Source organism: Heloderma suspectum, chromosome 3 (assembly GCF_057233095.1).
Source record: "Heloderma suspectum isolate Gila_16-S chromosome 3, 16-S_ref, whole genome shotgun sequence".
NCBI lineage: Eukaryota > Metazoa > Chordata > Lepidosauria > Squamata > Helodermatidae > Heloderma > Heloderma suspectum.
In genome coordinates this window covers 320978151-321122329 of record NC_139460.1, presented here as the reverse complement: position 1 = coordinate 321122329, position 144179 = coordinate 320978151, and the positions used below count along the sequence as shown (strand labels likewise).

At 46.1% G+C, this 144179-nt stretch overlaps 2 protein-coding genes across 3 annotated transcripts; both read right to left on the bottom strand.

Annotated features, from left to right (window-relative positions):
• Positions 1-5550: 5550 nt before the first annotated feature.
• On the bottom strand, positions 5551-47615 carry LOC146351704 (cytochrome P450 2J4-like). Of its 2 annotated transcripts, XM_084847665.1 has the most exons (9): positions 25251-25421; positions 17957-18026; positions 15887-16036; positions 15504-15664; positions 14488-14664; positions 11180-11321; positions 9323-9510; positions 8435-8576; positions 5551-5741 (listed from the first exon to the last, which is right to left on the bottom strand). In XM_084847665.1, exons 1-9 carry the CDS (start codon positions 25419-25421, stop codon positions 5551-5553), a joined length of 1392 nt encoding a protein of 463 aa, XP_084703791.1. The 2 variants fall into 2 exon arrangements, with proteins under 2 accessions (XP_084703791.1, XP_084703792.1); XM_084847666.1 differs by lacking the exons at positions 15504-15664; positions 15887-16036; positions 17957-18026; positions 25251-25421 and adding exons at positions 47085-47245; positions 47456-47615.
• A 32009-nt stretch (positions 47616-79624) lies between these two features.
• Positions 79625-139911, bottom strand: LOC146351703 (cytochrome P450 2J5-like). Its single transcript, XM_084845711.1, has 9 exons — positions 139442-139911; positions 114089-114251; positions 107105-107254; positions 106734-106894; positions 102284-102460; positions 91618-91759; positions 90858-91045; positions 87697-87838; positions 79625-79815 (listed from the first exon to the last, which is right to left on the bottom strand). Exons 3-9 carry the CDS (start codon positions 107244-107246, stop codon positions 79625-79627), a joined length of 1143 nt encoding a protein of 380 aa, XP_084701837.1. The 5' UTR covers positions 107247-107254; positions 114089-114251; positions 139442-139911.
• Positions 139912-144179: the final 4268 nt, after the last annotated feature.

The window sequence follows — 144179 nt, the reverse complement described above, 5'->3', positions numbered from 1 at the left end:
CCACTTCTGCCGCTGCCACTGCCGCTGCCTCTGCTGTCTCCACCTCTGCTGTCACCACTGTCGCTGTCGTCACCACCGTCATCACCGCCACTGCCCGCCACCTCCAGCTCAGGAGCCCTGGACGCGCGCCGGGTCTTGTTGCAGGGAGTCACCAAATGGCGACTCCCTGCAACAAGAGCCGGTGCACGTCCAGGGCTCAGGAGCTGGCGGCGGGTGGCAGCAGTGATAACAGAGGCGATGGTGGCGGCAGCAGCAATGACAGGGACTCCTCCTCATGATGGCTGCCGGCGCACGTCCCGAGGGCCCAAGCAAGGAGCTGGGAGCGTGTGCAGCATGGCCTCTACTTCAAGCTAGGATGGAAAGACTTCCCTGCACACCTTAAAAGACCTGTTGCTTCTCCAAGGCTTGAAGAAAACAAATGCTGACAGGAAGACTCGTTTAAAATTATAACGGCTGCTCCGAAGGTTCAAATTACAAAAGAGACTATTGCATCAAGACTTTCTGCTCTGAAGAGAGAAAACAATTCTCTTGGGGGGGGGGGTTGCAGAAATGAGCACAAAACATCTGCAGCAGCAGGATCTTATTGGAGAAGTTGTAAGCTCGTTGTTACCCAGAATGACCAACTTGTGAATCTGAAAAGTAAATATCCCCGGCTTCTGAATGCTAATGGAATGCCAAAGTCCAACCTGTCCCAGCAGACAGTCAAAGAACCAGCAATAAACAAACGTCATGTACCACATTCACAGGACTGATGGCTTAAAGCAGAGAGAACAGCTGTGAGATGATATAGCAGGCCTGACCATGCTCTTAAATGGAAGAAGATATAAATGCTGAACCAGCCACCCGCACACTAACAGGCTATTTTCCTTCCACCTCTGTTACAGAGAATGGTGCCTTCCACCTTTAAAGTAGCAAAACTTTGTCCCGCTTGCTGCTTCCTGGCCCTTTCAAAGGCATAGAAGTATCAGAATCCTAGATAAACCTCAAACACATACAAAAATCCTCCTCGGCAGTAGTTCAACATGTTCATGATTCAGTATGGGTGCAGCCAGTGAGGATACCATCAAACCAGGTCTTTCTCGACCGTTATGTTGACCTGGTAACTGGATTTTTCTTTTAGGATTCTGTTGCTGTTCATGTTCAATGGGACTTCCAAAAAAAGGGTCCAGGTCCCCTGTATGTTCAGGAACAAAGAACGGGCATGCTCAAGTTTGACTGCCTGGGCCTTACACTTCTATTATCTATTTCAGGGCACAATCCTATGGGGATAGGCAGCCACCTCCGAACTCAGAGACAACTGCCTATCCAATGCAGGGCAAGAGAAGTGCAGAGAGGATTGTTCCCTCTGTGCTTCTCCTGCCCTGCATTTGCGGCTAGACAGCCAATTTTGGCTGTCTAGCCACGGGAAGGCAGAGCGGGGCAGGAGGCTGCCGGATGACACATAGGATGTGTCATACCGGCATTTCCGCCTTCCCCAGCCTGGAATGCCCCCAGAATGCCCCGTTTTGGCCACTCCGCAGTCCTCTTCCGAGTGTGGAGCGTGGGGCCATTCCACGCTGTCTGCAAGGCAGTGTGGAAGTGAGGGAAGATCAGTTCTCCGGGAACTGACTTCAGAGCGCAGGCTCTGAGGTCGGTTCCCGGAAAACAACACATCCTAGGGCCATTTAGCCGCTGACTAGCAGCCACAGGTTTGCTCCCTCCATTATTGTACTCCAGTGCTTGGGCATCTAAGTGTGTTTTTACACATGAGACTCAAAGGAGCTCCTGTTTCAACTGGGCTTGCAGTGCAAATGGAACACCTCATCAGTCAGAAGTTTCATTCCCATTACAAATGCCTCTCTTCTGTTTCTTCTTCCAAATGAACAATTGCACACATGAGCCTCAATAAGGACTAAAGTCTTATATATGGAAGCACCTTACCTCGTCATGCACAAGCTTTCTAACTCAACAGTATATGCACATATCATCAACAGTCTACTAGGGATGTTAGAGAATTCCGCCATGGACTCCAGTGAGGCCAGATTCTTTAGAATCCGCCCCCCTGGAGTTCATGGCGGAACGGAGCAATCCCCCCCACCACCCCACGAAACTTCCCCGGGACGGAGGTTCCCCGGGACCTGTTGTAGGCCATCCGCTGCCCTCGTCTGAAGCTGCAAATGGCTGCTGGCCGCTATTTCCCTCGCTCCTTTAGCCATGATAGGCTACGGAAGTATTTACGTAGCCTATCACGGCAAAGAGCAAGGACGCAAATAGCGTCCACTATGCCATTTGAGTCCCTGCTCTTTTCATGATAGGCTACGTAAATATATACGTAGCCTATCACAGCTAACGTAGGGACGCAAATGGCGTAGTGTCCGCCATTTGTGTCCCTGCTCTTTGCTATGATAGGCTACATAAATCTATACATAGCCTATCATGGCTAACGCAGGGACGCAAATGGTGGCCGTTATGGCAGCCGCCATTTGTGGCCACAGCCCAGCAGCGGACGGAGGTCCGGCTGTGGATGGCCCCGGCCGGCAGCTCCGTGGACTCACCACGGAGCGCAGCCGGCCGGGGAGGATTCCGGGAGGAGGGACGGATCACCTCCCCACCACCATGGAAGCCCCGCAATGGAACAAGGTAAGGGATTCGTACATCCCTACATTCTACGCCCTCCCCGTGTTTACTTATCCTAGCATTAGGCAGATTTCAAAGAAATTCCAGTACTGATTTCTCTCAGCATGTAGCTCTCCTTTTAACCACCCTGTTTACCACTTAACAGAGAATACATGATATAGTACAAGCTGAGAAAACAAAATGTTACCAATACATTTATTCAATAAATATCCTCCAGTTTACTTTTTGAAAAGCACCAAGTATTTCATACATCGCAAACTAACAGTACTATATTAACAGCAAATGAGGAAGAACTATATTTCTCAGATTGATTGTTTTAAGGAAGCATGATGCAGTAGTAATGGGGGACTTCAATTTCCCCGATATTTGTTGGGAGACAAATTCTGCAAAACATGGCCCCTCCAGGGAATTCCTAACTTTTGTGGCGGATAACTTCCTCCTACAGAAAGTAGAGGAAGGAACTAGAGGATCGGCTATCCTTGACTTGATCCTAACCAACAGAGATGACTTAGTGGATAAAGTAGCAGTTACAGGAACTCTGGGGGAAAACAACCATGTTGTACTTGAGTTCTTGGTTCTAAGGGAAGCAAAAGCCGAGTGTAGTCAAACGCGTACCATGGATTTTAGGAAAGCTGATTTTAATGAACTCAGAACAATTATCAGTAAGGTCCCATGGCAAGTGACGCTAACGAGAAAAGGAGTCCAAGATGGGTGGGAGCTTTTAAAAAAGGAAATTCTCAAGGCACAATTACAAACAATTCCAACAAGAAGAAAAGGTGGAAGACAACAGAAGAAGCTAATGTGGCTTCACAAAAAGCTTAAGGATGACCTGAAAACAAAAAAGGACACACAGAGGAAGTGGAAAGAAGGCCAAGCAACAAAGGAAGAGTACAGGCAGGTAGCACAGAATTGCAGGGATGGTGTCAGGAAGGCTAAAGCTGAGAATGAGCTGAGGTTAGCGAGGGATGTTAAAAACAACAAAAAGGCTTTCTTCAGCTACGTGCATAGTAAAAGGCAGAGGAAAGAAATGGTGGTTCAGCTATTAAATAAGGATAGCAAAACGATAACAGATGATAAAGAAAGGGCAGAGGTGCTCAATTCCTACTTTGGCTCAGTCTTCTCCCAAAAGAGGGTCTATGACCCCCCTGCCAAAGGCAAAGTACAGGCTGAAGGGGCAGGATTGCAGCTTGAGATCGATAGGCATATGGTCAAGGAACACCTAACTAGTTTGAATGAGTTCAGATCTCCAGGGCCAGATGAACTGTATCCTAGAGTCATAAAGGAACTGGCAGAAGAACTCTCAGAACCGCTGTCTATTCTCTTTGAGAAATCATGGAGGACGGGGGAAGTGCCAGATGACTGGAGGAGGGCTAATGTTGTCCCTATCTTCAAAAAGGGTAAAAAGGAGGAACCTGGGAACTACAGACCAGTCAGTCTGACATCAATCCCTGGGAAAGTTCTGGAGCAGATGATAAAGCAATCCATCTGGAAGCACCTTGAAAACAATGCCGTGATTACTGGAAGCCAACATGGATTTGTCAAAAACAAGTCCTGCCAGACAAATCTGATCTCATTTTTTGATCAAGTAACCTCCCTTGTAGACCATGGGAATGCTGTAGACATCATATACCTCAACTTCAGTAAAGCTTTCGACAAAGTGCCCCATGATATCCTGATGAGCAAACTAGCTCAAAGTGGGCTGGATGAAACAACGATCCGGTGGATTCACAGTTGGCTACAGAACTGGACTCAAAGAGTGCTTATCAATGGGATCTTCTCAAACTGGGGAGAGGTAACGAGTGGGGTACCGCAGGGCTCAGTCCTGGACCCAGTGCTCTTCAACATTTTTATGAATGACTTGGAGGTGGAAGTGCAGGGAATGCTGATCAAATTTGCAGATGACACAAAATTGGGCGGGATAGCTAATACTTTGGAAGACAGAAACAAAATTCAAAGTGATCTGGATAGACTGGAGCACTGGGCAGAAAACAAAAGAATGACGTTTAATAGGAATGAATGCCAAGTTCTGCACCTAGGAAAAAGAAACCAAATGCACAGTTACAAGATGGGGGATACGTGGCTCAACAACACTACAAGTGAGAAGGATCTTGGAATTGTTGTCGATCACAAGCTGAATTTGAGCCAAGAATGTGATGTGGCTGCAAAAAAGGCCAATGCTCTTTTGGGCTGCATTCATAGAAGCATTGCTTCCAAATCCCGGGAAGTACTAGTTCCCCTCTACTCAGCACTGGTTAGGCCTCATCTGGAGTACTGTGTCCAGTTCTGGGCACCACACTTTAAGAAGGATGCAGACAAAGTGGAGAGGGTTCAGAGGAGGGCAACAAAGATAATCAGGGGACTGGAAACAAAGCCCTATGAAGAGAGATTGAAATAACTGGGCATGTTTAGCCTTGAGAAGACTGAGGGGGGATAGGATTGCGCTCTTCAAGTACTTGAAAGGTTGTCACAGAGAGGAAGGCCAGGATCTCTTCTTGATCATCCCAGAGCGCAGGACACGGAATCATGGGCTCAACTTACAGGAAGCCAGATTCCGGCTGAACATCAGGAAAAACTTCCTGACTGTTAGAGCAATACGACAATGGAACCAATTCCCTAGGGAGGTGGTGGGCTCTCCCACACTGGAGGCGTTCAAGATGAGGCTGGACAGCCATCTGACAGGGATGCTCTGACTTGGATTCTTGCACTGAGCAGGGGGTTGGACTCGATGGCCTTGTAGGCCCCTTCCAACCTTACTATTCTATGATTCTATGATTTAGTAACCAATTACATCATAGATCTGGCTCAAGTTCTGATAGATTCAGATGAAGTTGTAGAACAGAGTCAATTGAGCAAGTCAAGGAAGAACATCAAAGTAAATGCAAAAGAATGAGGGAGGTATTTACAGTAATAAATAGGCCACTCTATTTTTATAGTTTATGATTTCCTACCACGGGGAACAGCACAGAGCGTATAAGAATGGGGATATGTTGTCAGCCCTTCTCTCGGTTCTTTCTTGATTTTTTCCCCTTTTTCTGGCAGCTGGAAGATGAATGCCCTCAGCAGATTGGTGAAGAAGATGAAAAGCTCAATTCTTGCCAGCTGCTCCTCCAAACACTCACAATCCCCTGTGGAGGGAATAAGGAAAAGGCAGCAAGTAAGTCAGGACCATACAACCTACTCTCCAGACATCCTCCCAGGTTAACAACTCGTTTTGATTTTAAAAAGGAATATGAGTTGGTAGGTAAAAGCTCCTTTCTATCTCCCACGGTACATAATTAAACTATGGAATTCGTTACCACAGGAGGTAGTGATGACCAGCAATGTGGGGATTAAAGAAATTCATGGAAGATAACAGTATCAATGGCTACTAGTCATGATGGCTATATATTACTTCCAATAATAAATAGCTCTTGCCCTACTTGTGGGCTTCCCATAGGTAGCTGGTTGACCATGGTTCATGCCCTGCTTGTGGGTTTCCCAGAGGTTTCTGGTTGACCATGTTTCATGCCCTGCTTGGGGGTTTCCCAGTTGACCATGGTTCATGTCCTGCTTGTGGGTTTCCCAGAGGTTTCTAGTTGGCCATGGCTCATGCCCTGCTTGTAAACAGCCTGTAGGTATTTGGTTGGCCATGACCAATGTGGGGACAGAATGCTGGGCTAGATAAGCCTCTGTGTGATCCAGCATGGCTCTTCTTATGTTCTTAAAGTGACGCACCAGCAACTCCCATTGCTATAACTCCTGTTTCAGGGTCCACAGTTAACTAAGCCCTAATGTATACAGTTGGAAAAGCAAAACAATATTGACAAGTTAGGACACCTGAGTTCTGAAAGCAGCATGAGTCTTGGAATATAAAGCGTAATGTGTTGATCACTAGTACAGTATTACTCTACACAGTACTTCGGAAAAGCATGTCCAGCTGCCAGAAGTGGTTAGCAGAGGGGAATCATCAAAGCTGCTTTCCACCCCAATTTCCCTGCCTATGAAACACCAAGATCTCATTGCAAAGTATAGCAGACACCCAGGGCTGCCCAGGACATTTTTCTGCCTGAGGTAGAGCGGCAAATTCAGATTTTCCAAAGCCATGGCTTACCTGAGGCAGAAAATCCCACAAGGGCCTCTCCTCCTCCCTCGGTGTAAAAATACAATGGGTTGGATCCAAACTTAGTCATGCTTAGAGTAAACCCATTGAAATCAATGGCCCAAGTTAGTCATGACTAACTTGATGGGTCTACTTTAAGTATGACTAAATCTGAATCCAGCCCAGTAATAATAAATCAAATGACTGTTTGCTGCCCTTTCATGACCCTCAAAATAAGCTGCTTGAGGTGGTCACCTCACTTAGTCTAATGGTAGGGTCAGCCCATGGAAAATACTGGTATATGCTGAGCCCAGTGATGGTGGGGACAGGAGAAGCCATGAAAGGAAGAAATGGAAAGAGATGGAAAAGGAGGGACAAGAGGCTGTAGTGGCTAGAGTACTGGACTGGGAGTCGGGATATCCGTGTTCTAGTCCCCACTCGGCTGTGGAAGCTCACTGGGTGACTTTGGGCCAGTCACAGACTCTCAGCCCAGCCTACCTCACAGGGTTGTTGTTGTGAGGATAAAATGGAGGAGACGGAGGATTATGTATGCCGCCTTGGGTTCCTTAAGGAGGAAAAAAGGCGGGATATAAATGCAAGCAAGCAAGCTGATTGTTCTGGCCTCTCCCATTTCTCTGCATAGCTGCTGCAGGAAGGCTTCCTTGTTCTGCTCTGTTGTAGGACTGAAAGAGGGTGGTATTACTCTGTGGTGCTGTGCCAAACTCCCAAGGGGTGGTGGTGGTGGAGCCAGCCTCACATCTTGCAGTCATCCTTTCTGGGTGAAGGCTACAAGGTTACTAGGACAAAGGCAGCCTAGTAGAAGGGAAGGAAGCTGGGACTCCTCATCAATAACCACTCTGAAGAAAGCTCAGTTTACTCTTTTATATCCAAAGCTGAACTGTTTGCAATGATATATTGCTTGCTTTAGAAGGGAGGCCAAGGGGCAGGAATCATATAGTTGGTATGCCAAAAATCCTATGTTAAGGTTCTCAACTCCTGAGAGCTAAGACAGGCTTCAGCCTGAGGCCATGCAGTGATGCTGGAAGTCAGAATTGTTAGTACTAAACCAGTGGTTTGACTCCGTGGGCATTTCCACACCAGCCTAAAATCCTGCATTTAAAATGGGGCTTTCTACTTCTGTTTTAAATGCAGGATCACCACTGACTCCCTTTTCATGTGCTTCCTCACCCGCCCCCCCTTCTCCCTGTATCTAAGTCTTCCATTATCTTTCATTGATCTCGCTCCTCTTCTTCCTGCTTTAAGTCTTTTCACAGAGGGAACAGAAGCGGAACACAACGGGGTAATTTGATAGCTCATTATCTGCTATCTATTTAAAAATGGAAAAAAGGGCATTTAGTGCAGGAGGGTCATGGCATCATGTAAGAAGCCCGCAGACTTCCAGGAAGGAGCAATCTCAATCGCACAATAAAAGCTCCATGTGATGAAACCCTCTAGAAGAGCTGCGTAAGAGTTCTTACAGGAAAAAGAGGAAATGTCATTCTCCCCAAGATGAAAATAATAGCAACTTGAATTTACCTTTCAGTTGTTTCACCAACGAAGTCAGAGAGCATGGGCAGATTTCATGCATTAAATGAGAATTAGGTAATGCAGTGAATAATCAATCTTCAAAGCCCAATGTCATGTGGCTCAAATATTCCTTTGAAAATAAAAGCCTTACACAAACCTCCATCTCATTAAAACAATCCTGTAAATATGACAATGAATCACGTCTGTATTTACCTGTGCCAAATAGCAGAAATTCTTCTCTACCAACAAATTTTCCAGCCTTGTCCAAAAAATGATTGGGATTGAATTCTTCAGGTTTCTCCCATAGCTTGGGATCCAGAAAAGCAGAGTTCAGATCTGGATTAATAAAAGTTCCCTGAAAGGAAGAAACAGCCAGCTCAGAATGTGCCCAAACCAGCCTGCTTCAGCTTTGTCCCTTGTTGTCCCAGTACTAATAGTTGTGTGTTTTTCATGCACACACGCTTCATCCTCCTGGAACACTCACATTTTCTTTCTTTAATAAATGGTGAATTTGGACAAATACACATTTGAACCTATATGCAGCCAGATAAATCTGATGTAGTTAGAAAAATGTACTACCGGTGTTTTCAAAGACGTTGCAAAAAAGCAAGGGAAGAACTTTTGTGTCCTACTGTGAAACTGCTATGACAAAAAAAAATCATTCTCAACTAGAATGGAATAAAATATATTATTTGCTGTTTTACTGCTAATCCTTCTTCTTGAATCTGGCACAGAGCCTACGGCCATCAGTGAAACCAAAAAAGGAGAATGCAGTGTAAGTGGAGGTTTGTGAAGTATTGCTCCTGCTGGATTGGGGAAAGGTACTTTCAGAAGTATATTAAATACATGAGCTCTTCTTGGGCATCAAATCACCAGAAGCCATGCAACACACATTAAAGGAATCAGCACAGATTATGCAGGCTACATAGGGGAATGACACACTAACCCCTCTGCAATCCAATACCAGGGGCAGGGGGGCTTCTTGCTGGTCAGGATTTGCATCACATGGAAGCTCTTGTGTGGATACATCACTTAACTCTCTCCTCTGTGATGTTCCTCACTCTTGGGATACAGGACTGCAGCCGTAACAATTTTATGTACCTTGGGAATGAGAAATCCAAAGATATTCACATCCTTGGCAAATGTTCTGATGATTCTGAATAAGAAGGCATATTTAGCACGCTGGATCTCATGAATCACAGCATTGGTATAGGACAGTTTCTTCCAATCTTGATAGCAGATTGAATGAGAGGAACCCAAAACATCTTCCATCTCCTTGTAGACTTTATCTGAGGGAAATGGGGGGGGGGAGGGAAACCTTTATTCTGGACAAAATGATTACCTCAGGGAAGTTAGGCAAATATTTTTATTCTTCATGAAATTATTTCTTGTGGTTCTGTTACAGGAAAATTCTCAATTCAGGCAATCTAAAGAATAGCTGGGAATACCCCCAAACTCCAGACAAAGTACTACATATCTATTCCGCCTCGCATTGCCTAGGTCAGCTTCCCCAAACCTGGTTCCCACCAGATTTGTTGGATGGCAACTTCCATCATTCCCATGCTGGCTGGGAACGATGTGCATTGCAGTCAAGCATATCTGGAGGGAACCAGAATAGGTAAGGCATAATAGGAACTACATAGAATACCTGTATGGGGTCACGAAGAGTCAGACATGACTTAACGACTGAAAAACAACAACAAGAATACCTGTAACTGAGTCAAAAGTCTGTGAAACAACAGGGATTTCAGAGCCATACTGCACACATCAGGTAAACTTAGGGCTGGTTACTATTCCTCCTTCTCCCTATTCCTCCCCCACAAAGGTGATGTTGGGGAGAATTCATGCAATTTTGGGGTGCAGACAGAAGTTGCAGCACTTTTGGGGTTGTGGTGGATGGGTGGGTGTGCTACTTATGTTTCAGTGAGGTGACGAACGGATCTCATCTGAAATTATTTCTAGTCTGCCTTTGTGGACCTCCTCAAGGTGGCGTGCAAGATAAAAACAACACAACTTGTTATGGTCTTATATATTATTAAGCCACTGCAGCCAAGCAGGGACTTGGCTGCAGATAGCAGCCCAGCTGCAGTTCCCTTTAAAAATGTGGCCAGAATGCCCCTGGGAATGATGCCACATGATCACCATGGGAGCAGCCATCATTCCCCCACCTCCTCCAGGAATGCCACTGCCATGGTGGGTGCAACCAGTCACAACACACCAGTGTTCCAGAGGCAAACCAGTGAGGCTAGAAAGAAAAAAGAAACATCCTTGCCCAAGGCAAAGCTGGGTTCTGATAGAACAGAAGACCACTCTTTTGTACCTACCATTTTCTGCTTTGACACTCATTTCACAGAAGGCAAATTGATGAGGCTCAGAGACCAGTAACTTGGACAAGAAATGGTACAAGTCAGAAGTGGGAGCTGAGCCCAAATGCCAAATCACATATTTGCCCCATAAAGTCCAACAAAATATCCATTTCACAGAAGGCAAACTTCTGATATTCACAATTTTAAATGTGTATTTCCTACTTATCTTCTATATAACTATCTGATTTAATTCTACAGAGCTGTTGAACTTGATGGTGCTTTATGATGATACATTCCATAAACTATTTAGCAAAATGTGTGTGGGAAAGTATTCTCTCCTGTATGACATAAAGCAAACGCCTTCAGCTTAATTCAGTCTTTCTTGTTCTTTCTAAACAACTAACCACAAACTCATTTGCTCTGAAGTCAGTCCCATTTATTCACTGAAACCTCATAAGAGATGGTTAGGGCTGGGAGGGTATGTAATACGTATGTTTGAATTTACTTGTGTTAAGGGCTCATGAGATATGCACATATATTAATGAGTGACTGTGTAAGTAAGTCTTTGAGGAATTCCAGTCTATCACTGGAAGATTAAACTCTTCCCTAATGGGACCAACAGTGGCCTTTCCTTCCATAGCACAAGGCTCACCTTGGATATCTGGGTGGGTTGCCATGAGGATCAGCGCCCACTGCAGGGTCGTGGCGGTCGTCTCTGTTCCTGCGACAAAGAGGTCAAGAACACACTCAGCCAGGTTGTCTTCATTATAGGCAGAAGTGCGGTCATCCTTGCTCTGTTATTGGCAACAGAAAGACAAAATATATTTTTACCACAGATTATAAACTGGCCTTCAAAAATGTGCTATACGTTCTGCAGAGTCCACAGCACCAAACCGCCTTTCGCATGGGGGTGTGCACCGATCCTGGCACACAGTCATGAATTGGGGCACTAATCCCACAGTGATGTTAAAAGGGGGATCGAAAAGGATCTCTCTGACTCCCTCCTAAAACCATGTGCAGAAAGACATCATAAGAAAGCAGCAGCTTTCCCGTCTTCCAAAACGCTTCGAGATTATGGGACATTGAGGGTGCAGTGACCCAGACATATCCAATGCGGATTTCTGCCGGAGGAGCATTCAGTTCACCCATGCCTTAAGCTCGCTGCTAGGGGAGGAAAGCACCAGCTGCTTCAGGATCCCCCTATTCTACCTTGGAACTTGCACCTCTCCTCTAGGTGCCTCAGGCCGGTGGTGCAGTGGAACCAGGGCTCACAGGGTCAAAGCACCAGGGTTTTTGATCAGCAGCGATGACGATGTCATCTGCCATCCCCTCAGGTCTCCCAGTCCCCTCTGAGCTTAGCCATCATCCTCAGTCAATGGGGGGAAAGGTTTTCCCCACCACACTATATTGTTGTGAGCTATCCGTGTTGTAATGCAAAGTATTTTGGGGTGTCTGGGTCTTGAATGGGCATTTAAGAACCATTATCTTTACAAAACATTTGCTGCTGGTGGGGATGAACGCTGCTAGAAATGGTTTGTTCACATGGATTCACAGCTGCTTGAATCTGATTTTTGAACTCTCCTTGAGTGTGTAGCTATGGGGACTGTCCCGATGAGGGCCTGCACTTCAAATTTACTACTACACTACCGGCACAGACCCTCTCAGAGGGGAACACCACATTATTTGAGAGCCATTGATCTATCTGGATATAAATGGTGGCAGAAATCCTGAATGACGTGCCAGTATGGAATCTGGTCATCCTGACTTGTGTATTAAAATCTTCCCTGGGATAAGTCTCAGAAGGAGAATTGTGTTAGTTCAACCAGAATGATCCTTGGGTCCATGAAAGAATGGGCCAGCCCAAGACATTTTGCTACCTGAGGCAAAGGACAACATGCTCCTTCCTCCCATTCCACATACAAAAGCTGACCAGACAGGTAGCTGGACAGCATCCTCTACTGCACCTGAGGGCAGCTGGCTAGCTTATGGGGCATAGGGTAGGCTGTGTGGCACACACAGTTCTGCTTGCTCCCCACCGCTCAGCATCTGCCACCCGAGGCAGCTGCCTCACTCTGCCTAATGGTAGGGCTGGCCCTGAGGTGAGGTGAGGGCAGAGTTCAACTTTTAAAAATTAAAAATAATTTTTATTTGTGGATTGTGCTGGATTAAAAAATATGGGACATGTTTCATGCAGAGATGGCTACCCTCTTCAACCTGCAAGCAAAGATTTGGGGTCTTTGCTTACTGCTGAAAAATATCCAGCTTTATGGCAACCATCTGGGGAGCTAATTAAGAGCTAATGGACCTTTCCATAAAATGTGTGTCCATCTCACCATTGAGTACTATGCTTATCAGTGAGAACCAACCGGTCTGCAGTATCACTTACAGCTGCAAGTATACTCAACTCAGGGCCCACAGCCAGCTGCTTTCTGCATTCTACAGAGCCTAATGCAAGAATCCATGTTAGTTGTGTCATTGTGGTAAAGATCAAAAACACATCACATACAGAGGCTCTGATTCAGATGAGTCCTACAAACCTCACCTCATAGGCAAATCCTGTTCAATGGTTTGCCGCCTATTCTAAGGAGTAAACAGAACAGCTGCTGAGCCAAAAACACATGCCCAGTCCCAGTTTTATTTTATCATTTTGACTGATAGAAAGCTAATAAATGCTAGACAAATTTTTGTAAAGAGAAGAGGTACCATGGTTCTAGTAAACAGAACATAGAGCAACTTATTAACAACATCTAGAACATGAGATGAAACCATGACATACAAGCTTACAAGACTCATAATTAGCAGGTGACCCTCAGGCAGGAATGACCACATCTTTCCCCTTTTGTGTCTTATGATATTTTTACCCAAAATGCCCAGCTTGGTTGTGTTGTTCATTTGAGTCACTGATTGGTCCCTATACCTCTTGTGTCCCTGCCTGTCCTTGGCTGACTGTACCTCCTCCTTCATGTCATTTGTTCATCCCCATGTATCCTAGTAACCACTGAACATTCTACTGAAAACCCTAATTCCCTCATCGTTTGCTATAGCTCCGTACTTTCCGGAATTCCTCTTTTGTAACTTTCCAGACCATTCTGCACATACGCTAACCTAAATTTCACCATTGCTACGTTGGTGCAGGGCTTTATTTGCAGGCCTTTACGTCCTCCGACTTCTGGCCAGGCCAATGCCAGGCCACCACCTTGCAGTCAATATGCATGTATGTGTAACATATCTGTACATATTTTTAGATGCCCACACTAACTGTATGCTCTTGAGGAAACACATTGAAGTGTCCCTTCAAGAGGAACAAGAGCACTAATTGGATCCCTTAGACCGCAAAAGTGGCTAAGGGCTCTCTGAGTTCCCCACGCTCCAGGTGACGTTTGGACAGCCTGACCTTGCTGCAGCACAGTTGTGGCTTCTGCAGCCATCACTGAACAACACTCAGAACAAGCCAGATAGAAATGAATCCCACAGGGCCTTCCCCAACCTGGGGCCCTCCAGATGTTTTGAATTTCAACTCCCATCAACCCCAGGGAGCGTGGCCAGTGGGAAGGAATGCTGGGAGTTGTAGACCAAAACACGGGGAGGGCCCCAGGGTGGGGGAGGCTGCCCGAGCAAGGAACTGTAAGGATTGTGGTTACGTAGAGTAGGTCTTTTAACGCACGTACATTAGTTGCTATTTCACACCCATGGCTATTCAGTTGTGTTCACAACCAAGGGTATGGAGACATCGGTGTATGGGGTTTTTGAGCATTTTCAATCCATGTGGGGATTATGATCTACTTTAGTAGCTGACATTAATATAGGGGAAGCACTGCAGGGAGAGAGGGGGACTGGATGCGAATGTTTTCAAGCCCAGAAAATCATTTCTGTGCCCCTTCAGATGTCACTGTTCCGTCTTAGCGGGGAATGTAATGATTTCTTGGACTAACAGTATTTGCATACAAAGTGGGTACTTACTTTCTCCATCTGAAGTAGATAGAAATCAATGAAATCCCGTGGCAAATGGCCAGGCTGATTCTCCTTATGATTCTTTATCTCCTTCTTTGCGAATGAAAGCACCAACTGCCTGGAGAACAAGGCCTTCTTGTGTGGCCCTGGGAGATGTCTCATGACCCACGGGAACATTTTATACAGCTACAGGGAAGACAAAGGCAAAATCCTGTCACCACTACCATGACGAGACCCAATAATGTGGCCTGTGGCCCGACTTCTTTGGGCACCTATCACACTGGTAACATGGGGAACCTTTTTAAACGAATTGGGGGGCTGTATTCTCTCAGTGGAAGTGGTCAGTGCCAAAGTCAACAAAGGGGACAAAACCCCTTTTCCTCTTCCTCCCACCCATTCTCTTTCACACATGCCCATTTCCTCTCTGCCTCCCTTCCCTTCCCTTCCCTTCCCTTCCCTTCCCTTCCCTTCTCTCTCTCTCTCTCTCTGTCTGTGTGTGTGTCTCTCTCTCTCTCTCTCACACACACACACACACACACACACATGCCTGTCCATTCACAAACACACATCCATCCATGCACACCCACCTCACAATCTCAGTGAAGCGTGTGGGGTGATCAGGTGATTATCATCAGGATTGCAGGGGGAGATTAGGGTTAAACCTCCCTGGCCCCTGCAGTCCCCCCGCCCCCCGCTCTTCAGGTGCACAGCCATGCTGGCTGGGAATGATCACAGTTGTAATCCAACACATCTGGAGGGCACCAGGTTGGGGAGGCTGTGGTCTGTTATTATGAATGATTACTTCATCCCAAAGAGCTCAGTACATGGCCCTTCACTTCTTTTGTTCTCTTAATATATCTGTGAAGTAGGTTAGACTGCAGGACAGTGACTGGCCCAGGACTGTGGGGGGAGTTCAACCCCAGCCTCATGTAATTCCAGGTACAGGGGCTCTTTGAATGCTGATAATGCGTTATGGCCTCTGGGGAGGCCTGTCTGACTTGACAGCATAGCAAAAGACTACTCACAGTGTAAACGAAACTTCCTCCACATTTTAAGGCAAAATCAATAGCTTCAATCAGTTTCTGGAAGTTGTTGTCTTCAACAGAATAACGATGTCCAAAAGCAACAGCACAGACCACATTGCACACTGAAGTCGTGATGAGTAATAAAGGGTCAACTGGCTGCCCTGCAAATGAAGTTATTCACAAACATTTTAATTCTGCTTTTTAATTCTGCTTTCATCTTAATCCTGAGACTGGAATGTCATGCTGGGACTAAGGAAACTTTTACTTTTACATTAGAAAACAACTGAACATTCATCAGATTCGACTCCAAAATATGCAGAGATGGTTTGCAAAAAAATCTGCAGAATAAGTTATGGCCAGCATTATCTCCTAGTATCACATACCCTTCACATGTGCTAAACTCTCCACAAGCTGATGAGCCTCCTCTTCTATTTGCCGCTCTATGCTTTTCTTCCCCAGTTCCACCTTCTGCATAGTAATTTGCCCAATCTTTCTCTGCTGCTTCCAGATGTGTCCATTTGAAAATACAAGGTCTGAGGATGTTAAGAAGCAATGAGAAATTGCAAAAATTCATGTTGAAAATGTTTTATGCTGACATCCTTTAAAAAAAGAGAGCAGTTCATGCCTATGTGTACAAGAGCTACCCATTCTTTAAGCACAGAAGCATGGCAATGCTGATGCAAAACCAGCCTCTGTTTAGTACAGCGTTGTGTCTCTGATATGAAACAGCAAAGTCTGTTTCAAAACGTATGTAAGGAGTCCCCCATTCTCTGTGATCTTTGACCACCCAAACAATCAAGGTTGATTCACACAATACATTTTCTCCCACCTGAGGAGATTTGACCATCCCTATTTGTAATGCAACATGTGCAATGGGTGATCAGAGAAATTCCTGTGGTTGCAATGTCTGCGAAAAATAGTACCTCCCATACTAGCCTGCCTAAGATCAGGTGGGGAGGCTGTTCCTTGTGTCCTGCCTACTGTGGAAGCATGATTGGCTGTGACAAGAGACAGGGCCTTCTCAGTGGGTGCACCCAAGCTGTGCAACGCTTTGCCCAATGCAGCTCAGATGCCTCCCCCCCACCTTATCCATCTTCCACTGGCTAGTAAAGACTTCCTTGTTCCAGCAGAATTTTCTCCTGCTGGGCAGATAATATATTATCTGAGGTATGTTTCTTATCTGTTCTACTTGCCGCCATTGCATTTTGTGGATATTGTTGTTTTATGATGACATGGTGATTTCAGTTCTTGTAAGCCACCGTCATGATATGCATGCATTAAAAGGCGGTGGGTAGAAATTCTTATATAAATAAGTAATGCCACTTCAGGACAGCTCAATATATTATGGTTGTAGCAGGAATTGTACTGGTATTGCACTGGTGTTGCTTACCCCAGTCTCATAACATGTGGCCATCATACATAAGTATACCTGCATCTTTTAACACCAGCGCATCTGGAAAACTTGACTGGGCCAAGTTTCCAGACAAGTGTACACTGGTGGTTAAAGATGCAAGTACACTCATGTGGAATGTCTTCACATTATGTTACTTCCTAAGGCAATAAACCAAACAATGGAGAATCAGAGCCTCAAGATCACATTTAGAGAATTTGTGCTTTAAATTGTGCCATTTCAATTGAAAGGAAGCTGTAAATTCTGATGTGGGCATTCAGGGCACAGGCCTTGTTGAATACAATGGGTGTTCCTTCTGAGTAGACACACATATGCTTGTTCTGGGAAAGAGGAGGGGGGAGAACACAGGGATGGGAAACCAGCTCCCTTTCTAACCCAATGCTGCCCAGGATCTCTATAACGAAGGTGTGAAGTCATTACTTCCTAAGGCAATAAACCCAACAATGGTGAATTGCAGCCTCAAGATGGCGCTTTACAGCATTTAGGGAATTGGGCTTGAAACTATGTCATGTCAATTGAGGGGGATCTCTGTAAGTTCTGATGTGGGCATTCAGGGGACAAGCCTCATTCAGCACAATGGGAGTTACTTCTGAGCAGACACTGATTGGCTTGTGCAGGGACAGGAAACACACAGGAAACACCCCTTGACCGGGGTCAGGGTGAAAGGCACACCCCTGGGCAGGGCTAGCATACCCGAGGTCAATGCAGGGGTTGGGGCACACAGCAACTATACCAGGAGAGCCTAACTTAAGGAAAAGAATCGGACTTTAAGCAGTTTCCAGAAATGTGGTTTTTCCCTGATAAGCTCCAGGTGGCTGCTGAATGGCCATGACATCAAATATCCATAATGACCTCCAAACGCAGCCAGCTCAGAGTAAATCACTCATGGAGACACCCCCAAGTTGGTTCACATTAAAATATGAGACAAATGAATTCTCCCTCCATTCCTCCTAAAGACTTCCTTTGTTCTCTTTTATTTACTTTCCTCTTATGATATCTCTGGAGAGAAGATCAGTAAAAACTCTTACTTTTCACAACTTACCCTTTCCATTTGTTGCTCCTTTAAGGAAAGGAGTCACACGTCGTTCAGTATTTCCAGATTGCTTTGTCGGCTGCCAGTTAGATTAAAATAGAGAAGAGAAACATTACATTCTCTATTATTTCAAGTTAATGTGTGAACATCAGAGTTTCTCGCCCTTGCAGCTTCTGGCCCTGTTCAGCTCATCTATCTACCCAGGGCAGAAAATTAGCATCAGCATTAATAATAATTCTCCGCCCTAGTTTTATTTTCATTCTCAGGGTGTTGGTAGATGAGATGGCAGGAGTTCTGTGATAGGACGGCCTGCATTTAAAAAACAAAACAAAACTGCAAATACAGCTGTGGGGACAAGCCTGATTTAAATTGGGACCATGGTACTAGGGAAGAAATAATCCATTCCTCTGCACCATTTACCTAGTTGAATCTCCCTCCCCGACTTGCTATAGTGAAACAGGTACCATGTTTTGTTTTTGTTTGTTTGTTTTCTGGCAAATAGCAGCTCCGAGAGGGCAATTTCCACTGGGAAAATGGTGCATGGGATAAGGTAAACATTCCCTATCATTCAGAGGTATGGTCTTGATTCGAACTGGGGGGCCCTGCATACCCCTAATTCAGGAGCCTTTTTTACTGCCTAGACCCTCTATAACAGAGAGGCAGGGAGCCATTTGCCAGCTAAAAAACAGCCCACCTTTTCATACCATCGTGCCCTCCAGTTCTTGCCTTCTCATCTTCCCTTTGTTCTGTTGGGGCACCCTTTCTCCCAAGCTTCCTTTTGAACCCATCCAACCCCCCAAATGTGGTGATCACAGCAGCACAGCCAACATATTCAGGATAGGGATGGTGGAGAATTCCACCACGGGCTCCATTGAGGTCGGATTCTAAAGAATCCGGCCCCCTGGAGTCCGTGGCGGAACGGATTGCTCCCGCCTGCCACCCCACGAAGTCCCCGTGGACCAGATCCTACCTGCCTCTGGCAGGTCCAGATCCGGCCGCTGCTACCTGCCGCTCCGCGGCCACGAATGGCGTCCCCTACGCAGGATGCCATTTGCATCGCTGCTTTAAATGTGATAGGCTACGTAAATATTTATGTAGCCTATCACGGCTAAAGCAAGGACGCAAATGGCGTAGCGGCCGCCATTTGTGTCCCTGCTAGGCCATGATAGGCTACGTAAATTCTTACATAGTCTGTCATGGCCTGGCAGGGACACAAATGGCATCCCCTACGCCATTTGCATCCCCGCTTTAGCCGTGATAGGCTACGTAAGTATTTATATAGCCTATCACAGCCTGGCAGGGACGCAAATGGCGGCAAGTGTAGTGGCCGCCATTTGAGGCCACAGCCCGGCCACGGCCAGAAGTCCAGCTGCGGCTAGCCCCAGCTGGCAGCTCTGCGGCCTTGCTGTGGAGCGGAGCCAGCTGGGGAGGATTCTGGGGGGGAGGGACGGATCACCTCCCCCCCACCGCAGACTGCCGACTGGATTCTGTACACCCCTAATTCAGTAGCCCTTTCGACTGCCTAGACCCTCTATAACAGAGAGGCAGGGAGCCAATCATTCCCTGAGGCTTCTTCACCACCATCAAAGCCCTCAGTGCCGGTGTCGGCGCCAGGTTTTGGAGGGCCCCTGGGCAAGACGCCCTCATGGAATCACCCTCCCCCAGTGAGGCTACCTTCTCAACACTGTTGCCACCAGCGGCCATTGCTCTTCATCCTCATTCCCATCATTGCTACCACATGTTTGCTTGAGAGGCAGAGAGCCAGCGAGCCAGTAGGCAGGGACATCTCCTGCTCCTCCTTCTCACCAACATCACCGCTGCCTGGGCCAGAGTGAGAGGCAGGTGGACTCGCAGGTTGCCATGGTGAAGAGGAGGAGCAATTCCAGGGGGCTCTTGTCAGTGGGCCCCTGCTGGGGTGTGAACCTTGGCAAGTGCCCACTCATGCCTATCCTTGATGCTGACGGTGCTTAGGGCAATATTACATAGGCTGCCTAGAGACAGTTAAAATATCTTTTGGATTCTTTTGGCCCAGCATTCCACATGCAGAAACTGACTAGAGTGGTAGTGAAATCTTTTCTCAACACTGGTGAGAGGACACCATCGTCCACTGCATCTGAGGTAGGGATGTATGAATCCCTTACCTGGCTCCATTCCGGGGCATCCACAGTGGGGGGAAGGTGTTCCGTCCCTCCCCTGGAATCCTCCCTGGCTGGCTCTGCTCCGCTGCGACTCCGTGGAGCCGCAGACCGGGGCCGGCCGCAGCCGACTGCTACGCCGGCCGCCATTTGCATCCCTGCCAAGCCATGATAGACTATGTAAGTATTTACGTAGCCTATCATGGCAAAAGGCAGCCACGCAAATGGCAGCTGCTACGCCATTTGCGTGGCCGCCTTTTGCCATGATAGGCTACGTAAATACTTGTGTAGCCTATCACGGCAAAGAGCAGGGGCGCAAATGGCATAGCGGCTGCCAATTGCGCCCCTGCTCTTTGCCATGATAGGCTACATAAGTATTTACGTAGCCTATCAAGAAGAAAGGCAGCCACGCAAATGGCAGCCGCTACAACAGCTGCCATTTGTGGCTGCAGCAGCCCGGCAGCGGCCGGAAGATGAGCCAGAGCCGCCGCCGCATCTGCCGCCAGGTAGGCTCCATCCCGGGGGGATTCCATGGGGTGGCGGGAGGGATGCCGTTCCATCACAGACTTCGGGGGTTCGTGGCGGAATTCTCCAACATCCCTAATATGAGGGCAGCAGATTAGCATAGCTTAGGGGATGCAGGATAGGGGTGCTGGAGAAATTCAAGATGGATTCAAATGAGCTTGGATTTCTAAGAATCCGACCCACTGAATACGCTGCGGAGCGGCCCCCTCAGGCCGTGCGGAGTCTGTGGACTTTGGGGTGATTTTTTTACTTTCCTGAAATGTACACATATAAATCCATAGAAAAATACATAAGTTTCTGCTGAGGAAAGGTTGAACGGAATGGGGGACAATACACTAAATGTTCTGTACTAAGGTAAATTATATAAATACTTATGTAAATTCTTACATAGATATTTACATAATTATTTCTGTATTTTTCCACATGACAAAAAAAGAAGATTCGCATCCATCTGTGGGCGGATGTAGGGATGGCACAGAATTCCGCCACGGATTCCAGTGAGGCTGGATTCTAAAGAATCCAGCCCCCCAGAAACCGTGGCAGAATGGCCTCCTGCCCCCCTGCCCCCCCCACGGAATCCCCCAGGACCGCACTTACCTGGGGCAGATGTGGCGGATTCGGCGGCGGTCCCCTGGCCAGCCATGGCCGGGCTCCTGCGGCCACCATTGGTGACCTTGCAGCTGTGATAGGCTACGTAAGTATTTACATAGCCTATCATGGCTAACACCCCCCCAAAAAAACCCCAGCGTACGCAAATGGCGGTGGCTACGGCGGCCGCCATTTGCATTCCCTATTTTTTGCCATTCTAGCCTACGTTAATATTTACGTAGGCTAGAACGGTGAAAAATAGGGAACGCAAATGGCAGCCGCCATATCCGCTGCCATTTGCGTACGCTGGGTTTTTTTGTTTTTTGTCTTGGGTTAGCCATGATAGGCTACGTAAATACTTACATAGACTATCACGGCAGCCTGGCTGGATGCAAATGGTGGCCGCTATGGTGGCCGCCATTTGCGGCCGCAGCAGCCCGTCCACGGCTGGAAATCCGGCTGCAGACAGCCCTGGCTAGCTGCTCTGCGGAGCCGCTGCGGAGCAGAGTAGGCTGGGCAGGATTCTGGGGGGGAGAACCGGATTGCCTCCCCCCCGTCAAGGATTCCGGGGGGAGGGATGGAGCACCTCCCCCCCACCGCGAAAAATTCCGCGAAAAGGTAAGTGAGTTTCGTACATCCCTAGGCGGATGACAGAATGAAAGGTGCCTGAGAATCTGCGAAACACAGATGGAGCGGATTTTACACAGTCCATACATCCCTAACAAGACGCACACAGCCCTGCGCTCCAACGCTTTACTGCCATTCCCCACCCCCTCAACTTCATCCTGCTTAATGGTAGGGCCAGCCCTGTTTGAATTCCTCAGGCTTGGGCCCCTGACCTCAATACCTAAGCATAACATGTTGGCAAATTATATGGACTGATAATCAACTAGTTACTGGGGAAGGAGAGGAAGGAAAGGAATCTGTACTTTTCACCTGTCTCTGCTCCAGCTTCCTACAAGAAGCCACAAGTTTCCCTTTCCTTTGTTGGGAAGAGCTTGTGAAAAAGGGTTGGCAGCTAAAAGCACTTGATGTCATAGGATCAGATGGAAGGAGAAGTGGGTAGATTTTATTTTATGATGCAGCAACATCCAGGGCTTATGTGGGAAAAAGCAAAATTTACAGATCCATCCCTAATTGCATTATCCAATACAACACATTATACTGGAAGCAGACCAAAGGATTCCGGTGCTGTTTGTTTGTTTGTTCATCCACCCAGCTAGGTTGACACAATACCTGGTTCAGCTACCTGTAAGGCAGGTATGAGATGGGTGTGACTGACAAAAATCATTGGCTAGTAAGGTATGTGTGCCTATTGAGTCAGACCATAATGACTGCATGGGAAAGGCAAGAACAGTAAGATTCTGGGAGAGATAAATATAGCAGTGTGTAAAATCATTTATTAATGCATAATAATAGGTTATGTAGCTGGACATTATAGGGAACAGATAAAACATCATTGGAAAGATTGTGAATTGTGGGTTTATTGGATCTTTTGATTTAGAGCTAGAACAGACCAAACATTAGAAATTAATATATTGTCCAACTTTTTTTTTCTTTCCCGTTCCAGTTCTTTGTAAACGTTTCCGATCCTCTCCCTTTGTGCACCGTTTCCAATATTTTAATCCTACCCTACATGTCAAATTTAGATCAACCCATAGCTGACCAGAGCTTCCAAAAAAGGGCAGGCAGCTAAAAGCAAAACCCCACTGCACCCTGAAGCTCACTGGTGGCCTTGAGCCAGTCAATATCTCTCACCCTAACATACCGTGCAGGGTAGGTGTGTGGACAACATGGGGAGGGAGGGGGCGCACCCATGTAGGTTCGTTGGAGGAAGTGCAGGGAAAATCCAATAAATAAAAAAAAGCATGTATCTAATGTATCACAAAGTGCACAACGGACATCTCCCCCTCATCTTGAAATACTTCCAAGGACTTTGCTTTAGAGCTGGGGTGATGCTTTCACCAGAACCTTTTTCCGTGACGTGACGTTTGGAGGTCGGGGCTTATCAAAGGGGGAATAGAAAAATGGTGACAGGAGAGAAGTGAGCTGCTTTCGGAGAAGCTGAAAGATTCTTGCCCCCCTTGCTTTCCAGCTGCTGAAAGATGTGTGGGGCTACTGAAATCTGCGGACAGGTGGCTGCCACGTTTTCCCACAGTCTCTCTGGAATGAGGCAATGCCAGAGGAATAAGGGGAAAATGTAACCAAGAAGAAGATTATTTGCAAGTTGCACTTCCTGCTTCATTGAGCAGGAGTGGAATAACTGGCTAGGTCCAAGAAGTGGTTCATGCCTTATTTTGAAAGGGACCGGCAGCTGTGCGGCTGTTCCTAAAGAAACCCAACTTGAACCCTGAGGATTGCTCTATTGGCCATTCACTTTTTGAGTCACATTCTCAAGGCTAGGGACAGGTGAGAAATAAATTTGGTTCACATTTTAACGCAATCTTTCCAAATATTCCCCTCCCCCTGACTATGTATGAGCCAGAATGCAGTGATGTGGAAATATTTGCACTCTCCCCAACGTTGTGATACAGGTCACAAATAAACCTGTATTTATTATAATGCATATAATAGAAGGGAAATGAGCATAAAAATGAGAACAACGGGGGAAAGTGTGCACAAAACTGCCCCACTTTTGGCCCGGGGTCCAGATTACCTCCCTCAGACTGAGCTGAAGGGCCAGATGATGTCAAGAAGGAGGGGCCCCACCCTGAGGCTCCTTCCATGACATCAATCATCCACCCATCACTGCCCACTTACTTAGTTGTTTTTTTTTTCTCTGCATGGAGAAAAGGACTCTAGTGAGGCTGCACCTTCCTGCACCGCTCGCATGTCAAACCACTTGCAAAATATGCATACATTTCTTAAAATGCACACAAAAATGTATCTTTGGAAATGTGTGTCCAAAAATGCATGCATATAGATTGTATGTTTGTAAATGCAAATGCATACACATTTTTGTGCAGGCTTTAAAAATACAATTTCACACACTGTTGTGAAAAGAGGATGGAATGAACCTAATGTAGGAAAGGTAAGAACTGAGTGCAACTGAATTTGATAGATTCATCCATCCTTACTCAAGACAGAGAAAGATGGTGCTACTACTCCAAGGCAGAAGTAGATGGTGGATACATGGCTCAACAACACTACAAGCGAGAAGGATATTGGAATTGTTGTCGATCAGAAGTTGAATAGGAGCCAACAATGTGATGTGGCTGCAAAAAAGGCAAATGCTATTTTGGGCTGCATTAATAGAAGCATGAGCATGCTCTGGGAGAGAGCGGAGGACAGGAAGGCCTGGCGTGCTATGGTCCATGGGGTCACGAAGAGTCGGACACGACTTAACAACTGAACAACAAAGCTTCCAAATCCCGGGAAGAACTAGTTCCCCTCTACTCAGCACTGGTTAGGCCTCATCTGGAGTACTGTGTCCAGTTCTGGGCACCACACTTTAAGAAGGATGCAGACAAGCTGGAGAGGGTTCAGAGGAGGGCAACAAAGATGATCAGGGGACTGGAAACAAAGCCCTATGAAGAGATACTGAAAGAACTGGGCATGTTTAGCCTTGAGAAGAGAAGACTGAGGGGAGATATGATAGCGCTCTTCAAGTACTTGAAAGGCTGTCATAGAGAGGAAGGCCAGCATCTCTTCTCGATCATCCCGGGGTGCAGGACATGGAATAATGGGCTCAAGTTACAGGAAGCCAGATTCCGGCTGAACATCAGGAAAAACTTCCTGACTGGTAGAGCAATACGACAAGGGAACCAGTTCCCTAGGGAGGCGGTGGGCTCTCCCACCCTGGAGGCGTTCAAGACGAGGCTGGACAGCCACTTGTCAGGGATGCTCTGACTTGGATTCCTGCATTGAGCAGGGGGTTGGGCTCGATGGCCTTGTAGGCCCCCTCCAACCCTACTATTCTATGATTCTATGATCCTATACATGTCAACTCAGGAGTAAATGCAATTTAACTCAATGGGGCTGACCTTCAGGTAAGTGGCCATAGGACTACAGCCTTACTCAGCTCAATGAGTTATTGGTTATTTAGAAAGACATACCTTAATGAGCGTATCCTCATAAAGCTTGATTCCAGCCCGCCACATGCCTCCAATGACAGGAAGTGGAAGTGGAGCAGGAGGGTAGTTTGTGCGGGACCACAGCTGTCTCAGGAAGTGCAGAATCAGAAGGGCCACTAGCACAGCAATCAAAAGCAGCTCTATTCCCACCATTCCTTTGGCTTTCCTTTCCCTGTCTTTGTATCTGACTAGCACGTCTGGATGTGTTCGGTGCTCCTCCTCTGATGGTGTTCGCTTTCCTCACAGGCATATCCAGCTTATAGTAACACCCTTTTATAGAGCTTGCTTCTTAAGAGCAAATAGACAAGTCTCCTGACACCATATACTATTAGTCTTGCAATGAGACCTTTGAGGCATATATTACTATTAATACTAATAATACTAATGCTAACAATTTACTTTTACTGCACCGTCAGCCTACATCTGCCTATATCAGGCTTGGTTAATTCTGTTATGTGTTAGTCAAATAACTGAGGGGAAGAGAAGCTAGAATGACAACCTTGGGCTGGCAAAGGGCCAATTTTGTGCATATATATTCTGAGAAGTGTACTTAGCACATGTTCATAACGCCTGTCTTCCATTAGGGTGTGTGAAACCTGGTCCTTTTCTGCTTTGCCTTCCCACACCCTCAGACGTTGATGTAAACTCATCAAACGTGGCGGCTCGCCTGATTAAAAGCAGCCACTGGCGAGATCACATCACTCCAGTGCTGAAGGAGTTGCACTGGTTACCAGTTGTTTTCCACGCCAAATTCAAGGTGTTGGTTTTGACCTTTAAAACCCTATATGGTTCCAGTCCAGCCACTCCAGCCTATCTTAAGGAGCGCCTCCAGCAGCACCAGACAGGCCGCTTAACAAGATCAGCCTCGGATGGCCTTCTCTCTCTCCCATCAGCCAGGACAGCTAGACTGGTGGGGACGAGGGAGAGGGCCTTTTCTGTGGTGGCCCCCATGGCCCCACTCTGTGGAACTCCCTCCCTAGGGAACTCTGCCATGCCCCCTCTTTAATGGGCTTCCACCGTGCATTAAAAACATGGTTGTTCAGGCAGGCAATTGGGGTGGGTTAGGGTATTTTAGAAAATATTTTTAGAATTTTATTGTTTTAAACTGCTTTATTGTATGCTGTACATCGCCCAGAGTGGCTGGGTGACCAGCCAGATGGGCGATTAATAAATTTAATAATAATAATAATAATAATAAACTGTACAGAGTATTTTACATGTTTGTATCATACAGTTCTAAGAAACTATCATCCAAGCTACAGAATATTAGTGTCCCTTTGATTAAGGTGAGTTTCAAACCCCCTCCCCACCCCACCCCCACACAGGTTCTGCCACTATATGCCTCACATTTCTATTGCTTATAAAAATTACACCTGTTGGACTAATAACTTGAAACATGGCATCCATTATCTACTTCACGAGGTTTATGAATGTGCCAAATTTCAAACCAATCTGATCAAAACAGGTACAGCAAGTTTAAAAGTACTGAAAATCAGCACATTTTTAAACTCCAGTTTTCCAACAGGCATATCATGTATTTCTTTCACTTGGGGGTTAAAAACAAACAAACCTAATGTAATGGTGGCTGACCAGGTCCAGGCTCTCTTAGATGAGACTTGGGTCCATTTCAGTTGGGGTCCAGGCCTGGTTATACTACCAAAACAGATTTCTTAGTCATTTATTTAAAGCATTTTTAATCTTCTCCTCAGCCCGCGAGGCTTCTGGAGTGGCTTACGTACCATCAGATAAAAACAAGACAGTCCCTGTCCACAGGCTTTCAGTCTAAAAAGGCATGAGACAACAGGCAAAAGGGATGGAGAGGGAAGAGGGGAAAAACCCAAGTGGTCTTTCGGGAGGGTTGGTGGAATGGCTCTGCTCCCCATCTCAATCTCCTTCTATTTCAACTTGCTGAACAAGTGAATGTGGCTGGAGCCTGTTGAGGGAAGAGGCAGATGGAAGTGGTGCTCTGTGGGGTGACATCACTCTGGGGGGAGACAGAGGGAGCGCAACCCTGTTCATTCTTCTTGACCGCAGCTTTGAATACCATCAGCCACGTTATCTTTTTACAGTGGCTGCCAGCAGAGGTGTAGTGGTAAAGTCTAAACTGCAGGCGCTCTTTATGACTCTCCCACAGCCACCCCACATAGCCACCACCCCCATCTATGACTATAGAATAAAAACATACTTTTGATCTCTTGCCTTTCTCAGAGTTCTGTGAATGCGAGATTTGGATATGTGCCATGGAGCCCCAGCTCCTTAAAGCAGCAAAGCAGAAGGTGTTGCATAAAACAGAATCAAGCCAGCTTCTCCCCAGCAGCACTACAAACCCGGCTGTCTGGAGTTCGGTGTGGGCGGGAGGGACTACCTGAATGGACATTTTCAGAAAGTGGTGCCGGGAGATTTCTGCTCGACTCTATGGCATCTTCACTCCAGCTCCTGCAAGGTTCCATCTTATTCCCCATGCTGTTGGACATCGATATGAAACTGATGAGTGAAGTGATTTGGGAGTCTGGAGTGCATTGTGGAGTACTGGACTGGTGCCTGGCCACAGTAATGGACTGGATGGGGGCTAATAAACTGAAGCTCAGTTTAGACAAGATGGAGGCCCTGCTAGTGAGTGGTTCCTCAGACTGAATGAAGAGGACTCAACCTGGAGGGGGTTGCTCTTGCCCTGAAAAACTTAATGTGCAGCTTCAGGATGCTCCTGGATCCATCACAGTCATTAGAGGCTCATGTGGCCTCTGTAGCATGGCATGTCTTTGAACAACCTGACAAACATTTCTGTTCTCTTAGGCTTCTTAAGTATTTCTGTATGTTTAGTGCTTAAGACCCACCTACACCAGGGTTTTACTCCGGGGTGGGTGCGAGTCGAGGTCCCTCGTGATAAGATCACACAGCCGTGACTTTGCAGCCATCCGTGGTTTTCGCCTGGAAAATGCAGAGTTCCAAGGAGTCGTTTTACTGAGATTTCTTGGTTTTGATGTGGGTTTCCCCACAGTTGCAGGCCATCTGTTCCTTCCCCAAACTGACTTCACATTTTGCAGTGGGTGTGTTGTGGGCATACATAGTGCCTGTGTCACTCTGTGATGCCCCTTTACTCCCCCCATGTCAGGATTCCTTTTGCCCCCACTGAACCTCAAACATAGGGATGTACAAAAGTCACTTACCTGTACCGAAATTTAATTCGCGGTGGGGGGGAGGCGCTCCGTCCCTCCCCCTGAAATTCTGGCCGGGGGGGAGGCGCCCCGTCCCTCCCACAGCGAATCCTGGCTGGCCGGGAACGCAAATGGCGGCGGCCATAGCCGCCGCCGTTTGCGTCCCTGCAGTCAGCCGTGATAGGCTACGTAAATGTTTACGTAGCCTATCACAGCTGAGTAAAAAAAAAAACCGCGCGTACGCAAATGGTGGCGCCCATGGGCGCCGCCATTTGCGTTCCTTATTTTGGCACGTTTAGTCTACGTAAACATTTACGTAGACTACGGCGAAAATAAGGGGAACGCAAATAGCGTAGCGTCTATGCTATTTGCGTTCCCCTTATTTTCGCCGTAGTCTACGTAAATGTTTACGTAGACTAAACGTGCCAAAATAAGGAACGCAAATGGCGGCACCCATGGGCGCCACCATTTGCGTACGCATGGGGGGGTTGTTGTCTTTTACTCAGCTGTGATAGGCTACGTAAACATTTACGTAGCCTATCACGGTATTTTTTAAAAATCTAGCCGTGATAGGCTACATAAATCTTTACGTAGCCTATCACATTTTTGTTTTTTTTTACTGGAAATGGCAGGGGCAGCAGCCAGTCAGAAGACCAGCCGCCGCAGCCACTGCCGCCGAACCGCCGCCGCCAGGGAGATTCGCCCAAGGTAAGTCCCATCCGGGGGGGCGGGGGGGCAGACCATTTCGCCACCGATTTCGTGGGGCCAAATGCGCTGGCATTCGGCCTCCCCGAGATTCGTGGCAAAATTCTCTGACATCCCTACTCAAACGCCAAATCAAAGACAGACATGAGGCTTCAGTCTGCAGCTTTTAATCCATACGTCAAAGGGTCAAACAGATGCAAATTCTCAGAGACTCTCAGCCTACAAGGAAATGCCTCCAGGGGGTTCAAATGTAGCTAAGAAAGTTGCCCGCCATTTGAAAGGAAGGCGGTCTCACTAGTCTAACCTAAGGGGGGGGGGAGGTCTCTGTCTCTCTCGTGAGGTTTCTAGACACAGCTGTTCACACAAGGCCAATCCGGTAGACCATCTAAGTTCCACCCCAGGCTTCTCCCTCTTTGCTCTGCGTCTGCGCCTGGCATCTATTAATTCAGACCCCCAAACCCCGCCTCTCCCTGTTCGCTATCTCGCACGGGGGGCGGGGGTGAAGAGGGACCCTCCTCCTCCAGCTGGACCTTTGAAACCTGAGGAGCCTGCCTAGCCATGTCTGGACTGGCCTGGGAAAATACCTCCCCCGTGTCTGGCGGTTCTTCTTCAGAATCTGAACTACTATCCCACTCCCTGCGCTCAGAAACACTCCTGACACCCCATCCCTTCGCAGCTGCGTAGTTAAAGAGGCACAGAGGGGCGTTTTCATCTATTTAATCACACTTTCACACAGTTTTGCAGCTTCGTATCTTTGCAACGGTTGTGGAAGGGCTGGGGCGGGGTCTTGGGGGAGGAACAACATCGCTCCAGCCACCGTTTTGGAGTGATGGCTAGGCACGTAGCACTCACACTTGTGCGTGCGAACCATCACGAGAGTCTCAGGCTGGGGAATTGTCAAACTGATCGTGCAGAAATGAAGGAGCACAACACACCCACTTTTTACCTAAAAAGGGACAGAAAGACACAGCAGACCCCCTCAAATACAAAACAGCCACTGAAGTGTTGCACCCCCATACGGGATTGCACAGCTGCACATTTCAGTAAAATGGCAAAAAAAAAAAAAGGCCACGGTGAGTCTGTTAGGGAAACATGCAGTACCTCGCAGGTGTATCACAGGGCATGCTGATTCGAAGCCGTATTGCTGCGCAGTTGTGACGGGGTGGAGGAGACAAAGCGGCGCCATTTATTTATTTATTTCATTTCTATACCCAGAGCTGAAGCTCTCTGGGTGGTTCACAAAAATTAAAACCAAAGAGCAAACAATAAAACAATATAAAATATATAAAACATTATAAAACACATAGATGGGGCCCTACTCTTTTAGTCCCTGCAGTGTGTTTTTAACTCTTGTTTCTTAGGGTTGCTTTAGTTTTTGCATCCATATTATATTTTATGATGTGTAAGAATGTCTACTCGTTGTGTTAATTGTTTTATTGGGATTTTATTGCATGTTCTTCAGTTATTAGCGTGCTTTAAATTATATTATACAATACTTAGAGTAATCTATTTTAAGAGGTGTTTAATATATCAGTTAGATACTTAAATCAATAAGGAGAAGAATCAGGGCCTCACACTACCTTTCCGAACGCAGTAACATAGCATGGGGCCCTGAGTCCTGCTCTTCCTTTCCATGTGGTGGGGAAAGGGAATGTGAGGATTGGGGCTCTTGTGCTACCTTGTGAAGGCAGAAATGCGGTGTGAGAGTCCTTTCTGTGTGGTAGAAAAAGGATGTGGAAGGATCAGGGTCTCGTGCTGACATTCTGCTTTCAGAAAGGGGGTGCTGCTGGGGCGCAAGGAAGGCACACCTGACATGTACCAGGTGCAGCATGGCTCAGTTGCTGCCCCCTCCAATGTGCCCCTGTGAACATCTGCCTAGAATGCCATAATTGGAAGTTCACCACTTGGGAAGAAGTGATTGAAAAGGGAGAAGAGATTGAAGAGGGAGGGTGACTTATGCAGAAATAGGACAAATGAAAGACTGGAAAGAACTGAAGCCGTCTTCTGTACACAGATTGTTTCATAATCGGTTGGAAAAGGACATCTAGTCCATCTTAAAAGAGGCAAGCAGTGTGGTTTAATGGGTGGAGTGTTGGACTTGGAACAGTGAAACCACGATGCAAATCCCTAGTCAGCTATGAAACTTAGGGTGCAATCCTGTGCAGGTTTAGACAGAAAACAGGCCTACAATTCCAAGCATTCCCCAGCCAGCCATGCTGGCTGGGACTTGTAGGCCTTTTTTCCGTCTAAACCTGCATAGGATTGCGCCCTTTCTGTGTGGCTTTGTGCCAGTCACTTTCTCTCAGCCTCTCCTAGAACACAAGATTGTTGTGAAGATAAACAGGGAGACGAGAATCATATAAGCTGCCTTGAGGATTTTCCTTCAAGAAAAAGGTGTGATAATTTTTTTTTAATAGAATAGTTATTTTAATTTTTAAAATTATTTTAATATATGGTTACTTGGCACATTCGTTTTTGACTCCTGCTTCCAGTTGCATGTTCATAATTACATAATTATTAGTTTAAGATGAGCATGTCCAGTGGGAATTTCCCAGTGGGAGGGAGGAGATGAAATCATAACATGTGTACGTAGAAAGAAAGGCAGCAAGCTATATCTGGTGACTTGCTGGATTCTTTCTTTGGCAATAAAAAGTAATAATAATGATAATTATGCTGGCATAGGAGTTCTCCTATGATAATTTATTTTTGCCTCAGTGTAAGGGTTAGGAAAGAAAATTTGGAAAGCTGGGAATGGTAGGATAAATTGGTTTTTGTGAGTAGCTGGTAAATAAGATAAATGTTCAGTGCTTTATTAGGTGTTGATTGCCCAGTCCATTCAACTCAGTGGGTTCTCCTTACCACATGTCGAGCATGTCCAGTGCAATTTTTCTGTCAGTTTTCTGGCAGTGGGAGAGACATAACAGGAAACTGTCAGCTGAGAGAAGAGAGATGTAATGTTTAGGACTGACGGAGCCATTCTGCCTAACAGACAGATAATTGATGAAGAGAGGATAGGGAGGAAAAGAAAAAGGTATACTGCAATCCAGGCTTACTCCAAAGCCTTCCTAAACATAGAGGAACATATTTATTGAGTTCCATACATTTCCCCAGCTGATGACTCCTGGGTGTTTTCAGAACCATTCCATAAGCTGGACATACTGCAAATGTTGTTGTATCATTGCTAATATTTGTAAGGGTGCCAGAGCTAATACTTGCAAGGATCCTGAGCACCTGATAGTAGCATGGGAGACTGTGTAACACAGGAAGGAGCATCTTGACTCTTTTAGCCTGGCCCCATTTCAATTTATCTATGCTTCTGGTGGAATGACTGGGAGGAATGAAACTCTGCCTGCTGAATATCTGCCTGGTTTTGAACTACATCACTTTATGCAACAGTGTTTATGTTGTAGTGGCTTAATCAAAAATCTTTTGTGAGAAAAAAAAAAAGCAGAATATGTTTACATAGAAAGAGAGGTGGCAAATGGCACCTGTTGACTTTATGCCTGACAGACAGAAAGCTGAATGGTGGAGAGGGGAGGGGAAAGGAACGGGAGTCTGGAACTGAAGCTACTATCATGATATCATCCTATGCAGGTTACTCAGAAGTAAGTCCTACTGACAGGCCAGTAGCCAACTCCCACCCCATCTTTTCTCACTCAAAGTTGTATTTTGTTTAATGGGACTTACTATCTAGTAAGTCAGAATAGAATTGCAGCCTCCATTTGCAATATGTATCCTTCATTATAAACTGCCGCTCGGCCAAAAAACAGATATACACCTTGCTTTTTGAAATTAGCTGCCGTGTGTGGCTGCTGTGAAAATGGTAAATTCTCTGTTAGGCATAATTAGGAAAGGAATTGAAAAAACTGCCAAGATCATGCTCCCATTATACAAATCTACCACACTTAGAATGCTGTGTATACGGTTCTAGTCACCACACCTAAAAAACCGATATTTTAGAGCTGGAAAAAGTGCAGAAAAGGGCAACTGAAATGATCAAGGGGCTGGAGCATCTCCCCTATGAGGGGAGGTTACAATAGCTGGGATTGTTTAGCTTGGAAAAAAGGAAGGTAAGGGGAGACCTGATAGAGGTCTACAAAATTATGCATGATGTAGAGAAAGTGGATAGGGAGACATTTTTCTCCCTCTCTCACAGTACTAGAACCCAAAGGGGTCATCTTATGAAGCTGATTGGTGGGAGATTCAGGACAGATAAAAGGAAGGACTTCTTCACACAGCACACAGTAAACTACGAAATTCACTTCCACAAGTTGTAGTAATGGCCACCACTTTGGATGGCTTTAAAAAGGGGTTGGACAAATTCCTGGAGGATAGGCTATCAGTGGCTACTAGACTTGATGTCTATATGCTGCCTCCAGTATCAGAGGCAGTATCCCTATGTACACCAGTTGCTGAGGAACTTGGTTGGGAGGGTGCTGTTTTTCTCATGCTGTTGCACTCAAGTCGAGTTCCCGGATTTCGCACAGAACGAGTTGGAGGCACAGCAGGAGTCCATCAGGCCCAAAAAGGTCCTGTTTCACCATGATCCATAACGGTGTTGTGAAATGTCACCAATTTTGTTTGCTTAGAACTTACTGTCCATTCACTCACACTTTTCCTTTGTCTTTAAGGTGCAGATCCAGATGGAAAGATGGAGCACCTAGAGCCAGCAAAGGTGCCCCACAGTTAGGGATGTCAGAGAAATCTGCAAAGAAACCAAATGAGTTCGTATTTTCATGAATCCAACCCGTGGATTCCTCAGCTGACTGGTTTTTCCCTTGTCTGGCAGATTCCGTGGACTTGTAGACCAGCTTTCTAACTTTCCCGAATTTTGCGCAAATTTCATTGTAGAAAATACACATTTTTTTAAAAAATGGCCAAAATGCGCATTTCCTCCATAGGACAAAGCGTGAAAATGTACATTTGGGGAGAATTTGCGCATTTTCACACATGCAAAATTGCGCATTTATGCACATTTGCGCAAATTGGGAAACAACCCCCCCATCCCCCGATTCTGGCGATGGGCGGATGACGGAATGAAAGGCGCCTGACAATCTGCAAAACACAGATCTTACACAATCCATACATCCCTACCCATGGTGGCCTGCTCCTGTACTGCCTTATGTAACATCTGAGCCTCACTTTATTTCTAGAGGAAACCTCCTTTGAGTTTACCTGTGCCTTCTTATTTCTTACATCAGTAGCAGGCAGGATGGGTTAAACAGTGAGAGATGGGAGTCTTTTCTGATGCAGTAGCACTGAGAGAGGTACTGCCGTGGTGCTTACAGATGTGTTTCCTAGCACCATTGTAACTGATGATGGTGCCAGTGATGAAAAGGCCAATGCAAGTTTTGAAAATAATCCTCCCATCCGACAGATTTTTAAGAGGCACCAAGAAAAGGTGCATCATGGCAGCGTGGCGTGGGGAACATATGGACTGCTTAAATCCATGCCTGCAACCCAGACAAAATGAACCAGTTCGTCCCCAACTTCCACTCCTCTGAAACAGCTGCTTCAATTAACCACCTGTGAATCAGGTGGTGAGTTGGGCTGGCTGTTTAGTTTATTCCTGAAGTAAATACTACAAACGTAAATATGAAAACTGGACAGAAACACTTAAAGGCCCAAATCCAAAGAAAGTTGGTTGTGCCTAATTCCCAGAAACATTAAAACATGAACAGGACGTTTTGCAGCTTCTGGCCATGTTCATATCCCCTCTATGTCCATATCCCCTCCCAGTTTTCCTTTCTATCTCAGGTGCCAGCCTTTTGCCTTCTCATCTTCCCTTCCTTCTCCTTGGGTATTCCCTCTTCCAAGCAGTCCCCTCTCACTCCCTTTCCCCCATCCTGCCTGTCTTGCCCCTGCCTAAGTTCCAGAGGCACTTCTGAGTATCCAGCCCCTCAATGACAGGCAGACAGGGTGTGCAAAATCATAACCAGAGACTTCACCACCATTAAAACCTTAGTGTGTTACAACATTGGGGCTTAGAGACAGTTAAAGGGTCTTACGGCCTGCTCAGGAGTGAACCACTCTCCTTAAGCCCTAAGCATAACATTTCAGCAAGTACTGCTGGTTATTAGTAGGGGGAGAAAATGGAAAGGTGTTTGTGTTGTTTGTCTCTTGTCTGCTCCAGCTTTCTGCAAGTTTCCCTTTTCTTTGTTGGGAAGAGCTTGTGAGCTGCATTTGACTGCTAAGAACTCTAGGTGCCAAAGGATCTGCTGGAAGAGAGATAGGTAGATTAGATGGATGGTGCAGTGACTGTACCATTAGGCTGTATTGCACCATACATTCCATCATATTGCAAGCAGATGGCAGAGATACCCATCCTTCCTTGCAGCCAATTTTGTTTTCACAGCAGCTGTTTCAGGTACCCATGGAAGGTATGGTATAAGTGTGATTCATGTGAGAACCTGCTATTAAGAGTTGATCGACCCTTTTGAGTCATGCCTCCTTTGAGATTGCTTGGGGAATCCTGGGGCAGTAAAATGTTGAGGGAATGCAGCTGCTCCTTTGTGTTTAGGGATTTGCAGTTTATGATATTAGGCCACACAGGTCACCTTGCTAAATGCAAGATAAAGGGAATATACAGAATATCATCTCAAAGATTCTGAATTGTGGCTGCGTTGGCACGTCAGGTTTTGAGCTAAAGCAAATTCATCTTTATAAACTGATGAACCAATCTGGATGGGTGGAATTTATGGTAGTTTGTGCAGCTTTATATATTATTGATCTTTTAATTAGAAGAAAGTGTAGAGGGTTTTTTGTTTTTTTGCTGTTGAGTTAAGGGATGAATTTTCCATTCTAGGATATGATTATTGTTTGGGTAATAAACTAATCAGGTTTCAGGTTTTGGTACTAGTGTACAAAGTCCTAAACAACTTGGGACCAGGATACCGAAGAGAGTGCCTTCCCCTTTATCCACTTGCCTGGTCATTGAGGTCATCCAAGGTCGTGCTCCTGGTGGTCCCACATGGACCTATGGCCTAATTGGAGTCCACCCAGAGAAGAGCCTTCAGCATGGTGGCCTCCTTTCTGTGGAACTCCATGCCTCTGGAGGTCAGGCAGACGCCAACATTGTGTTGTTTTCAGTGCCTCCTGAAAACATCTTTATTTCAGGAAGCTTTCCTTGACTGACCTGCCATGGTTTTTTTCTGGTATTCTGTTTTTAAAAATAACAGATTTTTAATATAGTGCTTTATCCTTTTTATCTTTTATTGTCCACTGATCTAGAACCTGTTTAGATGTGGAGCGGTATATAAATGTTGTAAATAAATAAATACAATAAGTAACTTTAACTCCTTCAGTTGTTCACAGCCTACTGTAAAACACTGTATATTGTTATCTAGCTTTACTGCCTGTAAAACAACACCATTTCAATTTTGTTCCTTCAGTCTAATTTAGAAACTTTCTCTGTCATGCCACTTCAAACTGTTACCAATGTCTGGTATCTTAACCTGAAGTTTCCCTCACCCACTCCCATCATGACCTTTGCTCCATATTTCCACTTTTTTTAGTTATGAAAACAACTTTCCTTATGCTTTCCTGGACTGATTTTCTTATTTTGTAATTTTATTGCATTGCATTGTATTTATTTATTACGTTTCTATCCACCCAATAGCCGAAGCTCTCTGGGTGGTTCACAGCAACTTTCCTGGTATATTTATACAATGCTTCCTTCTACTTCCCTTTAACTGTGCTGAATGAATCTTCTGCATCAGCCTTGCCAAGCCTGGTGCCGTCCAGATGCAGTGGACAACAATTCAACACCCAGTAAGATATATTGGTTCTTCCCAGGCAACAGAAGCCTTTAAAGGATTAATGAAACACCTAAAATGGAGCCCAAGTAATAATGCTCCTAAATAATAATAATTACATCAAGAATTAAAAAACAAATTACCAACCAACTAATGATTAGAACAATTAACATGACAATAATTAAAACAACAATTAGCAAAAGTATGACAGCTGAAAAGTGCTCAAGCCACTACAAATCTCCTACGCACTGAAGTTCAGGAGTAATATTTGACTGGGAACATACTAGGGTAACAAAAGAAGTTTTCATGTTGGAGCCAACAAACTTCAGTTAAAATGATTTGAAGCTTTCCAGTCTAATTTTCCCTAAATAATTTTCAGCCTTTCATTCAGCGTGAGTAAGAGAGGAACACAGTTTGGCTGTACATCAAACAATTGGGTGACAGAGACAGTTTTCTGAAGAAGTGTAGAAACGACACCACATTCCAGAGTTGTCATCCTTGAATAAACTATTGTGTTGACTTTATTATGAATGACCGCCTTGAACATTGTCTGATATTACTTTGAGACAGGGTGATGTATAAGTAATGTTAAATATCATTATTTTGTGACACTGTATTCACCTAAAACCATTTTGGTTGAAAGGATAATTGTATTTTCCAAGTAACATCACTTTCGAATTGCCCAAATGTACTTTAGACATTTTTGGTTGAACCATTAATTGTATTGACTTTACTACATGTGATTGCCTTTATCCTTGTCAGAAATTATTAACTTGAGACAGCATGATATATAAGTAAATCTAGGAATCATTTTTGTATATAAACCTTGAAACAAATCTTGTGTATTTCATATTTATACTTTGCCCTGCACAAGCACTAACAGCCTTGTAACTGACATTGTTGTACCTTTTTGGTCCTTTTGATCGTGTTTGAGACTTCAATTGAGGGTCCCCCCGTTTTTTCTTATCAGATTTTGAACAACAACATATCTATTCCAACAATCCCTATAATTCCAATTAAGTATTATGGTTAAGACATGTTGATGACATGGGGGGGGCCCTTTGGCGAGGGTCTCAGGACAGTTTACAACAATTTTTCGGTGGGTCAATAGCAGGGATCTAAATCTAGGTTTTGACACCACTTTCAAGTAAGGATGTCAAAGAAATCCACCACAGAATCAAATGAGTTTGGATTTCTATGAATCTGACCAATGGCTTCCACAGCGGACCAGCTTTTCCCAAGTCACACAGATTATGCAGACCTGCAAACCAGTTTTTTTACTTCCAGAATGTTATACAAATTTAGTAGTAGAAAAATACATAAAATAAAAAAGGCCCAAAATGCAGAAATAGGAACAATTTTCTTAGGTATGAAAGCTATCATCCCACCCAACTGCCCCTAGAGGAGAAATGTAACCCCAAGTATTTAAAGCTGGAACATTGCTAAATCATGTGCTCATCCACGTGCCATTTATGAAGGTGCTTCCTCCTTGAAGAGACCATTACCTTGTTTTGGTGTAATTTATAACCAAATTCTCCAGGCTACAAACCTTGCTGAGCTTCTTTAGAGGCCTCGTTAGATCTAGTTGGGTGGTGGATAGAAGTGCCATGTCATTAGCATACAAGGTTACCCTTGAAGATGGTTTGGAAGCTGCAGCTGGTACAGAACGCGGCGGCTCGCCTGATTAAAGGCAGCCGCCGGCGAGATCACATCACTCCAGTGCTGAAGGAGTTGCACTGGTTACCGCTTGTTTTCCGGGCCAAATTCAAGGTGTTGGTTTTGACCTTTAAAACCCTATATGGTTCCGGCCCAGCCTATCTTAAGGAGCGCCTCCAGCAGCACCAGACAGGCCACTTAACAAGATCAGCCTTGGGTGGCCTTCTCCCTGTCCCATCAGCCAGGACAGCTAGACTGGTGGGGACGACGGAGAGGGCCTTTTCTGTGGTGGCCCCCAATCTGTGGAACTCCCTCCCTAGGGAACTCTGCCATGCCCCCTCTTTAATGGGCTTCCGTCGTGCATTAAAAATGTGGTTGTTCAGGCAGGCATTTGGGGTGGGTTAGGGTATTAGGGACTAGAGATCTCTTCAAGAAAATTGGAGATCTCAAGGGAACGTTTTGTGCAAAGACGGGCATGATAAAGGACAAAGAAGGCAGGGACCTCACAGAAGCAGATGAGATTAAGAAGAGGTGGAAAGAATACACAGAAGAACTATACAGGAAAAATCTTAATGTCCTTGATAGCCATGATAGTAATGTCCTTGATAGCTATGATAGTGCGGTCACTGAACTTGAGCCGGACATCCTCGAGAGTGAAGTCAAGTGGGCCTTAGGAAGCATTACTAACAACAAAGCTAGCGGAGATGACAGTATTCCAGCTGAGCTATTTAAAATCCTAAAAGTTGATGCTGTTAAAGTGCTGCATTCAATATGCCAACAAATTTGGAACACTCAGCAATGGCCGCAAGACTGGAAAAGGTCAGTTTACATTCCAGTTCCAAAGAAGGGCAATGCCAAAGAGTGTTCAAACTACCGCACAATTGCACTCATTTCACATGCCAGCAAGGTGATGCTCAAAATCCTACAAGCTAGGCTTCAGCAGTATGCGAACCGAGAACTACCGGAAGTACAAGCTGGGTTTCGAAGAGGCAGAGGAACTAGAGATCAAATCACCAACATTCGCTGCATCATGGAGAAAGCAAGAGAATTCCAGAAAAATGTCTATTTCTGCTTCATTGACTATGCTAAAGCCTTTGATTGTGTGGATCACAACAAACTGTGGCAAATTCTTAAAGTGATGGGGGTACCAGACCACCTTACCTGTCTCCTGAGAAACCTGTACGAGGGTCAAGAAGCAACAGTAAGAACCGGACATGGAACAACCGAGTGGTTCAAAATTGGGAAAGGAGTACGACAAGGCTGCATATTGTCACCCTGCTTATTTAACTTATATGCAGAGTACATCATGAGAAATGCTGGGTTGGATGAATCAGAGGTCGGAATTAAGATTGCTGGGAGAATTATCAACAACCTCCGATATGCAGACGATACCACCCTAATGGCAGAAAGTGAAGAGGATCTAAAGAGCCTCTTGTTGAGGGTGAAAGAGGAGAGTGCAAAAGTTGGTTTGAAACTCAACATTAAAAAAACTAAGATCATGGCATCTGGCCCTATCACTTCCTGGCATATAGAAGGGGAAGAAATGGAAGCAGTGACAGATTTTACTTTCTTGGGCTCCAAGATCACCGCAGACGGTGACTGTTGCCATGAAATTAAAAGACACTTTCTCCTTGGGAGGAAAGCTATGGCAAACCTAGACAGCATAGTAAGAAGCAGAGACATCACCTTGCCAACAAAGGTCCGTCTAATCAAAGCTATGGTTTTCCCAGTAGTAATGTCTGGCTGTGAGAGCTGGACTATAAGGAAGGCTGAGCGCCGAAGAATTGATGCTTTCGAACTGTGGTGCTGGAGAAGACTCTTACGAGTCCCCTGGACTGCAAGGAGGTCAAATCAGTCCATCCTAAAGGAAATCAACCCTGAGTGCTCCTTGGAAGGACAGATACTGAAGCTGAAGCTCAAATATTTTGGCCACCTAATGCGAAGAGAAAACTCTCTGGAAAAGACCCTGATGCTGGGAAAGACTGAAGGCAAAAGGAGAAGGAGACGGCAGAGGATGAGATGGCTAGATAGCATCACCGATGCAATGAATATGAACCTGAGCACACTCCGGGAGAGTGCGCAGGACAGGAAGGCCTGGCGTGCTATGGTCCATGGGGTCACGAAGAGTCGGACACGACTGAACGACTGAACAACAACAACAACAAGGGTATTTTAGAAAATGTTTTTACTGTAGAATTTTATTGTTTTAAACTGTTTTATTGTATGTTGTACATCGCCCAGAGTGGCTGGGTTACCAGCCAGATGGGCGATTAATAAATTTAATAATAATAATAATAATAATAATAATAATAACAACAACAACAACAACATCTGGATCTTTCTATTTCCAATTGCTGGGGGCGAGGGGACAATCCATAGAACTTAAATCAGATGCTAGGTTATTTACATAGAAGTTGAACAGGAAGGGAGCCAATAAACAGCCCTGCCTAACTCCTCTTCTAGTGTTAACCCTATCTGAGAGAAATCCTGACAAACCAATATGCACTCTTAGATCAGTATAAGAATAAAGTTTCCAAATCAGAAACAACAAGCGTTTATCTATATTAGTGTGTGACAATTTTCCTCCCAAATGATCTCCATCTATTGAATCAAATACTCAGGTAAAGTCCACAAAGGCCACATACAGATCTCCTCCCAACCTGCTCAGACTTTTCCGGATTAAGTGCATAAGGTTGGAAGGGGCCTACAAGACCATCAAGTCCAACCCCCTGCTCAATGCAGGAGTCCAAGTCAGAGCATCCCTGACAGATGGCTGTCCAGCCTCATCTTGAATGCCTCCAGTGTGGGAGAGCCCACCACCTTCCTAGGTAATTGGTTCCATTGTTGTATTGGTCTAACAGTCAGAAAGTTTTTCGATTGTGCTTCTCCCATGTCGAAATCTGGCTTGTTCTTCAACTAACATGTCATTTTCCTCTGTCCATGCTTTGGCCTTATTCAACAAAAACCTTCCATAAACTTTTGGTACTATATACAGAAGGCCTATCATTTGGGGGGTCAGATCTCTCACCCTTTTTGTATAGTGTTAGAATAATACTGGACCAGCACCCAACTGGAATAATTCCTGTCTGGTTAACATAGGAAAGCAACTTGGCCAAACCTGGGACCCACCAGGAGGAATTAAATTTAAATATCTCAGGAGGGAGTATATTTTTCTCAGGTGCTTTACCTATTGTCTTTTCTTTAAGAAGACAGCAAATCTCCTGTGGAGAGATGGGTATCCACTCAGAAAGGTCCTTAGCAAATAAATCCTCCCAGCAGGTGCAGGGCCTTGGAAGATACTCTTAAAATACTGCTGCCATTTAAGGGCAGGGATTTGAGCTTCTAGATAAAGCTTGGAAGTGTGTAAACCTGAATGGACCATCTTCCAAAATTTAATGTCATCCTTTTGCCTCACGGCCAACCGTGAATAAATAAATGCATCCTTCTTCCTTTTCAACAAGGCCTTATATAATGATAGTTTCTTGATCAGGATCTTAATTAGATCCTCTGATCTAGTCCTCCTGGCACCACGAATGAGCCTAGATGTTAGAGAAATCTGCAACAGAACCAAATTAGTTTGGATTTTCATGAATCTGACCTGCGGATTCCACAGCAGAATGGTTCTCCCCCTGTCAGGTGGATTCTGTGGACCTGTGGACCAGTTTTCTAATTTCTGGGAATTTTGCACAGATTTCATCATAGAAAAATATACAAAATAAAAAACCTGGCCAAAAATGTGCATTTCCTCCATAGGCTAAAGTGTGAAAATCCGCATTTTGGGGGGAACTGTGCATTTTTACATGGGCGAATTTGCGCAAATTCTGAAACAAAAAAATCTGATTCTGTTGATGAGCAGGCAATGGAACAAAAGGCACCTAACAGTCTGAGAAACACAGGTGGAACAGATTTTGCAGAATCCATACATTCCTAGCCTAGATAATTCTTTTTTCATAGTCCTACATTCCCCATTGTACCAACTTGCATTATTCATCCTGGGGGTCTGTGAATGGCCTGAGTGCACTAAATGGGGTTTCAGTAGGACTACGATTTTTTGATAACCCTCCATGATCCAGATTACCTGCCAAGATTCTGCTTCTTAGCTCTTACAAAATAGGGCCATGTAGCAAATCCATGATCTCTATGCTCAGGGACTTAGACCATTTAAGCCGTCTATTACCAGAAGTGACCATCTCAAAGAGATATGTGCTTTTATTCTGATTTGAGTTAGTTGCCAGCTGGATAACTAGTTCAATAGGGCAATCACTGCTCGCTGGTCAATCTTCTACTGAAAATCTTTTACGTCCAAGTATAAGATGGGGGAAATCAGAAAATAATCCACTACGCTGCCCTGCCCCCCATGAAAGCAACATACAGTGATCTGCAGATACGTCCACATGACGTATGGAGCATTCATGCCTGTAATGTTGCATAAATGGGCCCTTTACGGCTGCCAATTATGCAACATTACCTACCTGGCAGTGCACAATGGCGGCACGCTAAGGAGGACAGGCAGCCCTGCAGCTTCATTGGGCACTCCCTGGGCTCCGCCAAAGCTTACGCAGTGCTGAGGCCAGGGGCAGTGGAGGCTTGGCAAGTGCCCAACAAAGCCGGGCACAGGGATGTCCATCCATCCCTAGTAACATTTTACTAGCATCTGTTTAATTTGTTTGATTTCAGCAAATAATTTGCTGACAAGTTAACTTGTCAGAAAACAGTGATGGCCCAATAATTCCATTGAAGAAGAATTTTCCCAATAATTCCATTGAAGAAGAATCCACATCAGTAGCAGAATTAGGAGTTTGGGCATTAAACACAGGGGAGCATCTTCCATCCTGTTCTGAATCATGTGCAGACAATTGGTTTAAATCGTGTGCCATAACTGGAGTTACAACACTGTCATCAAATAGAGCAATAGGATCTAGGGACCAGTTAGGCTCAATAAAAAAAAAGGTAAAGGTGTCCCCAACCAGTCGTGTCCGACTCTAGGGTGTGGTGCTCATCTCCATTTCTAAGCCGAAGAGCCAGCGCTGTCCGAAGACGCTTCCGTGGTCATGTGGCTGGCATGACTGAACACCGAGGTGCACGGAACGCTGTTACCTTTCCCGCCGAAGCGGTACCTATTTATCTACTTGCAATTTCTTGCTTTCGAACTGCTAGGCTGGCAGAAGCTGGGACTGAAGACGGGAGCTCACTCCGTCATGCAGCACTCGGGTCTCGAACTGCTGTTCTGCCGACCTTCCGGTCTGTGGTTCAGCGTCTTAACCACTAAGCCACCGCGGCCCCAGTTAGGCTCAATACATGGTACTAATAAAATCTGAAATCTTGGTTTGTTTTGAAACAGGAGTCACTATCTCTGCTTCCTTAGCTTTCAATAATATTCACTGCTTCAGAGTGTAAACCATTATTTTAATAAAACATTGAAAATAATAATAGTATTAAAAGGTAATAAAATAAAATACAATTTGGATTGGCATGATACAACCCTAAACTTTGAAAAGATACTAATGGTACAAGCACTAGTATCGAATGCAAATTTCATCATTGTTCTCCTCCAAATCCCCAAAACATCCCCAAGTATGTCCTAAGTTTGCACATGCTTAGGTACACACTTCAGCGTATGCTGGAGGCTGTTGCTGAAGATAAAGTAGGCCACAGGAAGCAGCAGGGTGGAAATGTCAGAAAGTGCAGATTTCACGCCAAGGTAGTCTCTGTCGGAGGACTTGCCTTTGCCGGGTAAGCTAGAGTTCCTAGACAGGGCTGGAAAGGATCTCCTCACAAGCAAGAAGGGTGTGGTAGCACGAAAAGTCTTTTTCTTATGCTCAGTTGCTGTTTCACTGCAAAAACCATAGGATACGTGTAGCCTCCTGCACAACTCCAAGTGTGATGCAAAGTGTGCATTTAGCATTGCACTTGGCATGATGCCAAGGTGTTCACAGACGCATAACCTCTGGCAGCCCCGCCTTAAATACCTGGTTGAGCAGGGGCTGCCTGGCCGGCTCCACTCGGTGGCCAAGCCACAGAGCCACAAGCCAGCTCCGGCTGCCTGCAGCCGGACATCTGGCCGCTGGGCAGCCCTGCAGGGACGCAAATGGCGGCTGTTGTAGCCGCCACCATTTGCGTCCCTGTATTGAGCCATGATAGGCTACGTAAATATTTACGTAGCCTATCATGGCATGGGGAAAAACCCCAGCGTACGCAAATGGCAGTAGCCGCTGTCATTTGCATACGCTGGGTTTTTTTTCCCCCCTGCCGTGATAGGCTACGTAAATACTTATTACGCAAATGGCGTCCCTGCATTAGCCATGATAGGCTACAGAAGTATTTATGTAGCCTATCACGGCTATGAAGATGAAGCAAATGGCGGCCACAGGACGGCCGCGATTGGCAAAGCAGCAGGGACGGGAGCAGGTAAGTGCTCCGTTTTGCATGCCTTTCGTGGGGTGGGGGCAGTGGAGACTTTGTCCCATGCGTGTTTCGTGGGGGGGGCTTCGTTCCGCAACAGATTTTGGGGGGCCGAATGCACTGGCATTCGGCCTCACCGAGATCCGTCGTGGAATTCTCTGACATCCCTACTATTGGAGGGATACAGCTGTGGATCCCAGGCTTTCTTTGAAAATTAAAATGGCAAGTGGCTACGGCCCAGTGCTTTCTTCTGAGGCATACCCACATGCCACCCAGAAAAACAAGAAAAAATACGTTGGGATGGGAGGTTGTTTCCAGGGGACTAGAAGGAGCGGCTGGGTGTACGCTTGGGCTAAAAGGGTGGTTGGGAGCAAGGTGATGTTTTGCCTGCGCTGTGTGTGTGTGTTGGGGTTGTGGGGGGGTTGCCTGCTTTTTGTTTTTTAACACTGTGTGTGTTTGTCTGTTTTGTTGTGGTGTGTTTTTATGGTCCTTGCAGGATTTGCCTGGTTTTCTTTTCTTTTCATTGATGGCGTAGGTGTGTGTTTTTCCTGTATGTGTTTCTCTCAGCAACACCAGTTCGCTTTCTCTGAAATGGGTATTTTGTGTTGCTTCTCTGGGGAAATACATAATTTAGTATTTGGGGCTCAGATTCACCTCTGTCTTGTACTCAGTTTCTTGGCCAACTTACTTGACCCCGAGCCTCATTAGTTTGCCTTCTGTAAAATGGGAACAGGGAATGGTGAGTTCAGTGTTTTTTTGTTCTGGAACTCAGACCCCACCTCTGCCTTGTGTTTGGGTTCTTGAGCAAGTTACTTTTCTTGTAGTCTTCTTAGTTTGCCTTCCTTGAAAATTGGTGTTTTGGGAAAGGGCACACTGACCATGGCAGCCATTTTGTGAGAATGGCCACAGCACACTCTCAAAATGTGCCCACTGGCTAGGGGTGTACAAAACCCCACTTACCTTGCCGCGGGGGGGGGGAGGCGATCCGGTCCTCCCCCGGAATCCTCGACGGGGTGTGTGTGATCTGTTCCTCCCCCCCAGAATCCTCCCTAGCCGGCTCCGCTCTGCAGCGTGTCTGCAGAGCCGCTGGCCGGGCTGATCCTCAGCCGGGCTGCTGCAGACGCAAATGGCGTCCTGCGTAGGGGATGCCATTTGCGTCGCTGCTTTAGCTGTGATAGGCTACGTAAATATTTAAATATTTAATTTGCATCCCTAAAGCAGGGACGCAAATGGCATCCACTACACCATTTGCATCCCTGCTGTAGCCGTGATAGACTACGTAAATATTTACATAGCCTATCATGGCTAAAGCAGCGACGCAAATGGCGTCCCCTATGCAGGACGCCATTCGTGGCTGCACACCGGAGTAGCGGCCAGCAGCTGCCAGATCCAGACTGCCGGCGGCAGGTAGGATCCTGTCCGCAGGGACTTCAGGGGTGGCGGCGGGATTGCTCCATTCTGCCATGGACTCCGAGGGATTCTTTAGAATCTGGCCTCACTGGAGTCCGTGGTGGAATTCTCCGCCATCCCTACCACTGGCCCTAAAAGGTTGGGGACCCTGGAGCTGATCTTCTTTCTGCATTTTTGGTGGGCTATTAAGATGTTTCAGTAGGCATTTGTCTGTGAGGTGCTGCTCTGCTCTGAACATGGTTGGCTGTTTTATCCTCAAGCTGCTATGAACAATTTTCTCTGTTATTCTGGGCATTTTAATTGTGATTTTATTTGTTTTGATGCTTTATCCTAGTGATTTGTTCCTGATAATTTTTGAACCTATTTGAATACTTCAGGAAAATAAAATCAAGATAGACACATGGTACATAAATAAATGGCAATGTTAAACGTTAAGGATTCTATATTCAGGTGAATAATTGGAGAAAAGATGGGATAAAAATGTAACTCTAAAAGGTTCAGTGTGACATACATAGTCTCCTCACCCCCTTTTATTTTTACAATGATTGTGAGAAATAGGTGAGTTGTGAGATAGGAACTGGCCCAAATGTGAGGGTGGATTTGAAGACCCTGGTCTCACTTGTCCAAGTCCAACAGTATAACCACTGTCACAAAGGTTTTCATAATGCTGAGAGAGGAGATAGATCTAAGACAGAGACCTGTCTGAGTCAGTAAGAAAGAAAAAGGCTACCCACCATATGAAAGAAGGTGCCCACAAATTTGAAGACAACATAAAGAGCTTCCATCAATGTCTGGAATTTTTCATCCTCAAGAGAAAATCGGTGTCCAAATGTCACAGCACAGATCACATTGGAGACTGAATTGGTGATGGGCGAGGAAGGGTCAAATGGCTGCCCTGGAAATTAAGATATATTAATATCAATCTAACCTCTCTTGTTAATACCCAGAGTGGGATTTCATGGTGGCGCATGGAAGACAACTGGGATCTTTGGCAATTTATTTTTGTGTTAGAAATCACCTAACATAAATGAAATTGCACTCCCCAGTGTACAAAGATTTCTGCAGACTGGGACATGTGCCTGTATCATCTCCTCGTATTACATACCCTTTGCACGTGCAAAAGTCTCCACCAGCTGCTGGGCCTCCTCTTCTATTTGGTGCTCCATGCCTTTCTTCCCCAGTCCTAGTTTCCGCAGAGCAACTAGACCAAACCGTCTCTGCTGCTTCCAGGTGTGACCGTTTGACATTACAATACCTGAAGCCATCAAGAATCAATGAGATGTTGTTATTCACATAATTCCTGTTAAAATTGTTAGGTTGCCAACCTAGCAAAGTCAGCATCTACTGGAGATGGTGCCTGTGCATCCAAGAGCCACCCATTGTTTCAGAACCTAAGGACTGTATTGCTGAGGCCGAATCAGTCTCCATCTAGTACCATTACTGATCCCACGGCTGCCTCTGCAACAGCGCAACAGGGGGATCCACAGTAGGTCTCACAGTAAGCGAATGTTGGTATATAACGTTTAAAATTTTTTGTTGTTGGAATCTTTATACTCTTAATTATTTACTAGAAAAACACAGATTAAAATGATCAATACAACCACAATATGACATAATATAGAATGACCAAACGCATTCCGACACAGGTCTTCCTCAGTGGTCAAAAGAGCATATTAATTTTTTTTAAGTGGCTTTGCATTTTAGACATTAGCCTGCGCCTGGGCGCACCTGGCACACCCTGTGCGCACGCCTATGTAAGGCAGTCTTTCCTAGCCAAGTAAGCATTCACCAGCTTGCTCACCAGACCACATGACCATAAACTCCACCCTAGCCAACATCACACAGCCAGGAATCAATGCCGTATAGCAGTCTTCCTCTTCCTCCAGCTCTTCCTGCTGCTTCTGTCTTCTAGGACGGCTCATATTCAAGGACCTTCCCTGAAATTCCCTCTGCTGAGGCCTCTGCTTAAAGCCTTCTGGTGCTGGGTTATGCTGCCTGCTTGAAGCTTCACCACAGCCTCACAGCTCCTGCTCTCTTGAGACACCATCTCTGCCCTGAAAAGCTTCTTCCAGGAGGATCCTCTCAAACTCGAAGGCTTGTGTTCTTCCCAGTTCTGAGCTCTGCCTCCTAAAGACATAAATCTCAGTCCACGCAGATCTAATGCAAATACTTATGAGAGTGAAGATACAATGCCACCCTTTCTGTAGACCCAAAGGTTTAAAAGATATTCTGGAGGGCACAGGAATGAAACAACTGGAGTAACAGGTTTAATGTTACATGGAAATATTCGATCATAAAGGGACATAAACCTATCTATATAGGACCTAGGCCAAGAAAGATTTCATAGGGTCAAAAGCAGGGCCTTGGAACAGGCCCAGAAGCCAGTTCTGAGTCTGCTTGAATGAGATTATGTCAGTTCTTCACACCCATGAGAAGATGTGCTGCAGCTTTTTGAAGCATTTCCAGGAGCAGCTCCATGTAGAGCACATTGCAGACATTGATCTTTGAGGTTAGAAAAACAAAGAAAGGTGTAGCAAGATCCTGGCTCTCGAGGAGGGCTCACAGCTGGCTTATTGGCTGCAAGTGAAAAAAGGCACTCCTGGGCCATATTTCCACGACAACGGAAGGAGAAGCTAATGGAGGAGTACCAGATTTTTTTAAAAGGGATCAGCTTTGCTGTGAGCAGGGCTCCACAAGCAGGTTCTCCGCAGCAGTAAAAATCACTTCACAGAACGTATTCCTGGTGGGGGTGGGGGCTGGAGTGAACGTCATCTGACTGGCAGGGTCTGCTCAACCAATAAGAGAGGCTTCCCCCTCCCCCCTTTCTCCTTTCCCCCGCAAGTCCTGATGCACCTGCATTTCAGGAGCAAGCCTCATTGAGCACAATGGGAGTTACTTCTGAGTAAACACACATATGCTTGTGCTGAGGAAGATTGGGGAGGGGGCACAGGGATGTGGAAAGAATCCTTTAACTCACCCCCAATGTGTTATGAGTACCCCCCCCCCCCCGCATTGGCAATGCAGTTATAAGAGTGCCATTGGTTACTAAAAACACATATTGGCAATGCAGTTATAAGAGTGGAAAGGTGTACAACAGATGCTTTGCTAAACATGAACCAAAGTTACGCCATGTTTGTATACTAGGCCATCCTGCCTTAGCTCAATAGTCTGTGAGAAGCAGATTGCAGCCTGTCAGCAAGGTGTCCTGGGAATTACTAGGGAGTCGCAGCTCTCAGCCTATGCTGTGAGCTGATAACATTGTACTCCGTGTTCCACCTCAGTCTCAACTGTTGGCAGACTTCCATCCCTGTCCAAAAAGAACATTCAGCTCCTCTCCAGATAACAGGGTGTGTGTGTGCCTTCGTGTGATGTGTCTAATAGAGCATGGCTAGAGTTCTTCCCTTTATGTGACGTATTTCGCTGTATAAAAGCCCGCCCCACTGAACAGTCGGGGCTCTCTTCCCCTTTGCTGACAGAGTGCCATTATGGTGTTACCAGTTGAAGCCCCAGTATTTCTTTCTCTAATGCAGTGGGTAGCATTCTATTTTACATGCAACTGTACATACTAGTTATTGTGTTGTTTATTCATTCAGTCGCTTCCGACTAGGGATGGCGGAGAATTTCTCCCCGAAACTTCGGGGGGCCAAGCGCCAACGTGTTCAGCCCCCCGAACAAGTTTCGGGGAGAAATCCTCCGCCCCCCCGCCCCCCGCCCCCCCCCCCCCCGGGACGGGACTTACCTTCCCTGAATGTCCCTCCCAGCAGCGGGTCCGGCCGGCGGTTCGTCCGGTGTTCGAGCGGGGCGGGAGCGGCAGCCGGTCTTTTGACCGGCTGCCGCCCCCGCCATTGCAATCAAAGAAAAAAAAAACACGTCCCCTGATAGGCTACGTGACGATTCACGTAGCCTATCACGGCTAGATTTGCAAAGTCAGCCGTGATAGGCTACGTGAATCGTCACGTAGCCTATCACGGGTGACTTTAAAAAAAAAAAAAAAGTGTGTACGGATAATGGCGGCCCCCATAGGGAGCCGCCATTCCCCTTCCTTATTTGGTCGCTGTAGTCTACGTCAATGTTTACGTAGACTACGGCGAAAATAAGGGCAACGCTATTTGCGTTGCCCTTATTTTCGCCGTAGTCTACGTAAACATTGACGTAGACTACAGCAACTAAATAAGGAACGCGAATGGCGGCTCCCTATGGGGGCCGCCATTCGCGTACGCGCTTTTTTTTTTTTTAAAGTCACCCGTGATAGGCTACGTGACGATTCACGTAGCCTATCACGGCTGACTTTCCAGATCTAGCCGTGATAGGCTACGTGAATCGTCACGTAGCCTATCAGGGGACGTGTTTTTTGTTTTGTTTTTACTTTCGAGTTCGCGGCCGGGCGAGGCGGGAAGCCTCCTCCCCGGCCTGAATTTCGGCCGGGCGAGGCGGGAAGCCTCCCCCCCCGGCCTGAATTTTGGCCGGGCGAGGCGGGAAGCCTCCCCCCCCGGCCTGAACTTCGCGGGGGGAGCAGCGAAGCGCTCCCCCCCACCGCGAAAAAGCTTCGGCGAAAGGTAAGGGACTTTCGTCCACCCCTACTTCCGACTCTTCGTGACTTCATGGACCAGCCCACGCCAGAGCTTCCTGTCGGCCGTCACCACCCCCCGGCTCCCCCAAGGTCGAGTCCGTCACCTCCAGAATATCATCCATCCATCTTGCCCTTGGTCGGCCCCTCTTCCTTTGGCCTTCCACTTTCCCTAGCATCAGCATCTTCTCCAGGGTATCCTGTCTTCTCATGATGTGGCCAAAGTACTTCAGTTTTGCCTTTAAGATCATTCCCTCAAGTGAGCAGTCCCCCCATCCCTACCTTGGTAACTCCCCCACTGCTTCACACTCTTCCTCATCAGACTGAGTCGATTCCCATGCCCTCTCGAGATGCTTCTGCAGAGGTGCTGGGCCCAATCCTTACTTTACTTGTAAAGCACGTAACTTTTTTTCTCCTCCCCCACTGCTGCCATTCCATGCACTATGACAGCTTCTACATTTCTGAAATGTAGGGAACAAACAAACAAACAAACCACTGTTTGCCAACTGTGATTAAAAATAAATTTTATTTATTTATTCATTTCATTTCTATACCGCCCAATAGCCGAAGCTCTCTTAAAATAAATAAATAACACTCTGTTAAGATACAGATTAGTTTGTGTATTTGGTTTCAGAAGCCCTGAAATCAAGAAGCCCTGAATAGAAGATGGTTGGCAAAGCAAAGGTATCCAACACACTTCATGGACTTTTAATCGATATCTGAGAGTGTGGGGTTGCAAACCTAAACATTCTATGGAAATGAAGCGACAGGTTTCACACGATGTTACAATGATACATGACTGGTGGATCACATTGCAATACTTCTTGGATGTGGTGAAAGAAATCTTGTTGCTTCCTTGCCTTTAATAATTAGAGTATATAAAAGGCTGTTAGTACATAACCAAGGACAAGTGGCGACATTTCTGAAGAAGGCAAAAAGCCATAGGAGAAATCACAGTCAACCCATGCATATGTTCTAGGAAGATAAAATGAGCGAAAAAGAAAAGGCAGGAGAATGTTGGGGATACTGGGACGTTTGATTGCTCTGATTCTGCGATTGATTCTGAACTTTCTGAAACCGCTCTGGTTATACAGACATTACCCTCCTGGGCCTCTGCCACTTCCTAGAAATTGGCCATAAGGAAGATAGATTTTCAAATGTCTAGGATGATTACTTGAGAAAGGTTAGATGGAATTTTTATCAGTGGGTTTCACATATCCCCTAACACAGATACTGCCCTTAACCACATAAATCCTAACATCCCAATAAGGACAAGATCCTTACAACAAGTAGATTTTATGTTAATGTCAAAGAAATTAATCCAAGAAAAGAAATTCTCAGCCTCAGCAATCTGTGCTAACACAACAACCATGTCAGCAAAGAACACCCATAAGGTACTTCTTGTAGGGATTAACTGATGCATTCAAAATGATGGATTTCTCAAGTGCTGACATATGGAAGTTGGCGATACTGGGAGCAGCAGGACTGTCCATGGCTACTCCCTTAATCTGAAGAAAAAAATGTGTGTCGATCTGAAGATTATTGTTTTCTAAGGTAACATCATGTAAGTCCATGAGAAAATGAGTGGGAGGATGATCCCTCGAGCAGGAGGTCCATGTCTCTTGTACTATAGATCTGGCACCTTCCAGTGGAATTGAAGTATGTAATGAATTTACATCCATGGTGATCAGGCCCGAATTGGTGGCCATGCTGAGACCCTCACTTTGTTGGATTAAATATCTTGTTTCTTTAATGTATGGCATTGTGGATGTCACTGCTGACAAAAGAAAAGAATCTAAATATTGCACTGGCGGTTCAAACACCGAACACAAACCTGGAATAATTGGTCTACTGGGAGGCGGAATATCTGCTTTGTGGATTTTGGGAAGAACATAAAACACAGGTGCTCTAGGTGATTCTTTCAGGTGATTCTTTCAGAAGAAAGTGGCAATGCTGTGATCAATATAGCCTAAAGATAATGCCTCCGGTACTGTGATCCAGATAATAATCTGAATGTCAGTGGTGGGATCTTTACTTAAAGGTAGCATATTCATTTAAGACCATTTTGGCTTAAAAGATAATTGTATTTACCAAGTAGCATCACTTTCTAATTGTCCAAATGTACTTAAAACAAATTTGGTTGAACCATTTCTTGTATTAACTTTTCTGGCAAGATTGCCTTTATCCTTGTCAGATATTATTAACTTGAAACAGCGTAACTGCTCATTGGAAGGACAGATACTGAAGCTGAAGCTCAAATATTTTGGCCACCTAATGCGAAGAGAAAATTCCCTGGAAAAGACCCTGATGCTGGGAAAGACTGAAGGCAAAAGGAGAAGGGGACGGCAGAGGATGAGATGGCTAGATAGCATCACTGATGCAATGAATATGAACTTGAGCACGCTCCGGGAGAGAGCGCAGGACAGGAAGGCCTGGCGTGCTATGGTCCATGGGGTCACGAAGAGTCGGACACAACTGAACAACAACAACATATAAACCATAGAACAAATCTTGTGTATTTTATATTCATGCTTTGTCTTGCACAAGCACTAATGGCCTTGTAATTGATGTTATTGCATCACCTTTCAGTCCTTTTGATCATGTTTCAGACTTCAATTGAGCATCCCCATCCACTTTTCTTATCTACCATAGGCATTCCATGATCATATGGTACACTGACTTTCCTGAATATTTGTGGCAAAAAATTGGCCCCGTCTTAGCCTTGAACTGGATTATACTGGCTTCTCTTAATAAACTCTCCACTTTCCGATCCTTAGAGTGGCACATTTCAGAATTAGCCATGCTGCCACCTACACAGCGTTACTATCATACATGCCTGGAGGACCAAATTCCAAGATTACTTAGATATGATGTCAGACTTGTTGCATATGTGTTTTTAGTAACTGGAGAATATAAACAGATGTGAACAGGGAAAAGGAGAGAGAGGAGTGGCAACGTCTCTGGGGAAAGCAAAAGGCCATCACAGAAAACATATTGAACATACCCAGAGATATTAAAAAGAATCAAAGAGAAGGCTGGAGAATGATGGGGTTACAGGCATTTCTGATCACTGTGATGGCTCTTCTGATTCTGCACTTACTGAAACAACTCTGGTCACGCAGACACTACCCTCCAGGGCCTCTTTCGCTTCCTGTCATTGGAAGCATATGGCGGATGAAGCCTATGCTTCACGAACACATTCTCATTAAGGTACTACTTTTGAAATACTTCATCAATACCTCATTAAGTTGAGTACGAGATTTTGTGAAGAGAATTTTGAATTCTTTCTTTTCTCTGGTGACTGTGGACAAAAGAGTCGTGTTAATAAAATATTCTGGAACAAATGTGATATGGAAACATATTATATTATTATTAATAAGGGTTATTTGTACACTCCCCTTCATGGATCACTGCCTTGTTGTGGCGAAGGGGCTTGCGTAACTCAGTGAAGCCATAAGCTATGCCGTGCAGGGCCACCCAAGACGGACAGGTCATGGCAGAGAGTTCTGACAAAATGTGGTCCACTGGAGAAGGAAATGGCAACCCACTCCAGTATTCTTGCCAAGAAAACCCCATGGAACGTATCACAAGGCTAAAAGAGATGACGCCGGAAGATGAGCCCCTCAGGTCGGAAGGTGTCCAATATGCTACTGGGGAAGAGCAGAGGGTATTTCCAAGTAGCGCCAGAAAGAGTGAAGCGGCTGGGCCAAACCCGAAAGGACACTCAGCTGTGGATGTGTCTGGTGGTGAAAAGAAAATCTGATGCTGTAAAGAACAATATTGTTTAGGAACCTGGAATGTCAGATCAATGAATCAAGGTAAGCTGCAGGTGGTCAAACATGAGATGGCAAGATTGAACATCGACATCTTGGGAATCAGCGAACTCAAATGGACAGGCATGGGCGAATTTAATTCAGGTGACCATCATATCTACTATTGTGGGCAAGAATCCCTTAGAAGAAATGGAGTAGCACTCATAGTCAACAAAAGGGTGGGAAAAGCAGTACTGGGGTACAATCTTAAAAATGATAGAATGATCTCAGTACGAATCCAAGGCAAACCATTCAACATCACAGTAATTCAAGTCTATGCCCCAACCACTGAGGCCAAAGAAGCTGAGGTTGATGGGTTCTATGAAGACCTACAACACCTTCTAGAGCTAACACCAAAAAAAGATGTCCTCTTCATCATAGGGGATTGGAATGCTAAAGTAGGAAGTCAAGAAATCACCGGGATAACAGGCAGGCATGGCCTTGGTGTACAAAATGAAGCAGGACAAAAGCTAATAGAGTTTTGCCAAGAGAACATGCTGATCATAGCAAACACTCTTTTCCAACAGCACAAGAGGCGACTCTACACATGGACATCACCAGATGGTCAATATCGAAATCAGATTGATTATGTCCTTTGCAGCCAAAGATGGAGAAGCTCCATACAGTCAGTAAAAACAAGACCTGGAGCTGACTGTGGCTCAGATCATGAGCTGCTTCTTGCAAAATTTCGGCTTAAATTGAAGAACGTAGGGAAAACCACTAAACTGTTCAGGTATAACCTAAATCATATCCCTTCTGAATATACAGTGGAGGTGAGGAATAGATTTCAGGGATTAGACCTGATAGACAGAGTGCCTGAGGAACTATGGACGGAGGTCCGTAACATTGTTCAGGAGGCAGCAATGAAATCCATCCCAAAGAAAAAGAAATGCAAGAAAGCAAAGTGGCTGTCTGATGAGGCTTTACAAGTAGCTGAGGAAAGAAGGGAAGTGAAAAGCAAGGGAGAAAGGGGAAGATATACCCAACTGAATGCAGAGTTCCAGAGAATAGCAAGGAGAGACAAGAAGGCCTTCTTAAATGAACAATGCAAAGAAATCGAGGAAAACAACAGAATGGGAAAGACTAGTGATCTCTTCAAGAAAATTGGAGATCTCAAGGGAACGTTTTGTGCAAAGACGGGCATGATAAAGGACAAAGAAGGCAGGGACCTCACAGAAGCAGATGAGATTAAGAAGAGGTGGAAAGAATACACAGAAGAACTATACAGGAAAGATCTGAATGTCCCTGATAGCCATGATAGTGCGGTCACTGAACTTGAGCCGGACATCCTAGAGAGTGAAGTCAAGTGGGCCTTAGGAAGCATTAGTAACAACAAAGCTAGCGGAGATGACAGTATTCCAGCCGAGCTATTTAAAATCCTAAAAGATGATGCTGTTAAAGTGCTGCATTCAATATGCCAACAAATCTGGAACACTCAACAGTGGCCACAAGACTGGAAAAGGTCAGTTTACATTCCATTTCCAAAGAAGGGCAACGCCAAAGAGTGTTCAAACTACCGCACCATTGCGCTCATTTCACATGCCAGCAAGGTGATGCTCAAAATCCTACAAGCTAGGCTTCAGCAGTATGCGAACCGAGAACTACCGGAAGTACAAGCTGGGTTTCGAAGAGGCAGAGGAACTAGAGATCAAATCGCCAACATTCGCTGCATCATGGAGAAAGCAAGAGAATTCCAGAAAAACGTCTATTTCTGCTTCATTGACTACGCTAAAGCCTTTGATTGTGTGGATCACAACAAACTGTGGCAAATCCTTAAAGTGATGGGAGTACCAGACCACCTTACCTGTCTCCTGAGAAACGTGTACGAGGGTCAAGAAGCAACAGTAAGAACCAGACATGGAACAACCGATTGGTTCAAAATTGGGAAAGGAGTACGACAAGGCTGCATATTGTCACCCTGCTTATTTAACTTATATGCAGAGTACATCATGAGAAATGCCGGGTTGGATGAATCAGAGGTCGGAATTAAGATTGCTGGGAGAATTATCAACAACCTCTGATATGCAGACGATACCACCCTAATGGCAGAAAGCGAAGAGGATCTAAAGAGCCTCTTGTTGAGGGTGAAAGAGGAGAGTGCAAAAGCTGGTTTGAAACTCAACATTAAAAAAACTAAGATCATGGCATCTGGCCCCATCACTTCCTGGCATATAGAAGGGGAAGAAATGGAAGCAGTGACAGATTTTACTTTCTTGGGCTCCAAGATCACCGCAGACGGTGACTGTAGCCATGAAATTTAAAGGCGCTTGCTCCTTGGGAGGAAAGCTATGGCCAACCTACACAGCATAGTAAGAAGCAGAGACATCACCTTGCCGACAAAGGTTCGTCTAATCAAAGCTATGGTTTTCCCAGTAGTAATGTCTGGCTGTGAGAGCTGGACTATAAGGAAGGCTGAGCGCCGAAGAATTGATGCTTTCGAACTGTGGTGCTGGAGAAGACTCTTACGAGTCCCCTGGACTGCAAGGAGGTCAAATCAGTCCATCCTAAAGGAAATCAACCCTGACTGCTCATTGGAAGGACAGATAATGAAGCTGAAGCTCCAATATTTTGGCCACCTAATGCGAAAACTCCCTGGAAAAGACCCTGATGCTGGGAAAGACTGAAGGCAAAAGGAGAAGGGGGCGGCAGAGGATGAGATGGCTAGATAGCATCACCGATGCAATGAATATGAACTTGAGCACGCTCCGGGAGAGAGCGCAGGACAGGAAGGCCTGGCGTGCTATGGTCCATGGGGTCACGAAGAGTCGGACACGACTGAACGACTGAACAACAACAACAATTTGTACACTGCATTTTGGCCAAAAAGGTTCACAAACTGGTAAACAGCATAAAAAAGAGAGAATATATGTGAAATATAGGAGACTTTAGGATTATGTTTATCAGAAACGCTTCTAATAATATCCTTTGTCTTCTAGACCACTGTTAATTTTATAGACATTATGCTATGTATATATCCTATAGAATATTTAAATGTACACACAACAGTGCAGTTCTCATGATTCCTCTGTACATACACAGAACCGGCTTATGATGGGTTTCATTTCCAACAATACTCATTTCTTACCTTATATACTAATAACACTCTCAGTTATCTGACGGTCAGTTCTTATGTAGCCAAAACAGCCCCATCCATGAATCGGAGGGAGGTTTAAGCAGGCATGGGAGAGCTCCAATGTTTGCAGAAGGACAAAAAATGTTTAGGAAGGGGAAAAAAAGGGGACCCACCAAAATAGCCCAATGACAACCGAATGTTCCCACTGGCCATGTAGTGCTTACTGAGTAATGGGGGGAATGGAAACTGAATGGGAGGGGGAATGGGATGGACTATCCTACATAGGAGCACTCCCCACTGCAACATTTTGTTACAGGTCCCACTCTCATTATACAACAGGAAAATGCCTGCTTGTATAACTAGTATGCTTCAGCAAAGGAGATCGTTACCTTGTCGTGGTGCTGGAGCTTGAGCACCTCAATGATGTCATGAGCTAAACCGTGAAGGGACACCCAAGATGGGAAGGTCATGGCAGACAGGTCAGACTAAATACGATCCGTGGGGAAGGAAACAGCAACCTACCCCAGTATTCTTGCCATGAAAACTAAATGGATCAGTACAACCAGAGATATGTCGGTATACCATCGGAAGATGGGACTCCCAGGTCGGAAGATGGTCAAAATGCTACTGGGGAGGAACAGAGGATAAGTTCAACTAGCCCCAGATGTGATGACGCAGCTAGCTCAAAGCCGAAAGGACGGCTAGCGGCCGACGGTGCTGGTGGTGAACGATGAATCCGATGTTCTAAAGATCAACACACCATAGGAACCTGGAATGTAAGATCTATGAGCCAGGGCAAATTGGATGTGGTTATTGGGGAGATGTCAAGATTAAATATAGACATTTTGGGTGTTAGTGAACTGAAATGGACTGGAATGGGCCATTTCACATCAAATGACCACCAGATATACTACTGTGGGCAAGAGGACCACAGAAGAAATGGAGTAGCCTTCATAATTAATAATAAAGTGGCTAAAGCAGTGCTTGGATACAATCCAAAAAATGACAGAATGATCTCAATTCGAATTCAGGGTAAGCCATTTAACATCACAGTGATCCAAATATACGCCCCAACCACAGAGGCTGAAGAAGCAGAAGTAGATCAGTTCTATGAGGATCTGCAGCACCTACTGGATAGTACGCCAAACAAAGATGTTATTTTCATTACAGGAGACTGGAATGCTAAGGTAGGTAGTCAAACGACACCTGGAATTACAGGCAAGCATGGTCTGGGAGAACAAAATGAAGCAGGACATAGGCTGATAGAATTTTGCCAAGACAACTCACTGTGCATAACAAACACTCTCTTCCAACAACCTAAGAGATGACTTTATACATGGACTTCACCAGATGGTCGACACTGAAATCAGATTGACTACATCCTGTGTAGCCAAAGGTGGCGGACATCTATGCAGTTGGTAAAAACAAGACCTGGAGCTGATTGTAGTTCAGATCACGAACTTCTTATTGCACAATTTAGAATCAGACTAAAGAGAATAGGGAAGACCCACAGAGCAGTTAGATATGAGCTCACTAATATTCCTCATGAATATGCAGTGGAGGTGAAGAATAGATTTAAGGGACTAGATTTAGTAGATAGGGTCCCGGAAGAACTATGGACAGATGTTTGCAACAATGTTCAGGAGGCGGCAACAAAAAACATCCCAAGAAAAGAAAACCAAGAAGGCAAGATGGCTGTCTGCTGAGACACTGGAAGCAACCCAAGAAAGAAGGAAAGCAAAAGGCAACAGTGATAGGGGGAGATATGCCCAATTAAATGCAACATTCCAGAGGTTAGCCAGAAGAGATAAGGAATTATTTTTAAACAAGCAATGCGCGGAAGCGGAAGAAGATAATAGAAGAGGAAGGACAAGAGACCTCTTCCAGAAAATTAGAAACATCGGAGGGAAATTCCAGGCAAAAATGGGTATGATCAAAAATAAAGATGGCAAGGACCTAACAGAAGCAGAAGAGATCAAGAAAAGGTGGCAAGAATATATGAAAGAGCTGTATAGGAAGGATAATAATATCGGGGATAGATTTGACGGTGTGGTCAGTGAGCTAGAGCCAGACATCCTGAAGGGTGAGGTTGAATGGGCCTTAAGAAGCATTGCTAATAACAAGGCAGCAGGAGATGACGGTATCCCAGCTGAACAGTTTAAAATCTTGCAAGATGATGCTGTCAAGGTGATGCATGCCATATGCCAGCAAATTTGGAAAACACAAGAACGGCCAACAGATTGGAAAAAATCAACTTATATCCCCATACCAAAAAAGGGAAGCACCAAAGAATGTTCAAACTATCGAACAGTGGCACTTATTTCACATGCCAGTAAGGTAATGCTCAAGATCTTGCAAGGTAGACTCCAGCAATTCATGGAACGAGAATTGCCAGATGTACAAGCTGGGTTTAGAAAAGGCAGAGGAACTAGATACCAAATTGCCAATATCCTCTGGATAATGGAGAAAGCCAGGGAGTTTCAGAAAAACATCTATTTCTGTTTTATTGACTATTCTAAAGCCTTTGACTGTGTGGATCATCACAAATTGTGGCAAGTTCTTGGTGGGATGGGGATACCAAGTCATCTTGTCTGCCTCCTGAGTAATCTGTATAACGACCAAGTAGCAACGGTAAGAACAGACCATGGATCAACGGACTGGTTTCAGAATGGGAAAGGAGTACGGCAGGGTTGTATACTCTCACCCTACCTATTCAACCTGTACGCAGAACACATCATGCGACGTGCTGGGCTTGATGAAGCCAAGGCTGGAGTTAAAATCGCTGGAAGAAACATTAACAATCTCAGATATGCAGATGATACCACTTCGATGGCTGAAAGCAAGGAGGAGCTGAGGAACCTCACTGTAGCAGCCATATCGGGGGTCAGACTAAGTAGCCTCATGCAGTCTCATGCTTCATGTTCTTGCTGAGCTCTTGCTCTCTGAAATATATGTTTGTAAGCTGACAAGACACAGGAATTTCTTATCATGTCAACAAAGGCTAAGGTCATAGTGATATGTCTATCATGTTCTCTTCTGTTCTCTGCTTATCATGGCTACCCTATAACCCATTTCTTGTATTATAAACAATGGTGCTAGGAGAAGAAATGTTGAGGACTGCAACCCCACACGGGAGGGAGAGGAGGAGCCGTTTCCTATGTGTCACAATATCTATAAAAACAATGTGCTGATGTAAATCGGGGCTTTTGGCTCTTTGGAAGTGATTCCAGCCACAAAGCCCGCGCGTTAAATAAAGAAAAACTCTTTTTCCTTCACTCCGTGGTCTCTCTGACTCTGAGTTCTGCAACATAAATGGTGCCGTGACTCGGATTGTGGCAGGCTCTGAGACAGAGAGGTGGCAGTTGCCTGCTCTTAATCGCCGCACCGGGAGGGAGGGCTCGGCACACGCCTCCCTTTCTTGGCACCACCGACCTTTTTGTCGGGTGAACGGGAGAAAGCCTGCGCCGAGCCTGCCTGAACAGCTGTGCGTGTCAAGAGAACCTTGGGAAGCGGAGGAAGGAACTTGAGTCCTGCCCATACTGCAGCTGCAATTGAGTTGAAACCCACATTGGAAGCCTTCAGGAGAAAGGCAAGTATATGGAGTAAAAAGAGGGCCCTGCCTTTAGGAGAAAGGCCACTGTGCAGAAAAAAAGAGGGCCCCGCCTTATGAAGAAGGTCAGTGTTAGTATACGTATACAAAAGGTGACCCACCCGATTGTGGGTGGAGGGGAGACTTGATCACTCCCCCAAGCAGGCACTAATACTCAGCAAGGCGCTGAGGAAACTGCTTCGCTCTAGTGGAAAAGTGGGAAAGTGGGTGGCAGGGACATATGAATGAAGTGGTGAAATTGATGATTGTGTGAGTGGCTACTGCGGTTTCTGTTGCATACCATTGACTGTCCGGGTGCCCAGGCCAGTAGCAAAGTGCGTGCTGTAAAAATTCCTCTTGTGCCGGTCAGTGAGACCCCTTACTCGCTGACCAATCCCCTTCCCTCTTTGTGTCCATCTTCATCTTAAGTGGGAGGCTATGGGAGGTGGGGGAAGCAAGACGTGCACCCCCTTGGGATGTATGTTAAAAAAAAAAGGAAAAAGATTTTTTTTTAAAAAAGGATTCAGAATAGAGAGAGGAAACAGCAAAAAAGCTCAAGGCCGAGCTGAGAGAGCTTTTGCCGTGGGATTCCCTGCAATGAAGAAATCTCACTGATTTAAGTCTCCAGTGTTGGACTGCCTGAGTGTGTGTGCTGAAGAGACCGAGAAACCAGACAGCATGTTCCTGGCCAAGCCAAAATCACGCTACTACCATGCTCCTGGAGGCTGCAATAAAGTGTGTAAGCTGGGAGACCCAACCTGATTGAGAAGAAAAGAAGATATTAGAGTAACTGTCTACAGTGAGATTTGTGTAGCTGGCTGGCTGACGCTGTCAGTGATGTTACAACTTTAAATTAAGACTGTTTTCCTGTTTGAGACCCCAGCGAAGAAAGCTAACCTGAGTTATTTGTTGCCCATGCCAAAGCAAAAATTTAGCTGCCCTGTACCTCATCCTGTCCTGTTTTGAGCTTGGGATTTACAAATACAAACAAACTGAGAAGCTTGCCTTTGAAGTCCTGCAAATCACCCCACCGCCTCCCCGAAGAAGATTAATGGCTGCCTGAAAAATGCAAGTATAAGGCGATGCCCATCACCCCCCAGCGTCCTGAGTTTCGGCACTTTGCTTTCGTGTACCAAGTAGAAGAAGAGAAAAAAAAGGTGTGTGTGTGTGTGTGTGTGTGTGTGATATTGTAAATCCCTGGCTAGCTTGTCTAGTGATAGATAGCCCCGAGAGCTTCCCCCCCTTTTCACAGTGCTGTGAGGCTTTTCAAAAACTTGAACTCTCATTGCTGTAGACTGTGTGTCTGTGTTTGTAGTCAGCTCAGCGTACAACAGGCTGAGTTTGATCTATGACTTTTAGATTTCCTTCTGCTAGAACTCATGCAGCATAGAGTTGCCGATGCAAAAATGGTGACCTAGAACTCTTTGCATGTGTGAGTATGCCCATCCCTTGATTTTAATGGGCCCTGAGCTTTCAGCCAGAAGAACAGTATGATTGCTGGATCTGCTCCATCATGCCTCACCGTGCTAAAAGTGTTTTCCAGTCATTGTGTTAAATTGAAAAAAGTTTGTTGTGTATATTTTATGATTTCTTAGATATCATCAAATATATGTGATATTTGCAGATTAGTGTTAGTTGCAACTCCAAATGATACTGAGTGTGGTTCCCAATGGATGACAAGAAGAAAGACAAAGACAAGTAGAGAAAGATAGAGACAAGTAGAAAAAGACAGAGAAATAGAGAAAGTGGCAGGCAGATAGAGAAGGGGAAAAAAAGAAGGAAGAAGAGGCAAGAGGAAAAGAAAAAAAAACATTTGTAGAGAAGAAGCGTGGCCATAGTTGCCCCCAGGGTGAATTAGAAGCAGCTGATTATGCCTGGAGCTTATTACCTGGGGGTAAAGTAGTCACAATAATGTAATAGTTCTCTAAGATGAGAAAATGTAACTAGAAGGAGAAGAAGTGCCTATCCCAAATGTGCATCATTGGGACTAGTGTAGGGCAGAAAGGTTTAAGTAAGTGGGTTTAACTTGAAAAAAAAGACAAATGAAGAGACAAGGCTGGTGCATAGAGAGGAAAGCTTTATGTAAAAAGTTTGAAACATGATCTGCATTACAGGCAGATCAACAAGAAAAAGAAAGCAAAAGAAAGAGAGAGAGATTTCTCTTCCCATACTAATGAGTAAAAGTTTTATCAAGCACTTTGCCTGGGAAGTGAAGTTTGTTTACAGGAAGCTGTGCCTGAGAACCAAACACTTCTAGACTATGCTGAAAATGCTTGCTAGTGTTGTGCTGCCTCATGGGTAACATGTATGGTATAAAACCCATTTAGCCCAATGGCTCGTGGTTCAGAGAAGCTGTCTGATCCAACCATTAGGTACGCCTGTGTGCTGTAAGTTACCCAATAAAGTCTCCTTGTAAGTACCCCCCCCCCGCTGGAATCCCAAAACACAAGCGGGGCTAGAGCACCTCACCCAGTATCAAACCCTGCTGTTAGAAGCCATGAAGGCAGGTATGAAGAAGTCAGTTAATATGACCAAAGTGTCTAAAGTGCTGCAAGGTGCCACCGAGGCCCCAGGGCATACTTGGAGCATCTTTTAGATGCCTATCGCCAGTATACCCCCCTCGACCGAGAGGCCCAAGAAGACGTGGACGAAAAAATAAAAGAAGACCCAGCAAAAGCAGAGGATTCTTAAGAAAGAACCAGTGTGCCCAGTGTGGACGAGATGGACATTAGTGGCATGAATGCCCAAATAAAATAAATCAAATACACAAAGGAGAAAACCAAAGGAGCCAGAACGGGCGAGAGAGAAGACAGCTTAAGAGGGGCCGTGACATTGACTGTGAGGGGCCGTGACATTGACTTCATGATTGACACTGGAGCGGCATCAAGAGCAAGCAAACGCTAGCCGTAAACAAGAGGTCCAAACACTGGGCAAAGTTCTTCAAGCCCAGCGTCGCTTTGTCTTAGAAAATAAGCCCCCAATTCCCATAACAGAAGTTCATCCTTTCCAACCAAGAGATAAAGTATAAGTTAAAAAGTGGAAAAATGACCCTTTGACTCCCAGATGAAAAGGACCAAAAACTGTTATACTTTCCACACCCACAGCTGTGAAAGTAGCTGGAGTTAAACCCTGGATACATTGCACACGAGTCAAGAGAGCGAAAGGGGGGGAGTGGACTGTAAACAGGAATCCTGAAAATCCTCTAAAAATTATTCTGAAAAAGCAGTAAGAAGACTCAGGCTAGACCTTACTGTGGGCACACTGGGAGACTGTCCACCCTGCGTACGGTCAGACCTGCAACTGGGGAAAATTGAAGAAGGGGACTAGACCCTACTGCAGCTAGCCAGGTGAATAGCTGCCCAGCGTACCGTCAGATCTCAAAGAAGATCAATATGCATGTTGTAGTGTTAGTGGTGTTGTATTATAGTTCCTTAATAAGGTGTGAAAAAGGGGGGTCTGCCCCTGTAGGGGGAAGTTTGTCCCAGCAATTCGCTGATAATTACTGGCTTCACTTAGCTAACATCACTGGAGTAAAGCATCTTTGTTTACCAAAAGATATACCTGCAAACAGGCTTATTAGCTCTTGCCTAATACCTGTCTGTAAGCATCCTGAAAAAATTCAAAACGAAACTATGTTAAGCAATTTCAATATAAACTTGACTTATTCCCAAAATTCTGACTGGGGCATAGGTACGAAAATCTTACCCCCTACAGAGTTCACTCTACGTACTCCCATCATAGCTGGAACAAATGCCACTTGTGCACAAATAATTAATTGTCAAAAAAATCTCCTAGGAAATGTAAAGCTATCCCTGCCCCCCCCCCCTTCCACTGTAATGAAATTCAAAACGTATCTTTTAATTATGCACATATACTTCTGCCTCATGGATAGTTTTGAACCTGTGGTTCCCGTACCTGGTCATTCATTCCAGCCAACTTGTCTGATAACCACCCATGTTGCCTTAGCCGCCTGGTGCCAATTCTTCCCCTGTGGCCAGAAAAATCCGTCGACGGCAGCCTAGAGCATTCCAACTAACTGAAAATTGTAATAGCCACCTACAGCTATACTCTGACTCAGAAAAATTGGCACTGGCAGTATCGTTAGTTGGAGTTCCAGGTCTAGCCTTGGCTGATGGTCTGGAAATCAACCGGTTAGCTTGCAGCTTGGCCAAGAGCATAAATGCCACCTCACGAGCATTGTCATTATTAAATAAAGAGTTGCGTGATTTAAGAGGTGCTGTTTTAGAAAATAGAGCTGGTATAGATTACCTGTTCCTTCTCCATCATCTGGGTTGTGAGACACACCAAAAGGTTTGCTGTTTTAATTTAACTGATAATAGTAATGCTGTAGATGAACAGATCAACAATCTGCACCATATAGTGGCTGACATAACAATAGAACAACATGATTGGCTCGATTGGTTAACCTCTTGGCTTCCAGATCTTAGCTGGCTCAAAGCATTATTTGTTCTGATCTTACCAGTGGTATTAGTAGGGGTGCTGTTATGTTTCTGCACTCCCTGGTTTATGCGTTGCTTAAACAATCTGTTTACTGCCTCGGCCACAAAAACAGCTGCCCGCTACGCTCTAATAGCCCAACAGGAGGTTAAGTGATATGTATGTTATAAAAAGTTTTGTATTGTGCTTTGCAGACTATTATGAGCATTCGCTTATCAGAAATGCTATAATTGTAATAAAATTATGCATTTAAGGGGGGAATGTAGCAGCCATATCGGGGGTCAGACTAAGTAGCCTCATGCAGTCTCATGCTTCATGTTCTTGCTGAGCTCTTGCTCTCTGAAATATATGTTTGTAAGCTGACAAGACACAGGAATTTCTTATCTTGTCAACAAAGGCTAAGGTCATAGTGATATGTATATCATGTTCTCTGCTGTTCTCTGCTTATCATGGCTACCCTATAACCCATTTCTTATATTATAAACAATGGTGCTAGGAGAAGAAATGTTGAGGACTGCAACCCCACACGGGAGGGAGAGGAGGAGCCGTTTCCTATGTGTCACAATATCTATAAAAACAATGTGCTGATGTAAATCGGGGCTTTTGGCTCTTTGGAAGTGATTCCAGCCATAAAGCCCGTGCGTTAAATAAAGAAAAACTCTTTTTCCTTCACTCCGTGGTCTCTCTGACTCTGAGTTCTGCAACATCATGACAAAGGTAAAAGAAGAAAGTGCAAAAGCTGGGTTGCAGTTAAACTTCAAAAAAGCCAAGATTATGGCAACCAGCTTGATTGATAACTCGCAAATAGAGGGAGAAAATGTGGAGGCAGTGACAGACTTTGTCTTTCTAGGCACAAAGATTACTGCAGACGCTGATTGCAGCCAGGAAATCAGGAGACGTTTACTTCTTGGGAGGAGAGCAATGACAAATCTTGATAAAATAGTGAAGAGCAGAAACATCACACTGACAACGAAGGTCCGCATAAGGATGGACGAAAGTCCCTTACCTGGTCCCGCAGCTGTGTTCGGTGGGGGGGGAGGTGTTCCGTTTCTCCCCCCGATGTTCTTGGCGAGGGGAGGTGCCCCACCCCTCCCGGCCGAAATTCAGGCCGGGGGGAAGGCACCCCATCCCTCGCCGCTGAAATTCAGGCCGGGGGGGGAGCGCCCCATCTCCCTGACCGCGAAATAAAAAAGTAAATTGAAAAAAAAACAAAAACATGATAGGCTACGTAACGATTTACGTAGCCTATCACGGGTAGATTTTCAAAGTCAGCAGTGATAGGCTACGTAAATCGTTACGTAGCCTATCACGTGTGTGTGTGTGGGGGGGGTTACATTTACTTTGTAATGGCGGCGGCCGGTCGGAATACCGGCCGCCGCCCCCACCAAAATGCCGCTGGGACCCGCTGCCAAGAGGGACATTCGCAGGAGGTAAGTCCCATCCGGGGGGGGCGGGGGGGCGGAGAATTTCACCGCCAATTTCGGGGGGCCGAATGCGTTGGCATTCAGCCTCCCAGAGATTCGTGGAGAAATTCTCCGCCATCCCTAGTGGTGCTTAGGGATGGCGGAGAATTTCTCCCCGAAACTTCAGGGGGCCGAGCGCCAACGTGTTTGGCCCCCCGAACAAGTTTCGGGGAGAAATCCTCCGCACCCCCCCCGCACCCCGCACCCCCCCCCAGGACGGGACTTACCTTCGCCGAATGTCCCTCCCGGCGGCGGGTCCGGCTGGCGGTTCGGCGGGTGTTCGTGCGGGGCGGAAGCGGCAGCCAGTCTTTCGACCGGCTGCCGCCGCTGCCATTCCAATAAAAGAAAAAAAACACGCCCCCGTGATAGGCTACGTGACGATTAACGTAGCCTATCATGGCTAGATTTGCAAAGTCAGCCATGATAGGCTACATAAATCGTCACATAGCTTATCACGGGTGACTTAAAAAAAAAAAAAGCGCGTACGGATAATGGCGGCCCCCATAGGGAGCCGCCATTCCCGTTCCTTATTTGGTCGCTGTAGTCTACGTAAAGATTTACGTAGACTACAGTGACCAAATAAGGAACGCGAATGGCGGCTCCCTATGGGGGCCGCCATTAGCGTACGCGCTTTTTTTTTTAAAGTCACCCGTGATAGGCTACGTGATGATTAACGTAGCCTATCACGGCTGACTTTGCAGATCTAGCCGTGATAGGCTACGTTAATTGTCACGTAGCCTATCACAGGGGCGTTTTTTTTTTTTTTTTTTTAACTTTCGAGTTCGCAGCTGGGTGAGGCGGGAAGCCTCCTCCCTGGCCTGAACTTCACGGGGGGGGCAGCGAAGCGCCTCCCCCCCACCGCGAACAAGCTTCGACGAAAGGTAAGTGACTTTCGTCCACCCCTAGTGGTGCTGAAGGAAAATTCTGAGAGTGCCTTGGACTGCAAGAAGATCAAACCAGTCCATACTCCAGGAAATCAAGCCAGACTGCTCACTTGAGGGAATGATATTAAAGGCAAAACTGAAGTACTTTGGCCACATCATGAGAAGACAGGATACCCTGGAGAAGATGCTGATGCTAGGGAAAGTGGAAGGCCAAAGGAAGAGGGGCTGACCAAGGGCAAGATGGATGGATGATATTCTGGAGGTGACGGAATCGACCTTGGGGGAGCTGGGGGTGGCGACGGCCGACAGGAAGCTCTGGTGTGGGCTGGTCCATGAAGTCACGAAGAGTCGGAAGCAACTAAACGAATAAACAACACAATAACTAGTATGTACAGTTGCATGTAAAATAGAATGCTACCCACTGGATTAGAGAAAGAAATACTGGGGCTTCAACTGGTAACACCATCCAGGTGGAACTAAAAGCAGCCCTGTCTGGGTATAGGTGAGTTACTTGTGACTGAGCGTGTGCCTATCACACTGTTGGAGCCAGTGAGGAGAACTCCTACTGATCCCATGCTCACCCACACAACAGAGGCTAGAGGACTGTTTCCATGAGTGATTTATTCTGAGCTGGCTACGTGTGGAGGTTGTTAGGGATGCATTCCTGAGACTGCTTACAGTCCGATTCTTTTCCTTAAGTCGGGTTCTCCCCCATATGGCTGCTGTGTGTCCCGACCCCCTCATCGACCTCAGGTATGCTAGCCCTGCCCAGGGGTGTGCCTTTCACCCTGACCCTGGTTAAAGGGTGTTTTCTATGTGTTTCTGGTCCCTGCACAAACCAATTACTGTCTGCTCAGAAGTAACTCCCATTGTGTTGAATGAGGCTTGCCCTCTGAATGCCCACAGAACTTAGAGATCCCCCCGCCCCCAATTGACATGGCACAGTTTAAAGCCCAATTCCCTAAGTGCAGTAAAGCATGATCTCAAGGCTCCAATTCTCCTTCGTTTGGTTTATTACCTTAGGAAGGAATGACTTCACGCCTTCATTATAGAGATCCTGCACAGCACTGGGTTAGAAAGGGGGCTGGTTTCCCATCCCTGTTGAAGGAGCGGAACACACTCACATGTTCGTTGTCTGGCTGGACAATGGATCACATTAGAAACGGGTAAGACTCTGGATCTGAAAGCGCCTTATTGCATGGCCAGCAAGGCACTCTGTCAGCAAAGGAGCAGAGAGCCCCGACTGTTCAGTGGGGCAGGCTTTTATACAGCGAAATACATCACATAAAGGGAAGAACTCTAGCCATGCTCTATTAGACACATCACACGAAGGCACACACACACCCTGTTATCTGGAGAGGAGCTGAATGTTCTTTTTGGACAGGGATGGAAGTCTGCCAACAGTTGAGACTGAGGTGGAACACGGAGTACAATGTTATCAGCTCACAGCATAGGCTGAGAGTTGCGACTCCCTAGTAATTCCCAGGACACCTTGCTGACAGGCTGCAATCTGCTTCTCACAGACTATTGAGCTAAGGCAGGATGGCCTAGTATACAAACATGGTGTAACTTTGGTTCATGTTTAGCAAAGCATCTGTTGTACACCTTTCAGCATATTCCAATGGCACTCTTATAACTGCATTGCCAATGCGGGGGGGGGGGGTACACATAACACATTAGGGGTGAGTTAAAGGATTCTTTCCACATCCCTGTGCCCCCTCCCCAATCTTCCTCAGCACAAGCATATGTGTGTTTACTCAGAAGTAACTCCCATTGTGCTCAATGAGGCTTGCTCCTGAAATGCAGGTGCATCAGGACTTGCGGGGGAAAGGAGAAAGGGGGGAGGGGGAAGCCTCTCTTATTGGTTGAGCAGACCCTGCCAGTCAGATGACGTTCACTCCAGCCCCCACCCCCACCAGGAATACGTTCTGTGAAGTGATTTTTACTGCTGCGGAGAACCTGCTTGTGGAGCCCTGCTCACAGCAAAGCTGATCCCTTTTAAAAAAATCTGGTACTCCTCCATTAGCTTCTCCTTCCGTTGTCGTGGAAATATGGCCCAGGAGTGCCTTTTTTCACTTGCAGCCAATAAGCCAGCTGTGAGCCCTCCTCGAGAGCCAGGATCTTGCTACACCTTTCTTTGTTTTTCTAACCTCAAAGATCAATGTCTGCAATGTGCTCTACATGGAGCTGCTCCTGGAAATGCTTCAAAAAGCTGCAGCACATCTTCTCATGGGTGTGAAGAACTGACATAATCTCATTCAAGCAGACTCAGAACTGGCTTCTGGGCCTGTTCCAAGGCCCTGCTTTTGACCCTATGAAATCTTTCTTGGCCTAGGTCCTATATAGATAGGTTTATGTCCCTTTATGATCGAATATTTCCATGTAACATTAAACCTGTTACTCCAGTTGTTTCATTCCTGTGCCCTCCAGAATATCTTTTAAACCTTTGGGTCTACAGAAAGGGTGGCATTGTATCTTCACTCTCATAAGTATTTGCATTAGATCTGCGTGGACTGAGATTTATGTCTTTAGGAGGCAGAGCTCAGAACTGGGAAGAACACAAGCCTTCGAGTTTGAGAGGATCCTCCTGGAAGAAGCTTTTCAGGGCAGAGATGGTGTCTCAAGAGAGCAGGAGCTGTGAGGCTGTGGTGAAGCTTCAAGCAGGCAGCATAACCCAGCACCAGAAGGCTTTAAGCAGAGGCCTCAGCAGAGGGAATTTCAGGGAAGGTCCTTGAATATGAGCCGTCCTAGAAGACAGAAGCAGCAGGAAGAGCTGGAGGAAGAGGAAGACTGCTATACGGCATTGATTCCTGGCTGTGTGATGTTGGCTAGGGTGGAGTTTATGGTCATGTGGTCTGGTGAGCAAGCTGGTGAATGCTTACTTGGCTAGGAAAGACTGCCTTACATAGGCGTGCGCACAGGGTGTGCCAGGTGCGCCCAGGCGCAGGCTAATGTCTAAAATGCAAAGCCACTTAAAAAAAATTAATATGCTCTTTTGACCACTGAGGAAGACCTGTGTCGGAATGCGTTTGGTCATTCTATATTATGTCATATTGTGGTTGTATTGATCATTTTAATCTGTGTTTTTCTAGTAAATAATTAAGAGTATAAAGATTCCAACAACAAAAAATTTTAAACGTTATATACCAACATTCGCTTACTGTGAGACCTACTGTGGATCCCCCTGTTGCGCTGTTGCAGAGGCAGCCGTGGGATCAGTAATGGTACTAGATGGAGACTGATTCGGCCTCAGCAATACAGTCCTTAGGTTCTGAAACAATGGGTGGCTCTTGGATGCACAGGCACCATCTCCAGTAGATGCTGACTTTGCTAGGTTGGCAACCTAACAATTTTAACAGGAATTATGTGAATAACAACATCTCATTGATTCTTGATGGCTTCAGGTATTGTAATGTCAAACGGTCACACCTGGAAGCAGCAGAGACGGTTTGGTCTAGTTGCTCTGCGGAAACTAGGACTGGGGAAGAAAGGCATGGAGCACCAAATAGAAGAGGAGGCCCAGCAGCTGGTGGAGACTTTTGCACATGCAAAGGGTATGTAATACGAGGAGATGATACAGGCACATGTCCCAGTCTGCAGAAATCTTTGTACACTGGGGAGTGCAATTTCATTTATGTTAGGTGATTTCTAACACAAAAATAAATTGCCAAAGATCCCAGTTGTCTTCCATGCGCCACCATGAAATCCCACTCTGGGTATTAACAAGAGAGGTTAGATTGATATTAATATATCTTAATTTCCAGGGCAGCCATTTGACCCTTCCTCGCCCATCACCAATTCAGTCTCCAATGTGATCTGTGCTGTGACATTTGGACACCGATTTTCTCTTGAGGATGAAAAATTCCAGACACTGATGGAAGCTCTTTATGTTGTCTTCAAATTTGTGGGCACCTTCTTTCATATGGTGGGTAGCCTTTTTCTTTCTTACTGACTCAGACAGTCAGTCTTACCTGTCTTAGATCTATCTCCCCTCTCAGCATTATGAAAACCTTTGTGACAGTGGTTATACTGTTGGACTTGGACAAGTGAGACCAGGGTCTTCAAATCCACCCTCACATTTGGGCCAGTTCCTATCTCACAACTCACCTATTTCTCACAATCATTGTAAAAATAAAAGGGGGTGAGGAGACTATGTATGTCACACTGAACCTTTTAGAGTTACATTTTTATCCCATCTTTTCTCCAATTATTCACCTGAATATAGAATCCTTAATGTTTAACATTGCCATTTATTTATGTACCATGTGTCTATCTTGATTTTATTTTCCTGAAGTATTCAAATAGGTTCAAAAATTATCAGGAACAAATCACTAGGATAAAGCATCAAAACAAATAAAATCACAATTAAAATGCCCAGGATAACAGAGAAAATTGTTCATAGCAGCTTGAGGATAAAACAGCCAACCATGTTCAGAGCAGAGCAGCACCTCACAGACAAATGCCTACTGAAACATCTTAATAGCCCACCAAAAATGCAGAAAGAAGATCAGCTCCAGGGTCCCCAACCTTTTAGGGCCAGTGGTAGGGATGGCGGAGAATTCCACCATGGACTCCAGTGAGGCCAGATTCTAAAGAATCCCTCGGAGTCCATGGCAGAACGGAACAATCCCCCCGCCACCCCTGAGGTCCCTGCGGACAGGATCCTACCTGCCACCGGCAGTCTGGATCTGGCAGCTGCTGGCCGCTGCTCCGGTGTGCAGCCACGAATGGCGTCCTGCATAGGGGACGCCATTTGCGTCACTGCTTTAGCCATGATAGGCTATGTAAATATTTACGTAGTCTATCACGGCTACAGCAGGGATGCAAATGGCGTAGTGGACGCCATTTGCGTCCCTGCTTTAGGGATGCAAATTAAATATTTAAATATTTACGTAGCCTATCACAGCTAAAGCAGCAACGCAAATGGCATCCCCTACGCAGGACGCCATTTGCGTCTGCAGCAGCCCGGCTGAGGATCAGCCCGGCCAGCGGCTCTGCAGACACGCTGCAGAGCGGAGCTGGCTAGGGAGGATTCTGGGGGGGAGGAACGGATCACACACACCCCGTCGAGGATTCCGGGGGAGGACCGGATCGCCTCCCCCCCCCCCCGCGGAAAGGTAAGTGGGGTTTTGTACACCCCTAGCCAGTGGGCACATTTTGAGAGTGTGCTGTGGCCATTCTCACAAAATGTCTGCCATGGTCAGTGTGCCCTTTGTATGTGAACCGAGAACTACCGGAAGTACAAGCTGGGTTTCGAAGAGGCAGAGGAACTAGAGATCAAATCACCAACTTTCGCTGGATCATGAAGAAAGCAAGAGAATTTCAGAAAAACGTCTATTTCTGCTTCATTGACTACGCCAAAGCCTTTGATTGTGTGGATCACTACAAACTGTGGCAAATTCTTAAAGTGATGGGAGTACCAGACCACCTTACCTGTCTCCTGAGAAACCTGTACGAGGGTCAAGAAGCAACAGTAAGAACCAGACATGGAACAACCGAGAGGTTCAAAATTGGGAAAGGAGTACGACAAGGCTGCATATTGCCAGGGCCTGCAGGAGAAGCCACCACCACCACCACCACCGGGGAAGAGGCGTGCTTGCCGCAGCTGGGCCTGCTGCTGCCGCCGCTGGGCCTGCTGCTGCCGCCGCTGCCACCACCACCAGGCCTTCCTTGTGGACTTCTGCCTGGCAGACCGCCAGTCCCTGCAGGACCAGGCCCCCAGGTACCGAGCCAGCTGTGCTGCTCCACCTGCCCCTCCCTGGAGGGGCTACATAAGCTGGCTGGCTGAGGTGGCCTGGGAGAGCCAGGGCCTGCAGGAGAAGCCACCACCACCACCACCGGGGAAGAGGCGTTCATGCAGCCGCTGGGCCTGCTGCCGCCGTCGCCGCTACCACCGCCACCAGGCCTTCCCTGTGGACTCCTGCCTGGCATTTTTAAGGGGATTTTAATTGTTTTGTTTGTTTGTTTTATTTTGTTGGGGGGGATTTTGTTGTGTTTTTAGGGGCGGGTAGCCTGCCTGATAGGCGGGAGCGAGGGGGCATGTGTCCACCTGATGGAGGCAGTGGGGGGAGTGTTGGGGGCCAGAACATACCGAGGCTGGGCGGCAGGCGCTGGCGGAGCGCTAGGGGCAGGCCATGCCAGGTAAGGGGAACAAGGGAGAGATGTGTAGTATCTGTCCCCTGCTCCGGGCCTGTCCAGAGCCAAAGGATGGCTGGGAGAGGCGTGACCCCATCTTCTGGCCTTCGTTTGCTGCTCTGCAATGCCAGGTCTGTTACCCAGAAAACCTTCCTCATCCATGACATGATCCTGGATGAGGGCGCAGACCTGGCATGTATTACGGAGACCTGGCTGGCCGAGGCTGCTGCTCCAACCCTTGCAGCCATGTGTCCAGCCGGATTTTCGTATGCACAGCAGCCGAGGGCTGGGGATCGGGGAGGGGGAGTGGCTGTTATCTACCGAGAGTCCTTGGTCTTCACCAGACCCCCTCTCCAGGAGACCAAGGTTGCTGAGTGCATGTACTGGAGGTTGGGCCCGAAGGGCAGTCTGGGGATTCTGCTCGTGTACCGTCCACCCCGCTGCACGACTGACTCCCTGGCCGAGGTGCTTGAGGTGGTCTCTGATGTGCGTGTACAGTCCCCTAACTTACTGGTGTTGGGGGACTTCAACGTACATTCGGAGGCCATCCTCACAGGAGCACCTCGGGACTTCATGGAGACCATGGCCTCCTGGGAGCTGCACCATATTCTAACTGGGCCCACCCATGTAGCCGGTCATGCACTAGACCTTGTGTTTGTTTCTGGAGAAGCGGGGAGTGATCTGGAAGTCGGGGGTATATCCACCACCCCCTTGTCATGGTCAGATCACTATCTGGTGATGTTGGACTTCTCGGTTCCACAACCCCTCCGCAGGGGTGGAGGACCCATTAAAATGGTCCGCCCCAGGCGTCTTATGGATCCAAATGGATTCCTGAACGCGCTTGGGGATTCTCTGGGGCATGCCAACGGCCACTCGGTCGAGACCCTGGTGGGTGGCTGGAATGCCGCAATCACTGGGGCATTAGATCGGGTGGCTCCGAAACGCCCTCTCCCCCTGAACAGGGCTCGGACTGCACCATGGTTCAATCCGCGGTTACGAGCTCTGAAACAGGAGGTGAGACGGCTAGAGCGCCGGTGGCGGAAGTCTCGCTCCAAAGACGATCAGACACGGGCTAGAGCTGTATCTTCAGCCTATCACGTGGCGGTGAAGGCAGCAAAAAAGGAATATTATGCTGCCTCCATCGCGTCTGCAGAGTGCTGCCCCAGGAGGCTGTTCCAAGTGGTCCGGAGCCTGGTCGGTCCTGTGGCTCCGGAACCACTGGAGCATTCTAAGGCCTCCTGTGAGGCTTTGGCAAGGCACTTTGCAGATAAAATTGATCAGATTAGGTGTGTTACTCTGCACACTGTGGATACAGTTAGTGAGCAAGAGGCGGCCTGTGGCAAACCGGTTTTGTGGGATCGGTTCCAGCTTCTTCCTCCTGATGAAGTGGACAAGGTGCTTTCATCTGTAAGGCCGACCACCTGCTTACTTGATCCTTGCCCATCTTGGCTCATTATGAGCTGCAGAGAGAGACTGGGTGAGGGGATCAAGGCGGTGGTGAACGCCTCCCTTGAGGAGGGAGTGATGCCATCAGCCCTCAAGGAGGCAGTGATAAGACCGCTCTTAAAGAAGCCCTCCTTGGATCCTCAAGTTCTGAACAACTTTCGCCCAGTCTCAAATCTGCCATTTTTGGGCAAGGTGATTGAGCGGGTGGTGGCGGTGCAGTTGAAGGCACACTTGGAAGAAACTGATTATCTAGACCCATTTCAGTCGGGCTTCAGGCCTGGGCATGGGACAGAAACGGCCTTGGTCGCCTTGGTGGATGATATGAGGAGGGCTCTGGATAGGGGTGAATGCTCCTTCCTTGTTCTCCTCGACCTCTCAGCGGCTTTTGATACCGTTGACCACGGTATCCTCCTGGACCGCCTGGAGGGGTTGGGCATTGGAGACACTGTATTGCGGTGGTTCCGGTCCTTCCTCTCCGGCAGGTACCAGAGGGTAGCACTGGGAGAGGAGGTTTCGGACCCGTGGCCACTTACTTGTGGGGTGCCACAGAGTTCCATCCTTTCCCCGATGCTATTTAACATCTATGTGAAGCCACTGGGGGCTATCATCAGGAGGTTTGGGGTGCAGTGTCATCAATATGCGGATGACATGCAGCTCTACCTCTCATTCAAATCTTCACCAAGGTTGGCCGTAGAATCCCTGTCCAAATGTCTGGAGACGGTGAGTGGCTGGATGGGGAGGAATAAGCTGAAGCTCAACCCTGACAAGACCGAGGTACTTTTGGTGGGAGACAAGAGGAGGCTGGGGGATGTTGACCTGGTGTTGAATGGGGTACAGCTACCCTTGAAAGACCAGGTCCGCAGCCTGGGGGTCATTTTGGACTCCCAGCTGTCCATGGAGGCTCAGGTGTCAGCTGTGAGCCGGACAGCGCTATATCAACTCCATCTGATACGGCGGCTGCGCCCCTTCCTTCCCGACCATCTGCTCCCATTGGTAGTACATGCCCTGGTCTCCTCTCATTTAGACTACTGTAATGCGCTCTACGTGGGGTTACCCTTGAAGACGGTTCGGAAACTGCAGCTGGTACAGAACGCGGCGGCTCGCCTGATTAAAGGCAGCCGCCGGCGAGATCACATCACTCCAGTGCTGAAGGAGTTGCACTGGTTACCAGTTGTTTTCCACGCCAAATTCAAGGTGTTGGTTTTGACCTTTAAAACCCTATATGGTTCCGGCCCAGCCTATCTTAAGGAGCGCCTCCAGCAACACCAGACAGGCCGCTTAACAAGATCAGCCTCGGATGGCCTTCTCTCTGTCCCATCAGCCAGGACAGCTAGACTGGTGGGGACGAGGGAGAGGGCCTTCTCTGTGGTGGCCCCCACTCTGTGGAACTCCGTCCCTAGGGAACTCCGTCATGCCCCCTCTTTAATGAGCTTCCGTCGTGCATGAAAAACGTGGTTGTTCAGGCAGGCATTTGGGGTGGGTTAGGGTATTTTTTTAAAAAAAAATTTATGGTAAAATTTTATTGTTTTAAATTGTTTTATGGTGGGTTGTACATCGCCCAGAGTGGCTGGGTGACCAGTCAGATGGGCGATTAATAAATTTAATAAATAAATAAATAAATAAATAAATAAATAAATTGTCGCCCTGCTTATTTAACTTATATGCAGAGTACATCATGAGAAACGCCGGGTTGGATGAATCACAGGTCGGAATTAAGATTGCTGGGAGAATTATCAACAACCTCCGATATGCAGACGATACCACCCTAATGGCAGAAAGCGAAGAGGATCTAAAGAGCCTCTTGTTGAGGGTGAAAGAGGAGAGTGCAAAAGCTGGTTTGAAACACAACATTAAAAAAACGAAGATCATGGCATCTGGCCCCATCACTTCCTGGCATATAGAATGGGAAGAAATGGAAGCAGTGACAGATTTTACTTTCTTGGGCTCCAAGATCACCGCAGACGGTGACTGTAGCCATGAAATTAAAAGACGCTTGCTCCTTGGGAGGAAAGCTATGGCAAACCTAGACAGCATAGTAAGAAGCAGAGATATCACTTTGCCGACAAAGGTCTGTCTAATCAAAGCTATGGTTTTCCCAGTAGTAATGTCTGGCTGTGAGAGCTGGACTATAAGGAAGGCTGAGCGCCGAAGAATTGATGCTTTCGAACTGTGGTGCTGGAGAAGACTCTTACGAGTCCCCTGGACTGCAAGGAGGTCAAATCAGTCCATCCTAAAGGAAATCAACCCTGACTGCTCATTGGAAGGACAGATACTGAAGCTGAAGCTCAAATATTTTGGCCACCTAATGCGAAGAGAAAACTCTCTGGAAAAGACCCTGATGCTGGGAAAGACTGAAGGCAAAAGGAGAAGGGGACGGCAGAGGATGAGATGGCTAGATAGCATCACCAATGCAAGGAATATGAACTTGAGCACACTCCGGGAGAGTGCGCAGGACAGGAAGGCCTGGCGTGCTATGGTCCATGGGGTCACGAAGAGTCGGACACGACTGAACAACAAATGGCTCCAATAGTTCTTAAGGCCGTTACTTTAGTTGCTTCCACATGAGCTTTCGAGGAAAGATTTTCTGTAAGATGAATGCCAAGATATTTAAATTCCTGGCACTGATCGATCTGATGGCCATCAATGGACCGTCGGAAGTGGGAATGTCTTTTTCCAAACACCACCACCTTTGTTTTAGCATAATTAATATTAACCTTTCTTTCGTGCAATATTCACTAAGCGTAGACAGCAGCCTACTTAAACCTATACAAATGAGTGATAATAAAATCATATTGTCAGCATATAATAGAATAGAACCTTTTTTTGACCCAATTGCAGGATGAAAAATTCTGGCCCAGATAATTTTAAAACTATATCGTTCAAATATACATTAAAAAGCAGTGGACACAAAAGATACCCTTGTTTCACCCCTCTCTTGATGGGTTCAGTTAAGGAACGAGAGATGCCCACTCTTACTCTGGCGGTTGTATCTGAATAGAGTTCCTTCATCAGAAACAAGAGACTTTTATCAATATTAGCATTGCCCAATTTATGCCACAACTGCTCTCTATCAACTAGATAGAGTTCCCTAGGGAGGGAGTTCCACAGAGTGGGGGCCACCACAGAGAAGGCCCTCTCCCTCATCCCCACCAGTCTAGCTGTCCTGGCTGATGGGACAGAGAGAAGGCCATCCGAGGCTGATCTTGTTAAGTGGCCTGTCTGGTGTTGCTGGAAGCGCTCCTTAAGATAGACTGGGCCTTGCTGGGCTAAAAAATAAAGATTCAGGCAATGATCAATCGTATTTTGGCCTTTCCTGAAACTGGGCTGTTCAGAATAGATAATATGGTTAGAAGACTCCTAATCCTCCAGCTGGTTTAATAACATTTTACAATATAGCTTAGAGTCAATGTCCAAAAGACTTACTGGTTGACAATTCTTAGGATCCTGCTTATCACCCTTCTTGTATATTGGAATGCCGATACTCTGTTTCTGACCGACTGGGAATGTACCCATTCTGTTAATTTGAGGAAACACACTTTGGCTAATATTGGAGCCCACCAGTTGGGAAAACACTTGTATATTTCTGGAGACAACTGTGACAACTGTGGCTGACAACTGTGACAACTGTGGCTGCCCAGACGGAGCTCCTGCTGCACCAGGGGAGGTGGGGGTGCCCTGGTTAGCCCTGGCAGCCCACTCCAGTCACAGGCAGGAAGAATCCAGCCCTGAGCCTTTGTGCATAAACAGCAAATTCAAGGTGGGGATGGGGAGCAGATCTGTTCAGTAAAAGGAAACGAGGGAGATATTTACAGTAATAAACATGCCACTGTAACTACATGGATAGGGTTTACAATGAGCTACAGCGAGGAACAGCACAGATTTTATAAGGATGGGGGTGTGTTATCAACCCTGTGATGGGTTCTTGATTGAGCTCCTTCACTCCGTCCGGCGGCTGGAACCTGAAGGCCCTCAGCAGGCTGGTCAAGAAGACGAAGAGCTCGATCCTCGCCAGCTGCTCCCCCGGACACACCCGAGCCCCTGGGGAGAGAGCAGGGGAAGGGCAGCAAATGAGCATTACCTGGAGGATGGTCTCCGAAGTGTGTGGGGGGTGTGCACGAGCCTGATACTTGAGCAGCCTCCTGCTGCCCCGACGAGCTGCCATGGTGTGCATGGATGGCGGCGGCCGAGGCAGCAGGATGGGATGGGAGCCGGACAGGGAAGCACCACGGCATTTCTTTCTTGGCTCCAGTACTATCCTGCCTGTGCCGCAGCCATGGAGAGCAATGGCGCCGGTCTCTGCCAGGCACGGCAGAACGAGGTGCAGCTGCTTGCTTGCCCGCGGCACCGGAGCAGCTGCCATCCTGCCGAAGGAGAGCAAATTTGTTCCAAATATGCCGATCTTTTCTGCGATGAGAAGTGGCTGTCCGTAGTATGCTACCTAGCAGATATTTTTGAAAAAATGAACACACTTAATCTGTCCCTTCAAGGTAAAGGGGATGTTTTAACAATGAGTAAGAAAGTAAGTGCTTTTTGAAAGAAATTCATGCTACGGAGAGAGCATTTTGAAAATGGATGTTTGGAAATGTTTCTATAAGTATGTGATTTTGTTGCCAAAAACAACGTGTCTCACCTTTGAAAACCCTCATATCTGCACACTTAAAACACTTCGAAATTGAAATTTCTAAGTTGTTTAAAAATCTTCCAAATGAAGAATTTCAGTGGGTTTTGAACCCATTTGTTAAAAATGCAACACCTTCTGATGAGTTTGCAAGAACAACTGATTGACAAGAGGGAAGAGGGAAGTTTACTAGCCAAATTTCAACAACAACCTTTGCATAATTTGGGGATAGGACTAAAAAATGAGTATCATGATTTAGTAAGCACAGCCAATGATGCACTTCTTTCATTTGGATCTACGTATCTTTGTGTTCGTCTTTTTAATCTGTGAGAGCCATCAAAATCATGTATCAAAAAATAAACTGAACTTAGAACCAGACTTTTGAATCACTACATCACAAAGTGTTAAACCAAAATTCTCAAAAATAATGAAGCATCTTCAGTCACATTGCTCTTACTAAAAAATATTTTTAGTGAAAGCAAAAAGGTTTTTTATCCCATTAATAAATAAAATAAATTATATTTAAAATATTGATTATTTCTTCTTTATCTCACCCTTTTTAATATTTTGGGGTGTGTCCCCCAAAACTGTTTACTGATAGGGGTGCTGATCAAAAAAGTTTGGAGACCACTGCTCTACAGCATATATCCCAGTCAGGAACAAGGCGTGCACCTGAGAAAGGAACAGGTGTTGGAGGCTCATCCCCGCCCTGCACCCCCAAAGCGACCCACCAGGAGCTGCTGCAACTGCCCCCTCCATAAGCCCCTTTTGCGCTACTGGCTGGCAACCTCGGAGAGCCCAAGCAGGAGACGTTGCTTGAGTACAGTTTCAGAGCCAGCAAAACTACTGGAAGTACTTAGGACAGGGCAATGATAAGGGCTGCTTTCCACTCCGCTGCCCCAGCCGCTGTAATGTCACTGACCTGGTTCACGCCGTCACTGCAGCCCACTGTGGCTTAGCCCACGGGGTGCCAGTTTGCAGTCAGAGCCCACGGTGCTGCAGCTTCTCATTGCATGCGACCCAGACGAGGCCGGGTTGTTGGGGTGGTTGAGAAGCCACCCAGAAGCCGTGGGCTGTTTTAGGGTTGCAGGTTTTAGGGTCGTCAACCACCCCAACAACCCACCCTTGCTGGGTTTGCACAGAACGAGAAGCTACAGCGAGCCCCCCCCTCATGCCCCGAATGTTCAAAACGGGGACTGCCACCGTGACAGTAACCCCACGGGGGAATTCGCCCACAGTGGCGTCTTGTTACATGGAGCTGGGCCAAGATCTCATAGCTGATCGTCACAGATAACCCTTGGTCAGTACGAGCAACTGGCCAACCCAGCAGTCATGGGATATGTCACAAATTCACCAGGGAAGATGTGGTGAGGGCTGGAAAGGGAGGGAGAAGGGCCTGCAGTTGCTGACTGTTCTGCCACCCCTCCCCCACCCTGCAGTTGGCGCTGGACTGAAAGGGGGTTACAGGGTTTTATTTCGTCCTCAGCTGTTCTGCAGTGCGATGCACCATTCGCGGGGTGATGAAGGAACAAGCCTTGCAGCCTTCCTTTGTGGCTGAAGGCATTACAGATTCCAGCCCTAGTGTCAGGAGCGCCCTGGCAGCCTCTTTCAGTAGACTCCAATAGCCAACTCAAGACACAGGTGAAAGGATTCTTTTCAAGGCTTTAATCCTTTTACAACTTAATGACTCTTTCAGATGCTAATCACCAGCGACTAAGCAAGGAACAGCAGAGTAGCCTATGCTCCGGGCAGGCAGTTGATCCCCGTTTGAAGGAGAGTCACTTGAAGATCCTGAACTTATGGGCTAGGGAGAGATCCTCCCTCTTTCCCTTGGGTCCATGGGAGGTGGCTGTTGCTTGCGTGCCAAACGGGCGCTATGCCTCCTTTCCATGCCCTCCATCTGTCGTCGCTCTCTGCGCCGGCACCAAGCATCCAGCAAGCCCCCCTCCAGCACTCTCTTGCTGCCAGGGTCACTATCTATCTCAGGAACGCCGGCAGGAGGAATCTCTGCCAGCTGCTGTGCCTGTGAGGGATGAGCGGGCTCCTCTCCCACGGATTGCTGATCCTCCTCAGAATCAGAACTGCTCTGGGGTTCTATCGGCTCAGTTTCCACCCTGACATCTAGTATAGGGAGGCACAGTGTTCAGCTGCTCACCAAACACCACACGGTGCATGTAGGGATGGCCTGGCAATCCGAAGAGGGGGTGGAGTCCGATGGACTCCCCCCTGTCCGGCATCCTGGACCCCACTCACCAAGCCCTGGGGCACTGACGGACCTGGCTGCCAAGAGAGCTGGAGCTCAATGAGCAGCTGGGAGCACTGTGGCACCCAGCGCTGTTTCACAGGCCTCCTCTGGAGGCCAGGGCGAGAACACTGGGGGCTGTCCACACCGAGGACTCTGGCAGTCAAGCCCTTGTGTGCATAAAGCAGAAGGACTTGACTGCCAGAGTCGGTGGCGCGGGGGGGGGGGGGCTGGCGCAGCTTGGCAGATGAGGTAAGCAGGGAGGCTCGCCAAGCAGGTCTGGGCTGCGCGAGGGCGGGAGGCAGCTCGTCGAGCTCCCCTGCGCCCCGGACGGAGAGGGGTCTGTCCATGCCTCGTTGCATGCTCCCTGTATGGCCCCTGGCCTCCCTCTGTATTCTGAAATTGTTCTTCCCCCCTACCCCCCTGCTGAAATATTTGAAATGGGACTCTGCTTTGGAAGGGAGAGGGTCAGAATGGGAGAGCCATAGAGTTTAGCGTGCAGAATGTTCCAGGATCTGTATGCAGCATCTCCAGTTAAAGGATGGGGAACACAGGGAATGGCACTGAAAAAGAGTCTACAAGCTTTTCTACATAGGGATGGGCAGACTCGTCTGAGTCTGCACATGGTGGATGCTAGAGGAACCATCGCTGCCACTCGGTGAGCAGTCTGGGAGCAACCCACAGCTGCCCACTGCTCCCTGCGAGCCACCATTTTACGGAAGATCAGCGTTCTTGATTTTGCAGGGCCATTTCCGCAGCATTAGATATACGAAAAGGACAGAAATGGCCCTTCACAGCCATAAAACATTACATATAGGAAATCTAGAGCCCCCATCTTCCATAAAAATGGTGGCTTGCATGGTGGACAGGCGGCTGCTGGGTGCGAGCAGGCGGGTCTGGTAAGTCCTGGCCACTTGTGTGGCTTGGCAGCAGTGGCTCACTGAGCCGGGCGGGGCAAGTGGGGGGAGTCTGAGAGACTCCCAGAAGCAGTCGGGTGCCCTGACATCCTTGTCCTTACATGAGGCTGTTAATCGGCTGTTAATTTTCTGCATCTGCTTTTGGTTTCATCGCAGATTTGAGATCCTAGCCCTACATATACAGTGTTTCTTTTCCTGCTTTCCTGCTCCATAGCCTCTAGAGGACACAGTGGTGGAGCAGAATAGCACAAATAGACTAGAGGAAAACCTCTCCAAAAGTGCTGTTTGGACAGAGAAGCGAAACTGGGGGATCATGTCATCATATAAAGAATCCATAAACAACTGCGAGTAGGGAATGACGAGTGCGTGATAAATGCCTCGTGCAGAAAAACTCTTTGAGCTGCTGGCAGTCAGAAATGAAAATGCTAGGGCAGTAGTTTGACTCTGTTGTTGTTGTTGTTCAGACGGTCAGTCATGTCCGACTCTTCGTGACCCCATGGACCATAGCACGCCAGGCCTTCCTGTCCTGCGCTCTCTCCCAGAGCGTGCTCAAGTCCATATTAATTGCATCAGTGATGCTATCTAGCCATCTCATCCTCTGCCATCCCCTTCTCCTTTTGCCTTCAGTCTTTCCCAGCATCAGGGTCTTTTCCAGAGAGTTTTCTCTTCGCATTAGGTGGCCAAAATATTTGAGCTTCAGCTTCAGTATCTGTCCTTCCAAGGAGCACTCAGGGTTGATTTCCTTTAGGACTGACTGATTTGACCTCCATGCAGTCCAGGGGACTCGTAAGAGTCTTCTCCAGCACCACAGTTTGAAAGCATCAATTCTTCGGTGCTCAGCCTTCCTTATAGTCCAGCTCTCACAGCCATACGTTACTACTGGGAAAACCATAGCTTTGATTAGTCGGACCTTTGTCGGCAAAGTGATGTCTCTGCTTCTTACTATGCTGTCTAGGTTTGCCATAGCTTTCCTCCCAAGGAGCAAGCGTCTTTTAATTTCATGGCTACAGTCACCGTCTGCGGTGATCTTAAAAAGGTAAAAGGTGTCCCCAACCAGTCGTGTCCGACTCTAGGGTGCGGTGCTCATCCCCGTAAAATGTGTCACTGCTTCCATTTCTTCCCCTTCCATATGCCATGAAGTGATGGGGCCAGATGCCATTATCTTCATTTTTTTAATGCTGAGTTTCAAACCAGCTTTTGCACTCTCTTCTTTCACCCACAACAAGAGGCTGTTTAGGTCCTCTTCGCTTTCTGCCATTAGGGTGGTATTATCTGCGTATCTGAGGTTGTTGATAATTCTCCCAGCAATCTTAATTCCGACCTGTGATTCATCCCACCCGGCGTTTCTCATGATGTACTCTGCATATAGGTTAAATAAGCAGGGCGACAATATGCAGCCTTGTCGTACTCCTTTCCCAATTTTGAACCAATCGCTTGTTCCATGACCGGTTCTTACTGTTGCTTCTTGACTCTCGTACAGGTTTCTCAGGAGACAGGTAAGGTGGTCTGGTACCCCCATCTCTTTCAGAATTTGCCACAGTTGTTATGATCCACACAATCAAAGGCTTTAGCATAGTCAATGAAGCAGAAATAGACGTTTTTCTAGAATTCTCTTGCTTTCTCCATGATCCAGCGAAAGTTGGCGATTTGATCTCTAGTTCCTCTGCCTCTTCGAAACCCCGCTTGTACTTCCGGTAGTTCTCGGTTTGCATACTGCTGAAACCTAGCTTGAAGGATTTTGAGCATAGCCTTGCTGGCATGTGAAATGAGCGCAATTGTGCGCTAGTTTGAACACTCTTTGGCTTTGCCCTTCTTTGGAATTGGAACGTAAACTTACCTTTTCCAGTCTTGTGGACACTGTTGAGTGTTCCAAATTTGTTGGCATATTGAGTGCAGCACTTTAACAGCATCATCTTTTAGGATTTTAAATAGCTCAGCTGGAAGACTGTCATCTCCGCTAGCTTTGTTGGTACTAATGCTTCCTAAGGCCCACTTGACCTCACTCTCTAGGATGTCTGGCTCAAGTTCAGTGACCGCACTATCATGGCTATCAGGGACATTCAAATCTTTCCTGTATAGTTCTTCTGTGTATTCTTGCCACGTATTCTTAATCTCATCTGCTTCTGTTAGGTCCCTGCCTTCTTTGTCATGCCCGTCTTTGCACAAAACATTCCCTTGAGATCTCCGATTTTCTTGAAGAGATCTCTAGTCTTTCCCATTCTGTTGTTTTCCTCGATTTCTTTGCATTGTTCATTTAAGAAGGCCTTCTTGTCTCTCCTTGCTATTCTCTGGAACTCTGCATTCTTCCCCTTTCTCCCTTGCTTTTCACTTCCCTTCTTTCCTCAGCTACTTGGAAAGCCTCATCAGACAGCCACTTGGCTTTCTTGCATTTCTTTTTCTTTGGGATGAATTGAGTTGCTGCCTCCTGAACAATGTTACGGACCTCCGTCCATAGTTCCTCAGGCACTCTGTCTATCAGGTCTAATCTCTGAAATCCATTTGTCACCTCCACTGTATATTCATAAGGGATATGATTTAGGTCATACCTGAATGGTTTAGTGGTTTCCCCTACATTCTTCAATTTAAGTCGAAATTTTGCAACAAGAAGCTCATGATCTGAGCCACAGTCAGCTCCAGGTCTTGTTTTTACTGACTGTATGGAGCTTCTCCATCTTTGGCTGCAAAGGACATAATCAATCTGATTTTGATATTGACCATCTGGTCATGTCCATGTGTAGAGTCGCCTCTTGTGCTGTCGGAAAAGAGTGTTTGCTATGATCAGCGTGTTCTCTTGGCAAAACTCGATTAGCCTTTGTCCTGCTTCATTTTGTACACCAAGGCCATTTTGTACACCAAGGCTTCATTTTGTACACCAAGGTCTTCATAGAACCAATCAACCTCAGCTTCTTTGGCATCAGTGGTTGGGGCACAGACTTGAATTACTGTGATGTTGAATGGTTTGCCTTGGATTCGTACTAAGATCATTCTATTGTTTTTGAGATTGTACCCCAGTACTGCTTTTCCCACCCTTTTGTTGACTATGAGTGCTACTCCATTTCTTCTAAGGGATCCTTGCCTACAGTAGTAGATATGATGGTCACCTGAATTACATTCGCCCATGCTTGTCCATTTGAGTTTGCTGATTCCCAAGATGTCAATGTTCAATCTTGCCATCTCATGTTTGACCACCTGCAGCTTACCTTGATTCATTGATCTGACATTCCAGGTTCCTAAACAATATTGTTCTTTACAGCATCGGATTTTCTTTTCACCACCAGACACATCCACAGCTGAGTGTCCTTTCGGCCTTGGCCCAGCCACTTCACTCTTTCTGGTGCTACTTGGAAATTCCCTCTGCTCTTCCCCAGTAGTATATTGGACACCTTCCGACCTGAGGGGCTCATCTTCCGGCGTCATCTCTTTTAGCCTTCTGATACGTTCCATGGGGTTTTCTTGGCAAAAATACTGGAGTGGGTTGCCATTTCCTTCTGCAGTGGACTACATTTTGTCAGAACTCTCCTCCATGACCTGTCCGTCTTGGGTGGCCCTGCATGGCATAGCTTATGACTTCACTGAGTTACGCAAGCCCCTTTGACACAACAAGGCAGTGATCCATGAAGGGGAGTTTGACTCTGTACAAATGCTATATATTCCCATGTGGAAAAAGAGGAAACCTCATCATCCCAAACCTCATATGAATTTCATTTATCTTTCAACTGTTCCACTAACAAAGCCACAGAACACTGAGAGATTCTACATGTGAAATGAGATGGCAATTCAGTGACTGTTACTAAATAGTCATTTTCCAAAGTCCAGCACTAACAATGCATTCGTATGCTTGTCTTCTCCAAAGTAAGGGGCCTACCCCCAGGTAACTTTGCAGAAAATTACAACCTAAATACAGCAAATATAGCTTTGTTCTTAGAAAATGAAAAGCTGAGACAAACCCCAGTAACCTTCAGTGCTGACATTTGTGAGAAATAAGTTCAGACTGTGATTTCAGGCCAAACTCAGTTACATCTAATAAAAAGAGCTGGGGTTGTTTCAGGCTTGCCTTAAAGGAGATCATATGGCATTTCTTGGAAATAACCCACAAAACATATCTATAAATCACAAGGAGGTTTGGATTTCTGCATTTGTACCTGCACCAAATGGCAGAAATGCTTCTCTAGCCACAAAATTTTCATCTTTGTCCAAAAAATGATTTGGGTTGAACTGTTCAGGAGTCTCCCACTGTTCAGGATCCAGAAGAACAGAGCGCAGGTCTGGAACAATATATGCCCCCTGCAAGAAAGAAACGCTTGACCGAGAATGAAGCCAGAACATCACATTGCAGGATTGTTCCTCACTTTTCCAGTACTAATCATAGAAGCCACACACACTTTTCTCAGACCTGAGGATTCACAGACTGGGTTCGGATGTCACGATAACCCATGATGTGCTAAATAAGCCACAAGGGGTTATCATGTTCCATGCTGGCTTATTTTTTAACCCATTCTGGCTTACCTGGCCAAAATAACCCACTCTGACAACCCACGGTCTGCAGTAGGGGTTATTTAACCCATCATGGCTTATCGTGTCATCTGGCAGTCACCGTGGGTTATTTTAGTTGGCTACATATTTTAGGGATGTTGGAGAAATCCGCCATAGACTCCAGTGAGGCTGGATTCTTGGGAATCCAGCCCCGCAGAGCCCGTGGAGGAATGGCCTCCCCCTCTGGCCACCCCCCAAAAAATCCCCCCCGGGACAGACCTACCTGGCGGCGGATGTGGCAGCGGCAGCGGATACGGTGGCGGCAGCTCCAGCTTGTCTTCTGGCCACTGCTGGGCTGCTGCGGCCGCAAATGGTGGCCGTCATAGTGGCCGCCATTTGCGTGCCTGCCTTTTGCCATGATAGGCTACATAAATACTTACGTAGCCTATCACGGCAAAGAGCAGGGGCGCAAATGGCGGCCGCTATGCCATTTGTGCCCCTGCTGTTTTGCCGTGATAGGCTATGTAAGTATTTACATAGCCTATCATGGCAAAAGGCAGGCACGCAAATACTTGTGTAGCCTATCATGGCTTGGCAGGGACGCAAATGGCGACCGGCGTAGTGGCCGGAAGTCCGGCTGCAGCTGGCCCCGGCTGGTGGCTCCGCGGAGTCGGCCGGGTCGGATTCTGGGGGGAGGAACAGAGTGCCTCCCCCCCACCACGGAAGCCCCACAATGGAACAAGGTAAGGGATTCATACATCTCTAACATATTTGTGTGGCCAGAGTGTCTGAGATCGCCGCTCCTCTGCTCCTTGAAGGAGTTCTCTTTTGGGAACTGTTCCCTCTACTGGGGACAGTTCAAGGGACTATGCCAGGAATGTCTATACGCAATTATGCTTTACCAATTTAGCACTTTAGCTCTATTGCGAACAGCTAAAGGGTCTGTGCAAGCAATACCTATGGGGTGAAATGCGCAATTGTGCTATAGTACTTTAGCAATATTGAGAACAAAACGGGCTCTGCCAGCAATGTCTGGGGAGGGGAGGTGCACAATTCCACTTTAGCGCTATAGTACTTTAGCTCTACTGAGGGCACTAAATGAGTCTATGCCAGCAATGGCTATCGGGGTGGGGGGTAAGGTGTAATTGAAGGTTTTGTGGGTGTGTTAGCTGCCTCCTGACTAGGGGAGGCTGCCTATGTTTTGTCCCAATCCTGCAAACCCCCAAGTATTAATTTTCACCACCCCTTTTTATTGCACCTGGGATTTTTCCTGCTCTCAGGTAATTGCAGAGGGTTTTGATGGTGCACTGGGTGCCTCCCAACTAGGAGAGGCTCTGTGTGAAGTGTGGTCCTGATCCTGCAAACCTCCAAGGTGTTATAGTTCCCACCCCCTTTTTGGTGAACACTTGGATTTCGTTCCTTGTAGCCCCTGCTGAGATACAATGAATGGGTGGAACAGCGCCACTGTTCAGGTGGGAGGAATGCAACGGGACAAGGGGAGGGGCGGGATGGGTCAGATTACTCACAGTAGCTTATTAGTCAGGTTGTGTGGTAGGGCATTGTGGACTATTTTAAATACAAGCTACTGTGAGTAGTTTATTAAGCCACTATGGCTTAAAGTGATGTCCAAACGCGGCCACTCTGGATTGGTTATTTGATGGGCTGTTCTAAACTCATGTTCTCAACTCATATGGTCCTGGCCTACATCGTCTGTGGGCCAAAGAATAAGAAAAATGTTTCAGGGGGGTGTTTGCCTTCTCTCATTCAAACCTTTTCCTTTTTAGGTGCTTCCTGTAGTAAGCAGATGGCCTTCTCCCCCGCTCACCCATTAAAAGAAAAGACTCCAAGCAAGAACTCTGAGCAAGAGCACAAGTATTTCCTCACCCCAGCATTCCCTGGGGATGATGCAGGCAGCTGGTGAATCATGGCCTGCTTTGGGGTTTTACTTTTAATGGGTGGGGGAGTAGGGATATTGGAGAAATCCTCCACGGACCCCAATGAGGCCGGATTCAATAGAAGTCGGTGGAGGATAGGATCTCCTACCTCCTCCTCTATTGCAAATTCCTCGCTGGCGGATCCTGCCTGCCGCCAGCTCCAAAGCCCCAGCGATATGGCCGCCATGGCCGTATCGTTGGCTGGACTGACAAACTGCGGACACAAATGGTGACCGGCATAGTGGACGCCGTTTGTGTCCCTGCTCTTTGATGTGATAGGCTATGTAAATCTTTACATAGCCTATCGTGTGAAGGAACAGGGACACAAATACGCCATTTGTGTCTGCAGTTTGTCAGTCCAGCCAGCGATATGGCCATGGCAGCCATATCGCTGGGGCTTCGGAGCCAGCCAGTGGCTCCACAAAATCTCCATGGAGCGGAGCTGGCCGGCAAGGATTCTGGGGGGAGGATCCCTCCCCCCCACGGCAGACCCCTGTGGATGGCAAGGTAAGGGATTCGTACATCCCTAAGGGGGAGCAGGAATGCTTGCAGTCTGTATGCTTGCAGCTGTCTACACAAGCAGTTTTTTAAAAGGGGCGATTAAGCCACCAGTTGTAACTGCCACTGTACTTCAAATCCTTTCACCCCTCCTTGAAAATAATCAGAAGTCCCCTTTCCTGTTTGCAACCTGTACTTGGGGGGATGGGGAAGGAACTGGGGCTGGGTGTTCCAGTTCAGCCCTAGATCTTTTGTGTCCTTTTATAATAAAAGCTGGATGTTTACAATTGTAACTTCAAAAACTTTCAGGTTTGTACTTTTGAACCCATAAAAAATGTAAATATGTAAAGCTCCTTGCTCCTGGGATACAGGATTGTGGCCATCACTATATTCCATACCTTGGGAATGAGAAAACCATTCACTTTCACATTCTTTGCACATTGTCTTGCGAGCCCAAATAAGAATGTATATTTTGAACGCTGGATCTCGTGTATCGTGGCATTAGTGTAGGGAAGTTTCTTTATATCTCGATAGCAGATTGAGTGAGAAGAACCTGAAACATCTTTAATCTCCTTGTAGACTTTATCTGAGGAAAATGATGGAAATTCAAGCTTTATTTTGAATATGACTTTTCATTTCAGAAAGCTTGAATACTCATTGATGAATATTTAGTCTACATGAAATTATTCCATATAACTCTCTCAATGAATCCATAATTATAATCAGTTTATTACATTTTTATACCACTTTTTCTCCAAGGAGACCAAAACACCATACTTATTCGTCCCCCACCATTAATCTTCCTAAGTACCCTGTGAGGTAGGTTAGGGGGACAAATATGGACTGTCATCCCGGTGAGTCTCATGGCTGTGTAGGGATATTTTATTTTATGTATTCATTTATAATATTTGTATACTTGTATTTTGTGCTAATGTTTGTAGGCCATACTGGTTCTGGCCTCGTAAAAGACATCCAGAAACTTATTTGCTTATAGCTAAGTTCCATTTCTTCAAGAAAGCTTGTTGGAGGCACAGTCAGACTGAAAGCTCAATGTAATCTTTAAAAACTTCCCTGTCTTAGCACATCATTTGATTGGTTTGAACTCTTCAAAGAACTGTATGAGAGGAATCAAGAATGGGCTTTGGACGTCTCTCTCACCTTGGATGCCTGGATGACTTGTCAGGAGCAGCAACGCCCATTGCAGAGAAGTGTTGGTTGTCTCTGTTCCCGCAAAGAGGAGGTCAAGAATACACTGAGCCAGGTTCTCTTCGTCATAGGTAGAGTTGGGGTCATTCCTGCTCTTGAAAACAGGAAAGGTACAATTTCATTGACAATGAATTACAGGCTGCCCTAAACACTCCTTTACTTTCTGTGCCTCTCTTATTATCCTAGCAACAAGTTCTTGTTTCCTAGTTGAGTGTGAGAAGAGTCTTCCACTCACATGCATACTGCATCTTCTACTGTGTTTGAGGATCTCTGGACTGTGGCTGTTCCCTGTGAAAATAAGCTATATAGTGTGATATGCTGAGTCCCAAAGATGCACTGAAGTCTGCATTAATTAATGTGTAATAACTAATAGGGCTGTGCACTAGGGATGTAAGAACTTACCCAAGTTCGGTTTCTCCAGGCACTTGCTGAAGCAGCGACCCTGCTCGCATCCCCCCGAACCTGTGCTCGAGCCACGCACGGGTTCGGTGAATTTCCCAAGCTCACTGCGAACCCATTCAGTGAGCGCCGCCATTTTCGTGCCTTTGATGTCTGCATAAAACAGGAAGTAAAAAAAATGTGTATATTCATATATGTGCATTTGGGAGCTGGGAAAGTTAAATAAGCGCAATATTAGAGGCATAATCCCTCTATTATTGTGCTTATTTAGCTTTCCCAGCTCCAAAATGCACATATTTGAATTTTTTTAACTTCCTGTTTTACGCAGACATCAAAGGCGCGAAAATGGCGGTGCTCACTGAATCGGTTTGTGGTGAGTACTGGGGAGCGCGAACAGGCACGTGCGGGGGCCAAACAAGAACAATGTATTGGTGGGTGCAGTTCAGGGGTTGCGGGCAGGGGTTGCTCGACAAATTTCCAAACCCTGAACTGCGCTCGCGACATCCCTACTGTGCACCGCTGCAGTCCTAATCCCGAATTCCACAGCAAATTGAAGTGATTTCAAAGTTGGTCTGGAGTGGTCTGAAGCAGTCTGAAGTGGGTTGGAGAGATCCAAAGCACTCTGGATCGCTTCAGACAATTCTGAAGCCAACACAGCCTGTCTGAGCAAATGTAACAACTTGCTAGAGAAGCGGGGTGGTGGACAGGAGAAGTTGGGAGGGGAAAACTGAGCCCTGGTGGGAAGTGACATTTTTGTGTGGTGATAGGGCTGAACTTTTAACCCAGCAGTTTGTTTCCTTGCTTTGTACTGTTTGTTCTTTGGCTCCCCGGTTTTCTCAATTACTATTCCTTCCCTTCCCAGTTTTCAACTTTCTATATTCTTAAATAAAAAAACAACGAATGCAAAACAACAAAACAAAAAACCCAACCCCCTTTGCTGTTAGGCTTTAGTGTTATATCCCTTCTCATCCCTTAGCTTGTAGGTAGCTTTTCTTTCTGCATATGCTATTCTTTTGGTCGTGTGTGTGTGTGTATGTGTGCACGCTGTGTAACTAAACCATACACATTATAGTGCACAAGCAAACAGTGGGTGGCCGAAGCAGTACACTAACACACAGTCCAATACACACAGTGAGGCAAAGCAGTACACAATACACATAATTTGAAGCATCATCACTTTTGTTGATTTTCCAAGACACTTTCCCTGTTGCTTGTTTTCCCTTGTGTACATCAAATGACCACAAGAAGGATATGATCAGGATGGGCTATGTGTACTTTTTTATTATCACTGTTGGTGTCATCTTACCCTTCCTGGGGAAAAGGGCTGCCAAAATTATCAGGAGGTGGAACAACTCCCATATAAAAGGCTTCAATGATTAATTTAGAAGTAAGGAAAATATGGCGGAGATCTATAAAATTATATGGAGTAGCAAAAGTGCAGCAATGCAGTTAATAAAGACGCGCCAGTGACTTAGTCAGTGTGACTTTTCCTGGTATTGTGTATTGCAGTTTGTAGCCAAAGAGATGTTTAACTTTTCTTTCTTCCCTTAATGAGAGCCTCAGGTCAGTGGCAGATTCGGGACAGACAAAAGGAAAATACTTTTGCCCTTCAAAAAAACTTGCACCAGAGATTAGGGATAGTGAACTCCTAATTTTCACCTTAAACTCCTTCTGATTAGGATCTCTAATCCCCTGTGTGGCTGACAGTTCTTTTAAATTTTGTTTCAGTTTCTGAGAAAAGGAACTGTTATGCACGGCTAGCACAAAAACTACTGGAACAAACTGAAATTTGGCAGGTTCCGTTACCTCCATAGGGGCTGCCAGGTGCTCATATTTCATGCACTTCTGTGGAAACACTGAAGAATTTTAACTTTTTGCTTTGAGAGATTTCCTTGAAAAAAGCAAATTGTACCTGCGCCTACCACAAAAACTGCTGGGAAAACACTGTCTGAAATTTGGCAGTTTCAGTCACCTCCATTGGGGCTGCCAGGTCCCCAGATTTCATGTATTTATCATAAACACTGGAAAAAGTATGGTCATTTCTGTTTTACAATGCAAGTCACTGGGAAAATGTAAAATTTGAATAATTCAGATATCCCAGTCTTGATTTGGATCACAATCCAAAGTGAATCGGATCAGGTCCGAATTGCTCCAAAGTGAATCAGGGCTGATTCAGAAGATCCGAATTGGCCTCCAAGATGAATTGGGGGGTCTGCGCATAGCCCTAATAACTACTGCCCTGAGTTTCGTATTTCTGATGCTCAGTAACCCCCTTTTCTCCCTCCTTCGTCACTCTGATTATGAATTCAATAGGGTGGTTAAAAGATGTCAGGGATAACTGATCTGCATTGACTGTTGACTATGCATCCGATGTGTGCAGTGAAGATTCTAATCTGCTTTTATGATAGTGATCATGGAAGCTGAGTGTAATATTTATTTCCTATGTGGTATTTGTTGGGTATATTGCAACTTTGTCTGCAATTATGAGAAGGGGACAGTGTGGCAGTTGAGTAGTTCATGTATGGGAATTTTGATAGGGATGTCAGAGAATTTCGCCACGAATCTCGGGGAGACCGAATGCCAGCGCATTCGGCCCCCCAAAATTGGTGGCGAAACAGTCTGCCACCCCCCCCCCCGGGATGGGACTTACCTTGGGCGAATCATCCTGGCGGCAGCAGCTCCAGCGGCGGTTCGGGGGCGGTTCGGCGGCAGCTGCTGTGGCGGCCGGTCTTCCGACCAGCTGCCGCCACCGCCATTTCCAGTAAAAAAACAACAACAACAAAAAAAGTGATAGGCTACGTAAAGATTTACGTAGCCTATCACGGCTAGATTTTTTAAAAATACCATGATAGGCTACGTAAATGTTTACGTAGCCTATCACGGCTGAGTGAAAACAAACAAACAAACCACGTGTATGCAAATGGTGGCGCCCATGGGCGCCGCCATTTGCATATGCACGGTTTTTTTTTTCCACTCAGCTGTGATAGGCTACGTAAACATTTATGTAGCCTATCACGGCTGACTGCAGGGACGCAAATGGCGGCGGCTATGGCCACCGCCATTTGCGGCCCGGCCGGCCAGGATTAGGGGGTGGAGGGACGGAGCGCCTCCCCCCCACCAAGAATCAAATTTCGATACAGGTAAGAGACTTTTGTACATCCCTAAATTTTGGGCATACCTAGTGTTAGGATCAACACAGCCTGCAGTGTGGCTTCTTGCTCTTCTCTTTTTTCTTCTTCTTTCTTGGGCCCTGTTCAGACATCATGCTAAGCCATGATGGTTAGGAGTTTTGAGCTAACCATGTTGGTTTAGCATGGTGTCTGAACAGGCATCTGTCCCAGCCATGGTGGTTTATTAACCATGGACTAACCATGTTCACGAACCACTAGCTGCAAGATAGTTAGTGGGCTCTACCAAGGCTTAGATGTCTGAACAGTCTCCAAGGTTAACTGACAGCTGCCACAGAGCTCCGTGGCAAGAGCAGCCAAAGCAGGAGTAGCCATTCATACCTGAGTGGCAGATCTCTATGGTTAAGGTCTCTATGGTTTGCTTAGCAGCAAATGACATGACTGCCACGACCCCGCCAATGCACCACCCCCAGCAATAGCTCACTGCATGCCAGCACCGAAGGGAGCACAGAGCTGCAGCTTGCAGCTGCTTGTGCCCTGGCCCACTGCCACTGTGGGCACACTATGGGCACGGCCAGGTGACTTCAGGTGTGATGGAGCTTGTTACAATGCATCATGGACTCTGGCGCTGTGCCTGAAGCAGCATAAGCTGTCGGCGGAAGTGACAGAAGCTGATTCCTGATGGCTGCCCATTTCCGGTTGCAGCGCAGATGCGCTGTGCAACGAGGTGGTGTATTACAGCAGTAAGCGGAGATTATTGGCCTCTGGAATGGGCAAGACGGATCTCAGACTGTGTGAGTCCATGCTGCAGGACACATCCAGGGGCCATGTGGCGTGGCACAGGGGGCAGCAGGCTGCTGACCTGCCAAGCACCAAAATGGCCAGTAGCGCTGAACACCAAAATGGCTGGCAGCACCAAGCACCCAAATGGCTGGCAGTGCCAAGCACCCAAATGGCCAGCAGCACCGAACACCAAAATGGCCGGCAGCACCGAACAACAAAATGGCCAGCAGTGCCGAGCACCAAACTGGGCGGCAGCACCAAGCAACAAAATGGCCGGCAGCACCAAGCAACAAAATGGCCAGCAGCACCAAGCACCAAAATGGCTGGCAATGCCGAGCACCAAACTGGGCGGCAGTGCCGAGCACCAAAATGGCCCACAGCACAATGCCGCTGGGATGTGTGGTCGCCCAACTGGAGGACTGCGGCAGGGAGGGTTGTCAAAGAATGGTTAGTCTAACCACACTGCAAAACATGGTTACCTTTGCATGGAGCATTAGCTGTCGCAGTGGATAGCAGTAACCACAATGCACCATAGTTAGCCTAACCACCCTTCCCCAATGTGCGTCTCAACAGGGCCTCTCCCTCAGACCTTGTACCATTGCTGGGAGCATAGGGCTTACTTTCTTGCTCCTGCTCGTGTAATGGAACACACAATGGACTGAACAAATGCTTTTTGAAACCTTATACTGTCCTTCCATTTGTGCATGTGGGACTGGTAAACACTCATGCTGTTTTGCCTTTTGTTTTTTCTCTGCTAGCTGCCTTTCTAAAACGAGGCAGCAATACCAAATGATCAAACAGATTATGGGCTTGGCCACGGAGAGCAGGTTTTACCAGGTTATTTTGTTATCCTTTCACACACATAAAGAAGCAAATAAGGGCTCAGGGAGCATTACAAAAGATAAACCAGGAGATGCAGGAGAAACTCAGAAATGGCTAGAGAAAGATGCAGGCTTTTATTTATGATGCATTCGATGATGATCAGCAAATTCATGTAAAGGAGTCTAAAATATGCAAATATATGTTAGACTGCCTTGAGGCTGCATTTGGATTTTCATGTTCTAAGCTTCAGTCCATCTGGATCCAAGAAATGTGTAAACTGAGGCTTGAGTCCAGACGAAATTGTGAGAGACATATAACAGATTTGATCATGATTTTGGTAAAGTAAAACTAACTGTATTAGCATTTCCTGATGATCAAAAACTGGGAGGTTTGATTGGATCTCTAGGAGATAATTTTGGAAATTTTATCTCTGTCTTGGATAGGAGAGCTGAGCTAAAATTTTAAAGTGCCATTTCCTGGTTGAGGGAGCAATGAATAGAACTCCATGTTAATCCCAAGGCATCTGGGAAAAAAATTATCTAGAGAGTTGGAAGAAGAGGGGAAAAGCCCTGTCCAGGGAAAGATTCAAGAACCAATCAAAGAGTTCTTTTTACTGTGATGGCAAATGACATTTTGCAAATGACTTCCCTTCACCTAGCAACAAGGAATCCCACCCCTTGACCAATAGTAGCTCTCAAAATTTTAAACAGAGAGAACAAAGAAGCATCAGAGGCAAGTTTTTCAAAGTGCTCAGATATGCAGATGATACCACTTTGATGGCTGAAAGCGAGGAGGAGCTGAGGAACCTCATGACGAAGGTGAAAGAAGAAAGTGCAAAAGCTGGGTTGCAGTTCAACCTCAAAAAAAGGTTTACTCCATACTCCAGGAAATAAAGCCAGACTGCTCACTTGAGGGAAGGATCTTAAAGGCAAAACTGAAGTACTTTGGCCACATCATGAGAAGACAGGATACCCTGGAGAAGATGCTGATGCTAGGGCAAGTGGAAGGCCAAAGGAAGAGGGGCCAACCAACGGCAAGATGGAGGGATGATATTCTGGAGGTGACGGACTTGACCTTGGGGGAGTTGGGGGTGGTGACGGCCGACAGGAAGCTCTGGCGTGGGCTGGCCCATGAAGTCAAGAAGAGTCAGAAGTGACTGACCGAATAAACAACAACAACAAAAGAACCACAGGGAGTAATTTCCTTTTGAATCACAAAAGCCTCAAGGCCAGCAACAGTGAATCAAAACCAAAGCAGTGGATTACAGATAGTGGATTCACTAGCCAGTACATTTTCCAGTGAACTATAGGTGCATATGCTGTGTAAAGGCAAAGGGGACCAGGCCCTCCTTTCCAACTCGAATTGAAAAAAGAAGCACCCAAGTGCTAGATCTTGTACACAGTGATCTCTGTGGTCCAATCGATGTGCCTTCATTAGAGAAGACTAGATAGGTTTTAATTTTTCTGGATGATATTTCAAGATGCTGCGTAACATATCTACTCAAAGAAAAAGAGTGAAAGAAACACACAACATGCTGAAGAAATATGTCACCAGGGTCAGCGAAAGGTTTGACAACAGACCTCAGGCACTGCAATCAGACAACACTGGTGAGTACATTCCTGGATGAACAGGGCATGCTGCACAGGAGGGATGTGCACAGGAGGGATGTGGCGTGACCTCCTGAGCAGAATGGAACTGCAGAAAGGAGGCTGAGTTCTCAGCTGGAAAGGTCAAGGTGTATGCTGACAGATGCAGACCTACCTAATCGATTATAGGGAGATACTATCATGACAACAACCTATCTCCAGAAAAGATTGCCAGCCAAAGGCACCACACAGATGTCATTTCAGCAATGGCATAATAGGGCTTTCTTCACACGGAGCTTTTATCTTGCTACTGAGATGGCTCAGTCATGGATGTTGCAGACTCTTTTTGAAGAGGGAGAGCAAAGGGCAGAAAGAACTCCATGTGACATACTGGTATTTCACACAGAATCTTAGTTTACTGCCCCAAACTGCAGACTTTCGCTTCTACGGGAATTTAGTAGCTTCAGCACAGCAAAAGATTCAGTCACCTCCACAAACAGCTGAGTTCCCCTTCACTTTAAGTTCTTCGAAATAGCTGCAGGCCTCAAGATTATTCCAAAAGGAGGGTTAGGACTAGGGGACATCAGCATCGAGGAAGTGCTGGGGCTTTTAATTAGGTTTTACAGTTTTGAAAAAGGAAGAGAAAGCCATCAGGCACCTTGTCTCACATAGTTAATTTGTGCAATCCTTACAAACCCTCCGCAGGCTTCTAAATTCCTCTGCACTGATACCTCTCTGAAATGAGACACTTGGCTTGGGGAATACTCTTTCTCCCCCTCAATTTCCAATCACCATTCTTCTTTTCTTCTTCTCTACCCCATCCTGGTCTTTCTGTCTCTTCTTTATTCCACCCAGAGCATATCTGTAAGGTTGAGCCCAGGCCCGTTGAGCTTTCTGAGGACTCTGATTCTGAATCAGAGCTGGAACAGCTAGATCAGAGAATGGGGGAGGAACCTCCACCAGAGCCCCTAGGCACTGGGAGAGAATCTTCCCAAGGCCTTGACAAACCGATGGCCCAGGCCAAGTTGCCACCTCTCCTGGGAACCTAAGTTTCCGAGGAAGAGGAAGAGGGGCGTGACTTGAGAGATGCTAGAGTGCATCACAAGTCAAAGTGGGCAGAGTTAGGGACAGGGCTAAGATGCTCTGCCAGGATAGCCAATCTTAGAAACTAATGTAGAAGGCAGCCACCCTAAGGGAGGAACATCACTGTTAGGCTGGTTTGACATCAGTGTCCATGAACAAACTGTCAGCTACTTCACTCCCTGTGGATTGTTTTCCCTAATAGAGAGAATAGTCATTTAGAGCCTGGGGCAATTTGAGAGTTTCCCTGAATCTGCATTGTGGAAAGGCTTTCCTTTAGTATGTTGTTTTGTTTATTCGTTCAGTCACTTCCGACTCTTCGTGACTTCATGGATCAGCCCACGCCAGAGCTTCCTGTCAGCTGTCGCCACCCCCAGCTCCACCAAGGTCGAGTCCGTCACCTCCAGAATATCATCCATCCACCTTGCCCTTGGTCGGCCCCTCTTCCTTTGGCCTTCCACTTTCCCTAGCATCAGCATCTTCTCCAGGGTATCCTGTCTTCTCATTATGAGGCCAAAGTACTTCAGTTTTGCCTTTAAGATCATTCCTTCAAGTGAGCAGTCTGGCTTTATTTCCTGGAGCGTGGACTGGTTTGATCTTGCAGTCCAAGACACTCTCAGAATTTTCCTCCAGCACCACAGTTCAAAATCCTTTAGCATAAGAAAGCCATAATAGCTTGAACTATGAGTCACTGTTTGTTGATTGCCAAGGGGGAGGATGATCAAACATGAGAGTATCTTGGCAAATTTATTAGAAGGAAAGAGTAGTCCTGACCTGTATTTGACTTTACACAAACAGTCAAGAGGGTTGGTTTTTCTCCTCCTCCTCATCCAAGTCTTCAAGAAAACTGGGTTCACAAAGTTGCAGAGGAATGAATCTGGGGTTCTTTTGTCTGTTGGTTGTCATTAACCAGCAAGAGGAAGGGATGTAGCTCAGTGGTAGAGCACCTGCTTGGCATGCAGAAGGCCCCGGGTTCAATCCCTGTTATCTCCAGGTAGGGCTAGGAAAGAACCCTGTCTGACACCCTGGAGAGATGCTGCCAGCCAGTATCGACAATACTGGGCTAGATGGACCAATCTTCTGACTCAGTATAAGGCAGCTTCCTATGTTCCTATGAACAGAAAGCTTTAATAAAAATAGGAGGGGAGGTAAATACTGCTCACTCATGCAATCCTCTGTATGCCTACTTCAAAGTAAGCCCCATTATGTTTAATGAAGCTTACCCCCCAAGAAAATGTGCACAGGATTCCACCACAAGTTATTTTTCCTTGTATGTCTCTTTTGGAGACACCCCTCCCCCCAAATGTCAAGGCTACCCTTGCACAAAACCCCCTGGGGCTATCTGGAATTTAGCAGAGATTATCTCCTCTGATGGGGCAATGAATCCTGAAATTTTCATCCAATTCAACCAAGGAATAAAAAAGTCAGTGGCAGCTCCCTTTAAAAGAAAATCAAAATGCAAAGGCACATAGCACACAAAAAAACCCCGCAGGTATTTTTCTGACATTGCACAGGAGTAATCCCCTCCTAAGGGGCAATTATGCCTGCAATTACCATCCAGTTCTGACCAAGAGAAAAAAGTCATAATGGTTTTTTTCCCCTATTTCCCATGATAATCAATAGGAAGCATAAAGACTCAGTTTTCCGAAACTTGCCTCAGGCTTGGTACTGACTTGAATAGGACAGAATCCAAATTGACCCAAGCAGAAGTGAGATGTTTTCTAAACTGCTGAATCAGGGTCTGAGTTGAAAGGGGGGGGGGTGTCAGTGAACACTTCTAATCTATGTATGTATGCATCTAACTACACACACACACACACACACCTATTAACGGTGTGCACTGACCCGCGCCCCTGATTTGAGTCGGAAATATATTTATATAAATATCAGCACATGCAAATTTGTGTTATGGGCCTATGATCTGGATCTTTAAAGAACCTAGGAATGCCCCTGCCTGTGGGACTGGTAAACACTCATTCTGTTTTGCCTTTTATTTTTTCTCTGCTAGCTGCCTTTCCAAAAGGAGGCAGCAATACCAAAAAATCCCACCAGTATTAGGGTATGTCACAGTATATATGGCATTATTTAATCTGTGGTATGATATCACTGTTTACTTCAAAGATCAACTAATATGGCTCAATTGAACTTTCACAATTTACCCATTTGTGCAGCAAAGCCATTGTGACAGAATGGCTGAAGTGTGAGACTTAGATAGGGAAGAAATGGGTTCAAATTCCTGCCCAGCCATGAAGTTCACTGGGTGTCTGGGTGACCTTAAACCAGTTACTCAACCTACTCCACAGATGCTGTGTGGATAACATGAGGTGGAAACTATGAACACCTACATAAGCTTCTTGGAAGACAGAGGGATTTAAATATAATCAAGAAATCACGTTGCATGATCAGGATGATTAAAAGATCAGTCGTTTTGGTTTTCTAAGTATGTGTTTTGTGTGGAATGGGCCCTAAACCATACTCATTTTGTTGTTGTTTTTTAGTATAGAAGCAAAGTTCCATTGGCAAGATGCCCTGATGCATAAATTTCCACTCATCAACAGCCACCCTATCACACTCCTAGTTGGGGTTATGAAAATATCTGCTGTTTTATTTTCCAGACATTGGAGTGGATGCACTTAAGTGGATGTATGGAGTAAAACTCAGTTCAGCAAGTGAATTTAATATGGGTGAAGTTTGCCCTAAATGCAAATATTATCTGAGGCCGAGAAAAAATTACTGGTGATTTGTGAGATATAACAGACAAAGAAGGAAAGATAATGATAGCCTGGATGAGTAGTTTTCAAACAGAAATTCCAGACTTACTTTCTCCATCTGAAGGAGATAGAAATCCGTGAAATCCTGCGGCTCGTGAAAGGCCTGTTGCTCCTTATGCTTCTCTATCTCCTCCTTGGCATATGAAAGCACTATCCCCACAGCAGACAGTGCCTTTTTGTGAGGCCCTGGAAGATGTTTCATGATCCACGGGAACAGTTCATACAACTACAGGGAAGACGAAAGCAAAATCCTGGCATCATTCATTCATTCATTTTATTAAATTTATTAATCACCCATCTGGCTGGTCACCCAGCCATTCTGGGCGATGTACAACAATAAAAACAGTTCATACAATAAAATTCAACATTAAAAACATCACATTTCTAAAATTACCCTAGCCCACCCCTAGCCCTCCCCTAATCATCAGGGTGTCAAGGGCTCCTTGGAGGGCTCTCTCAGTCTAACCCAGTAGCCAAGTCCAGACACAGACAAAGGGATTCTTTTCAAAGCTTTATTCTTCTTTTATAACTTAACAACTCTACAGGTAGCAACTAGATCTGAGCAGCAGCATCCCTATGCCCTAAGTTGGAACAGTTGGTCCCCGTTTGAAAGGGAATTACTGGCAGACCCCTGTATTTAAGGACTAGGGAGAATCCCTCCCCTTTTCCCTTGGATCCCCGGGGCGCAGCCGATTGAGTGCGTGCCAACCGGGCACTACGCTCCTCTCGGTGCCCTCCATCTCGCACCACTCTCTGCATCTGTGTCGCGCATCCACTAAGTCTGCTATCTCTGCTCGGTCACTCCCTGGACTGCTAACTAAACTAGGAATGTGGGTGGGAGGAATCTCCGTCAGCTGTTGGTCCTGGGAAAGAGGAGTGCGCTCCTCTCCCAGGAGCGACTGCTGTTTCTCAGCATCAGAACTACTCTGGGATTCTATGGGCTCAGTGTCCACCCTGACACAGGGAGGAGGCGGGGTAACACCGTCCTCTATCAGCCAGCCCCTTTGGATTAGCACTTCGATATCATCCTCTGGATTACTCTTGAAGCCCAAAATATTAATGTGATTCTCATTTAGTGAAAAGATGGATTTGGGGTGGAGGAGCGGAGGGGTTTACTGATTTGTAGGGGGGGGGGGTGTGCAGCAGCAAGGATGTCTGAGCCGACACTCCCTTCTTTTATCTTCTTAAAATGATATAATCTGTCTAGTCCAGATTAGATTATTGGGATGTAGGGGTGCATAGTATGGGGCAAATAACTAAATAAAAAGCCCCAAACAGCCATTCTTCATGAGGAAATGGAAGTAGCTTCAGAAGAGATGTAAGGGAAGTATTTCTTCACACAGTGTATAATTCCATTATGGAAACGGCTGCCGCACATTTTGGTACAGGCCACTGTCTAAGATGGTTTTCAAAGGAATTAGCCAAAGATATTACAGAAACCTCTATCTGGACACAGGGCAGAACCCTGAGGTGCCCCACTTGTCATTTCGCTGCAGGCTGACGAGGAGCGCCTGGCGAGCACCCTTTCTTGGCACGATATGTCTGCCAGCGATAACAGTAGCCATCAACCACCTGCAAGACAAGCATCATATAATCTGCATGTACCAGCCTATCAACAAGAATATTGGAGGGGGCTTGCAAAAAGCTCTTTGCCACTCCAGCGGACTGCTTCGGAAGGTGGTGGGTTCTTGTGTTCCCTTTTCACCTTCTGGCTTGTCTTCACAGAGGGGGCCAGGCTGAACTCCTGATGTCCTGCCACAACGTATTTCACCATGCTTCATTCTGCTGTCTTCCTCCTCCCAATCCGTTTTCTGTCCCCCTGGCCCCACTGCCAAACACCATTCTGTGCCCACTGACCAGGCTCATTGGGCCACGGTGGGAGGTTTGATACCTTAGATTGTACCCCCCTCATTTTGTAGTTTTGCAAATCTTGGTCTTCTCCTGAGCATGCTGAACTCTTCTTGTTTCTCAGTGGCATTGTTTGTTTGTTTGTTTGTTTGATTTACCAAAAAATGGCCCTCTAGGTGGCTACTATTTGGCTACAATTTTGCTGGAACTCACTAAGTTCACTATTGGATAGGGATGTATGAAACACCTACCTGGCTCTGTGCCGGGCAATCCGCGGTGGGGGGAGGCGCTCTGTCCCTCTCCCCAGAATCCTCGACGGGAGGGGAGGCAATCTGGTCCTCCCCCCCGGAATCCTGCCTGGCCGGCTCCGCTCCGTGGCCAAGCCGCGGAGCCACCAGCCAGCTCCGGCTGCCTGCAGCTGGACATCTGGCCGCTGGGCAGCCCTGCAGGGACGCAAATGGCGGCTGTTGTAGGCGCCGCCATTTGCGTCCCTGTATTGAGCCATGATAGGCTACGTAAATATTTACGTAGCCTATCATGGCATGGGGAAAAACCCCAGCGTACGCAAATGGCAGTAGCTGCTGCCATTTGTGTACGCTGGGTTTTTTTTTCCCCTGCTGTGATAGGCTACGTAAATAGTTATTACGCAAATGGCATCCCTGCATTAGCCATGATAGGCTACATAAGTATTTATGTAGCCTATCACGGCTATGAAGATGAAGCAAATGGCGGCCACAGGACGGCCGCGATTGGCAAAGCAGCAGGGACGGGAGCAGGTAAGTGCTCCGTTTTGCATGCCTTTCGTGGGGTGGGGGCGGTGGAGACTTCATCTTGTGCGTGTTTCGTGTGGGGGGGGCTTCGTTCCGCAACAGATTTTGGGGGGCCGAATGCACTGGCATTCGGCCTCACCGAGATCCGTCGTGGAATTCTCTGACATCCCTACTATTGGAGGGATACAGCTGTGGATCCCAGGCTTTCTTTGAAAATTAAAATGGCAAGCAGCTACGGCCCAGTGCTTTCTTCTGAGGCATACCCACATGCCACCCAGAAAAACAAGAAAAAATACATTGGGATGGGAGGTTGTTTCCAGGGGACTAGAAGGAGCGGCTGGGTGTACGCTTGGGCTAAAAGGGTGGTTGGGAGCAAGGTGATGTTTTGCCTGCGCTGTGTGTGTGTGTTGGGGTTGTGGGGGGGTTGCCTGCTTTTTGTTTTTTAACACTGTGTGTGTTTGTCTGTTTTGTTGTGGTGTGTTTTTATGGTCCTTGCAGGATTTGCCTGGTTTTCTTTTCTTTTCATTGATGGCGTAGGTGTGTGTTTTTCCTGTATGTGTTTCTCTCAGCAACACCAGTTCGCTTTCTCTGAAATGGGTATTTTGTGTTGCTTCTCTGGGGAAATACATAATTTAGTATTTGGGGCTCAGATTCACCTCTGTCTTGTACTCAGTTTCTTGGCCAACTTACTTGACCCCGAGCCTCATTAGTTTGCCTTCTGTAAAATGGGAACAGGGAATGGTGAGTTCAGTGTTTTTTTGTTCTGGAACTCAGACCCCACCTCTGCCTTGTGTTTGGGTTCTTGAGCAAGTTACTTTTCTTGTAGTCTTCTTAGTTTGCCTTCCTTGAAAATTGGTGTTTTGGGAAAGGGCACACTGACCATGGCAGCCATTTTGTGAGAATGGCCACAGCACACTCTCAAAATGTGCCCACTGGCTAGGGGTGTACAAAACCCCACTTACCTTGCCGCGGGGGGGGGGAGGCGATCCGGTCCTCCCCCGGAATCCTCGACGGGGTGTGTGTGATCCGTTCCTCCCCCCCAGAATCCTCCCTAGCCGGCTCCGCTCTGCAGCATGTCTGCAGAGCCGCTGGCCGGGCTGATCCTCAGCCGGGCTGCTGCAGACGCAAATGGCGTCCTGAGTAGGTAGGATCCTGTCCGCAGGGACTTCAGGGGTGGCGGGGGGATTGCTCCGTTCTGCCATGGACTCCGAGGGATTCTTTAGAATCTGGCCTCACTGGAGTCCGTGGTGGAATTCTCCGCCATCCCTACCACTGGCCCTAAAAGGTTGGGGACCCTGGAGCTGATCTTCTTTCTGCATTTTTGGTGGGCTATTAAGATGTTTCAGTAGGCATTTGTCTGTGAGGTGCTGCTCTGCTCTGAACATGGTTGGCTGTTTTATCCTCAAGCTGCTATGAACAATTTTCTCTGTTATTCTGGGCATTTTAATTGTGATTTTATTTGTTTTGATGCTTTATCCTAGTGATTTGTTCCTGATAATTTTTGAACCTATTTGAATACTTCAGGAAAATAAAATCAAGATAGACACATGGTACATAAATAAATGGCAATGTTAAACGTTAAGGATTCTATATTCAGGTGAATAATTGGAGAAAAGATGGGATAAAAATGTAACTCTAAAAGGTTCAGTGTGACATACATAGTCTCCTCACCCCCTTTTATTTTTACAATGATTGTGAGAAATAGGTGAGTTGTGAGATAGGAACTGGCCCAAATGTGAGGGTGGATTTGAAGACCCTGGTCTCACTTGTCCAAGTCCAACAGTATAACCACTGTCACAAAGGTTTTCATAATGCTGAGAGGGGAGATAGATCTAAGACAGAGACCTGTCTGAGTCAGTAAGAAAGAAAAAGGCTACCCACCATATGAAAGAAGGTGCCCACAAATTTGAAGACAACATAAAGAGCTTCCATCAGTGTCTGGAATTTTTCATCCTCAAGAGAAAATCGGTGTCCAAATGTCACAGCACAGATCACATTGGAGACTGAATTGGTGATGGGCAAGGAAGGGTCAAATGGCTGCCCTGGAAATTAAGGTATATTAATATCAATCTAACCTCTCTTGTTAATACCCAGAGTGGGATTTCATGGTGGCACATGGAAGACAACTGGGATCTTTGGCAATTTATTTTTGTGTTAGAAATCACCTAACATAAATGAAATTGCACTCCCCAGTGTACAAAGATTTCTGCAGACTGGGACATGTGCCTGTATCATCTCCTCGTATTACATACCCTTTGCACGTGCAAAAGTCTCCACCAGCTGCTGGGCCTCCTCTTCTATTTGGTACTCCATGCCTTTCTTCCCCAGTCCTAGTTTCCGCAGAGCAACTAGACCAAACCGTCTCTGCTGCTTCCAGGTGTGACCGTTTGACATTACAATACCTGAAGCCATCAAGAATCAATGAGATGTTGTTATTCACATAATTCCTGTTAAAATTGTTAGGTTGCCAACCTAGCAAAGTCAGCATCTACTGGAGATGGTGCCTGTGCATCCAAGAGCCACCCATTGTTTCAGAACCTAAGGACTGTATTGCTGAGGCCGAATCAGTCTCCATCTAGTACCATTACTGATCCCACGGCTGCCTCTGCAACAGCGCAACAGGGGGATCCACAGTAGGTCTCACAGTAAGCGAATGTTGGTATATAACGTTTAAAAATTTTTGTTGTTGGAATCTTTATACTCTTAATTATTTACTAGAAAAACACAGATTAAAATGATCAATACAACCACAATATGACATAATATAGAATGACCAAACGCATTCTGACACAGGTCTTCCTCAGTGGTCAAAAGAGCATATTAATTTTTTTTAAGTGGCTTTGCATTTTAGACATTAGCCTGCGCCTGGGCGCACCTGGCACACCCTGTGCGCACGCCTATGTAAGGCAGTCTTTCCTAGCCAAGTAAGCATTCACCAGCTTGCTCACCAGACCACATGACCATAAACTCCACCCTAGCCAACATCACACAGCCAGGAATCAATGCCGTATAGCAGTCTTCCTCTTCCTCCAGCTCTTCCTGCTGCTTCTGTCTTCTAGGACGGCTCATATTCAAGGACCTTCCCTGAAATTCCCTCTGCTGAGGCCTCTGCTTAAAGCCTTCTGGTGCTGGGTTATGCTGCCTGCTTGAAACTTCACCACAGCCTCACAGCTCCTGCTCTCTTGAGACACCATCTCTGCCCTGAAAAGCTTCTTCCAGGAGGATCCTCTCAAACTCGAAGGCTTGTGTTCTTCCCAGTTCTGAGCTCTGCCTCCTTGAGCCCTCTTCCAGCTGACCTCTCCACCTATTAATCAGCAACTTTTATTTTGAAACACCTTGCCCAGAACATAAGATCAATCAAATTCTAGATTGGCCTTGGTAGCGGCCTTCCCACAATATCATTTGTTGCCCCCTGACCAACTGAACCACAACAAACTGTGGCAAATTCTTAAAGGGATGGGAGTACCAGAGCATCTTACCTGTCTCCTGAGAAACCTGCACGAGGGACAAGAAGCAACAGTAAGAACCAGACATGGAACAACCGAGTGGTTCAAAATTGGGAAAGGAGTATGACAAGGCTGCATATTGTTGCCCTGCTTATTTAACTTATATGCAGAGTACATCATGAGAAACGCCGGGTTGGATGAATCACAGGTCGGAATTAAGATTGCTGGGAGAATTATCAACAACCTCTGATATGCAGACGATACCACCCTAATGGCAGAAAGTGAAGAGGATCCAAAGAGCCTCTTGTTGAGGGTGAAAGTGGAGAGTGTGAAAGCTGGTTTGAAATGCAACATTAAAACAACTAAGATCAGGGCATCTGGCCCCATCACTTCCTGGCATATAGAAGGGGAAGAAATGGAAGCAGTGACAGATTGTATTTTCTTAGGCTCCAAGATCACCGCAGACGGTGACTGTAGCCATGACATTAAAAGACGCTTGCTCCTTGGGAGGAAAGCTATGGCAAACCTAGACAGCATAGTAAGAAGCAGAGACATCACCTTGCCGACAAAGGTCCGTCTAATCAAAGCTATGGTTTTCCCAGTAGCAACGTATGGCTGTGAGAGCTGGACTATAAAGAAGGCTGAGCGCCGAAGAATCGATGCTTTCGAACTGTGGTGCTGGAGAAGACTCTTTCGAGTTCCCTGGACTGCAAGGAGGTCAAATCAGTCCATCCTAAAAGAAATCAACCCTGAGTGCTCATTGGAAGGACAGAGACTGAAGCTGAAGCTCAAATATTTTGGCCACCTAATGTGAAGAGAAAGCTCCCTGGAAAAGACCCTGATGCTGGGAAAGATTGAAGGCAAAAGGAGAAGGGGACTGCAGAGGATGAGATGGCTAGATAGCATCACCGATGCAATGAATATGAAATTGAGCACACTCTGGGAGAGAGCGGAGGACAGGAAGGCCTGGCGTGCTATGGTCCATGGGGTCACGAAGAACTAGACACGACTTAACGACTGAACAACAACAACAACGACCAACTGAAATGGTACATTGCTATCAAACTGGTATGCATCCAAAAAAAGGCAGATGGTCCTAGTAATGTTGAAACTATCAGCTTGAAGCCAGCCTTCCACAGCAACTGTAAGCAAGGCAACCACAACTTCTTATGCCCAAGACACCATAGCAAAGTCTGGCGTACTTGGGTAGATTATAACCAAATCCAAGGTCACTCATGGTATGCAAACATTACAACATATAAACAAACAAAAATATACTGTTTCTTCACAGCTTCAGAAACTGCCCCAGAAGACCCCCTTAATTCCACCTGTGAGCACTGAAACATTCATGGTTTGTTCCTATAGTGGATGCAGACTTGAAAAGAAGGAAGGAGGGGAATCAAGATGGCACCCGAAGCAGATATCTAAATGATGTGGTCTGTCCTTTTGTATTTTTGAAACTGTTTTATCTCTTTTCTGGCAAGCGTAATTAGCTATGGTTAATGAGAGCACTGGCTCACATCCATAGCATTCCAGGAGTTTTTCCCTGAGCTCGATACCTTGCCAGTGCAACTAACTATTCTTGATTACGTGTCGGAGAAGGAACTGGGGATGCTGGCGCCATTGTTGCTATCTACAGTGTCAAGATGGTTTGGTCCAGGTGGCTTCATCGGTCTTCCTTTTGTTTCATAGAATCATAGAATAGTAGGGTTGGAAGGGGCCTCCAAGGCCATCAAGTCCAACCCCCTGCTCAATGTAGGAATCCAAGTCAGAGCATCCCTGACAGATGGCTGTCCAGCCTCATCTTGAATGCCTCCAGTGTGGGAGAGCCCACCACCTCCCTAGGTCATTGGTTCCATTGTCGTATTGCTCTAACAGTCAGGAAGTTTTTCCTGATGTTCAGCCGGAATCTGGCTTCCTGTAACTTGAGCCCATTATTCCATGTCCTGCACTCTGGGATGATCGAGAAGAGATCCTGGCCTTCCTCTCTGGGACAACCTTTCAAGTACTTAAAGACAGCTATCATATCTCCCCTCAGTCTTCTCTTCTCAAGGCTTCCCTGTGGAAGCTACAACGAGTTGAAAATACAGCAAAGAATAACATTGGGAGCTGAGTTTGCGTACCTGTTGGTCGACTTAATCTTGCAATAATGGGGGACTATAAGAATTGGTGACTCTCTGTCTGCTCTGCCTCTGTCTTACAAGCTGACACAGAGGTGTTTTGCTTACACTACTGTGAAGATAACTTGCTGGAGCTTCGAACGCTCTGCGGAGATAAGCCGAAGGAGTTTCTGACTGCAATCAATCATTTATTTTTGATATTTGTACTGGGACTTTTAGATCAAAGATGGGTTTTGTTGTCAATTTGGCCTTGTGAATTGTTTGGTGGGCTGTGATTCCTACTGTGACTGTTTTGGCTGTAGTGACCCACCTTTGAACATCTAGGTGGAAGAGTGGAGGATTGTGAGGGGTTTGGTACTTTATTTTATTGGAATAATTACCTTTATAAGTTAGTTATTATGGCCCCTAAGCCTAAAAAAAACAGCTAGGCTTGGCAGTGAATTATCTAATGGCGACTCTCCTCCTCTTAAACCAAATTGGATTGTTTTTTGGGGCAACACCAAACTTTAGATCAAGTAGGTATCTTGGCTGAATTTCCAAATACTGTTATGCACCCCTTAGTTGCCCAGATACAGCTGATTTGCTGGTTGAGAGTAGTAGCGAATTACCACCTTTAGAGGATTCTCTTAGCAATGGAGATACTCACCCCCCCCATTAGAGTCACCTCTAGGTGGCCATGAGGCTACTACATTTGAATTGGATTTTGTAGATGCACGATGTATTAACCAGTAAACTAGCCAAGAAGTTTTTTTTAGTGTTTCTGATATTAATGCAGCTATTATTGAGATCAAGGCCAAACTGGCTGATATGCAGGTAGCACTTACAACTCTTTCAGAGTATAAATGAAGCCCTAAGAAGGAGGCAGATAGACCAAGTAGTTACCTTGGTGATTCAATTCAAGGCCACAGTCCAGCCAGAAATAATGCTCTTGCCGAGGTGCAGATTAATCACTACCGGAAAGGTCTGGGTCTCCTTAGGAATTCTCCGGCCCTTAGCATCACCATAATGGAAGCACACCTCGATAGAGGTCACAATCCCAAGTGAGGGCAAACTTGGAAGGACTGACAGGATGTCCTGTTAGGTTGAGTGATATTATCAGTGTTGAAGTGCTTCCAGCTTCCAGAGGGAATGAGAAATGTCTTGTAACTTTCATCTCGGTGGAATCACCTGCAATTATGTTGAAGTGGCTGCGAGTAGGGATGGCGGAGAATTCCGAATGCTGAATGCACTGGCATTCGGCCCCCCGAAATCCGTGGTGGAATGGCCTGCCCCCCCCGCCCCCCTGCGGATTCCCCCCGGGACGAGGCTTACCTGGGGCGGATGTTCCGGATGGCGGCGGCTCCGGTGGCGGCTCCGGCGGCGGCGGCTGGTCTTTCGACTGGCTGCCGCGGCTGCCATTTGCATCTGGGTCTTTGCCGTGATAGGCTACGTAAGTATTTACGTAGCCTATCACGGCAAGCCAAGCAAACCCCCCCCCCACAAAACGGCGTACGCAAATGGCGGCGGCTACAGCAGCCGCCATTTGCGTTCCCTATTTTTCGCAGTTTTGGCCTACGTAAATATTTACGTAAGCTATTACGGCAAAAAAAAAAGGAACGCAAATAGCTCCCACTACACTATTTACATTCCCCTTTTTTTTTTTGCCGTAATAGCCTACGTAAATATTTATGTAAGCTAAAACACTGAAAAATAGGGAACGCAAATGGCGGCCGCCGTAGCTGCTGCCATTTGCGTACACTGTTTGTTTGTTTTTTTGCCCAGCCGTGATAGGCTACGTAAATACTTATGTAGCCTATCACGGCTGCCTGGCTGGATGCAAATGGCGGCCGCTATGGCGGCCACCATTTGCATCCACAGCAGCCAGTCTGCAGCCAGAACTCCGGCTGCGGACGGGCCTGGCCAGCTGCGGAGCAGAGCCGGCCGGGCATGATTCCGGAGGGGAGGACTGGATCGCCTGCCCCCCCCCCATCAAGGATTCCGGGGGGAGGGACGGAGCACCTCCCCCCCACTGCAAACACAATCTGCAAAAAGGTAAGTGACTTTTGTACATCCCTAGCTGCGAGAGCTGGACCATAAGGAAGGCTGAGCGAAGGAAGATAGATGCTTTTGAACTGTGGTGCTGGAGGAAAATTCTGAGAGTGCCTTGGACTGCAAGAAGATCAAACCAGTCCATCCTCCAGGAAATAATGCCAGACTGCTCACTTGAGGGAATGTTATTAAAGGCAAAACTGAAGTACTTTGGCCACATAATGAGAAGACAGGATATCCTGGAGAAGATGCTGATGCTAGGGAAAGTGGAAGGCCAAAGGAAGAGGGGCCGACCAAGGGCAAGATGGATGGATGATATTCTGGAGATGACGGACTCGACTTTGGGGGAGCTGGGGGTGGCGACGGCCGACAGGAAGCTCTGGCGTGGGCTGGTCCATGAAGTCACGAAGAGTCGGAAGCAACTGAGCGAATAAACAACAACAACAAAAGGACTTGCTCTGAAAGGAAGTATAATAGTACATAAATAATTAATGTGGTTCAGCTAGGTTTCCTAGATTAATGTTTAACGCTGCACGTACACTCATGTGCGATATCCACAGGTTATATATGTTCAGTGTGAAATTTCAATGTAACACTAGTGTTTCCTGCACAAATCGTAATCTGTGGAGATATAATTCATGGGAATTGCTGCCCTCCATAGACATGATAGCCAAGTTCACATATGATAGTTGACCACACGAGTGCGTGCCTGAGAGACATTGGGGCTGCTTACATAGAGAAACAGTGTATTGAGTGAACCGCCTCTTAAATATACCATATTCAAACCAAGTCCTCATACTTAACATAGGCCCAGCTGTCATTTGAAGCCGTGAGGACTAACCATGAGGTCTTCTACTTTAAGATGGTGCCCTGGCTCTGGGGGCTTTTTGACGTGGCTTTATGTTCTTTGTAGTCACATGTGAGGATTGATGTTGTTATTGTAATTTGCATTCATGGCAATTCATCTGCATTGCACTTCTATGATTAAATTTCCATTTCAAAGGGATTTATACAGATATCTGGGGATGACTGAGGAACTGCAACGCTGAGCCACTTCTGTGATGCTCAGCCTAGCTGTATCTGACTTGCAAGCAGAGGTAGAAACAATTAATCCAACCATGTTTATGGTTTCCAACGCAGGAGTTACATATGCTACAAGTCCCACAAACAGAACCTGAGATCAGATCTTAGAGGAATCTGGATGACTTGCTCTTATCCTCATGCATTTGCTATGGGAGTAGCATGCAGTGCACTGTTCTCATGTACCTGATTGCCTGCCTATCTGTCTCTTATTTTCCTCCCAACTCACCTGCTCTTGCCCTCCTTTGTTCCTTTCACAGTGCCTTCTGTTTCACTGCTCTTTAGACATGGCTTTTCCATGTATACCTTTCAAGCCCTTGAAAACCTTGATCACAATCAGTTCATGTCACCTTTGTTGTCTTCCAAGTGAGGGTGATGCTGTGTTTTACAGATTTGGTGGCAATCCCATTAAAAGCTGGTAAACACAGTGCAATTGCTATTTCCAGAGTTCAGCTGCTAATGATCTCTCCAGTTGACTGAAACTTTCATAGAGAGATCCTTTGTTGTCTTATATTTTCTCTAGAAAAAAGAGCTGTACAAGTTCTTACTCTTCACAACTTACCCCTTCCTCTTGCTACATCTTTTAGGAAAGGAGTCAGTGGTCGCTCAGAGAATTCTTCTGCATGGTTGATCAGCCCTTCTTTCACAGCTTGGAATCCAGACAGAACTATCACAGGTTGAGGTCCTAGCCAGACGGTGTAAATATTTCCATATTGCTTTGCCAGCTGCAGTTTGTGTCAAAGTAGACAACAGAAATGTTGCAATCAAACAAAGCAGATTATTTATTATTTCAAGTTAACACATGAACATCACCTTCCTCAGTTCCTCACCTCTGCAATTCCTGCCATGTGCACCTCTCCTCTCTGCCTTCTCTCTCCCAGTTTTCCTTTCTCCCTCAGATGCGTGCCAGATCTTCCTTTCTTGCCTTTCCTTCATGCTCCTCTCTCCTCCTGCCTGCTTCGCACCTGCCTAGGATGAGGACAGCAGAGAGGCCTTCTGCCTGCCCAGCCCCCCTGTGACAAGCAGGAAGGTGCTCAGTCCCACAGGACTTGCACCGATAACAAAACCTTTAGTGCATTACAATGTTGATGACTGAGGGCCAAAGCAGACATTACTTGAACTGCATGTCGAGTAGTTAAGTAAAGGTAGCGTAGGGGGGATTTTAAGGTCCAGATTGGGACAGGGGGCACACGTACTCTTGAGTAAAAATGAAAATGAGATACAACAGCTAGACACACAGTTACAGTAAAGTCCGTTTTGGCCATTAGGGCAACCTTCTGCAACCTTGTGCCCCCATATGTTTTGCACTACAACTCCTAGGACCCTCATCATTAGCTCTGCAGGCTGGGACTGATGGGAACTGAAGTCTGAAACATCTGGAGAGCACCAGGTGCAAGGGTCTCCAATTGGTCGGTCAGGACCCACCCATGGGTTACAGCCCGACCTAAGGTGGATCGCAAAGCAGCAATACCACCATGCAGAATATATGGTAAAAAGGAAAGAAGGATGTCCCAAATGCACATTTGGGCTCAAGGCGGGTCCCTGGTCTGAAATGGCTGAAGACTACTGGACTGAAGAGAGTTAATGGGTTGTGAGGAGGGTTTCACTGCTAAGATCACTTGGTGTCAGAGGTTCTGCTGGAAGGGAAGGTGAAGGTGTGAAGGTAGACCAGAATTTATAACTAGCGTCATCTAGGCCAGGGCTCCAGAACCTCTTTCAGCCAGAGGGTTAGATTACATTTTGAAGAAGCTCTCAGGGTCCACTTTCCACTGGTGGGTGGGGCCGGACGCAAAAGGGGCAGGGGCAGAAAAACAAGAAATACCAGCATACCTCAGCTTAAAATGCTTACTGCTGGTCACTAAACCTTAGCAGAGGCATTTCAACCTTTTAGAATTGCAAAAAAATTCTGGACAAAAGCTGGGAAAACCCCCAAAGAATTGTTGTTTGGGGAAAAGGGGGCATGGTCTTCTGTGGAACTGTGGAGTTCTAGATTGGGGGGGCCAGAAGGCCAAATTTGCCCCCCACACACACAATGATCTAGGCCATGTTGCAACATATACTAGCTTATGTTGCAAGCAGATGGAAAGGGGTCATGCAGAGAAACCTATTTTATTTCTTCCTTCTCCAGGCAACTACATCTAAGACATATGTGAGATGGGTATGTTTGATAATAAGAGCACTGCTGTTAGATGCATTGTGTCTTTGGACTCGTCCCTGAAAAACTGCTTAGGATATCCTGAAGCAGTAACATTTCAAGAGAAATTAAGTGTGCAATGCTATGCAAATTTGGACAGCGAAAAGTCCTACAACTCCTAGTATTCCCCAGCCAGCTATGCTGTCTAGGGTATGCTGGGAGCAGTAGTACTTTTTTCTGTCTAAACATGCATAGGATTGCACTCTAATGCTTTGTTTATTGACTTAGGGCACAATCTGATGGGGATAGTCGGCCGTCTCCCAACTCGGAGGCGACTGACTATCCAATGCTGGGTGGGTGGAACATGGAAAGGATTTTCTCCTCCATGCCCCAGCCACCCTGCCTTCACAGCTAGATGGCCAATTTTGGCTGTCAAGCCACAGCTCCTCTGGTGAGGGGGAGACCGGACAGCACCTAGGAAGTGTCATGATGGTGCTTCTGCTGTCCCCTCCCCCACTAACGCCCCCTTTTCCCCAGCTGTGTGCTGCTCTTGCGACGGTGGAGCAAGGGATGAGCTGCGCGGCCTACGAGGCAGTGGGGGAGGGGTTTTTCTGGGAACCGACCTCGGAGCGCTGGCTGTGAGGTCAGATCCAGAAAATGAAAAATGCTATGGCCATCTAGACTCTGTCTAGCAGCCACAGGATTGTGTCCTTATTAAGTTATCTTGCTGGACGTTATGGAGAAAAGATATGACTTTATCCTTAAAATGTATGTTCCACCAAATTGTTGTTGTTCAGTCGTTCAGTCGTGTCCGACTCTTTGTGACCCCATCCACCAAATTACTAAAAGACAATACATCGCAATTAATACTGAAAAAATTTCTTGAATTGTATTCAGAACAATAAGATCCTCTGAAAAGACAAAAGAACTATGGGTAGGGAACCCCCCTAACCTAGATAGGGGAAGATATCTGGTCCTGGATGGGGTTCCACTCCCACAAAGGGTGAAGGGCGTGATTTGATTGTACTCCTGGACTTGCTGCTAATTGGCAAAGCTCAGGTGGCGGTGGTAGCCAGGAGTCCCTTTTACCAGCTTTGCCTGGTATGCCAGTTGCAACCCTGACTGGAGAGGAAAAGCTTCCCTCAGTTATTCGTGCTCTGGTGAATTCAGGCTGGGCTACTGCAGTCTGCTGTATGAGGGGCTGCCTTTGAAGACATTTTGGAAACTTCATCTGGTGCAGAATATGGTTTCCAGATGTTGGTGAGGACCAGACATTTGGCTCATGCGACATCAATACTGTGTCTGCTGCACTGGTTGCCAGTACATCTCTGAGCCCAATTTAAAGTGCTGGGTTTTTTTTAAACCTTTAAAGCCCTACAGGGTTTGGGACCAAACCACTTGAAGCACAACCTTCTCCCATACCAGCCTGCCCTTACTCTCAACATGCCTTCTCACATGCCCTCTGACAAGAGCTGTTAGGATGGTGAGCAAAAGAGAGAGGGCTTTTTCAGTGGCGGCCCTGCACCTCTGGCATAAACTTCTATCAGGGTTTCATCAGCCTCCTTTTTTGCAGGTCTTCAGGAAAGGTCGGAAGACTCATGAGTTCTCACTGACCCTTAAGTCTGGGCCCTTGGTTTTTACTGGTAAGTTTTGTTTCTATTGATTTTAATTGGCAATATTGTTTTTTTATGTATTTTATTGAAACATGTGTTTATGGATTCTTTTAATTATATACACTTTGTGTGTTTATCTTGCATGCTGCCTTGAGAGGTTTCCACCCTTAAAGAAATAATTTTAGGTAGATAGATGGGAACAGACAGAATATCAACCTGAAGATTGTGACCTCCTTAGCTTTCCATTGGCTCAGTGTTCAAGAGCTCTGTGCTATAGCCAAAACACAGTTTTAGATGACTTTATTATATTTTTTATCTTGCCTGTCATTGGACTCAAGGTGTCATACAAATGGTTCCCAGTTGAACTTCTATCCAGGAACTGACCAGACTCATACTTGCTTTATTATTTCATAAAGTTTGCCACATATGTTATTGTTATTGTTATGATGATTCTCATATATATATATATTGTTGTTGTTGTTGTTCAGTCGTTCAGTCGTGTCCGACTCTTCGTGACCCCATGGACCATAGCACGCCAGGCCTTCCTGTCCTGCGCTCTCTCCCGGAGTGTGCTCAAGTTCATATTCATTGCATCGGTGATGCTATCTAGCCATCTCATCCTCTGCCGTCCCCTTCTCCTTTTGCCTTCAGTCTTTCCCAGCATCAGGGTCTTTTCCAGAGAGTTTTCTCTTCGCATTAGGTGGCCAAAATATTTGAGCTTCAGCTTCAGTATCTGTCCTTCCAAGGAGCACTCAGGGTTGATTTCCTTTAGGATGGACTGATCTGACCTCCTTGCAGTCCACGGGACTCGTAAGAGTCTTCTCCAGCACCATAGTTCGAGAGCATCAATTCTTCGGCGCTCAGCCTTCCTTATAGTCCAGCTCTCACAGCCAGACATAACTACTGGGAAAACCATAGCTTTGATTAGACGGACCTTTGTCGGCAAGGTGATGTCTCTGCTTCTTACTATGCTGTCTAGGTTTGCCATAGCTTTCCTCCCAAGGAGCAAGCGTCTTTTAATTTCATGGCTACAGTCACCGTCTGCGGTGATCTTGGAGCCCAAGAAAGTAAAATCTGTCACTGCTTCCATTTCTTCCCCTTCTATATGCCAGGAAGTGATGGGGCCAGATGCCATGATCTTCGTTTTTTTAATGTTGAGTTTCAAACCAGCTTTTGCACTCTCCTCTTTCACCCTCAACAAGAGGCTCTTTAGATCCTCTTCGCTTTCTGCCATTAGGGTGGTATCGTCTGCATATCGGAGGTTGTTGATAATTCTCCCAGCAATCTTAATTCCGACCTGTGATTCATCCAACCCGGCGTTTCTCATGATGTACTCTGCATATAAGTTAAATAAGCAGGGCGACAATCTGCAGCCTTGTCATACTCCTTTCCCAATTATGAACCAATCTGTTGTTCCATGTCTGGTTCTTACTGTTGCTTCTTGACCCTCGTACAGGTTTCTCAGGAGACAGGTAAGGTAGTCTGGTACTCCCATCTCTTTAAGAATTTGCCACAGTTTCTTGTGATCCACACAATCAAAGGCTTTAGCATAGTCAATGAAGCAGAAATAGACACTTTTCTGGAATTCTCTTGCTTTCTCCACGATGCAGCGAATGTTGGCGATTTGATCTCTAGTTCCTCTGCCTCTTCAAAACCCAGCTTGTACTTCCGGTAGTTCTCGGTTCACATACTGCTGAAGCCTAGCTTGTAGGATTTTGAGCATCACCTTGCTGGCATGTGAAATGAGCACAATTGTGCGGTAGTTTGAACACTCTTTGGCGTTGCCCTTGTTTGGAATTGGAATGTAAACTGACCTTTTCCAGTCTTGCGGCCATTGTTGAGTGTGCCAAATTTGTTGGCATATTGAATGCAGCACTTTAACAGCATCATCTTTTAGGATTTTAAATAGCTCAGCTGGAAGACTGTCATCTCTGCTAGCTTTGTAGGTACTAATGCTTCCTAAGGCCCACTTGACTTCACTCTCTAGGATGTCCGGCTCAAGTTCAGTGACCGCACTATCATGGCTATCAGGGACATTAAGATCTTTCCTGTATAGTTCTTCTGTGTATTCTTGCCACCTCTTCCTAATCTCATCTGCTTCTGTTAGGTCCCTGCCTTCTTTGTCCTTTATCATGCCCGTCTTTGCACAAAACGTTCCCTTGAGATCTCTGATTTTCTTGAAGAGATCTCTAGTCTTTCCCATTCTGTTGTTTTCCTCGATTTCTTTGCATTGTTCATTTAAGAAGGCCTTCTTGTCTCTCCTTGCTATTTTCTGGAACTCTGCATTCAGTTGGATATATCTTCCCCTTTCTCCCTTGCTTTTCGCTTCCCTTCTTTCCTCAGCTACTTGGAAAGCCTCATCAGACAGCCACTTGGCTTTCTTGCATTTCTTTTTCTTTGGGATGGATTGAGTTGCTGCCTCCTGAACCATGTTACGGACCTCCGTCCATAGTTCCTCAGGCACTCTGTCTATCAGGTCTAATCCCTGAAATCCATTTGTCACCTCCACTGTATATTCATAAGGTATATGATTTAGGTCATACCTGAATGGTTTAGTGGTTTTCCCTACGTTCTTCAATTTAAGCTGAAATTTTGCAAGAAGCAGCTCATGATCTGAGCCACAGTCAGCTCCAGGTCTTGTTTTTACTGACTGTATGGAGCTTCTCCATCTTTGGCTGCAAAGGACATAATCAATCTGATTTCGATATTGACCGTCTGGTGATGTCCATGTGTAGAGTCGCCTCTTGTGCTGTTGGAAAAGAGTGTTTGCTATGATCAGCGTGTTCTCTTGGCAAAACTCTATTAGCTTTTGTCCTGCTTCATTTTGTACACCAAGGCCATGCCTGCCTGTTATCCCGGTGATTTCTTGACTTCCTACTTTAGCATTCCAATCCCCTGTGATGAAGAGGACATCTTTTTTTGGTGTTAGTTCTAGAAGGTGTTGTAGGTCTTCATAGAACCAATCAACCTCAGCTTCTTCGGCCTCAGTGGTTGGGGCATAGACTTGAATTACTGTGATGTTGAATGGTTTGCCTTGGATTCGTACTGAGATCATTCTATCGTTTTTAAGATTGTACCCCAGTACTGCTTTCCCCACCCTTTTGTTGACTATGAGTGATACTCCATTTCTTCTAAGGGATTCTTGCCCACAGTAGTAGATATGATGGTCACCTGAATTAAATTCGCCCATGCCTGTCCATTTTAGTTTGCTGATTCCCAAGATGTCAATGTTCAATCTTGCCATCTCATGTTTGACCACCTCAAGCTTACCTTGATTCATTGATCTGACATTCCAGGTTCCTAAACAATATTGTTCTTTACAGCATCGGATTTTCTTTTCACCACCAGACACATCCACAGCTGAGTGTCCTTTCGGCTTTGGCCCAGCCGCTTCACTCTTTCTGGTGCTACTTGGAAATACCCTCTGCTCTTCCCCAGTAGTATATTGGACACCTTCCGACCTGAGGGGCTCATCTTCCAGCGTCATCTCTTTTAGCCTTGTGATACGGTCCATGGGGTTTTCTTGGCAAGAATACTGGAGTGGGTTGCCATTTCCTTCTCCAGTGGACCACATTTTGTCAGAACTCTCTGCCATGACCTGTCCGTCTTGGGTGGCCCTGCACGGCATAGCTTATGGCTTCACTGAGTTACGCAAGCCCCTTCGCCACAACATGGCAGTGATCCATGAAGGGGACATATATATATATATATATATATATATATGCGTGCGTATATGTGTGTGTGTGTGTGTGTGTGTATGTGTGTGTGTTTGTGTATGTATGTGTATGTATGTGTGTGTGTGTATGTGTGTGTATATATATATGTATGTATGTGTGTGTGTGTGTGTGTGTGTATATATATATATATATATATATAGTGTATATGTGTGTGTGTGTGTGTGTGTGTGTGTGTGTATATATATTTATTTATTTATTAAATTTATTAATCGCCCATCTGACTGGTCACCCAGCCACTCTGGGCGATGTACAACCCACCATAAAACAATTTAAAACAATAAAATTTTACCATAAATTTTTTTTTTTAAATACCCTAGCCCACCCCAAATGCCTGCCTGAACAACCACGTTTTTAATGCACGACGGAAGCTCATTAAAGAGGGGGCATGACGGAGTTCCCTAGGGACGGAGTTCCACAGAGTGGGGGCCACCACAGAGAAGGCCCTCTCCCTCGTCCCCACCAGTCTAGCTGTCCTGGCTGATGGGACAGAGAGAAGGCCATCCGAGGCTGATCTTGTTAAGCGGCCTGTCTGGTGTTGCTGGAGGCGCTCCTTAAGATAGGCTGGGCCGGAACCATATAGGGTTTTAAAGGTCAAAACCAACACCTTGAATTTGGCCCGGAAAACAACTGGTAACCAGTGCAACTCCTTCAGCACTGGAGTGATGTGATCTCGCCGGCGGCTGCCTTTAATCAGGCGAGCCGCCGCGTTCTGTACCAGCTGCAGTTTCCGAACCGTCTTCAAGGGTAACCCCACGTAGAGCGCATTACAGTAGTCTAAATGAGAGGAGACCAGGGCATGTACTACCAATGGGAGCAGATGGTCGGGAAGGAAGGGGCGCAGCCGCCGTATCAGATGGAGTTGATATAGCGCTGTCCGGCTCACAGCTGACACCTGAGCCTCCATGGACAGCTGGGAGTCCAAAATGACCCCCAGGCTGCGGACCTGGTCTTTCAAGGGTAGCTGTACCCCATTCAACACCAGGTCAACATCCCCCAGCCTCCTCTTGTCTCCCACCAAAAGTACCTCGGTCTTGTCAGGGTTGAGCTTCAGCTTATTCCTCCCCATCCAGCCACTCACCGTCTCCAGACATTTGGACAGGGATTCTACGGCCAACCTTGGTGAAGATTTGAATGAGAGGTAGAGCTGCATGTCATCCGCATATTGATGACACTGCACCCCAAACCTCCTGATGATAGCCCCCAGTGGCTTCACATAGATGTTAAATAGCATCGGGGAAAGGATGGAACTCTGTGGCACCCCACAAGTAAGTGGCCACGGGTCCGAAACCTCCTGTCCCAGTGCTACCCTCTGGTACCTGCCGGAGAGGAAGGACCGGAACCACCGCAATACAGTGTCTCCAATGCCCAACCCCTCCAGGCGGTCCAGGAGGATACCGTGGTCAACGGTATCAAAAGCCGCTGAGAGGTCGAGGAGAACAAGGAAGGAGCATTCACCCCTATCCAGAGCCCTCCTCATATCATCCACCAAGGCGACCAAGGCCGTTTCTGTCCCATGCCCAGGCCTGAAGCCCGACTGAAATGGGTCTAGATAATCAGTTTCTTCCAAGTGTGCCTTCAACTGTACCGCCACCACCCGCTCAATCACCTTGCCCAAAAATGGCAGATTTGAGACTGGGCGAAAGTTGTTCAGAACTTGAGGATCCAAGGAGGGCTTCTTTAAGAGCGGTCTTATCACTGCCTCCTTGAGGGCTGATGGCATCACTCCCTCCTCAAGGGAGGCGTTCACCACCGCCTTGATCCCCTCACCCAGTCTCTCTCTGCAGCTCATAATGAGCCAAGATGGGCAAGGATCAAGTAAGCAGGTGGTCGGCCTTACAGATGAAAGCACCTTGTCCACTTCATCAGGAGGAAGAAGCTGGAACCGATCCCACAAAACCGGTTTGCCACAGGCCGCCTCTTGCTCACTAACTGTATCCACAGTGTGCAGAGTAACACACCTAATCTGATCAATTTTATCTGCAAAGTGCCTTGCCAAAGCCTCACAGGAGGCCTTAGAATGCTCCAGTGGTTCCGGAGCCACAGGACCGACCAGGCTCCGGACCACTTGGAACAGCCTCCTGGGGCAGCACTCTGCAGACGCGATGGAGGCAGCATAATATTCCTTTTTTGCTGCCTTCACCGCCACGTGATAGGCTGAAGATATAGCTCTAGCCCGTGTCTGATCGTCTTTGGAGCGAGACTTCCGCCACCGGCGCTCTAGCCGTCTCACCTCCTGTTTCAGAGCTCGTAACCGCGGATTGAACCATGGTGCAGTCCGAGCCCTGTTCAGGGGGAGAGGGCGTTTCGGAGCCACCCGATCTAATGCCCCAGTGATTGCGGCATTCCAGCCACCCACCAGGGTCTCGACCGAGTGGCCGTTGGCATGCCCCAGAGAATCCCCAAGCGCGTTCAGGAATCCATTTGGATCCATAAGACGCCTGGGGCGGACCATTTTAATGGGTCCTCCACCCCTGCGGAGGGGTTGTGGAACCGAGAAGTCCAACATCACCAGATAGTGATCTGACCATGACAAGGGGGTGGTGGATATACCCCCGACTTCCAGATCACTCCCCGCTTCTCCAGAAACAAACACAAGGTCTAGTGCATGACCGGCTACATGGGTGGGCCCAGTTAGAATATGGTGCAGCTCCCAGGAGGCCATGGTCTCCATGAAGTCCCGAGGTGCTCCTGTGAGGATGGCCTCCGAATGTACCTTGAAGTCCCCCAACACCAGTAAGTTAGGGGACTGTACACGCACATCAGAGACCACCTCAAGCACCTCGGCCAGGGAGTCAGTCGTGCAGCAGGGTGGACGGTACATGAGCAGAATCCCCAGACTGCCCTTCGGGCCCAACCTCCAGTACATGCACTCAACAACCTTGGTCTCCCGGAGAGGGGGTCTGGTGAAGACCAAGGACTCTCGGTAGGTAACAGCCACTCCCCCCCCCCGATCCCCAGCCCTCGGCTGCTGTGCATACGAAAATCCAGCTGGACACATGGCTGCAAGGGTTGGAGCAGCAGCCTTGGCCAGCCAGGTCTCCGTAATACATGCCAGGTCTGCACCCTCATCCAGGATCATGTCATGGATGAGGAAGGTTTTCTGGGTAACAGACCTGGCATTGCAGAGCAGCAAACGAAGGCCAGAAGATGGGGTCACGCCTCTCCCAGCCATCCTTTGGCTCTGGACAGGCCCGGAGCAGGGGACAGATACTACACATCTCTCCCTTGTTCCCCTTAGCTGGCATGGCCTGCCCCTAGCGCTCCGCCAGCGCCTGCCGCCCAGCCTCGGTATGTTCTGGCCCCCAACACTCCCCCCACTGCCTCCATCAGGTGGACACATGCCCCCTCGCTCCCGCCTATCAGGCAGGCTACCCACCCCTAAAAACACAACAAAATCCCCCCCAACAAAATAAAACAAACAAACAAAACAATTAAAATCCCCTTAAAAATGCCAGGCAGGAGTCCACAGGGAAGGCCTGGTGGCGGTGGTAGCGGCGACGGCGGCAGCAGGCCCAGCGGCTGCATGCACGCCTCTTCCCCGGTGGTGGTGGTGGTGGTGGTGGCTTCTCCTGCAGGCCCTGGCTCTCCCAGGCCACCTCAGCCAGCCAGCTTATGTAGCCCCTCCAGGGAGGGGCAGGTGGAGCAGCACAGCTGGCTCGGTACCTGGGGGCCTGGTCCTGCAGGGACTGGCGGTCTGCCAGGCAGAAGTCCACAAGGAAGGCCTGGTGGTGGTGGCAGCGGCGGCAGCAGCAGGCCCAGCGGCGGCAGCAGCAGGCCCAGCTGCGGCAAGCACGCCTCTTCCCCGGTGGTGGTGGTGGTGGTGGCTTCTCCTGCAGGCCCTGGCAATATGCAGCCTTGTCGTACTCCTTTCCCAATTTTGAACCTCTCGGTTGTTCCATGTCTGGTTCTTACTGTTGCTTCTTGACCCTCGTACAGGTTTCTCAGGAGACAGGTAAGGTGGTCTGGTACTCCCATCACTTTAAGAATTTGCCACAGTTTGTAGTGATCCACACAATCAAAGGCTTTGGCGTAGTCAATGAAGCAGAAATAGACGTTTTTCTGAAATTCTCTTGCTTTCTTCATGATCCAGCGAAAGTTGGTGATTTGATCTCTAGTTCCTCTGCCTCTTCGAAACCCAGCTTGTACTTCCGGTAGTTCTCAGTTCACATACTGCTGAAGCCTAGCTTGTAGGGTTTTGAGCATAACCTTGCTGGCATGTGAAATGAGCGCAATTGTGCAGTAGTTTGAACACTCTTTGGCATTGCCCTTCTTTGGAATTGGAATGTAAACTGACCTTTTCCAGTCTTGCGGCCATTGTTGAGTGTGCCAAATTTGTTGGCATATTGAATGCAGCACTTTAACAGCATCATCTTTTAGGATTTTAAATAGCTCAGCTGGAAGACTGTCATCTCCGCTAGCTTTGTTGGTACTAATGCTTCCTAAGGCCCACTTGACTTCACTCTCTAGGATGTCTGGCTCAAGTTCAGTGACCGCACTATCATGGCTATCAGAGACATTAAGATCTTTCCTGTATAGTTCTTCTGTGTATTCTTGCCACCTCTTCTTAATCTCATCTCCTTCTGTTAGGTCCCAGCCTTTTTTGTCCTTTATCATGCCTGTCTTTGTACAAAACTTTCCCTTGAGATCTCCGATTTTCTTGAAGAGATCTCTAGTCTTTCCCATTCTGTTGTTTTCCTCGATTTCTTTGCATTGTTCATTTAAGAAGGCCTTCTTGTCTCTCCTTGCTATTCTCTGGAACTCTGCATTCAGTTGGATATATCTTCCCCTTTCTCCCTTGCTTTTCGCTTCCCTTCTTTCCTCAGCTACTTGGAAAGCCTCATCAGACAGCCACTTGGCTTTCTTGCATTTCTTTTTCTTTGGGATGGATTGAGTTGCTGCCTCCTGAACAATGTTATGGACCTCCGTCCATAGTTCCTCAGGCGCTCTGTCTATCAGGTCGAATCCCTGAAATCTATTCCTCACCTCCACTGTATATTCATAAGGGATATGATTTAGGTCATACCTGAATGGTTTAGTGGTTTTCCCTATGTTCTTCAATTTAAGCCAAAATTTTGCAACAAGAACCTCATGATCTGAGCCACAGTCAGCTCCAGGTCTTGTTTTTACTGATTGTATGGAGCTTCTCCATCTTTGGCTGCAAAGGACATAATCAATCTGATTTTGATATTGACCGTCTGGTCATGTCCATGTGTAGAGCCGCCTGTTGTGCTGTTGGAAAAGAGTGTTTGCTATGATCAGTGTGTTCTCTTGGCAAAACTCTATTAGCTTTTGTCCTGCTTCATTTTGTACACCAAGGCCATGCCTGCCTGTTATCCCGGTGATTTCTTGACTTCTTACTTTAGCATTCCAATCCCCTATGATGAAGAGGACATCTTTTTTTGGTGTTAGTTCTAGAAGGTGTTGTAGGTCTTCATAGAACCGATCAACCTCAGCTTCTTCGGCCTCAGTGGTTGGGGCATAGACTTGAATTACTGTGATGTTGAATGGTTTGCCTTGGATTCGTACTGAGATCATTCTATCGTTTTTAAGATTGTACCCCAGTACTGCTTTTCCCACCCTTTTGTTGACTATGAGTGCTACTCCATTTCTTCTCAGGGATTCTTGCCTACAGTAGTAGATATGATGGTCACCTGAATTACATTCGCCCATGCTTGTCCATTTGAGTTTGCTGATTCCCAAGATGTCAATGTTCAATCTTGCCATCTCATGTTTGATCACCTCCAGCTTACCTTGATTCATTGATCTTACATTCCAGGTTCCTAAACAATATTGTTCTTTACAGCATCGGATTTTCTTTTCACCACCAGACACATCCACAGCTGAGTGTCCTTTCGGCTTTGGCCCAGCCGCTTCACTCTTTTTGGTGCTACTTGGAAATACCCTCTGCTCTTCCCCAGTAATATATTGGACACCTTCCGACCTGAGGGGCTCATCTTCCAGCGTCATCTCTTTTAGCCTTGTGATACGTTCCATGGGGTTTTCTTGGCAAGAATACTGGAGTGGGTTGCCATTTCCTTCTCCAGTGGACCACATTTTGTCAGAACTCTCTGCTATGACCTGTCCGTCTTGGGTGGCCCTGCACGGCATAGCTTATGGCTTCACTGAGTTACGCAAGCCCCTTCGCCACAACAAGGCAGTGATCCATGAAGGGGATTGGAGCCATACTTAAACTTTATCGCACTGCGGGAGGTGGTTTAGTTGACCCAGCTTTGAAAATTTTTCAGGGTAAGATAATTGCCCAAATTTTATATGAGGCTGCAGTTTGGGGTCGGGATGACTCCCTAATGGTCAAACTGGAGGCCCTTCAAAATAGATTTCACAGGGGGGAAATGGCCTCCTGGCACTCCCGAATCCCGCTGCCTTGGCTCGGTCAGAGGTTGGTCTTCCCTCCATCACAGCTCGCATCCACTGCGCCTTGATTAATCACTGGAGAACTCTAAAAGAATCTTCTGTCCGGGTTTTGCCTAAGTTATGTTATGAACAGGTGTTAAATGGTAAATTCTGGAGCTCAAGCTATTATAATTTACTGCAATCCTATTTCACCTCAGTTGATGCATTTTCTACTCTGAATTCAAAAGAGAGACTTTGTGAATGTATCGTTGGTCACAGTGTTTCCCTGGACAGACAGGCTATTAATAATTCAAAATTTTCAGAATGGTACAGCTTTTACAAATATGACCATCAAAGAGCTGCCTATTTGACAAAGCTTACTTTCCCAAAACTTAAGCAAGCTTTTATGGCTCTTCGTTTTCAAACTATGCCAACAGCAATGATTGTCGGCAGATATTCTCAAATTCCTCTGGCTTATGGTTTATGTGGCTCTGGCTTATGGTTTATGTATTTGTGATGCTCCAGAGACTGAAGATCTACCACATTATTTGCTGTCCCACCCTTTATACTCTAAACCAGGGTCTAAATTTCTGGGGTTTATTTTGTCCTATCGGTACTATAACACTGTTCCAGAGAAGATTTTCCATCTTTTGTCTGATACAGATCCCCCCGTCATTCACAAGGTCTCTCTCTTTACTTGGCAGCACTGAAAAATCATGCAAAATTCATTTCCAGCAATGCAGTTGACTGTTTTGGGGATGCCTTGTTTTAATGGTCTTCTAGCCGTTTTCATTCTCAGATCATAATTAGTCATTTAAATGTGGAAGTAGTATATTTTAAATGAATTCAAATGAATTTTAAAGACTATGCTGATTTTGACCTGATGTTGTATCTGGCTTAATATGTTTTAGTTGTTTGTTTCGTATATGTGAATGGCCTATGACCCACTACTAAATAAATGGAATGGCAAATTAGCACTTCTGGGGTTAGGGATGTCAGGAGAATCTGTCCGGGGATATAGTTCACCAGGATTTTAGCAGCTCGGCCCCCCAGACTTTGACTCACTTACCCATTAGCTCTCCTGACTCAGTGCACATTGAGTCAGGGCAGCTCGCAGATGTTGCATTTTTTCCCTTCTTAAAAATTGTGGCCACAATTTGCATAACTTGCACTAAATTTTGACCGTAATTTGCTTAATTTGTGCAAATAGCATCCATAACATGCTTAATTTGCCCAAATTGTACTTGCGACTTAGCACCAATTGTGGGTGCCATCTGAGCAAATTAAGCATATCACAGCCACAATTTGCATAAATATCACTTTAAGGAAAAAAAATCCAAGAAAAGTTCCCAGATTCTGGGGAAAAGGTCACAGCTTGGCTTGCAAATGCAAGTCAAGCTGGGGGCTCTGGGGCAATCTGGCAAGCTTAAAAAGGGCTGGATTTCCCCACAATGGCCATCCCTATCTGGGGAAACCTGAAATGTGTGGAAACACTAGTTTCTGGAAGGAGCAGGTTGGCAGAGTTCACATGAGGGAGCTGCACCAATCTGCCCCCTTACAGAAATGAGTGCTTCTGTTCATTTTGGGTCTTGTCCCCAGAAGCACTAATTTGCCATTGTGCAAACAGTGCAGGCCACTTGTGCAACAGAATGGGTGGGGCTTGCCGCATGCAGGATGGGAGTGGTGGTGGGCCCTGCATGTGGGTGGGCAGGACTGGATACTGCCCGTTATGCAGAAAAGAGAAAATGAGCATGTTCACACTGAGATCATGCCTGCAAAGCAGAGCAACCACAAACGAGGGGCGGTGCGGGGGGGAGATCAAAATCAGAATTGGCCCACAGCAACCACAAACAGACTTAAAAGGGGGGGGGACAAGACCAACCAAACACTAATGATTAAAAATAATCCATTCCTCAATCAACCAGAACAGACTTTTAAACGTAGCACAAACAAAAACAATAAAGGCAGAAAGGTGGTTAAAATAGACTAAAATTGAAAAAATAGATAAATAGCCAAAACAGTGGGAGGCATACATAGCTTTTTAGGTCTGGATTTGAAGAGGTCCCTGGTGCCCACTGCCGGCTGCTATGTCGGCACATACAGTAATCACACAGACATTAAAACTCCCTCTCCCTCTCAATGTCTCTCTCTCTCTCTTTTTCGCTGTTCCTGGACTGGCTGAGTGTGCTGGATTCCTCATCCTCATCCCCAGCCAGCATAGTCAGAAACACTTCTGGTGGCTGCAATGAGTGAAGGCCAGTCTCTGCACGTGGGCTTCGCAATTCCCTTAACAATGTTTGCCTTTGCACATGCATCAAAGCAATGCAATGCAATGGAAATCGTGGTACAACCAGTGACTTTGTGCACACATGTAAGATGTCAACATGCAAACCTAGCCAGTTGCTTTAATGTACATCAGTTACTGTAAGTAACCCCAAGGATCCTTCACTAACATAAGTGGTTTAGAAGAGCAGGGATTTACAAGTAGGGAAGTCGTGAGCGTCTGTGGGACTGGTGGAGTCCGATGGAGTTCTTGACCCCTGCCCCCTGGACCCTGTTCACTGAGCCGCGGGGCACTCATGGACCCACTCGCAGAATGCCCCAGGGCTCGCTGAGCACCCAGCAGCTGCCTGCCTTCATTGCGAGCTGCTGTGTTGTGCAATAATGTGGGATTGAGCTGTTCTGGGAAGGGAACGTTGCATAAATGGTGGCCATAAAAGGGCCATTTACACAGCACTACAGGTGTGAATGGAGCATTCACACCTATAATATTGTGCAAGTGGCCCCTTTACGGCTGCAATTTCCACAACGTTCCCTTCCCTGAAGAGCCTGAGCTGCCACTTTTGCCCAAAATAGTGGCTTGCAATGAGGGTGGATGGCCCCATGGCCTCGTCAGGCACTGGCTGAGGTGACGAGAAGCTCGCGTGATGCCACAAGCAGAGGCGGACAGTGGTGGTGGCTCAATGAGTGCCTGGCAAAGCTGGGAGCGGGTGAGTCTGTCCATCCCTATTTATGAGAGACTTCACCAACTTTCCTTGGATAGTTGAGAGTGCAGAGACACAAGGTAGGAAACTCCATGGAAATAAAAGAGACAGGATTTGCTCATTCATGATACCACCAACCTAGAAGGCTTTGGAGAAATAATGGATGATAAGGCTGTAAACGCCTACTAATCATGATGGTTGTATATGACTTCCTGGTTCAGAAGCAGCTTGCTTCTGAATATTAGTTGTTAGGGAGCAACAGTGGCAGAGGACTATTAGCATGATGTCCTGCTTGTGAGCCTCTGACAGGTATGGCTAGTGCTCCTGTTGAAGCCCTGGTCACTCTGTGCAAATCGGAGATGACTGGGACAGTTGACATGATTGCATCCAAGCACCCTCTCCCTCTGAATAGAGCCAAGACAGCTCCTTGGCATACACTGGAGCTGAGGGTAATGAAGAAAGAGGTAAGATGGTTAGAGCGCAGGTGGAGAAAGGCTCGTGCTGAGTCCGACAGAACACAGCTTAGAGCTTTTTAATGAGCCTATTGTGTGACTGTTATGGTGGGATAAAGAGGGAGTTAACTGGTTAATGACTGCAATCTGGGTCAAGGAAAGAGCTGGTGGAAGTCTCAGAAGCATGCTGTGACATGTTTGAATGACACTTTGACAAAAAAAAGTCTTTCAAATCCCTCACGACTTGGGCACTACAGTTAATGCAGTTCCATTAGTAGAGGTGTCCTGAAGACCAACTGGATTAGTTTTATTGAATAAGTTTCAGTTTTTGAGGCCCAGATATGTGGACAAGGTGCTCGACCAAGTCTGATTGTGCACTTGACCCTTGCAATTCATGGCTTATTACATCCAATATGGATGTCCAGGTAGGTCCAGGAGGTTGTAACTTTTTCCTTGAGAGAGGAGTTGGTACTGGCCTCTTTAAAGCAGTTGATAATGCTAAAGATGCTTAACCTGGATCTGGAAGTTGCTAACAGTTTAGACTGGTTGCCAATATCCCCTTCTTGGGGAACATTCTCAAGCAGGTGGTTGCTAGCCAACCCCAGACATCCCTGAGTGAAACTGATTATCTGGATGTATTTCAATCAGACATCAGGCTTGGTTTTGCAATGGGAACTGCCATGGTTGACCTGTGAGATGCCCTTTGCCAAGACAGGGACATGGCGAGTGCAAACCTTGTGAAGTTTTCAATAACATGGACCATAGTATTCTTCTGGATGGGCTTTCTGAATTGGGTGTTAGAGGTACTACATCTGCTCTTATTTGGATGGCTGATTCCAGAAGGTTGTGCTGAAGAATTTTGTACTGTGCTTTGGCAAGTTATGCTATGGGGATCCACAGGGCTCTATTTTTAAACAATGTGAAACTTTTATTCTGCCTGAAAATGTATCCTCCTTTAATCACACTTCTGAGGAGAAGTGGACAGAAAGTTTCTCTTGTACTGCTTTTGTGCAGGAAGTTTTACAAAACAATTTTGCTCTCTTTTTCAAATCTATATAAGGTCTAACATTCAGGAGTTCCCTTGTAGCAGCCATATCGGGGATCAGACTAAGTAGCCTCATGCAGTCTCATGCTTCATGTTCTTGCTGAGCTCTTTCTCCCTTGAATATATTGTTGTAAGCTGACGAGACACAGGAATTCCTTATCTTGTCAAAGGTCATGCAATTGTATATCTTGTTCTCTGCTGTTCTCTTCTGTTCTCTCCTTATCATGGCTACCCTATAACCCAGTTCTTGTATTATAAACAATAGTGCTAAGAGAAGAAATGTTGAGGATTGCAACCCCATGCGGGAGGGGGAGGAGGAGCCATTTCATATGTGTCACAATGTCTATAAAACCAATGTGCTAATGTAAATCGGGGCTTCTGGCTCTTTGGAAATGATTCCAGCCTTAAGCCCGCGCGTTAAATAAAGAATCTCTTTTTCCTTCACTCCGTGGTCTCTCTGACTCTGGGTTCTGCAACATAAATGGTGCCGTGACTCCGATGTGGCAGGCTCTGAGCCAGACAGGTGGCAGTTGCCTGCTCTTGATCGCCGCACCGGGAAGACGAGCTCGGCGCATGCCTCCCTTTCTTGGCGCCACCGACCTTTTTGTCGAGTGAATGGGAGAAAGCCTGCACCGGGATCGCCCAAACGGCAGCGAGCAGCAAGAGAACCTTGGGAAGCGGAGGAAGGAACTTGAGCCCTGCCTGTATCGCAGCTGCAATTGAGTTGAAACCCACCTTGGAAGCCTTCAGGAGAAAGGCAAGTATATGGGAAAAAGAGGGCCCCGCCTTTAGGGAGAAGGTCAGTGTTGGTGGTATACGTATACAAAAGAACCTACTCCTTGCGAGTAGAAGGGGGGCCTGATCACACCTCCGAGTGGGCGCCAGTACCTAGCACGCCAGTACTCAGGAGGAAGCTGAGGAAGCTGGGGAAGCCGTTTTCCGCTCTGGTAAAAAGTGGGAAAAGTGGGTGGCAGGGACATATGGATGTAGTGGAGAGATTGATGATTGTGTGAGTGGCTACTGCGGTTTCTGATGCATACCGTTGACCGTCCGGGTGCCCAGACCAGTAGCAAAGTGCGTGGTGTGAAAAATCCTCTTGTGTCGGCCAGTGAGACCCCTTACTCACTGACCAATTCCCATTCCCTAATGGTGTCTGTCTTCAATTTAGGAGGGAGGCTATGGGTGGTGGGGGAAGCAAACCTTGCACCCCCTTGAGATGTATGTCAAACAAAGAAGGAAAAAGGTTTTTTTTTAAAGATTCAGAATAGAAAGAGAAAACAGCAAAAAGCTCAAGGTCGAGCTGAGAGGAAAAACAAAAAACAAAATCTGAGGCTGTTAATTAGAAAAATGTTGCAGGACAGTCTGGCTTTTAACAAAGCGTGGGAGCGTGAGAGTGTAAGGCCGAAGACGTAGCTGTTAGCCTAGCGCGCCGAAAGAGGGGGGGCAGGAAAATTGCCCACAACGGTCTGAGTTGTGCAACATCATCACCTCGCCTAATTGAGATAAAATCCCTAAGAAATGGAAACTGAAAATGAAGACCCAGAAGACGAAGGCAAAATAGAAAATAAAGGTGACGAATCAGCCCCCAGAGCACAGGCTAGACCCCTCTTCGAGTGAAAAGTGTGCCATAAGACTGTCCCAAAGCAGAATGAAGCGGAAAGACCATGTTAAAGATCTCTGTCAAGGTAACCGTGTTTAGCTTTGAACTGTGTTAGAATTGCATAGAGCCTGTAGCTACTGACCATCAGCTTTATGATTTCTGAAGAGCGTAACCATTAAGCTTTTGCCGTGGGATTCACTGCAATAAAGAAATCTCACTGATTTGAGTGTCCAGTGTTACACTGCCTAAGTGTGTGTGCTGAAGAAACCAAGAAACCAGACAGCATGTTCCTGGCCAAGCCAAAATCACGCTACTACCATGCTTCTGAAAGCTGCAATAAACTGTGTAAGCTGAGAGACCCAACCTGATTGAGAAGAAAAGAAGATATTGGAGCAACTGTATTAAAAAAAACAATGAGATCTGTGTAGCTGGCTGGCTGACGCTGTCAGTGATGTTACAACTTTAAATTAAGACTGTTTTCCTGTTTGAGACCCCAGCGAAGAAAGCTAACCCGAGTTATTTGTTGCCCGTGCCAAAGCAAGAATTTGGCTACCCTGTACCTCATCGTGTCCTGTTTTGAGCTTGGGATTTACAAATACAAACAAACTGAGAAGCTTGCCTTTGAAGTCCTGCAAATCACCCCACCGCCTCCCGGAAGATTAATGGCTGCCTGAAAAATGCAAGTATAAGGCGATGCCCATCACCCCCCAGCGTCCTGAGTTTCGGCACTCAGTGTTTCAGTGCTTTCGTGTACCAGGTTAGAAGAAAAAAAAAGAGTAAGTTTTTAAAATGTCTGTGAGAGAACCTGACAGAAATAAAATAAAATTTACAGAGGAGTTGCCCAAGTTAAAGTGTCATGGCTAGAGAGCTGAGCTGTGCCGCTCTGTTTAGACAGAGGCCTTGCTAAAAAGTTAAAGGCCCTTGTCTGTCAGAAGGGGTGTAGGGCCACACTTCCCCTTTTTAAACTGATGCAAAAGTGGAGAGCCTTTGTTGGAAACATCTCATCTTCATTGCCCAGAGCCTTCTCTGTTCGCCTCCATCATCATCTGGGCTTTTTAGAGACACTCTGCACATGAACTAAAATTTTAAATTGTCAAAGACTTGCCATGGACAGTGCTGTGAAGCTTTTGATAAACTTGAACTCTCATCGCTGTGGACCGTGTGTCTGTGGTTGTAGTCAGCTCAGTGTACAGCAGGCTGAGTTTGATCTATGACTTTTAGATTTCCTTCTGCCAGAACTCATGCAGCATAGAGTTGCCGATGCAAAAATGGTGACCTAGAACTCTTTGTGTGTGTGGGTATGGCCGTCCCTTGATTTTAATGAGCCCTGAGCTTTCAGCCAGAAGAGCAGTATGATTGCTGGATCTGCTCCATCATGCCTTACCATGCAAGAAGTGTTTTCCATTCATTGTGTTAAATTGCAGAAAAAGTTTGTTGTGTATATTTTATGATTTCTTAAATATCATAAAATATATGTGATATTTACAGATTAGTGTTAGTTGCAACTCCAAATGATACTAAGTGTGGTTCCCAATGGATGACAAGGAAAGAAAGACAAAAGCAAGTAAAAAAAAAGAAAAAATAGAGAAAGTAGCAGACAGAGAAGAGGGAGGAAAAAAGAAGAAAGAAAAAGCAAGAGGCAAAGAAAAAAAAAATTGTAAAAAAAGAAGCGTGGCCATAGTTGCCCCCAGGGTAAATTAAAAGCAGCTGATTGTGCCTGGAGCTTATTACCTGGGGTAAAGTAGCCACAATAATGTAATAGTTCTTTAAAATGAAGAAAATGTAACTAGAAGGAGAAGAAGAGCCTATCCCAAATGTGTGTCATTGGGACTAGTGTAAGGCAGAAAAGTTTAAGTAAGTTTAACTTGAAAAAGACAAATAAAGAGACAAGGCTGGTGCATGGAGCAGAAAGTTTTATATAAAAAGTTTGAAACATGATCTGCAATACAGGCAGATCAGCAAAGAAAAAGAAAGCAAAAGAAAGAGAAAAAAATTGTCTTCCCATACTAATAAATAAAAAGTGTTATCAAGCACTTTGGGAAGCGAAGTTGTTTACAGGAAGCTGTGCCTGAGAACCAAACACTTCTAGCCTATGCTGAAAATGCTTGCTAGTGTCATGGGTAACATGTATAGTATAAAAACCCATTTAGCCCAATAGCTCGTGGTTCAGAGAAGCTGTCTGATCCAGCCATTAAGTATGCCTGTTTGCTGTAAGTTACCCAATAAAGTCTCCTTGTAAGTAAATCCCCCCCTTGCTGGAATCCCAAAACACAAGTGGGGCTAGAGCGCCTCACCCAGTATCAAACCCTGCTGTTAGAAGCCATGAAAGCAGGTATGAAGAAGTCAATTAATATGACCAAAGTGTCTAAAGTGCTGCAAGGTGCCACCGAGGCCCCAGAGCGTACTTGGAGCGTCTTTCAAATGCCTATCGCCAGTATACCCCCCTCCCTCAGCCCAGAGGCCCAAAAAGACGTGGACGAAAGAAAAAAAAAAGAAGACCCGGCAGAGGCAGAAGATTCTTAAAAAAGAACCAGTGTGCCCAGTGTGGACAAGATAGACATTAGTGGCATGAATGCCCAAATAAAATAAATCAAATACACAAAGGAGAAAACCAAAGGGGCCAGAATGGGTGAAGAGGGAGACAGCTTGAGAGGGGCCGTGACATTGACTGTGAGGGGCCGTGACATTGACTTCATAATTGACACTGGAGCAGCATCAAAAGCAAGCAAATGTTAGCCTTAAACAAGAAGTTCAAACACTGAGCAAAGTTCTTCAAGCTCAGCGTGGCTTTGTCTTAAAAAAATAAGCCATTCCCATCACAGAAGCTCATCCTTTCCAACCAAGAGTTAAAGTATAAGTTAAAGAGGGAAAAATAACCCTTTGACTCCCAGATGGAGAAGACTGAAAACTGTCATACTTTCCACCCCCGCAGCTATGAAAGCAGCTAAAATTAAACCCTGGATACATTGGACACGAGTCAAGAGAGCGAAAGGGGGAAAGTAGACTATAAACAGAAATCCTGAAAATCCTTTAAAAATAATTCTAAAAAAGCAGTAAGAAGACTCAGGCTAGACCTTACTGGGGACATACCAGGAAATTGTTCCCCCTGCGTACGGTCAGACCTGCAACTGAAAAATTGAAGAAGGGGACTAGACCCTACTGCAGCTTGCCAGGTGAATAGCTGCCCGGCGTATGGTCAGATCCCAAAGAAGATCAAACATGCGTGTTGTAGTGTTAGTAGTGTTGCATTGTGTTTCCTTAATAAGGTGCAAAAAGGGGGGGTCTGCCCCTGGAAAAAGAAGTTTGTCCCAGTGATTTGCTGATAATTACTAGCTTCACCTGGCTAACATCACGAGAGTAAAACATTTTTGTTTGCCAAAAGGTATACCTGCAAACAGGCTTATTAGCTCTTGCTTAATACCTGTCTGTAGACATCCTGAGAAAATTCAAAAAAATACCATGTTAAAAGTTTATGGTGTAAGTTTAACTTATTCCCAAAATGCTAATTGGGGCGTGGTTGCAAAGATCCTACCCCCTACAGAGTTCACTCTACGCACCCCCATCATTGCTGAAACAAATGCTACGTGTGCACAAATGCTTAATTGTCAAAAATTTTTCCAGAAAATACAAAGCTATCCCTGGCCCCCTTCCACTGTAATAAAATTCAAAACATATCTTTTAATGATGCCCACATACTTTTGCCTCATAGTTTTAAACATGTAGTTCCCGCACTTGGTCATTCATTCCTGCCAACTTGTCTAATAACCACCCATGTTGCCTCAGCCGCCAATTGAACTGGTGCCAATTCTTCCCCTGTAGCCCGAGAAAATCCGTCAACGGCAGCCTCGAGCACTCCAACTAACTAAAAATTGTAATAGTCATGTGCAGTTATATTCTGACTCAGAAAAATTGGCCTTAGCAATGTCACTAGTTGGGGTTCCAGGTTTAGCCTTGGCTAATGGTCTAAAGATCAACTGGTTAGCTTGCAGCTTAGCCAAAAGCATAAATGCCACCTCACGAGCATTGTCATTGTTAAATAAAGAGTTGCGTGATCTAAGAGGTGCAGTTCTAGAAAATAGAGCTGGTATAGATTACCTTTTCCTTCTTCATCATTTAAGTTGTGAGACACACCAAAAGCTCTGTTGTTTTAACTTAACTAATAATGGCAATGCTGTAGATGAACAGATCAACAAGCTGCACAATATAGTAGCTAACAAAACAATAAAACAAAACAATTAGCTAAATTAGTTAACCCCTTGGCTTCCAGATCTTAGCTGGCTTAAAGCATTGTTCATCCTAATTCTACCAGTGTTGTTCATAGAGATACTGTTATCTCTGCGTTCCTTGTCTTATGCGCTGTTTAACCAATCTGTTTTATGTCTCAGCTAGTAAAACTGCTGCCCTCTACGCTCTAATAGCCCAACAAAAGGCTAAGTAATATGTATGTCACAAAAAGCTTTGTATAGTTATCAGAAATGCTATAATTGTAATGAAATTATGCATTTAAGGGGGGAATGTAGCAGCCATATCGGGGATCAGACTAAGTAGCCTCATGCAGTCTCATGCTTCATGTTCTTGCTGAGCTCTTTCTCCCTTGAATATATTGTTGTAAGCTGACGAGACACAGGAATTCCTTATCTTGTCAAAGGTCATACAATTGTATATCTTGTTCTCTGCTGTTCTCTTCTGTTCTCTCCTTATCATGGCTACCCTATAACCCAGTTCTTGTATTATAAACAATAGTGCTAAGAGAAGAAATGTTGAGGATTGCAACCCCATGCGGGAGGGGGAGGAGGAGCCATTTCATATGTGTCACAATGTCTATAAAACCAATGTGCTAATGTAAATCGGGGCTTCTGGCTCTTTGGAAATGATTCCAGCCTTAAGCCCGCGCGTTAAATAAAGAATCTCTTTTTCCTTCACTCCGTGGTCTCTCTGACTCTGGGTTCTGCAACACCCTAGGCACTTGATTTGTTTCCTAATCCTCAACAGAGTCATAAACAGAAGAGCCTGACATCGGGGAAGGGGAAGGATTGTTATACAAGCTTCTTGGAGCTGTTTGTGTAACCATTGCTACCGTGGGTCCTATAGAGCTTAATTGGAACAACTTTGCAAGAATTTCAATTAAACAAACTTTCGTTAGAACCACAGCTCTACACAAAACATACAGGGATCAACCAGAAGAAGCTAAGTACAGTAATAGTTTGTTAACGTAAGAATAATACAACCAATAGTCCCTCTTAGTCCAAAGAGAAATATGTAAATCTGGTTTCAACATATGTGGACCTAGATAGGACAGCTGAGGTAAAATTAACATGCACAGTTCCTAAAAATATAAAAAGTTGATTCTCAAACAAGACTTTTTGAGCTATTTTTCTTTTCAACACTTACACTTAATAAAAACCAAACTCATACCATGCAATAACATGGAGTGGGCCATACTTCTTTATATTATTCTTTCTGTTAAATCTAATACTTATAAAGTTAATATTTACACTTAGTATTTATCCCAAACATGTATCAAATTCATATTTACAAACATATAACAAATCCTTACTATACCAACTACTTTATACAAATTGTGCCCTGTAACGCATTTGTTATATTGCTGTAATTTTTAGACTATCTATCCATATTTTGTTAGATTTTATTTCCAAACAAAATATAATAAACTGTACTGATGCTATATTAATATAAAAAAAGAAAATCCAATTAGCCTTAGTTAAACTATCTTCTCTGATTGTAAAACTTGTCTTTGACAACAGTTGTGAACTGTCCAGTTAAGAATGAGCTTTTAAAAAATGAAATCTGTCTTTTTAAATTAATGCTGCTACTGCCAACAAACTGTAGCTGATAACAAGCTGTAGCTGACAACTGCCCTACGTTATATGTTAAACTATCTATAAAACAAACCATTAATTTCTAAAATGTATGGCAGACAAAATAATCTGAAACCATCCTCCTGGTATATTATCTTTGAGCACCAAACCAAAATTTACCTCTTGGTCAAGCTTGCTTTTATTTCCGTGGGAACTAGTCTGTTCTATTGGCTATGAAGGGTCTGGTTAAGATTGTCCTCCTTATGCTTCTGCTTTCTGTAAAACTGCAGCTTCTTGATGCCCTTAAAGCAGTATCCAGCCCATTCAGCTTTAAAGTAGTTCCTCCTCATATGTGATAGAACAGATTGCCTAACAGTTATGTATTCAGTTTTTTTGTTTTTGATAACCCTCAGTCTTTTACTGCCTTTCTTATTCTTATTCAGTTCATGTATACTGAGGATTATTATCTATTGTTGTTAGATCTCTCTTGTTACACAAAAAGGAAAATTGTTTTTTAACATCTTTTTTTAAAAAATAGCAAAGCAGCAAGTCCCAGTTCCTCATTCAGCCCACTAAGCTTCAATGTATTCCGTTTTAAAATCCAGAAACATTCTCTCTTTAATAACAGATGTTCATTGGAAGACTGTACCTGATCCAAAAAAAAAAAAAGGAAGAACAAATCTGAAATGGAGTGACCATGCTCTACAAAATAACTAACTAGGGGGGGGGGGTAATTGGATGCTCCTTAGATGCTCCCCAGTTGTTTCCTTATGGGTCTGATGGTTTTTACCACAGATATTTTCTTACAGGGACACTGTTTCACGTATACCACAAAATAATTGCTGCAGGTAGAAAAGTGCCTTGAATCATATATTCTATCGTCCACAGGATTTCTAAATGTGATGTGTTTGCTTGTATATTTGCACATGCTGCAGTGGCTGCCTGGATGATGGCCAAATGGGTGATTCGCCCCTGCCAACAATACTGGGCGAGGAATTGTGCCAACATAAGCGTTGCTGTATACCAGCCAATCTTTTAGATTTCTGGGTGTCTGTATGTTATTAATGGTTTTTCGCTACACCCAGGGATATCTAGAACTATGTTTTAGAATACATTTCCATATACAATGGGCAGCATGGTCAAATGTTAGACTACACGCTACCCTTTGATTTTTAAGATGTTGTTGGAGTTTAAAAGCTCTTCCTTAGATCTGCAGACTGCTTTTTGTTTGTCCTTATCTATAACACCAAGAGCATATCCTCTTCTGCTCACTTCTTGTTTTAATATATTGGCTTGACGTGGATGGTGACTGGAATAGGATAAATAGGTGTTTCTATCTGTAGGCTTCCTATTTGGGGGGGAGTAAAATCTGGATATCAATATATAAACACCTTGTCTTAGTTTCTAGAAGAAAACAGTTCATAATTCAAAGGTGTTCAATTTTTCCAGTCTTTTGGAAATGAAAAAAAATAGTCCAGGGAAAAAAATGCTTTTTTCCCAACAAATTTTCCACTTTTCTTCTGGGCCTTCAAATCTCTAGTTGGAACAGGCTTCAAGATGGGATTCTGAGAACTTCAGCAGGTGCGAATGTTGCTGATTTGCTTGTGGACCAGTGTTCTAAAACTGACAAATAGCCTAGAGGTGCCCCTAAGTAATACACCTGCAAGGTTTCAGAAGGACAGATGATGTGGAAAGGGAATCCTCCATCACTGGGTGGAGGGAAGGGATTCACTCCTCCTTCCCTCCCCTTGTACTTTTTGGGAATTGTGTATGAAAATGGCATGTATCATAGAAGCATGAAATCTGGAAAGTTTCTGAAGGATAGGTACAGTAATTAAGAAGTTATGGTGACTGAAAACCACTTTAAGGCTCTTTTCATAGTGAAGCTTGGTAACATTTGCAGAAAAGAACCACCATCTTGGGTATGACATTTTACAAACAACTCGTCTTTTTTGTTTCTCCTCTTCATAACCAAATATTTTGAAGTGTTTGCAGAACATCCATCTCATGGTCCCATCCTTGCCCTCCCCCAAAGCACAGTGATTGTAGTGCACCAACGCCAAAGTACAATGCCAATTAGATGATTCAAGTAATTATCTACCTTTAAGTAAGGATCCCACCACTGACATTCAAGTTATTATCCAGATCACAGTACAGGAGGCATTATCTTTAGGCTATATTGATCACAGCATTGCCACTTTTCTTATGAAAGAACTACCTGAAGCACCTATATTTTATGTTCTCCCCCAAATCCACAAAGCAGGTTTTCCGCCTCTTGGTAGACCAATTATTTCAGGTTCAGGTTCTGTATTTGAACCACTAGCACAAATATTTAGATTCTTTTCTTTTGCCGGCGGTGACATCTACAATGTTGTACATTAAAGATACAAGACATTTCATCCAACAAATTGAGGGTCTCAGTATGGACACCAATTTATGCCTGATCACGATGGATGTAAATTCATTGCATACTTCAATTCCACAAGAGGGTGCCAGATCTATAGTACAAGAGACATTGAACTTCTGCTCGATGGATCATCCTCCCACTAATTTTCTCATGGACTTTCTTGATATTATCTTAAAATTTACTTGCCATAAGGATCTTGTCCAACTTCTCTTCTTGAATGTTATGCCTTCTGTGGTTAAGGGCACTACCTGTGTTAGGAGATTTGCGAAACCCACTGACAAAAACTCCACCGTATGTTTCTCAAGTAATCATCCTAGACACGTGAAAATCTATCTTCCTTATGTCCAATTTCTACATCTGAAGAGAAACAGCACTTTTGAACAACTGTGTAACACCGAGGGAGACCTCTTCACTAAGGCACTCCTACACAGGGGTTATCCAAACCATATTATCGCAACATCTAGATCCAGAGCAACCATGATCAGTAGACAGACTTCATTTGAGCCCCACATTAAAGCAAGGACCCACAGATTATTCTGGTCTCTAGAATATAATCACATATCACAGAGAATCAAAGCTAATATTTATACAAACCAGCATTTGGTCCAGAATATACCGGGTTGCAGCAATCTTCCAGTTGTGGATTTCTGCAGGACCTCAAATTAGGCAATAAATTAGTCCACACAGATGTTTTTCACAGTATTTCTCATGCTCCTCATGTCAGCGGGCATTATAAGTGTGGTTGCTGCATGTGTTGCCCTCAGTATTTACTGATCAAGGAATTCTATAATCCTGTGGACAAATACACTTTGGGAACATTTACAACTTGTGACTCAGATCAGGTCATCTACGTCATTAGGCATCCCTGTCCCAAACCTCCAGGCCACTCAGGCTAAGGATCACAAAGCATAAAAGCAAAATACACGCCCACAGTATGGAAGCTCCATTGATCACCCATTTCATACAATCAAGTCATCCACCTGATTCATTTAGGGTTTGTTTGTTTTGCTTTGGAACATATACAACAGATTCCGTTTAAATGTACTGCACTGACAGAGCCATTAGCCAAATGAGCAGCCTTTTGGACATACAAACTTAACGCTATGGCCCCTGTGGGCCTCAATGACAAAGTAGATTTGCCTGTTTTTCTATAAATAATCCTATTACATTTTTTGTTAATGTTTGTATTAATTTTTGTGGCCATTGCAAAAACACTTTTTGGCCATTACGTTCACCTTTCCTTCATATCATTTCGACCTCATTCTGCAGATACAGCTAGGACTGTATTTCAAACAGAACTTGGTGTGTTAAATTATTCTCTTACATTGTTGCAGCCGTCCCTGATTACATAATAGAAATCCACTCCTTAGCATTTTCTTGTGGTCAGGCCACTTGTTGTTGTTGTTGTTCAGTCGTTCAGTCATGTCCGACTCTTCGTGACCCCATGGACCATAGCACGCCAGGCCTTCCTGTCTTCCGCTCTCTCCCGGAGTGTGCTAAAATTCATATTCATTGCATCGCTGATGCTATCCAGCCATCTCATCCTCTGCCGCCCCCTTCTCCTTTTGCCTTCAATCTTTCCCAGCATCAGGGTCTTTTCCAGAGAGTTTTCTCTTCGCATTAGGTGGCCAAAATATTTGAGCTTCAGCTCCAGTATCTGTCCTTCCAATGAGCACTCAGGGTTGATTTCCTTTAGGATGGACTGATTTGACCTCCTTGCAGTCCAGGGTACTCGTGAGAGTCTTCTCCAGCACCACAGTTCGAAAGCATCAATTCTTCGGCGCTCAGTCTTCCTTATAGTCCAGCTCTCACAGCCATACATTACTACTGGGAAAACCATAGCTTTGATTATACAGACCTTTGTCGGCAAGGTGATGTCTCTGCTTCTTACTATGCTGTCTAGGTTTGCCATAGCTTTCCTCCCAAGGAGCAAGCGTCTTTTAATGTCATGGCTACAGTCACCGTCTGCGGTGATCTTGGAGCCCAAGAAAATACAATCTGTCACTGCTTCCATTTCTTCCCCTTCTATATGCCAGGAAGTGATGGGGCCAGATGCCATGATCTTAGTTGTTTTAATGCTGAGTTTCAAACCAGCTTTTGCACTCTCCACTTTCACCCTCAACAAGAGTCTCTTTAGATCCTCTTCGCTTTCTGCCATTAGGATGGTATCGTCTGCGTATCTGAGGTTGTTGATAATTCTCCCGGCAATCTTAATTCCGACCTGTGATTCATCCAACCCGGCGTTTCTCATGATGTACTCTGCATATAAGTTAAATAAGCAGGGCGACAATATGCAGCCTTGTCGTACTCCTTTCCCAATTTTGAACCAATCGTTTGTTCCATGTCCGGTTCTTACTGTTGCTTCTTGACCCTCGTACAGGTTTCTCAGGAGACAGGTAAGGTGCTCTGGTACTCCCATCCCTTTCAGAATTTGCCAGTTTGTTGTGATCCACACAATCAAATGCTTTAGCGTAGTCAATGAAGCAGAAATAGACGTTTTTCTGGAATTCT

What these genes read in the sequence shown, in the direction of transcription:
- LOC146351704 (XM_084847665.1), bottom strand. Translation starts at nt 25,421, where the DNA reads ATGGTGGGAATAGAGCTGCTTTTGATTGCTGTGCTAGTGGCCCTTCTG. An exon ending in AACCCACCCAGATATCCAAG is followed by an intron (nt 9,511 to 11,179) that starts GTGAGCCTTGTG and finishes CATTTCCCTCAG; the next exon opens with ATAAAGTCTACAAGGAGATG. An exon ending in ATTTCTGCTATTTGGCACAG is followed by an intron (nt 5,742 to 8,434) that starts GTAAATACAGAC and finishes TTCCCTCCACAG; the next exon opens with GGGATTGTGAGTGTTTGGAG.
- LOC146351703 (XM_084845711.1), bottom strand. Translation starts at nt 107,246, where the DNA reads ATGTCAAACGGTCACACCTGGAAGCAGCAGAGACGGTTTGGTCTAGTT. An exon ending in TGGGCACCTTCTTTCATATG is followed by an intron (nt 102,461 to 106,733) that starts GTGGGTAGCCTT and finishes TCTTCCCTGTAG; the next exon opens with TTGTATGAACTGTTCCCGTG. An exon ending in AAGTCATCCAGGCATCCAAG is followed by an intron (nt 91,046 to 91,617) that starts GTGAGAGAGACG and finishes CATTTTCCTCAG; the next exon opens with ATAAAGTCTACAAGGAGATT.